General features: G+C 38.1%; 6 protein-coding genes across 7 annotated transcripts; 2 read left to right on the top strand and 4 right to left on the bottom strand.

Moving 5' to 3' along the window:
* Positions 1-9,921: 9,921 nt before the first annotated feature.
* leo1 (LEO1 homolog, Paf1/RNA polymerase II complex component) lies at positions 9,922-15,561 on the bottom strand. Its single transcript, XM_087793820.1, has 14 exons — positions 15,479-15,561; positions 14,858-15,021; positions 14,314-14,639; positions 13,996-14,204; positions 13,766-13,870; positions 13,597-13,694; positions 13,367-13,515; positions 12,409-12,493; positions 12,251-12,345; positions 12,049-12,183; positions 11,291-11,426; positions 10,697-10,889; positions 10,525-10,622; positions 9,922-10,273 (listed from the first exon to the last, which is right to left on the bottom strand). Exons 1-14 carry the CDS (start codon positions 15,534-15,536, stop codon positions 10,085-10,087), a joined length of 2,040 nt encoding a protein of 679 aa, XP_087649946.1. The 5' UTR covers positions 15,537-15,561; the 3' UTR covers positions 9,922-10,084.
* An 886-nt stretch (positions 15,562-16,447) lies between these two features.
* On the top strand, positions 16,448-28,674 carry tmod2 (tropomodulin 2). Of its 2 annotated transcripts, XM_087793819.1 has the most exons (11): positions 16,490-16,549; positions 17,223-17,309; positions 21,557-21,779; positions 22,524-22,680; positions 24,395-24,517; positions 24,601-24,675; positions 24,743-24,873; positions 24,950-25,057; positions 25,137-25,280; positions 25,786-25,930; positions 27,253-28,674. In XM_087793819.1, the coding sequence occupies exons 3-11, from the start codon at positions 21,654-21,656 to the stop codon at positions 27,285-27,287; spliced, it is 1,044 nt and encodes a 347-aa protein (XP_087649945.1). In that variant the 5' UTR covers positions 16,490-16,549; positions 17,223-17,309; positions 21,557-21,653; the 3' UTR covers positions 27,288-28,674. The 2 variants fall into 2 exon arrangements, with proteins under 2 accessions (XP_087649944.1, XP_087649945.1); XM_087793818.1 differs by lacking the exon at positions 17,223-17,309 and having other exon boundaries at positions 16,448-16,549.
* Positions 28,675-36,154: 7,480 nt separating this feature from the next.
* lysmd2 (LysM, putative peptidoglycan-binding, domain containing 2) lies at positions 36,155-42,707 on the top strand. Its single transcript, XM_087793817.1, has 3 exons — positions 36,155-36,763; positions 38,622-38,962; positions 42,198-42,707. The coding sequence occupies exons 1-3, from the start codon at positions 36,512-36,514 to the stop codon at positions 42,244-42,246; spliced, it is 642 nt and encodes a 213-aa protein (XP_087649943.1). The 5' UTR covers positions 36,155-36,511; the 3' UTR covers positions 42,247-42,707.
* A 39-nt stretch (positions 42,708-42,746) lies between these two features.
* scg3 (secretogranin III) lies at positions 42,747-61,563 on the bottom strand. The gene is made up of 12 exons (XM_087793816.1): positions 61,223-61,563; positions 59,264-59,316; positions 59,144-59,186; positions 58,739-58,963; positions 54,761-54,903; positions 54,374-54,520; positions 54,065-54,299; positions 51,218-51,334; positions 49,326-49,409; positions 47,940-48,050; positions 47,177-47,266; positions 42,747-43,460 (listed from the first exon to the last, which is right to left on the bottom strand). Exons 1-12 carry the CDS (start codon positions 61,314-61,316, stop codon positions 43,342-43,344), a joined length of 1,461 nt encoding a protein of 486 aa, XP_087649942.1. The 5' UTR covers positions 61,317-61,563; the 3' UTR covers positions 42,747-43,341.
* A 7,233-nt stretch (positions 61,564-68,796) lies between these two features.
* On the bottom strand, positions 68,797-89,514 carry tnfaip8l3 (tumor necrosis factor, alpha-induced protein 8-like 3). The gene is made up of 2 exons (XM_087793815.1): positions 89,197-89,514; positions 68,797-69,727 (listed from the first exon to the last, which is right to left on the bottom strand). The coding sequence occupies exons 1-2, from the start codon at positions 89,240-89,242 to the stop codon at positions 69,165-69,167; spliced, it is 609 nt and encodes a 202-aa protein (XP_087649941.1). The 5' UTR covers positions 89,243-89,514; the 3' UTR covers positions 68,797-69,164.
* A 6,724-nt stretch (positions 89,515-96,238) lies between these two features.
* cyp19a1a (cytochrome P450, family 19, subfamily A, polypeptide 1a) lies at positions 96,239-100,401 on the bottom strand. Its single transcript, XM_087793814.1, has 9 exons — positions 100,218-100,401; positions 99,999-100,149; positions 99,785-99,939; positions 99,534-99,725; positions 98,324-98,438; positions 98,145-98,253; positions 96,866-97,028; positions 96,554-96,795; positions 96,239-96,490 (listed from the first exon to the last, which is right to left on the bottom strand). The coding sequence occupies exons 1-9, from the start codon at positions 100,399-100,401 to the stop codon at positions 96,239-96,241; spliced, it is 1,563 nt and encodes a 520-aa protein (XP_087649940.1).
* Between the last annotated feature and the right edge of the window lie 2,821 nt (positions 100,402-103,222).

The following is a 103,222-nucleotide window of genomic DNA, read 5'->3' as shown; positions in this document are numbered from 1 at the left end:
TTTTTTTCTTATTTTTAATATAATTGTATATATAAGAAGAGCTATAAACACAGAGATAAGCTAGCTGGGTGGACGGCGAGTAATATTCAACAGGACTTCCTATGATATTACAAGTCTGTAAACAACACGTCAGCGTATTCTACTTTACCTGCTGATGAAAAAAACCTCTCTGAGGTCACAGCGATGCCAGGAAACCTGAGTATGGTTCCCAGGCAATAGCTGCGACTGGAGAAAAGTACCCCCCAGAGCCACATCCAGCCTTTTTTCTGTAATTATTCAGCCACCATGAGGTCAATGTCAACTTGACCAGGTCAAAATGTCCCACTGTTTCTGACTCTCTCTAATGTGACATCTCAGTTAATGTTTTTTTTAGTGAGAAATGACTTCATTGCTCTCTTATTTTTTAGCTGTTGATTTGTCCTCCTTATTCATTTTTATGCATTTTTAACAATATATTTCTCTTCATCGATTAACCTATAATATATTTGAATTTCTTCTAAATGATTATTATTTCTTTATTTTCGTTTACCTAACATGTACATATATAACATTATATATTTGTAATAATAACTACATACCTTGTTTTAGAATGATATTTTATATTTTATTACTTATTTATCTTATTGTTGAAATTAATAATAATAATTTTGAAATTATATTTATTTATCCACAGCTGGTTTTGACAGCCTTTCAACAGAACCAGAATATAATTAAAAAAAAATATTATTTGTCCATTTCTTTGTGAAAGTGGCTCTATAATACAGGTACTTATGATCGGTATAATGATGTTGGAGGAAATGTCATAACCCCGGGTTACCTCACAGATCGATCCTTTACTTCAATGTTAGTCAACTACAGGTCAGATGTTTCGGTCGAATAAAGGTTCAAGAGACTTCCTGAGGTTGTGACACTGTTGCTTGACCCAGAAAGAAAATCAATGTAGGTATTTGTTCACACCTGCAGGGCTTTGCTGAGTAATAATAAGGTGGAAAAGTGGGTCAGACTGAGCATGAGAGGCCCAAACAGGGCGACCCAGCATGCTACTATTGTCCCTTCATTTCTGGTATGTAATCATTGTGTGTGTCGGTGTGTGTGTGTGTGTGTGTTCTCTGTCTGGGGGCTTGGGCCTTGATTTTTTTCCCCCCCTGATGCTCTATTTATGGAAGTATCCATGGTAATGATGATTTGCAGTCATGGAAAAGAAGTGGGAGGATAAGATGCTGCATGTCTCTGGCACACATGGGTGACAATGTTGCGTGTCCTGCCAACATCGCTGGTACAACATGACCCAACAAAGAAGGAGTCGGGGGCTGTGATTCAGCGTTGATACATCAAAGACTTGTTTAAAATGGCGGCTGGAGTGGTGCCGTTGTTTTGCATTCTCACTCTGTTTATGCATCTTTACAAGTGTTACAAAGGTCACACTTTTCATGTCGGAAATGTAAATAATTTAATAGAATGCATTTTATTGTGAAGGGACGTGAAGTTTAAACTAAACTTACACGTACACGCCAGCAAGTAATAATAAGTTATAGAGGGGATAGTTTGACAAGCTTGATGTGTGTGAGCTGATTTATAGTAAATCCATCTCCATTATATACTCTATTATATATAGTCTGTCAAATCAGAGGTCCACACCCTTTTTGACCGGTTTATGGTCGCCATTATATTTATGGAGGAGCCTACAGATGAAACAGCAAAAATAAAATAGATTGTCCAGCAAAATAACAAACCTTAAATTAATGGAAAATATACTTATCAGTGGGAGTCCCGGGCTGGTTTCTCTGAAACAGCATCTCATATAGTATTGGTTTGACTAGTTTTTTTTTCTAGTTTATAGGCTTTTTGTTTTAACCCTTGTGTTATCTCAGGGTCATGGTGACCCGGTGGTCTGAGAACAAATGTATGATCCAGATACGACAAAAAAGGGATACCACAAACACATTTGTTTTCAGGCCTGCGGGTCACCATGACCCTGAGATAACACGAGGGTTAATTAAAACATGATTGAATCGAATGTTTTGATGTATTAAAACCTATTAGACTGCAACAGTCGATACGATAATCATCTGACAATAAATTGGATGATTGTTATAATGATTTGACTTGCATTTTATTTAAGAAATGTATTATCCAGAGAACATTGCAATGGATCAGGATATAGGACCAAAGATCTTTTTACCATGACAGGTACAATTTAGTTCAAAGTGGCTTGACAAAATGTTAGATCACACATTTTTCATAAGTCGTTGTTTTATTCCCAAACAGATCTTTGTCTGATTGTCTCGCAATACTTTTTTCCCTGAGCCAACTTATGGTCATGTGACTGTAAACAACTTGTTAAACCAAATAAAAGACAAACATCACTAGGAGATTTTAAATGATTTCAGGCAATTAAGGAACCAATTTACATACAGTATTATCAATGCCCTGGTTTCTTAGCTCTAGGGTTATCTTACAGGGTCACTGAATCCCTAGAATTCGAATGGAAATGATAGAAAGCCAGGAGGAAGAGAGGGGGTATGTTTTGAGGGGGGGGGGCTTGGCTCTGGAGCTGGCACAGTTAGATAACTGAAGGTCAGCTGCAGTGTTCAGCGCTCTGAGTCGCAAGGGACTCCGAAATACTGCAGACCCTGGAGAGTGGATAAGTTCTCAGCCCAAAACTGACCCCGGGACCTTTCCCTGTGGCTCGCTAACACAACATGTACACTAAAGTTTAGTGAGTAGCTCTGCATGCATTGTGAACCAAAGCCTCACCGCGATAGAGAAAAGTTCAATATCTCTTATCTTCACGGTCTCTGATATATTCGGGGACTTGTGATAGACTGGATTTGGGGCGGAAACTCTAAGAGACACATGTTTGACCCACATAGTCAGGTGGACGTTACAACACGGATGAGGTTAGAATACTTTTTAAGAGCCGCTTGTAAAGCCTTCATTCGTCCATCACTTTGTGCTCATGCAGCCTCGTAAAAAAACCTGAGTGGATCTGAACTACTCAGAGGTTGGAGGTCACAACCAGATCCTTGTCAGGCATCAGAGAGATGGCTCATGTTGTCCCCACCACCATGTCCATTAGAAACCAATAATTTCCCACCCATGTCACCTGCCATTATCTTCACTTTCATTCCATGTTGAACTGACTGTTCAACACTGTTCTTGCACTAAAGTGTGTATTTTTTTTGTACTTTATTCATTTTAACTTCCATTCTATCTTCAGTGTGCACAAAATGCAAATTCCCTAACAGCCGAAGAAAAATCTGTATATATTATCAATATATTTTAAGGAAAAGCAACTTATCAAGCGTCTACCATTGATGGTTGGAGAGGCTTCACTGTCCTGCTGCTCTGGAAGAGTTAGGTTAAACTGGATGAATTGCTTTCCCCACCGAACTCTTGCTAAACAGACTTAAGTCACGTTAGATCTATGGTATGGTTAGGGCGTGGACTAGGGCTAGGTTTGAGGTTAAATCTTGGGCTAGAGTTGGGGTTAATATTAGGACTAGGATTCGGGTAAAGTTTAGGTTTTGACATACGGTTGGGCTAGGGGCTAAGGTTATGGCAAGGGTTATATTTGGGTTAAGTTTAGGGTTAGAAAATAAGTAAAACATTGAAAAAATTAAGGAGTGGGGGTGAGAGTCGCGTTAGGATAAGAGTTAGAGTTAGAGTTAGAGTTAAAGTTAGAGTTAGGGTAAGGGTTAGAATTAAGGTTAGGGTTTGGGTTTGGGCTTGGGTTTGGGTTTGGGTTTGGGTTTGGGTTAGAATTAGGGTTAGGGTTAGTTTTAGGCTTAGAGTTATGGTTAGGGTTAGGGTAAGAGTTAGAGTTAGAGTTAGAGTTAGAGTTAGAGTTAGAGTTAGAGTTAGAGTTAGATTTAGATCTAGATTTAGATTTAGATTTAAAGTTAGAGTTAGGGTAAGGGTTAGAATTGGGGTTAGGGATTGTGTTACAGTAAGGGTTAGAATTAGTGTCAGAGTTAGAGTAAGGGTTAGGTTTAGGTTTAGGTTTAGGTTTAGGTTTAGTTTTAGAGTTAGGGTTAGGGTTAGGGTTAGGGTTAAGGTTAGGGTAAGAGTTAGAGTTAGGGTAAGAGTTAGAGTTAGGGTTAGGGTTAGGGTTAGGGTTAGGGTTAGGGTTAGGGTAAGAGTTAGAGTTAGGGTAAGAGTTAGAGTTAGGGTCAGGGTTAGGGTTAGAATTAGGGTAAGGGTTAGGGTTACGGTTAGTTAAGGGTCAGTTAATGCCACAGACTGAAGACTACAAAAAAATCTTTTTCGTGGCCACGAAGAGCCTCAAGGCCGAACTTAGGACATTCTTTCTTAAGAATGTGCAATGTTGCACTTTTCTGGACTCACAACTTTTGACCTTTCAGGGAGGAGGTAAACCATTTATCTCAACATTCCACATGTCTGCATCTTTATTGCGGTGAAAGCCTCTTCATACCTTTTATAGAAAATAATCAATCCTTTCTACTCAAATAACAACATATTCTAAACTTTGTAAACATTATGCCCATTTGTATGTATTTGCTATCTTAGGTTTGTTCCTGTTTCAAGTCTGGCAGCTAAACATTACCTGGTAATTGGCTGAGAATTGCACCTCTGGTTGTCAGCCTGGGACAGGTTTGTTCAGCCAAATCCGACCGGATGGATGAATGACCTGAACATGCTGTTTCTCTAAAAGGTCACTTCACTTTCCTTCAGGCCACCTATTGTCTACAAATAATCCCTTCACAAGAACATTCTGACCCAAATCCGTGGGTCAAAAAATAAAGTTACACATACACAAACATTGTTCGGTTTTAAATTCGGGCACATTTGCGTAGGAGAAAATGATCCGGCAGCAATCTTTGTTCGGGCGTCACAGTTGAGCGTCGGAGGATCCCGTGGCGAGAGCAGAGTATTGTGTTTCTAATTTATTTATTAGCCTGTTACATAAGCATCAGCAGAGGAGGGGACGCACTGAGAGGAGGCTAAAGGCCGAAAAGCAGAAACAAGCTGTAAATCATACAATGCATAGATTAACAATAAGATTTCGCCAGCACTTAAGTCGTGAAAAATACTTTCAGGTTCACCAAGGTCAGATCAGTGTCAAATTGTATTGATTTTTAACATTGAAGGTAAAAAATACTTTACTTTCTAACTGCTTGTTAATAATAATTTACTTTGATTTAATTCAATTATGTTCGTGAAAGATATGACCATATTGAGGTTAATATGACCTTAATGAAGTGTCCATCTAAAGAATTGAATTAGTTTTCTAATTCTATGTTCAACACTAACCAAATAAACCATTCAAGAAATATTTAAATTCCAGTAAAACATTTTTTTAATCAGCCTATGCACAAAAGCAGAGTTTTGCATCTCCCGTGAAGGATTCTAATATATACAATATCAGGATAAAGTTTAGTGTTTTGTTTTTTATGAAGAGGTCTTATCATTATTACCGTTGCTTCTTCAACTGAAATCATAACTACAAATAGAACTTGAGCTTTTTAGGATTTTAGTATGATGTGTTTTTACTAAAATGACCAAAATTGGTTATTTTTATTACTTTTCGATATTGTCAAGTATTAAAAGCCTGCTAAATTTTAAACAAGTTTGTTATTACTACAGTCAAGGACAGGGAGACACCAAATAGATGCTTTTACTTTAACATATATATTTTTTTTTTGGTTGGTATTTTAGCGAACAGACGCATAAAAAAAGGAGTACTCTTAACAAAAAAGAAATTTACTTGAAGAATATTCCTCAAATATGCTGAACATATGTACTATAATATTCCATACTTTTCCAGACTAAATAAGTCTTCAACTACAACTCACTTACTTACTATTAACAGTTGAAGCATACTCTCTCTACATACTTGAATTATACACTCTTTCCATTTGAGTATGTTTTTGTAAGGTAGATAAAGTAAACGCAATCACCACTAAATCTTGAACTAGATGTGGATTTATAACAGGAATAATATAATACCTCAAAGCAAATGTGTGTTGTTAAAAGAAAACATTTGATGCTCAATTAGTCAATATGTACTATACTTACAATTAATACTTTGTAGAGGTTTACTTAAGTTCAAGTATAAATTTTAGTATTTGATGTGTTTAGTCTTTTACTTCAAAATTATGTTTTTGGTATAAGCAAGCAAACATTACTGTTATTTGACCATAAAAAGTAAACTTTCTGTGGTAATGAGAGCTTCAGCTGTTGCAGTACATTCAATTTATTTTACCATTGAGACAAAGTATAATTAAACTTCTTAAAGTGTGAGAAATTAGTTAACCCTAACCCTAACCCTAACCCTAACCCTAACCCTAACCCTAACCCTAACCCCAACCCTAACCCTAACCCTAACCCTATTGCGCAAGCAGACCTACTTGTTTGAATTCACTATACAATAGATTTTCATTTGGTTAAACAATTTTCTGCTACACTGTTAACATCGTTGGTCCTTTATGCTGATCCATTGCAGAGTCCTCTTGTTTATAACTTTCCTAAATATAATGCAAGACAAATCATGAGTTAAGTTAAGGAAAATCTAGTCATCCTTGAAGTCTCTCAAATGTTATTCACTAACTTGAGAACTGTATGTTGTCGACTCATGGAGGCGTCACCAACACTTTGAAAAGGTCAGTTAAAGAATTAAAGTTGATTTTTATAAATTATACATGTAAGATTATTGATGATAGCCATCAACAGGTCTGAAGTGAACATGTGTCCTGTGACTGAAACTAAAGTCACTTTAACGAGAACTAAAATAGGACTAACAAGGAACGTTGTTAACTTGATGTTCACCTGATGCACCGCAGACTCATCTGCTGCCTCCAATCTAAGTAAATGAGCACAGCAGCGAGAGAATTAGCCCTGAAAGTCAGCAGACGTGATCCCGAGTGGCTCGGATGTGTCTGGTTTTAGCAGAGAAAACAAGAGAACACACTCTGATCTGATCCCAGCTGTCTCAGTTTGTGAGTCCAGGTGCATGATTGACAGAAGAAAATGCCAATAAAACACATCTTAAATTAAAAAAAAAAAGAAGTGAAACACTGCAGATCTGCAGAGTGTCTGCACTTGGATGTAGCAGCGTCTCCTCTCCTCCCTCCCAGCCCTCTCTTACATAACCCACTGCAGTCTGAGATAGTGCAGCAGCACAGACGACACCTTTCTTTCAAGGAGACACCATGCTTACATAAAAGCCTTCCAAGATTAAAGGTACATCAGTACTGTACCCGGAGCGGGAGACAAATACGGGAACAATTTTGCTCCATCTGACTTGCTTCAACACGCATGAGTTGTCGGAGAAGCCCACGGGCTCAGAGCGACCAACTTGTTTACAAGTCTGTGAGAAGGAAAGATGTCCTTTTAATACTTTCAGCTCCGTCAGGAGGCCCTTCAGCACACACCGTGGCAGTGTGTGTGTGTGTGTGTGCAGTTGTGCAGCACAGAGAGGCTGTTGTCAACAGTCCGCACATTTTATGTAACTTACTTAACTGCTACCTACTTTTGACCGGTTTAGATTCCGGGTGGCTGCAACCAGTTGAGTCCTGAGGACTCTGGGAAAGTGCGGGGCATAGTTGAGAGTTTAGTTTTTAAACCGAGTTGCTGCCAGATAGCAAAGTACATTGATCGAGTGTTAGTCTGATTGGTAAGTTTGACATTGAGCAACCGATGATTCATTCAATGTTGAATTACTGTTACCATTTCAACGTTGATTCAACATAAGACAGATAGATGACGGGGGAGGGAACTTTTGACTCAACATAATCAATGATTATTAATTTCTCGAACTCCTGTGTTGTTCTCGGTGTTGTCTTGATCTTTGAAGTATGTACTGTTTTGAGTATTGTTTTGATTGTTAAAGCGCTTTGTGACCCTGGTCTCGAAAAGCGCTATATAAATATATATTACTTACTTACTTACTTAATGTGTAATGTATATGGTTGAATCAATGTTGATTCACTGTTAGAATTAGTTGAAAGTCAAGGGTTGTTTCATTGTGGTTCATAGCGATGCTACCAAATAGTTTCCATTTTAACATCAATCAGAAAAGGATCCATCCATTTTATCTTTTACCATATTTCCCAACTTTAACAAGTTGTTTATATAGTTAAAATAGTTATAGTAACGCAAAAGAAAACTGAACTGTTTTTTATCAAATACAGTACAGTTGAACCGTCTGTCGACACGATCATATATTAATGTTCTTTGACTCGCTAAGTTGTTGACAGTCATATACATCAGCTTTAATCCTCTTAAAAGGTTCATTCCTACGTTAAACATGTTATTATAGCAACATGATACCTGTGCTTCTCTCTGGGACGTGGACTTGAACTAGTATTGGTTAATTAGAACTTGTGTTCTGGTTACAAATATTTGTTTTTTTATGACGTTTTTATGATGTTTTTTGTTCTTTTATTAGAAGGAGAACAATTCTCATTATATGGGCCTAATGTAAGGCAGTCAGGATCATGATCAGCTTCTCTAAGTTGAAGACGATGGTTTGGTCAAGAGCTCAGAAGACTGGTTGATAGAAGAGATTGAAGAAACCACAGAGAATGTACCTGTTGATCTACCTCCACCTGAGGTCATGAAAGATGACGATCAAAGTTCAACGTTGTAGACTCCCACAATGAAGGGAGAAAAACGTGAGGCTTAAAAAGCACAAGACTTTTCTTTGCTGGCGCACAAACTGCTGAAACCAGACTGACAGTGATCTGGTTATATAAAAGCATAATTGTCGGAGGAGGAGGAAGTTCTGAGAACTCCCGTTGTTTGACGAGCGAGAGGTGAAATCCCGGAATCATAAGAGGCTCAAGACTGTCTCAATGGTTCATGAGACTTCAGCCTGATCCACGGCAACAATCGCCGCACGTGTGTGTTCCTGGAGATCAAGAACCTTGACAGCAGCATCTCATCTATTATATGTTATACTTCATTAAGCAGAAAAGACATAATCCTGGTTAACTATGGAGAAAAATAGATTTCATCATGTGTTGTCCAAATGTTACAGGCACGAGTTTAACATGATTATAACGCATTAACAATAATACAGCAGGAACTAAACTGTATAATTCATCATGCTATAGACATTTAACATGTCACAGTTTACTCTAAGTAAGAGGGGGCTGTCCCAGCTACTTCAGGGGGAAGGCAAGGGACATCCTGAACAGGTCTCCAGCCAGTCACACTAAAATATTCAACCATTTATTCACACAGACAAATCTATGGACAATTTAAGGATTTCAAATTTACTGAATATGTTTCTAGACTGTGGCAGGAAACCAGAGTTGATTATATATATATATAATACAGAAAAAAAAACTGTAGATTTAAAATGGTTAGATAGCACATTTTTAAATCAACAAAACATTACACATCCAAATTTAAGTCAAATTTTGATGAACAATGTGAGAAAAAACACATTATTTGAAGTATCTCCTCGACAAGTAATAAGTAATTCAGGCTGGACGCCCAGACTTCACAAGAACTTTGATGACTTCACTAGTCTGTGTGTGCGTGTCTATGCATGTGTACATGTAGAGCACGTTTTTGTGTATATGCAAATGTGTGTAAGTGCTGGTTTTCAGGTGCATGAGTGCAATAAGATATTTTATGAATGTGCTTTTCAAATGTATGCGTGTGCGTCATACAAATTACATAGTGGTTCTTCCGCTTCTTTTCGGTAAGTATCCTGAAATATCCCCAGCATGATTGTGTTTACCTGCAGAACCACTCCTACCTGTTCTAGTTAATGGGCCTTTCCACTGACGTCTGCACATCATTGTCCTGCATGTCATTGAACACAAGGACGAAGGTTCTTGCCGTGACATATTTTCCAAGGATATTCCTCAGCATAAATGAGTCAAAAATAGCTGGTTTCATAAGAAGGAAAATGTATGAATCACGATCTAAATGATCAGGGCACGAGAATCATTGTTACATAAGACAAACGCTTTATTTCACGCCTGCACTTTAAACAACATAAACAGGCTCGCCCGCACACTTCTTGAAAAAAATGTACAAAATAGGACTTTTATATACCATGATCACTGATAATACAGTGGATTGTTAAAAAAAAGAGAGAAGGAATAGACTATTCATCATCATCGTCATCATCATCATCATCCTCCTCCTTATCAGCTTTGTCTTCTTCCACCTCTGGCTGCTCCTCGTCGTCTTCTTCGTCACTTATGACATATTTCTTTGCTTTCTTTGGGGCCAGTTCTTCATCGTCGTCATCGTCGTCGTCGTCTGCCTTTCGTTTGCTCGAACCCTCACCCTCCTGCAAGAACAGATGACGCAGGGATACATCGTGTCAGTCGCTGAGGGCAGCAGACATTCTGTGCAGCTCGTGAGGACAGAGTGTCATGTTCCTCTGATATCGCTGCTTTGTCGGAACAGTCAGGGCACAATTAATTGCTTGATTATTATGTCAGGCCCTATTTCCTGGTTTATCGAGTACACAAAGAACAGGATGAATGACGTGTCTGTGTCGCACTGCCCCCTGTCTGTCGTGCAGAGTAATACGCCTACCTCGTCGCTGTCGAGTTTCTTGGCTTTCATCAGCCGCTGGGCCTTGTCGTCATCCGACCCTTCGTCGCTGTCTGACGAGTAGATCTTGGATCGCTCCTCTGAACGGACGAGAATTTATTAGAAGGGATTAACACGTTAAACGGAGACAAGAGCTTGTGAGTCGCTCCTTCACCTCTCAGTCCGCCTCCCCCTTTGTATCCTCTCTTGATGGCTGCGAGACTGATGGCGTCGTCTCCCTCTTCATCGTCGTCGTAGCGGTCTGGCTCCAGATAACTGCTGCTCAGGCCTCGCTGGTGCTGCTTCTCCCTCATCCTCCTCTGCTGGGACTCTCTGCGGATGGATGCACGCAGGCGCTCTTCCTCTTTCTGGAGGAATAAAACGGATATTTTAATGTCTTATATAGAAAAGTTTAGGATAAAACTAAAACTAAACGAATGAAATAAAACTTAATTACTTCAGTCAGCAAAGGATGGTGAACGGTCAAGCTAACGCATTAATAAAAAAACATAACCTAATATACATTTACAACAGAATTCAACGTTAAATTCACAAATGTATCCTCTGTTGAGTCAACAAGTTTTCTGAGCAGTCATTGGGTAAACGATGCTATCAGCCACAACCCGAGTTGACAATACAAAACCAGCCACTGAAACGTTCCGACATTTTTATTTCCAGTGATCACAGAGTTACATAATTGTGTCTGGACAACCGTGGACAGGTCTGACGGGTGACAAGAGGGCTTAAAATCAAGTGAAACAAACACTACCTTGATCATTTCGGTGCGCTGCGACTCTGGATCTCGACCAGCCATCGGGAGGATTCTGATCTTCTGGGTCTTTGAACAACGGTCGGCTAAAGACAATGTCATTTTCCTGTGGGTGGCGCTGTCTGTAGAGTGTGGCCTGTAGAGAAATCATGAGTAACGATCAGGATTAACCTAAATATCAAACATTTTATGGTAAATTGATTCATAAACCATAGATCAATTGATTCATGTTGCATTTTTTTGTATGCATTTGGTAAATTATATGAGAGAAAAACATATTTGGAGGCATCTCAAGATTGTTTGAGTCCTTTAACAGTAAAAAAAGAGGCTGTCAATTCACCGTGTTTTAGTTTGTTGTTGAATGACATTAGCAGTATTAGCTCAGTGAGCTGCTTTTGCACTGATCCGTATCAAAACTCAGGTCTAATCTGATGTTAATACCTACCCAGAACAAATGCTATTGTCCTCTCCAGGAAACATGATGTACTGTACAGCATACTTTGGCTGGAGTTTAACTTGTTGTCTCGGTCTACAGAACATCCAGGTGGACTTTGGGGTGCTAAGAGGCTTACGCAGTTTCTATTGTGAGCTGAGCAGCCAGAAGCAGGTGGATGAAGGACTTCGGACCATATTTCAGTGCAGCTTAATCAAACTAAATAGCGTTCAAATCCTTAAGAAAGACAATTATTCTGCCCTCTGACTCTCATCCCTTGTCCAGGCTAGTATAATTCACCTGATGCACGGGTGTTAAACATTACCTGAATGTGAGCTTGGTTTTGAAGACGGCCTGTCCCTGCAATCCAGTACCCTGACGGATGAACAAGTGGTTGTGGTCGCCCTGGAGTGGAGCTTTGTAGACGTCAAAAACTTCATTGCCCAAGTGGAGAGACATGCTGTGGGGAGTGTTTTGAAACGTTAATTCCTTTTCAAAGCAGTCCGGACAAACCTTCTCACACACACCTTCCATCGGACCACTTGACGATGCGAGCGTTGCTCTCTCTCGTTTCGATTCCCTCCTCATCTCTCTTGGCCCTCCATCGAATTGTATTTTCCACCTATCAGAGAAAAACTTGTTAAAAGGTTACGATTTAACAGCAACTAAGAGAGAGGTTGCAAACCTTCAGCTTCAGCCTGGTGCGCCCCTCTTCGTCCAACATCTCCTCATCTTCAAATTCATCCTCATAATACTGAGGATCGAAGGGTCTAAAGTTGGAAGTTAAAAAGGAGATTTAAAAGGTTGAAAATTATTCCAATGAACAGAAAGAATCAAAAGCAAAGTTCAGTCATTTCATAAAATGCAGAGCTGAAACGTTTTTAAACCTTAAAATTAAATGACACCTTTTCAGACTAAATTATCTTCATTCAATCACAGCACTAAAATGAGCCTTTCCTGGTGTAAGAATCTTTCCACCAGTCGTTGGTCTTTATGGAGCCTCAAACATGACATAGTAAAAAAAAAAAAAATTAATTGTGGCCATAAAATACCAAATAACTAATCTTTAATGAGACTTCCATGTGTCTTTTTGGAGGAAGATAATGAGCTTCAGCCGCTACATCAAAATGAACAAACATTTTTGGTCTATAACTCTTAAAAAATAACAGATTACTTTGAAAATAATCCCAACCCTTAGTCCACATGACGGCGAGTAGAAAATGAGTGAAGTTTGAATTTTAATTAAAGGTATTTTTTGTCTGATCTAATTCCTTTTTATGTTCCTTATTATGCTTTCTCAGACTGTTTTAATAGACACTGCAAGGCCATGATGTCTATTGAAAGGACAGACAGGCTATGCTAGAACTCTTCTAAGTAAAAAAACGTACCTCTGTTTTTCTTTTTAATCTGTGTTGAGCTTCTTTTTTTTTAACTAGCCATAATAAAAGACATTGTTTTGAGGAACAACTAACCATTGAAAAAAGGGTTTCATCTCTTGCTTTTCTTTTGTTAAGGGATTATTTATACCTCAGTTTATCTCATTTTCAACTTTTTAACCATGTCATGATAGGGCTCTGTAGTTCTTTGCATTTACTACAGACAATCTATGCATTACTCAGGTGAACATCAACCTATTGGCTCACCTTGGCTCCACAGACAGGAAGTTAGGGAGCTTTACAAAGTAGAGGTCAGATCCCAGGTCAGTACTGACTTTAGGGATCTCTACTTCTATACGAGTCTCGGGTGCAGGCTCTTCCTCAGGGTGATCCCCATCCATCCCATCATCCCTATCCTATATAGGGATCAAAACAAAGGCTTTAGAGACACAAAACCAATCCAGACAGAGGTGATGTAGACAATAAACACTGCAGACCATGGGCTGTCCTGGAGTCGGCGGCTTCTCTGCATCGCTGTCGGAGGAAATGTCGTCTGCCTCTCCAAACAGATCATCAGCAGCAGCTTTTTTTTTGGCTGCAGGAAATAAATCAGGAAGAAAAATTTGTTTTCTGTTTGAACGTTTCGGATCAACTACTCGTTCTCACGTTTCTTTCTTCCGATGTCACTGTCTGAATCAGAGTCGGAGTCTGGTTTAGCTTTGCTTTTCTGTCGGAGAAAATCATCCTCACTGTCGCTTCCTTTAGCAGATCCTGTAAAAATGAGAGATTGGACCACGAGTCAGGCTCCGAACAGGATTTAAAAGCACGACATTTTGACAAGAAAAAAAGTCTTGTCTAGATTGAAAATGAACTAAAATACATGAACAAGTTTGTACCAGATTTCTGATTCCTCGGCTCATCATCATCAGAGGTCTCCCTTTCTTCATCCGTGTAACGTCTTTTCTCTTCCTCGTCTTCCGACTGGTCGCTCTTTACTCCTCCTACCCACTTCTCATCATCTGATTGGTTCTCTCTACCAGAACCCTCAGCTTCAGAATGAGGGGTTCCAGGTCCTGACTGAGGGGTCCCAGGGTCACTGTGTGCACTAGTTAACAAAAATGAATTTAAGAAAAATGAATTCAAAGTCATAACTAAATATTTTTGGGGAAACACAAGAAATTCAATCCGACATTAAAGTTCATCTGCTTCCTTACCTTCTTTCTGACCGGGCGCTGCCTCTGTCCGAGCGAGGGCTTCCTGCCCCGGACATGACACTTCCTGCAGGGCTGCCTCCATCAGAATGACGCGCTCTATCTTCCTCATCTTCGTCTTCATCATGGCTGTGTTTTGGGCTGCTCTGGTGTTCTGCATCCGAATGGTCGTTTTCCCCTTGGTCTGAGTGAACGCTGGCTTCCGAGTGATTTCCTCCCGAACGATCTGACTGGTTGTCGCTGCCGCTGCGCTGACTGTGTTGACTGCGTTGACTGCGCTGACTGCGTTGACTGCGTTGCTCATCGTCGCTGTCGTCTCCGAACAACTCCTGCACAGTCGACACAAAGAAGATTTTTAACAAACTGTTTCATCAAAAAGGGAAACTTTATTTAAAAGATATGTATTCAAATTCTTACCCCTGCTGCAATGTATACAAACTGTTACTATAAGTACTAGTATCATATCAGTAAATATATTAAACATTTCAAAACGTTCTCATTTAAAGTATGTTTCACTTGTCTTAACCAAACATGTGAAATAATTCACCTTATTCATGCTTGGTTTTTCCTCCCCGTGTCCTCCCTCTTCATCCTCGTCTCGCTCTCTTTCGCTGTCACTGCCGCTTCCAGACGCATTGCTGGCAGACCGAGGTCTCTCCTGCTCCGACTCAGATCCTGAGCCGGATCCTGATCCAGAGCCGGAGCCAGATGCTAAAAAAAGGAAGATGTATTATTTACCATTCTGATTTGTTTTTAATCAATGTTTGAGACATGCACTAAGAGACACTGCGTATTACAAATTAAATATTAATAGGAACAATGGATTTAATCCTAATTGATTATTTATTTTACTTACTTTACCCATTTAAACAAGTATTGCCATTTATATCAGTATCTTACACCGGATAATACTTTTGTATACTTAAATATTTTTGCTTTGCTCATTCATTTTCTTCCCCTATTATTATTTAGTATATCTATCGAGGGAACGCCCTCGATAGATATACTAAATAATAATAATAACATGCTCCGTTTCAGTTAAAGTTCTATGCTATATCGGTTACTGTAAAACTCTGCTCTTTCAACAGCCAGAAAAGATGGATATATTTTGGGACATATTAAGCTCGACTAAATGCATGATCTGTGAAGCACAAAGAAAAGTCAGTACCTCGTTGTTCATTGTCGCTTTCCCCATCACTGCCGAACAATTCATCCATGTCCGCCATTTCTTGTAAAGAGCAAACCAATGACCTACCGGAAACAGATACTAAGCGAAGACAGTTTGTTTCCGGGGTCGACCAGAGGACTTTAACTTGATGTAGTAACACGCAACTTCCACTAGGGTGTACTAAACGCTAACCAACATTTTTCAACTACAACTACTAAAGGCTTCAACTACAAAACTATTTAACATATCATTGAAATACACTTAAGGTTGAAGACAACAAAGGCTCATTAGTTTATGTAGAAGTGTATAATATTTTGAAGGTTGTTTAAATAATCATTTGTTGGAGAAGAACAGATGCAAAATAATCCTTATCATGTTGCTTCAGATAACAAAGGGAAGGAAAAACACATGACTAATAAGTGCCAAAATGAACAAGACCGTATGATAGAAGATAGATCTGTTTAAAATGGCAAATATTAGTGAAAAAGTTATTTTATGGGGTTTGTGTGCCACCATATGGACGCACAGGCCTCCCTTGAATCTGTTTAAACATAAAAATAATAAAAGAAAATGAATGACATTAGAAACTTCGAAATATTGACATTTATTTTTTAGGTTTGACGTAAAAGACAATATAATTCAAACCAATACAGAAATACAAAATGGAAAACATTATTAATCATTCCAAAAAAGTTGAGTAGATAGTTTAAAAACCAAAACAATCATTCAAAACCATAATGCAATGTATTTTGTGCAGAAGAGAGACGATCAAAGCATCACTTGTGGATCGCAGGAAATACTTTTTAAACAACTTCTGCTTCTGTTAATGTAATTTACCTTCTTTTTCCCCGATCCTCTGGGATACTGCTAAAGGGGCGGAGTCCTGTCCGCTATTGGCTAACACCGAGCAGGCTCCTTCCTGATTGGTCCAACGGAGCATCCGTCAGAAGGACTGCGCTCCGCTCTTTCCGTGTTGCCACCCTTTGGGTTGTATCTCAAGTGCTGGAAGCAGCCTTCACACAGTGACGACCGAGGAAGTGTTTGGGCTTTTATTCAACTCATTTTCACTTGGTAAGGGCCTTTCTTACGTTCATACCATTCTACACGAATGACTTACTTTCTTATTTTCATCTACTTTCACTTAACGTGTGTGCTCGTGAGTTTAGCTTGAATGCTAATAGCTTGTGTCAACTGAATCATGTTAGCGTGTTAGCATATGATCGGATGTCCACTTTAACAACGCCAATTTTTAATAGATATGTATTAATGTATGTTATTGATTTTAACTTGTTTCTTTACGTAATTCTGCTGTGTGAATGTTCTTAGTTTAGTGTAGTCGAAGCGTCAACTGTCAGCTGCAGCATCTTCATCATAAACATGTCAACATTTTTCCGGCTCTAGATCCTTATAAACATCAATTATCTTCTTAAACTTAAATGGTTTTGGTTTCACACTCGTGTCCCCGCGTTGTAACACACTTTATGAATGTCCTGGCTGCGATCTAGACTACTGGTTCTACTATATAATCTCAGCAGCCCATCCCTAACATTTAGAGCAACAACATTAAACACCAGTAATATAGTTATATAGTAATATCGTTTTGCTTTCCGGGGGAAAAAAAAACTGCTGCTGGCATGACTCATGTTTGTGGAAACAAGTGACTTTGCGTGTGTCTGGTTGACGTACCTGGTGTGGTGTTGTACACGTCACTAATGGCACATTGTGTATTTGTGGGGTCACTAAGGTGGTGTGAGCTGCAGGCCTCGATGGTGAATCAAGGGTGTGGTCTGACAAGAACTTGAGTGAAACTTGTGTGAAACCAGTGACTCAGGTATTGTGACCAAGAGGAATGTTTGTCTGTATTTGTTTGTTTCGGTGTGTTAAGTGCTGAAATAGCATGTTTTCTCTTTATCTTGTATCTTTAACTGATGATTGTGACGACAGTATCAACTTCCCTCGGCGTGTTGTCCAGATAACAGGCTCATTGTATAAACTACGATCCTTTCATGTTGGGAAACGCAGTTAGAAGCCTATAGTTTTAACTAACGTATCCATGTCGAGCTGAAAAACAATAACTACTTTAAGTGTGCTCGAGGTTACGCAATACGTCTTTGTGTGATGCAAGTGTGTTTCTTGTACAGTAGTGTTTGTTTGGAAAACACTCCACTTCCTGCCTACCCTGTGCCAAGCTCTGACATTTTGAAGAATAGAGCAGCTTTTGAACATGATGTAGACGGTCTAAAATAATTGACAACGGCATGTTTTTTACACAACAGTCAATGTTCATGACTTCAAAATCTTTCTTTATTAGTTAGAGTGGTCTGCCTAGTCCTGGTCTGTTTGTATACTCGTGGATGGGCTGTACTGAAATAATAAATCACAAATGTGGGATAAATAGAATATTATTTTCATCATCATCATCATGCTAAATTTATAGTGGAATGACGTAAAACTGTGGAGACTAAAATTGGGTGGTAGTATGTAGGATGTGTTTTCCCGACTGTAGAAGAGCTGGCTTGATCTAACTATAGTCTCCCTCTGTGTGTCAAAGAGGCGGCGGTGTACTAAAATTAATTTAATAACTAACAATCTACTGCTTCCTGTTCTTCCCTGTACAGCCCGTTTGTCTTTTTCAGTGGCAGCTTCTTAGTTTTAAAGAAACGGAACATGTATATTCTGGAATTATTAAGTTAAAATGACCGTTCTTGTTTCAAAGTTCTTGAAAGCTGATTTGTCCTCCTTATATTACCCACAGTATACATGATTGATCATTTGTTTCATTCATTTTTACTGCGGCATGATAAAGCTAATTCCCTCATTGAGGGATGACTCTAACCCCCGTGTGGAGGTCACTGTAGTAAAGGCCAAGGTGAGTGAAGTGTACAGACTAGTTTGGCTTATCATTGGCTGTGAGCCATCTGTTGTTGTGTTGGGGGATTAGCAGTGAAGAGAAGGAGAAAGCAATCAATTAGACTGGACTAATGGAACCTTCTCGTGTCTTCACCCTGACCTGCGCTCTGCTCTGGCATCTGTCTGCACAAGACCATCACTTTCTGTCCGGACTCACAAAAGTACACACACTTAACCACTGTGTTTTAAATGAGTTCGATTGTTTCAAAGTGCAGCAGGCTTGGAGAGGAAATGGGCTAATATGGTAACAGCTTTATTTTGGGCTTGTCTTGTCATAAGAGCATTATTTGTGTGTGTTGACGTTTGCTCTTTTCTAGCCCAGCTCAGCACAACACAACTCACCATTATGTTTATTCAATTTGGAGTAAAATCAGTTGAACTTAATTAATTATTAATACTATAATATTAAGTTGTTTTTTTAAGAACCCCTGAATTGTTGGTGTTGTTTGAACCTAACGCTCAACACACATTTCTGTTTTTGGGAGGGCTTTAAAAGATTATGTCGGCGCTTCCATGTGTTTTCCATTTTGTGTGACACTCGCACTGATCATGAAACATGAACCGCTCCAGTGCGACAGCAACACAAGCACAATATAGATGATACCAGAAGTCCTTATAACCACCTACATTTTGCAGAATTTCAGTTATTTTCTTTAAGAATGGTTTTTCACAGAGCTACCATTTTGATGTAAATATATTATTAAGATCTCCACCCTACATATATATCATTCATGAAAGAGAAGATGACTGAAATAAACTACTACCATAAAGTAATATGAATGTGTTTTATCTATCCATCTATCTATTCCTCTCAAACTATTTTTGTTATATTTATCATTGTATTGAGTATTTGTTTCATCATTGTTCTTTTAATGAAATGGGTCTAAATACATTTTCTGCATTTAACATTGAAGAAACTGTTTTCATAAAAATGTTGGAATTGGATTTTAATTGGAAAAAATGTTCAACACCAACTAAAGATACAAAAAGCCTGACACTCTTGTGGCTGCTAGCCAAAAGCTAGTAAAGCAGGCTGGTTCTGCTATAGGATGGAAACAAAACTATTTTGGCAGCTAAACCTGCAGGTTTTCTTTAAAACAAGTGTTCCTTCTCCACGGTGAACTTTTGACGTTTCCAGTACTTGTAGCCAGAGGCAAATGTATCAGAACATTACAATCCCTGTAATCATTAAAGTTGGTCCGTAACTGCAAATGAATGTTTCACTGTCTGAGCTAATCAAAACTTTTACTTCTGTAGTTTTATTTCAATGAGTAATCCAATAAAATCCTGTATCTTATTTGGTTAATTCAGAATTCAATCTCATCACTTTTTATTTCATATCTGTATGAGGGACACATGTAATAAACATTTATTTTTTTCTACTTAAGACCAGCCTTTGATCATTAAAATTCTAAGCAACGATGCCCTGAATTTAACGCCTACATCATGGAAGCATCATCTGAATTGCACATTAAACATTATTGTTGGCGGTAAATGTTGACATTTAGCCTGACGTAATCACCAGGAGACGCAGTCAAGTTTGTAAGTGTCCCCAGTATGACTCATTCAACCATGAAGATTAAATGAAGATTATGCAGCAAGAGCCTACTTGTGTCTTATGGAAACCCATTGGAATACATTGCTTGGGCAACGACGGAACAGAACCAAGCGTTCTGGTGGGAGAATCCCATCTGGCTGCTCCTGGAAAATGACTGGAAAATTGCAAATAATCTGCTGAAAAACCTGATTTTTTTCCAAGCTCTGGGTCTGCATAGTCAGCAATTTTAGAAATGGTTCTGATAGCACCTTTAAATGTTATTTTCCAGTAGTGCTTTTAGAAAGAAAAGACGATGATTTGTTTACGTAAGCGTGATTCCTTTATTTGTTGTGCGGCTTATGTCCTGATGCTGTGAGTGTAAATGCCAGCAGCTACTGTGTTGTGTAAATATATGTGACAAATGGGACTGGAAACATCTGCAGAGGTCAGCAGGGAGTCTGGTGATGGTGAGGTCATGCAGTGTACAGGCTGTGGCGTGGGAGAACAAGCTGAAGGCCTACTTAATTTATCTTGACACAACAGAGCTGAGTTTTATCATGCTAAAGTTTTATGATCTAATTCACCCACCTTGAACTTTGTATTGCTGGTGTCTTGAGTGGGCCTCAGTTACAGGAAGTTCCTAGTGATCCTCCGGGGAGCGGTCAGATGATATGATGGGGAGAGTTCTTCCTTTGTCCCATATTAGAGTTTGGCATCATCGCAGCTGAGTTCGGGTTTTGTTTTACACGGTGAACACAATGTTTGGGTCAGTTCCGACAGAATGATCACATTCTCGGGGCGTGTGACGCAAATGTTTGGTCACATTGGCCTTTGCTATTGTCCTTTTAAGTGGCACGAATTAAAATGTGGACGCTGACGCCTAGTCACCTCATATTATATATTATATAACATTGTTTTGTTTTTACAATGAAATGCACTTTCGCAGTTTCCTGATGCCCAGTGTTGCATTTTTCATAGAGATAAATATGATTTAATAATTATAATTAATTAATGATTGTGACTTGCATTTAGGTCTGGGTATCGATCGAAAATCATACCAGTACTGATATTGATACCTCCACTTGGGTTCTGATTCCTGACAGTGCTTTTTTCGATAACGGTTTCATGAGTTCAATTCCAACAAAAATAACATTTCATTAAGCATCTTGGGTTTAACTTTCCAGCTTTGGTGAATTTCCAACACTTGCAAACAAGTGACAAATCAATCAATTTCTTTGACACTTGTTAGTTTTCTTGTGGAAAAATCCACACGTCATCCGGCTTCACGCCTTTTACTGAAACTTGGCACCGAAAGACGAAGTTTGTTCCTCTGTACTACCAAAGCATTACCTGCATTTGCTGCTTTGTAAGCGAACTGACATTGTTATTTCATAAATTGGTAAGGTTGAAACATTTTTGGTGTAAAAAGTGTGTACTTTGCTTTTTAGGGTATGTTCATTAGTCGGTCACTTTATTTATCTATCTTACAAAGATGTATTTAAATCACTGTGACATTGGAAAAGATTGTATACTCAGAAGAAGATTTTCTGTTCACATAAAGCATGAAAAAATAATGAAAATATTAAATTGTTAATTTATTGTCTGTGTTTTGTTTTCTCTACTTTTTCTAGGAAGCACTCTCCCTGGTCTGGCCCAGTGAGCTGACAAAGAAAAAATTGTCACCTGGCTCTGCCGTTGACTGTTGTCTAGAAAGATATCGCGGGCATCATGGCGTTGGCATTTAAGAAGGACTTGGAAAAGTACAAGGACCTGGACGAAGATGAGATCCTCAACAAACTGTCGGCAGAGGAACTGAAACAGCTGGAGACGGCGCTGGAAGAGATTGACCCTGAGGTCAGAAGTAGGAAGAGATTCTTAAGAGCTTTGAGGCTCTTAGGGAAATCCCGAGAGTGCGAGATGAATGTTTCCAAGTGACCATCTTTTCTTTGTTTTTTCTTAATGATAAGTATAATAATGAAAATTACATTCAGCAAAATGACATGTTTTTTGTGTCAATTTGGCAAAATAAAATTCTAAAAAGGAATTTCCATTTCACAAGCAAACCCCAGATTCTTGGCCTTTCTAATGCAGACAAAAAGTACTGAAGTCAACCTTCTCATCACCAAACACTTGACAATTTGTAAAAGTGTTTTTATTCTTTATTAGTTATTTTCTTTTTACACATTCGTTTTATTTGTTAGACCTTGTGGTTGCTGTTTTCATGTGATGATTGTTTTTTGTATTTATCACATAAGGCAACACGCAATTAACGTCAAAAATGGTTAAACTCCCCTGAATTTACTCTTGAAAAAACACAATTCTTTAAGATTAATATTTATATTTAAACCAGAATATTAAAGTCCTATAAAGTCCTGCTGCTTGTATCTCAAACCAACAAAGCCCAATATCTGAAAATCTAAATAAAAACTATAAAAGACTATTAGGCGCTTTATTATATTTTTTAGGTATCCATATTTTTCCATTTCATAGTTAAAGTTTTTAGAAAATTTGAAACGCTACAAGCTGCCACGAAACAGAGGGCTATGTTTTATTTACGGCCTCCGAGGTCCACTAAATCATCTTGTTCCTCTCCCACAGAATGCTCTTCTTCCTGCTGGAATGCGTCAGAAGGACCAGACGGGCAAAAAAGCCACCGGATCGTTTAACAGAGACAATCTCTTGAAGTACTTGGAGAAGGAAGCGATGGAGCACAAGGACGTAGAGGACGTAGTGCCTTTCACCGGAGAAAAGAAAGGTGCCAATATAAAATGAGTTTTTAAAAATTAAGCTATTCCATTTCTAACAAGAGTCCGGATGCAAATGTTGTGTCACACGCACACACACACACACACTGTAATTACCTCTGTCCCGCCATCACGGTTGTTAATAATGCACGTAATGCAATCACGTGTCCTTCATATTTCGTGTAAGGCTGCGAGGCACTTTAACGTGTTCTAGTTCATTCATGAAGTAAAATACACTACTAGTCCTTTTTCGCCTCTATAGAAAGTGCTTTTGATGCCTCTCTTTTTTTATTTGTTTTCTAAGTCTTCGTAATGATTGATCCCTCTTTGTTGTGATGGGACATGTCATTGCAAGATAATGTCAGTTCTGGATTCAATGAGAGACAGAGATGACCTTCAGGAACTCTCCTGCTGAGGTCATTACTTCTATGGGCTCTTCAAATGGCAAATATTTGAAGTAAACATGAAAAAGTGTTTGTCAATCCAAATGACTTTTCCCCTGCGGGAATGTAAAAAAGGAGTATTTCCACTTCATGCAGGAAAAGGTTGAGCTGACGTATTTAGCTGGTCTTTACGAGCCTGTAAGAAACGTGTTGCCTGAGCGCGCTTGTGTTCCCTTCCTTTGACAACATGGAAAACTTGAATCATTGTGGTTCTGAGGAATGTATCCCCTCTCCTTGTTATTCTCACCCCCTGCTGATAAAAGGCGTGTGTGTGTGATTTACACGCAATAAATGGTGCAGAACACCCATGGAAAAACAAAGATGAATTGTCAGTTTTTCAAGGTAAACATTTACTTGTCCAAGAGTGATAAGCTCTGTTTATAAACTCATTTACATTATTTACAACACAACTTTTTTTCAGCCTGTTGTTGTTGCTCTTAGTAACCAGTACATGTAATAACTGATTGCAGTGTTTGCTTCACACATGGTTGATGCACAATTTGACTCGAGCTAATATTAACCCCTGAAACATCAGAATAGTTTTCTCACCAAACATGGATAAACAGATCAAGACTCTGTTAATGGCTTCGTCAGATACAAAGCTGGAGCTAAATTGTTGCATGATGCATTTACTGATTCACGGCTGGTCTGCTAACAGGAAGTGCCAGAACCCCTTCAGGGACCAGTGGGAGCAATAATGCTTGGTTGATCTAGAATGAGGAGCGAGTTCAGGGGGTTTGTTGTGTAAGAAGTCAAGAAAGTCTGTGAGAGGTTCGTGCTCTCCACAAATGACAATTCACTTATTGTTCTGTAACTTCCCTGGTCTCGTCTTTGTTATGTTGTCACTGCAAAAACATGATGTGTTTCAATTAATAACATGTTAATATCATGTGATTATATTTACATTTTTAATTAACTTTTCCTCACACAATTTCTTCTTATAAGGCGTATTGTTATTACTTCTAATCTGTGGTCATGTTTTTTCATCAATCAATTATTACAATAAATGTTTTTTAATTATATTATTATAATGTTATTGTGGTATATTCAACGTGTAGTTATGTTTTCTTTTTCTAATTAAGTTTTATTTGTAACGACCCACATTTCCCAGATTAAGTTTAAATATCTTAATTTATTTGTGTCAATGCTACAATTTCTAGACTTTTTTTTGGACATCAGATCCAAAAATAATAGTTATTGAGTGTCATAGACTAAGTATTAACTGGTTTCATAGAAGAGCTAAACTTTTATCTCTTTTCTTCCTTTCCATTCCTCCGGATAGGTAAAGTATTCATACCGAAGCAGAGAGCACTGGAGTCGCGACAGGAAGAGGTTACGACTCTTGATCCAGAGTTGGAAGAGGCTCTATCCAGCGCCACCGACACAGAACTGTGTGATCTCGCAGGTAAACGCTCGTTGACTTGTGTCGACGTCTTCGTAGACTTCTCTCCCACCTTCCATTCAAATAACTGTACTCTGCCGACACAGCGATCTTGGGCGTCCACACACTGGTCACCAGCACTCAGACGTACGACGGGACCCGGAGTAAAGACGGCTACAACAGTAAGGGTCGGCGCACGGTTGGACGCGTGTTCCGTCGACTAAGACGCCTTGTCGCATTTATTTCCAGATGTTATCAAAGGAGAGAAGATGAACCCCGTTTTTGACGAGCCTCCAAATCCCACCAACGTAGAAGAGACGCTGCAGAGGATAAAGAGTAACGACAGTTCTTTAACGGAGGTCAACCTGAACAACATCAAGGTGCCGATAAACGCATGAGGGCGGAGCATTTGTAGGTATTTTTCCAGGGTTAAAACATTTGTTCTTTCGTCTTCAGAACATCCCGATTCCCACACTAAAGGAATATGCCAAAGCTATGGAGAGGAACACGCATGTCAAGAAGTTCAGTCTGGCAGCGACACGGAGTAACGACCCCATCGCTGTGGTGAGAGAAGATTTAACAACCAAGACATTGGAAAGCATGTGATGTGCAAACACATTTCAACCTGATGTTGTCCCTCCAGGCCTTCAGTGACATGCTGAGGGAGAACAAGTCGCTGCAAAGTTTGAACCTAGAGACCAACTTCATCACTGGAGTGGGAGTGCAGGCTCTGGTGGAAGCGTTGAGAGACAACGAGACGCTCACAGAGATCAAGATCGACAACCAGGTAAACAGACTTGAGTTAAGGCGTTAAATATCTCACTTTGTTACTGACGGGAAGTATTACTTTCTCTTTTTTTACACAAGTTATTCATGTAAAACAAAAGAAAAAAACAAGTGAGCATGAATTACATTAAAAAAAAAAAGACACAATTTTTCCATTTTCTTTAACGATTCTTTTAATTAGTCCCTGTTATTTTAATAATGCTCCACTAGACTGTTTCAGGCGACCAGTCTGGAGAGTTTGCCAGCGTCACATGACTGCCTACTCTTTACAGACATTTTAAAGTTACCAAGAAACGAAAAAACGAGTCAACAAGAGCCTTTATTTTATCCAACACCAGGGGGTGCCAGAAGCACTATTGTCAAACCTACGTATTGGGCCTTTAATAACAGTTAAGGAATAGTGATGACGATGGGCACATAAGTAGAGTAATACTAACTACAATACTCGGATGTCAATAAAGATGTTTACAACAAACTTCATTCTTTTGTGTTCCCTCGTGTTTCAGAGGCAGCAGCTGGGCACCACAGTAGAGATGGAGATCGCCAAAATGTTGGAAGAAAACACCGGCATAGTGAAGTTTGGCTATCACTTCACTCAGCAGGGGCCTCGCTCCAGAGCCGCCGCCGCCATCACCAAGAACAACGACCTGGGTACGACACTCGTCAATCATAACTGTTTGTTCAAACTGGCATTATGTCGCAGCTCTTCCCATCCATCATTCTCACACCAGGTGTTACATGATGAGAAGGCAGATGGCGGATTAAACCAGGCTCCCTCTCTCATGTTTGGTTCCTTCAGTCCCTCCCGTGACGATCATTTCTGTTTTCTTTTAGCTCCTCGTCCAGTCAGAACGTCGGTAGCTCAGGTCTGGTGCATGAGTGTGGCTCAAACTCTCTCGTGTTACTCATTAACATGGTTTACTCCCACAGATTTGAGTGAGTTCTTCACAGAACTAACACGTCTTGAGTGAGAGTGACAGCATCCTCTTGTGTTTTAAATGTCTCTCAGTCTGTGGAGGCGACGATCACTCGCGGGTTCAGTCCTGACTAACTGTCGATGGTTGACCTGTTTGGAAGTTTATCAGTGACGTCAGACGATTGATTGTTGAATTTGACATTTCAAATGTTGACACGTTTTTTGATGAAATGTTGCATTAGATGTTTTTTTGGGAATAGTTGAATTCAATCATTTGTATATATATATATATATATATATATATATTTTATATTTAATATAAAAATGTTAGTATATTAGTCGCACCAGACAATACCAAAAGAATACAGAGCTACTTGATCTTTCAACCAATCATGTGACGTGCTGATGATCATGTGACGACATGGAAGCATACGAGTGGTTTGTAACACTTTTGGTATTGTGTGGTTGGACTTAACGTTTTTATATTGAATTTAAATAGGCTACGAATAAAAAAAAAAAGAATTTAAAAGACTATGAATAAAAAGATATTGAATTTAAAAGACTATGAATTAACAGATATTAAATTTTAAAGACTGCATTTAAAAAATATAGAATTTAAGACTATGAATACAAAAATATTGAATTTAAAAGACAATGAATAGAAACATTTTGAAAAGACTACGAATAAAAAAATAAATAATTTAAAAGGCTACTAATAAAGAGATATTGAATTTTAAAGACTATGGAAAAAATCTTATTGAATCTAAAAGGCTATAAGTTAAAAATATATTGTATGTTTGAATATTTGGTTTTACAATATAAAAGTAATCAATTTTGAAAATATTTGAATTTTATAAATTAGATTATTCAATAAACACAAATTATTGAATTTGAACAGTTAAAGAAAAAAATAGATACCAAACAAAAACTACATTTCAAATGTTAAATGTTAAATTCAACAGTCAATATCCTGATGTCACTGAAACGCCTCCATAGACCTGCATGTTAATGGATTAAAAAAAACAGATCATGTGTTCATGTCCTTCCTTCTCTCCAGTTCGCAGGAGGCGAGTGGAAGGAGACGGTTACTAGACTCCAGCTTCTCCTCCGACGTTTGCTTCATCTCACCACGTGGAATAACTTCTGCCAGTGCCCGAGTCTCATCTCACTGCGTGGAACTCCAAGTCTTGTGCCAAACTGTGCGGGTCAAGGCGCATCTAACAAGAACATGTCAACTGAGACGAAGGAAAAAATAACTGGAATCTGCCCCTCAACCATTCTTAAATGTCTTCATCCTCATGTTGTTATCGAAAGTGCACATCTTAATTAGATTTTAGCCATTTCATGTCAACAGCTCCCTTTTTTCTTTGATGAGCCCTTAACATCTGTCCGTCGTTTTTAACCTTTTTTTTTCTTCTTCTTTTCTAAACTCCACTCATGTCCTCCGAGTTAGAAACTAACATTCCGTGAGCTTCGTCCTCTGTCTGTGCTCGGTGTAGGTCACTCGGTGTGTTGTTGAATGATGGGATGTCGACGCCCACCTGGCTCACACAGAACAGACGGGAGTGCCGCGTCGGCTGCAAGATTATTTTTGACCAAAACTTTTTCTTGTTCTACATTTAAAAAATGACTCCATCCTTCGTTATGAAAGAGTGCAAAGGGTGAGGGTTGTTTTCAGCTTAATCATGGACCCGAATAATCTCAGATATTGGTGTAGACATGCCAAAGATCCGGCTTAGTTTAGGCTCTCACGTTACATTAACTGGATGTTCTTCTCCGTCTAACACATGTTTTCACGGTAGCCAAACTTAAGCATCTCTACATTTGGTTTCTTCATTTTTATCAGTAATTAACTGCTTCTTACATTCCACACAACGATCTGATCTCATCTCCTCCTTGTTCTGTGTGAGGATCAGTCGAAACGTTCGACCTTTTTCCCCCCTTGATTCAAGAACGCATCTGTGTTTGCATGTTTTTCTCGTACTTCAAACTACTGCGATCAAGACTCGTCACGCGGGTGTTTCTGTCCTCACGATATGCTGTGGATGAATGAGTTAAAAAAACCACGTCCCTCCTCTGGTCGTAGCCGACACAAACCTCTCTGGAACAAACGTCCACGCGCTGCAGCAGCTCAACAGTAGCATGTCAGAAATAATCCTCTTGACGCCATAACATCGTGTGTGCCTCCAACCCTCGGTACACGGACCCGGTTGATGTGACCCCTTTTCAGGACTTACTTGAAACCGCGCTCACGACCCTTCGACTCGACCAAAACTTACCCTTCGTTGATGCTTTTTATTTTAACACCCATTTTGTGTTCTCTGTAAATAAGTTAAACATCTCAAAATGGCGACACGACCCGTGTGTTACAGCGAGCTTACTCACCTACTGCTTTAACTCTGTGTATGACATGTAAGAACCCTGGTGAATGACCGAGACTGGCTGGATATGAACCACATCAATAAATGTTTTTACAAGACGCTCCTCCTGCTGGTTACTGGAGAGACGATCACATATTTAAGCTCCGTCTGCTTATCTTTAAGAACAAGCCTTGGGCTCGGGGAGTCGCCCACAAACACTCTTCCTCTCGGCGGCTCCAGCGTCTGATTGTTTGCACATGCCTCGGCGCTGATGTAATGCTATGACTCCATCGCTCTCTGAGCCCTGCACTGCTGCTGCTGTGCGAGAGTGTAGTTGTGTCACTTTGGTGAGGAACACTTGACGCACAAATGATCGCTCGCACAACGATGCGATCATCTGAAGAGAATGTGAGAAGACACTCCTCAGGGTAACTTTTGAAGTCTGCTCTCCGTTGTTGTTGTTGTGCAACATGTTGCTGTCTTGACTTCCATGTAACCATAGAAACCACCGCCAGCCTACTTCCAGGAACCACATGTGGCTTTGATGAACAAATCACAGGTGAGGCCCAGGGGCCAGATCTGGCCCGCCGATGTAATAAATGCGGCCCACAAAAGATTTAAAACATACAGTCACAATAATAGTACTTTTTTTTTTCTTGAGTTTATATCATCCATGCAACAATATCCATGAAAAGGTTTATTTTCATACATAAGGCACATTTTATTCTACTGCTTGACTGATGATTGTGTTGCTGCCCTGTAGTGTCACTGTGGGAGGTTCCTGACTACAAATTCTCGCTGTGCGGAAGAACAATACTATGGAGCCTCAAGGAGTAATACTCTGAAGCCTCTGGAAAAACACGACAAAGCCTCACTGCAGTGGAGTAATAAAATGCCGCCACTCTGAGTAATACTACAGTGCCTCGCGGAGTAATACTATTGAGCCACTCTGAGTATTAAGGATCCTCGAAAAGCAGTACCACGAAGCCTCGTTAAGTAATACTACGGATCTTCAAGGAGTAATACTATGGTGCCTCAAGAAGTAATACTATGAGCCTAGCGGAGTAATACTATGGTGCCTCAAGAAGTAATACTATGCAGCCTTACAGAGTAATATTATGAGCCTAGCGGAGTAATGCTATGGTGCCTCAAGAAGTAATACTATGCAGCCTAGTGGAGTAATACTATGCAGCCTTACGGAGTAATACTATGAGCCTAGCAGAGTGATACCATGGTGCCTCAAGAGGTAATACTATGGAGCCATGAGGAGTAATGCTATGGTGCCACAAGAAGTAATACTATGGAGCCATGAGGAGTAATGCTATGGTGCCTCAAGAAGTAATAATATGCAGCCTTACAGAGTAATACTATGGTGCCTCAAGAGGTAATACTATGGAGCCATGAGGAGTAATGCTATGGTGCCTCAAGAAGTAATAATATGCAGCCTTACAGAGTAATACTATGGTGCCTCAAGAGGTAATACTATGGAGCCATGAGGAGTAATGCTATGGTGCCTCAAGAAGTAATACTATGCAGCCTTAAGGAGTAATACTATGGAGCCATGAGGAGTAATGCTATGCAGCCTAGTGGAGTAATACTATGCAGCCTTACGGAGTAATACTATGAGCCTAGCGGAGTAATACTATGGTGTCTCAAGAAGTAATACTATGCAGCCTTACGAAGTAATACTATGGTGCCTCAAGAGGTAATACTATGGAGCCATGAGGAGTAATGCTATGGTGACTCAAGAGGTAATACTATGGAGCCATGAGGAGTAATGCTATGGTGCCTCAAGAAGTAATACTATGCAGCCTTACAGAGTAATACTATGGAGCCATGAGGAGTAATGCTATGGTGCCTCAAGAGGTAATACTATGCAGCCTTACAGAGTAATACTATGGTGCCTCAAGAGGTAATACTATGGAGCCATGAGGAGTAATACTATGGTGCCTCAATAAGTAATACTATGCAGCCTTACGAAGTAATACTATGGTGCCTCAAGAGGTAATACTATGGAGCCATGAGGAGTAATGCTATGGTGCCTCAAGAAGTAATACAATGCAGCCTTACAGAGTAATACTATGGTGCCTCAAGAGGTAATACTATGGAGCCATGAGGAGTAATGCTATGGTGCCTCAAGAAGTAATACTATGCAGCCTTACGAAGTAATACTATGCAGCCTTAAGGAGTAATACTATGAGCCTCGAGCAGTAATACTATGGAGCCTCACAGAGTAATACTGTGGAGTCTTGTTGAAGACTTAAACCTCCATGACTTGTCTTCACACACGCCTTGTTTGCCTGAACAAGCTCAAGCTATGACTCTTCACCCAATTTTATAATTCCTTGGACCTCCGCCTGATTCAGTAGAACACACTTTCTGTCACACACTGTCATTATTGTGTGAGATTCACTCACTGGTGAGTTGATTTTGTCGTCAAAAACAGCTCATGAGGTTGACGGAGAGGAGCAGTCGCTGGAGAAGGAGTTCATGTCTGGTAATCCTTCTCATTGACACAGTGTGATATCATGTGATGCTCAATCAGCTTCTAGTCTGGAGACAGGATTATATTTCTCGCAGCCTCTGGTGCTGATGGGGATTAATCTAGCCTGGATAACAGATTACAAGATAATTTAATGCAATAATGAAGCGTGTTGGACATGAAAACATCATTTTCTGTCGGATTTGTTATTTCTTATAAAGAGTTTCACTAATTCATTTTTAACATCATGAATGTTTTACTGTATTAATCACCACGTTTGCCAAATCACAAGATTTAATGTATAATTATATCTATGTATCTGCCTTTCTTCTCCTGTTTAGAGATTAAAGTCCACATGTGAGCAGAACCAGCGATGATCAAACTCTCGTACCAGGAGGATTATGTAATCTTCCTAATTGGAAGCAGATGAAGAGAATACTCACTTTGGGACTGAATCGTAGAACAGATGTTGCTGTTTTGTTAAAGGGCAACTGATTGTGAAAACACAACTCTCCTGACTTACATGTCCTGATGATGGATGATGATGATGATGATGATGATGATGAGGACGAGGAAGATCAGGATAGGGATGAAGATGAGGATGAGGAGGATGATGATGATGATGACGAGGAGGAGGATGAGGATGAGGATGATGAGGAGGAGGATGAAGATGAGGATGATGATGATGATGACGAGGAGGAGGATGAAGCTGATGATGATGATGATGATGATTATTATGATGATGACGAGGAGGAGGATGAAGATGACGAGGAGGATGATGACGAGGAGGAGGATGAAGATGAGGATGATGATGATGATGACGAGGAGGAGGATGAAGCTGATGATGATGATGATTATGATGATTATGATGATTATGATGATGACGAGGAGGAGGGTGAAGATGAGGATGATGATGATGATTATGATGATGATGAGGAGGAGGATGAAGATGAGGATGAGGATGAGGATGAGAATGATGAAGATAAAGATAATGATGAAGTTGAAGATGATGATGATGATGATGACGAGGAGGAGGATAAGGATGAGGATGAGGATGATGATGATGATGATGAAGATGATGATGATGATGATGATGATGAGGATGAGGATGATGATGATGATGAGAATGAGAATGCTGAAGATAAAGATGAAGTTGATGATGATGATGACGAGGAGGAGGATGAGGATGATGAAGATGATGATGAAGATGAAGATGACTATGATGAGGATGATGATGAGGAGGAGGATGATGATGAAGATAATGGCGATGATGAAGAAGATGATGATGATGGTAATGATGATGATGATGATGATAAAGAAGATTATGATGACGATGATGATTATGATAATGGCGATGATGAAGAAGATGATGACGATGATGATGATGATAATGGCGATGATGAAGAAGATGATGATTATGATGATGTAATGATGATGATGATGATAAAGAAGATGATGATGACGATGATGATAATGGCGATGATGAAGAAGATGATGATTATGATGATGAAGAAGATGATGATGAGGGTAATGATGGTAATGATTATGATGATGATGAAGAAGATGATGATGACGATGATGAAGATGATCACATGACAAGAAAATCGAGTCAACAGCAAGAAGTGAAGTCATTTGAAGTTCAACCACACAGAAGTTCCTCTTAAACTCCACTAACACCATAAATTTGTATTTTTCAAGCCGTAGTGAAAGTCCTGCTTGGCAGCGAGAAATGTGTTTCTTCAAATTGATGGTTGGCTCTTGGAATATTGTCTAAACCACAAACACATCTTTAAACCCGGAGTTCGTGTTTGAAAGGTTTTCTTTTGCCCCAGTTGGAAAAGATCACTCAGTAATTACTGTTTGAAAGTCAGTCTTTAACCAGTAAACGATACAAATGAACGTCACTTGCACCATCTAGTGGTGGACAGTGATGGTTTTAACTGAACTGCAGTAACGCGTGTAGACAGGCGGTGGCAGTAAAACACCAACCACTTCTGGCTGACTTTGTTGACTGATCTTAAGGTAAGGTAAAACTTTATTGATCCCTCAGGAGGTCTCCTTCGGGAAATTGTTCTTAAACACACTACATTCAATTACACACGTTCACATAATTCTAGGAACAAAAAGAACCTCGAATATGACTTTTCTAGATAAATAAAAAAAAAACGTCTGGGAAATCAAAACTCGCTTAAAATTATTTATAAGATATATTTATATTTATTTTTATTTTTGGAAATGTCCTGTATTAAAAATGAGTGGGTACATTTGATCACAAAGAAACGATTGACGATGTTGAAAATGTAAAAAGAAACAATTAATTTTATCCTGAAATAAAAACAACAAACATGTCAGGTGGTTGTTGACTTACGTGAAAGATCAGGTAGTTGTAATAATTGTACGTATAATATTTATTAAATCCCATAATGTGAATATATTTTTAAATGTATTTACATGTAGTTATAATGCTCATTTTAGAAACGTGTTGATGTTTTTTTCTCTGTTGATTCGTTGTTACTTCTGCAGGTCAACAAAATAATTAAAAGGTCAGAAGAAGTTTAACTAAACTTTCAACACGGTACATACATTTGTAATTCGTTACAAAGCAGATCAATTATATATATGTTTATTTGTTATGTTACTGTCTAATTTGCATAATAACTGATCAAAACCTTCAACATCTTTCTCATCAGGATTGTTTCCTTCATGTCACTCCAGGTCTCTCTGTGCTCTTAGTTGGATTTCCATTTTAAAATGGAGGTAAGAAGCTCCTCTGTGAAGGGGTCGACTACACAAAGGCTAGATCCACTGTCTCACCATGCGTCTGCATCCGTCGATACTGAATCATCACCTGCCGCTTTTGTGTTTGTTTGCCGTGCGACAAACCAGAATATCGTCTCCACAACAACACATGAACCACCTTTGAAATGCTGCAGGAAAGATGGGGCCGGTTATGAATAACCGAGGGTCATTGAATGGCCCACAAGAATGAATCCTAAATATTCATGAGCTTGACTGAGAGGACGTGGAAGGGAACAGCGGGCCCTCAAATTTTCCATGACATCAATAATGACCTCCTGATGGGAGGGAAATGAATGTGGACCTTTATCACTTATTCACAGGAAATCAGGATCCTGTCCACCGTGGTCTGGGTTTATCTCGTACATGCAACACATGAACCTTCCTCCGTCATGTCAGGGTAAAGTTCGGGCAGATACACAGACGGTACAGATAAGCTCCACAGATCTCTGGTTATTTAAGCGTGTAATGAAGGTAATGCCTAAAGATTGGTTTTTCTGTATTAAACATTGAAAGTTTCATTTCCACATTCGTTTTGAGTAGTAACATCAAGTTCTCTAAAAGGATATTTTTATTTCCCCAAAGTGGTTGACGACGCTTCCGCATTTAATCATGTTAAAGAAGATGAATTTTTTTAATTTTTTTGTGTTGTTGTAATAAAACAAACATCTTTTTTTTCATTATTTAAAACATTTTTTTTTTTTTTTTATATAAAATTTTACTTTTCATTCAGGAATAAACAATATCGACAACAAATTAGTAATACTAATAAATGACTGGACAAAAAGAAAATAAATAAATGGAAAGCTTGTTACCATATTAGACTAGTTCCCAAATTACAAACTCATTTCTACCACCCAAGTGGTCCAGAGGTTCGACAAAGAGCTGCTAAATTTTGGAACCCAATGTGAAATCCTCACTGTACTTCTAAACCTATAACTTTTTTGAAGCCAAAGACATTTTAAAATGTTGTCAATAATCCCCCCCGATAAAGTCGCATTGCTGTTGTCATTTGATTATACATAACTTAGTTTGGCCTGCATTTAAACATTACAATCAATTTTCATCTGCAGATGATCATTTCATGTGAACCAAATCTTGTTTTAGTTCAGACGCTCTGCTATCTGAGTGGATCTCAAAAAGAACTGCCTGTCTTTTACATAGTGAGAAGATAAGTGCATTAGCACTGGCATCTGGTGACACATGACCTGAGGGGCGGGGGGGCAGAGCCAGACTCACACTGGTGAGACTGTGTCACTCACTTCAAAAAAAGAAAAGGGGATGTTTTTGCGTCTATCAAGCTCAGGTCATGATGATACGTTGATTCGGAAAAACTGACTCTGACTAGAAGTTATTATTGTTTATAAAGTTTAACTTTGGCTTCAAACCACAGGTTTTTATTAGAGTCATGATTCGAGACGAGGATTCTGTGTCTCACCCACTTCATGACCAACAATGTGTCAAAAAGTTTTAACAGGATCTAAAATGTTAATAGAAGCGTTTACTTTGAACCTCTTTGGATATATTTTGAAGGTTAGAAATTAAATTCTCTAAAACTCCTCGCTTTGGAATTAACATGTCTCAAATAGTGGTCAGTATTTTTTAAAGAAATGACATGATGCACAAAATGAACTAACAAAAGTAATACATTAGTTGTGTATTTGGAAAAAGTTAATCATGAAAAAACACACTTACTCCATAAGGCTGCATAGTATTACCTCTTGAGGCTCCATAGTATTACTCCGCGAGGCTCCATAGTATTACTCCGCTAGGCTTATAGTTTTACTCCGTAAGGGTGCATAGAAAAACATGTCACACTTGGAGATTCTTTACAATTTGAAAAACTAAAAAAATAACTCTCATGAAAAAACAAAACAATAAATAATCCATAATAATCATTTTATGAACACAAAGAAAACAAATATACATCTGTCAGAGGGGGAGTTCAAAATGAAGTTTAAACTAAGGAAAAAATAAAATAACAAATACAGTAAAAGTAAAATAATATTGTGGAGAAAAAAAACATGACAAATTAAACACAATAATCTAATAAAAAAAAAAAACCTAGGATAGAGAGCGATTAGAAACAATTAAATTATACTGAAATTGACAAAAAATAAATGCCACGACAACAGTAGTAGTCTGATGAGAATAAGAAAATACATTGTGACATTGTGTATTCGAGTCACTGTGCAGTTAAACCACATCCATAATAAAATACAATACTAAGTAAGTAAATAAGTAAGTCATTTTTATTTGTATAGAGATTATTGCTGGAGTTAGAAAATATTTTTGTGAAGTTCGTATGTGTCTAAAATATTAAATTTAATTAAATTTAATAAAAATTAAACGTATCAAATTTGATTATATTAATAATTTAAATCGTAAATCCAAATTGTATTTGTTTTTTTTTGTTTTTTGTTTTTGCTGCTTTATTTCAAAACCAAAGACGGAAATGACGTTTTCTTACCGGAAGTCTCTGGCTATGTGACGTCATCACGTCAACGTTCTACATCTATGACCAAAGCGGACTGAGGTGGATCCAAACATGTCTCCTCGTCCACAGGGAGGACTCGCGGTCGTGACCGGGGATGGGAGTCTCCCCGCCGCCTGAAGCGAGACCCTCAGCCGGACACGTCGAGTGAGAAGACTTGTTGGCGCGAGAGTCACGAGAGAAAATGGCGGAGTTCTCTCCGGTGCTGCCGATGCGCGATGGTGGCGGCGGCGGACGTCTCTGTCAGCCCATCTTCCCTCGGTCCAGGTCCGGTTCCGAGTCGGACAGCGAACTGTCCCAGAGTCTGGCCCGAACCAAGATCCGCTCGTACGGGAGCACGGCCAGCGTCACCGCGTCCCTGGGCGAGAAATTCATCGAGCATCGGGTGACTGACGGTGATACCCTGCAAGGTGTCGCCCTCAAGTACGGGGTGTCGGTGAGTCCTGACACTTTTGGTGAACCTTTATTATCATCCTGGTGCTTTCAACAACAACCTTGCAATACAACACACTGTTATTTGGGATGTCAACTATTAACATAATAATAACAACCTCCAGAATAAGATTAATATTCTTTATACATTAGAAATGTCACTTCAGTCCATCAACTCAAACTATTGTTATTATTGTTTATGTTAAGATACTTCTTAGCTCGACACTGTCAAAAGTATTCACTGGCTTGTTTGTCTACTAAATAACACACTAGATAAATATTATCATCTTAAACCTACACGTGACAGACTTGTCAGAATACATTTTTAAATAAAAACCTCTACAATAAGACTCCTGTTGTGTTATTAGTTTTATCTTGCCCTTTAAAGTATATACTTTATTGAATATTGTTTTGATTGTTTAAGCGCTTTGTGACCCTGGTCTGGAAAAGCGCTATACAAATACAATTACTTACTTACTTACTTACTTACTTACTTACATTGATTAATAGCCAAACTTTGGGATTTTGGTGAAATAGTTTTGACCCTAACTTAAAGTTTTTTAAGCGTATCTTTGACGTCAACAACATCAATGTTTGGATCCAGTGAACTTTCGAGTTCAATTCAAGGATTCAGGTTCTGTATTTGATGTTTTTTCAGTTGTTGAATCTATGTATTATACTGCTGTTCTTATCAACAAGTATTACATCATGGCAGTCAAAGGTAGTACCAGCTGTTACGTTCTCTTTACACTTCCAAATGGAAAAAAACACGATAATATCCTGGAGAGCTGTATAATAAGTCAATTTCCTATTTTAAAAACGAGACACTTGACTGTTCCTCCCCTGTTGAAACACCTATGATTGGGTATTGATCGGAAATTATGGATACCAGTACTGATACTGATCCCTTCACTTTAATACCTGTTCCTGAATGATACTTTTTTCAATACCATTTTTATAAGATCATTTTTAACGAAAAGAAAATGACTAAACGCATAGTAAATCTATCTTGAGTTGAAATATTGATTATAATAATAATCATTTCCAGTTGTAAATAACACTTGCTAACAGGCGACCGTCTTTGTCACTTAACAGTTTTTCCTCATAAATATTCAGACGCTATCAAGTTTTAATATAAACCTTGCACCGAAAGAGGAAGCATGTTTCGATACTTGGTGCTACCGAAACGTTTCGATTGTTGCTGCAAATGAACCGCAGTTCGAGCCCTAATCTGTTTAACATGGTACTTATTGAGTTGTCTCTATTTATTATTGATGTACTGGTAGTTAAAATGTCATGCAGTATGTATTACTACTGCCACTGTTTTCCTAGTCTTTTACATTTGATTTACAATATGCCACTTCAAACTGATCTCTTTCATCGCTTAATTCTGTCTTATGACCATCATTAATCAATACGTCCGTTGATTTACTGTAATTGATCCTGTAACTGCCAACGTAGTCTAGTCAACACAAGGCTACAAACCGCGTTGTTTGAGTAATTGAAAAATATTTGCACAAGCACAGGCTGATCATGAAAAATGTCTAATTCAATCATCGCCAACTGCTTAGTCCCCCGAGTTGTCAACACAAACATCTGACGGGACCGTTGACAGTTATGGAGGTTAAGTTTATTCCATCACTTCCTGGAAAAGATGCAGCAAATGGGAGCATAAAGAGTAAAACAATCGTTTTTATTCTCAAGCTTTTGAACCACCGATGAATGAAGGCTGATAGTTTCTTCTGGTGTATTCGATAAATAAGAGATACTTCCTGCCTAAAGAGATACTGATGTCTTCAGTTTCCTGAACTTAAGATCGTTGTCAAAACCTTAACTGTGTCCTCTTCACCCTCTTGTGCCAGATGGAGCAGATAAAAAGAGCCAACAAGTTGTTCAGCACCGACTGCATCTTCCTCAAAAGTAGCCTCAACATCCCGGTCTTGTCAGAGAGGCGCTTCGTATTCAACGGACTGTCGCTCGAGTCACCGGACGGAGACGGTGAACCCCCTTGTCAAGATGCGACCTCCTCTATGTTACAAAATATCGAGGGGCCGTCGACGCCTCCTTCATCTCCGCGGGAGAACTCCAGAACCCCCCAGACTCAACCGGAGGAGCTCTCAGCCAAAGACTTTTTACACAGACTGGACTTGCAAATCAAACAGTCGAAGCAGGCGGCGCGACGACTGAAGGAGGAGGAGGACAGGTGAGTTACCTCCGACTGCACTCCCATGTATTGGTGTCATCAACATCATTGTTTTCTCAACGTAGGGTTTCACAATAATCACGTTTAATTCAAAAATAGATTCGGTCCCAGATTTCACTGGAAGTGGGTGTTATATTTTCCAAGAGTCAATAATACGAGATAAGAAAAAACAGTCGACAGAACAGATTGTGTTGCTTCCATTTTTTCAGCCACAAGCTCGAGCCTCCAGGACCTCAGACATTAACCATGACACACCATTTTCTACTGGATAGAGTGAGAACAGGGACACATTGTTGGCCGAGATGAAATTCAGTGTGAAAGCAGCTGTAGACCTCATTCTTCAAGAACTTTCTTCGGGGCCATCTTAACAATATAACTGGCTCCTTACTCATCTTTACATTTAAAATAAAAAGCCCTCATTGTAAGACTTGGGTTATGGATGTGATTGAAGGTTTGTATGTCATTAAAAAAAAGCAGAAAAAGAAATACATTTAACAGGAATTATATGATTACATTTATCTCAATAAAACCTGTGACTTTAACAAGTTATTGCATTAAAATGTAGTTTAAAAAACGATGAATATATTTTAATGTAACTTATTTATTTATTATTTAAACATATTATTTACAGTTGCATTAAGGGTGTGTGAGTATTTCTCCTTCACTGGTTGACAATGCTAGTAAACCACTAAAAACAAATTAAGCAAGATTAAATTCAATTGAGTTTAAAAAATGGCCCCAAGCCTTTATTTTGCTACTGATATTAGTATATTTCTTACTTCTCTCAAACCCTCCTTGTTGTCTGTCCATCTTGATCCTCAACTGTGATTTAAACTTCAAGTCAACGAGTGAATCACCACATTACTCTCAGTTTATAGTTTAGCTTATTGATTATTAACATTTGTTAATATGTCTTTCTGATTTATTGTGAATATAACATGTGAACAAACCAACCAACCAAGAGTATGACTTGCACAAATCTCCTTCCCAGTTTTACAACCACGACTTCTGTGATGTCTTTGGTTGTCGTGTCACTCCTTTACGTGATTATAAATACCTGTAGATATCAGATTGTTTGTATCGTATCACTGAAGATCTGTCTTTGAAATCTGCCTCTTTCAAATATGAAGTTGTATTTCCGTTTATTCATACACGTTTACTCGACGGTTGCTTTTAAGAAGCCTGACCAGCTGATTTAAAACTTTGATTATATATTTTATTATTATTATTATTTATTTGTCAACATACATATTCGATGTTTTAATCTTGTTCTGCTGTAAACAGAATACCTGTGTGACTAGGATCATTTTACTTCTACAAATAAAGGTTTGTTTGAGGTAATCCATTCAATATTAAATTAACTTACAATAATTAGCAAACATTTACATGACCAACTAACTAAATAACTACCATTAAAGTGTGTAGAGTTTTCAGTTTGCCTTTTTTGATAAAGTAAAATGCACCAGCTTTGTTGATATTTACATGTTAAACTTAAAATATAGATCTAAATGTTACATCTTACAAGGCTCTTAGAGTAATAGTTCATCCAAAATACAAACTTCACTCATTTTCTACTCATTTTCAGAGTAATCTGTTCTTTTACAGTTAAGACAAAAATGTTTGTTCATTTTAATGTAAAGACTGGAGCTCAGTTGTCTTCGTCGTCATCTTCGTCCAATAAAACAAACTTAAAAACATCAAAATACCTCCGAACTGCTCGTCTGTAACGTCCATCTTAACTCAAGTCAACTCAACTCAACTCAACTTAACTTAACTCCATTCGTTGCAACCTTTAATCGACCCATGATAGGAAACGCAGAAATAAGAAGAAGCTTTATCATCTTAGGCTTGACAATATTCTTGCCACATATGTGTGTCTTCGACCTGCTCCGGCTCCACAGTGAGAAAAGAGAGTTTAAACATGTTTTCTAAACTACTGGTTGAGGATTATCCACACGTGATCATGTTAGTACTAAGCTCCATCAGAATGTCAACAAGTGCAAATATACAGCTTTATTCATGTTTATTAACAAGAGGCTTACTCTCGTGTTATATCGTCTTCTTTCTACTCTCCTTCATCTTACTTGCATGTTATATTATCTTCTTTCTACTGTCCTTCATCTTACTTGCATGTTATATTATCTTCTTTCTACTGTCCTTCATCTTACTCGCATGTTATATTATCTTCTTTCTTCTGTCCTTCATCTTACTCTCATGTTATATTATCTTCTTTCTACTGTCCTTCATCTTACTCTCATGTTATATTATCTTCTTTCTACTGTCCTTCATCTTACTCTCATGTTATATTATCTTCTTTCTACTGTCCTTCATCTTACTCTCATGTTATATTATCTTCTTTCTACTGTCCTTCATCTTACTCTCATGTTATATTGTCTTCTTTCTACTGTCCTTCATCTTACTCTCATGTTATATTATCTTCTTTCTACTGTCCGTCATCTTACTCTCATGTTATATTATCTTCTTTCCACTGTCCTTCATCTTACTCTCATGTTATATTGTCTTCTTTCTACTGTCCTTCATCTTACTCTCATGTGATATTATCTTCTTTCTACTGTCCTTCATCTTACTCTCATGTTATATTATCTTCTTTCTACTGTCCTTCATCTTACTCTCATGTTATATTATCTTCTTTCTACTGTCCTTCATCTTACTCACATGTTATATTATCTTCTTTCTACTGTCCTTCATCTTACTCTCATGTTATATTATCTTCTTTCTACTGTCCTTCATCTTACTCTCATGTTATATTATCTTCTTTCTACTGTCCTTCATCTTACTCTCATGTGATATTATCTTCTTTCTACTGTCCTTCATCTTACTCTCATGTTATATTATCTTCTTTCTACTGTCCTTCATCTTACTCTCATGTTATATTATCTTCTTTCTACTGTCCTTCATCTTACTCACATGTTATATTATCTTCTTTCTACTGTCCTTCATCTTACTCACATGTTATATTATCTTCTTTCTACTGTCCTTCATCTTACTCTCATGTTATATTATCTTCTTTCTACTGTCCTTCATCTTACTCTCATGTTATATTATCTTCTTTCTACTGTCCTTCGTACACATGTGTTGCTCAAAAACATTTCCTTACAAAAGCCCTTTAACTTCATCTTGTGTAGTCGGTTCCAGGCGGACGATCCTGCTTCATTCATTATTCACTGCGAGTCGGCGTTCCAAGTCACATTTCTTGTCTCTTGTGTATCTGCAGGAGCGTCGAGGAGTACACGGCTCCAACCTCGTCCTACCAAGAGATCTGAGCTGCACACACGGCTGCATCCTGCTTTTATCATATTTATTTTTGTTTTTAATGCCTTCTTCTTATTTATTATTTTTATGTTTTTTGCTGTTGTTTTGTAACGTTTATCGCACCTTGATATCAGGACCCATCGAACTACACTCACATAATCTGCTGCTGAGGACCTGTGTCTCTAGAGTCACAATCCTCTCAAGCTTTACGGGATGTTAAATAACCACCGGTTTTCAATCTGTCGCTCCGTTAAATCAAGCTCTGCTCGATATGTTTTAGAACCAGGACACAGGATAGACTCGAGCCTTTGAACATTTGCCTTTTTGGTGCAAGCAAAAGGGACTGCAGCTCTGTTTTTTTTGAAGTGTGAATGTACGATTCAAGTGTGTGGACCAGCTGTTTCTAGTGTGCTTCTACATTCTGTTGCTTTTTTTTCTTTTTTTGGACAGAATAAAACCCTATTTAAACTGACGTTTCATTCTGTTGTGTCGCTTCATTCAAGTTCACAAGTAAAGAAAGGGAAATGCTTTATTTGCTTTAACAATTTTAGGAAAGAAAGCCGCTATTTACATTGAAAAAATACTCCCTTGTGTCGAAAGAGAAGGATGGAATAAACTCACTGACACGTGTTGAGAAAGATGACGCAGACATCGCCCCCTTGTGGATGTTAGAATGGTTACATCAAAAGAAACGATGGAGCTCTAATGCGTTTAAAGAAATTCCAGGAGCACATTTTTCCACTTACACGAAAACAAAGAAAATGACATACGTCAGGCTAAAGGCAGGGTTACACATGAGAAACACACTGATCAGCCGTAACATTATGACCACCACTAGGATGGTTATTACTCATTATAGTCTCAGCCACGTCAGGGTGGTCATAATGTTTTGGCTGCTTGATTGACAATCGATAGATAAAGTGAAAGCCTTGTAATCTCATAACATTCATCTCGTACTCGGGTCAGTCTGAGTTTTACATTAATGCTTCTTTATGTCTCTCAGCAAATTTGGCATTCCAGGTTTGTTGACTCTCATGGTTGATTGGGAGAGATCAAAGATTCTAGATACATTTTTTGTGGTGAATTTGTGGTAGAGGATGTGTCAGTTACAGGCTGCTGTAGATCCTCTTGATGGTGTCGCCCTCGTCCTTGGCGATGATGCCCTTCTCGATGTACGAGTCCACTTGTTGGTCCATGAAGTCCTTGAGTTTGGAGAGGTCGTAATCTGCAGAGGAGGAGGAAACGGAGAGTGTCATGTGTGTCGTCCTCCGTGAAGCTTCAACACAAGCTGTTCTTTCAACCTCGTACAAAACTTCAAGGTTGGTTTTAAAAAACGCTCAAGAGTTCAGATTTTCATCTGTTGAGATCACATAAGAGATGTTTCTTTTCACCGCAGACATAAAAGGTTTCATTTAATCCTGGACCGTATAGAGATCAGTCTTTTGAAAACCTGTAAACTCAAGAAGTTTTGTGTTTTTTTCTTCTTTTCCTGGACATAAATAAAGGTATGTTCCAGACGAGGAGGACGACTTCTTATAGTTGGCGAAGCTGAATTATACCAACAGCAGCAAAGATCTTGTTATTGTTGTCACCTTCGTGAATCAAAAGGAAAACACAATATGTGCCATTTCATGATTTTTTTAAAAAATTTAATTGTGCTAAAATTAGTTAAAAAGAATACAAACTGTTAGTGTAAGTGTCGTACTTCACATAATAATATGTATAATATATATTTTTTAAATCCATTGTGACTATAAATCTAAACGTTTTACTCATTCTAATCAAAAAACATAACTTTGTGCATAAACTTGATTAGAATAGGTGAAAAGTAGATTTATAATCATCCATATAAATTAAAGTATATTCTCTGGATTTGAGCCCGTACTGCAGTTTTAGAAACAACTCTGTAACTCGTAAATGTGAATGAATGAAAGGTATATTCACTAGCTTGTCGAGTCATTAATGAGCCTAACTAGCTAAAAATGTGAAATTTATAAATAAAATAATAAACAATATTTGTATCGGATTTTAAAGCAGCAACATGTAACATTTTAAAATGATTGATTTTTACAATTCATTCATAATTTCCACAATGATTGGTTACATTGTGAAAAGTCATGACTCAGAGGATAGCACATTATTATATTAACTATTTTCTTTACTAATGTTGTCGGGGTGACCCGCCCGACGAGTCTGTGAGGGTCATGTGACCACCAGACTACTTTACAGCAGTGGGTCAGAGACAGTGTTTTCATATGAAGTACGAGATAAACAAGAAACTGACACCCTTATCTTAAAATGTATTCTGGTTCTGTAGAATAACAAAAAAACAAATATACTAAATATAAACTATTTTTCTATGAACTCTTCGTATTACTTATTCCTGGGTACTCCAAAATGGAGGAGACTTTATAAAGAGTCAGTTTCTTGGACTTAAATGTTTAATCAGAATGGAAAAGTGTAGCTATTGACACGGCTCTGGATCATGTGAATTAATAATGTAAGTCAGTCAAATCTCCTTTGTGTCCCATAATGCACTGCAACAGTTACAAGGGTCAACCTCAATTTTAAATTAGACAGGAAGTTCTTTCGACCTGTAGGTCATTTTAAACAGGGAAATGAGGATTGATTCGATGACTCTTGATCGTTGTTGTTGTGGTTTAAATCGTGGAAGCGACGGATCATGACGTGTACAGATCAGACGTCTCAATCTTCTCAACACAGTTCTGCTCAGGCCACACACCCAAACAAGCCGTAATCTGGTTGCACACTTCATTTTCTGGCTGGATTAAGGTCAAAGTGATCAGAGGGGAAACCGTGGAAGCAAGACTCAAACATCAACAAGAATCTCCGTCGTGTGGAAACATTCTCGACCCACACATTAAAACTGCTACGTTTAGAGACGACGCTCCTTCCACATCGACTCATCAGCCTCACGACAACGGCAGGAAACTCATCACGCTGTTCCATGACATAAAAGATATGGCCGTTTATTACGTGTATTCAAGATACAGTTGCCGTGACACGGTTTGCAGACACACACGACTTGCCGGAGAGATTAAATCAATGTGATTACAACAACAGTCTTGAGTCCTCGGTGCCGTGAAGCAGAATCAGGATGTCGTTGTAACATCCATCTGCTGCCCTGGCTAATCTGTGTGATAGACAAGTGTAGGCGTACACACACACACACACTCACAGACACACACATGCTGAGATGGTCCTAATGGTAGAGTAAACACACCAGACAGCTCGCTGTTTCTATGACAGTCATTTTGCTTGAAAAGCCTTTTGTTTGCACCAGCTGCACATTGTTGCTGGTACAAAAGTGTTTAAGGAGTTTTAAATGTTCAGTATTTCCACTCAGGGGTTGCCACGGCAACGCAGCCTCCTCTCGCCTCACATCAATCTCCTTTATTTCCTTCAATGTTTTACTGTCAATCATGGGTCTACTTACTACCACCTCCATGTCCAACATGTCTCCTGACTCTTCACATTATCACATCACTCTTATTATATCATGTTTAAGTGAATGAAAACTATTTTTTTTCAAATAAATAAATAAAGAAAAACCCACACACCCATATATATATATATATATATATATATATATATATATATATATATATATATATATATATATATATATATATATATATATATAAAATGTAAACCTGACTTTTAAGGCTTTTGAAAATATACTTTTCTAAATGATTTTGATACATTTGTTATTAAAATTATTTCAGTGAAAATTAACTTATTAACTTTTCATACGATGAAACGACGACGTACGCGGTGACATTTGAAGCGTTGAAAACGGCCGCACCACGTGACCGGTTCAGGAAGTGGATCGTGTTGTTTAATTATAGGTTTAAGTGCCAACCACTATAAGCTCTTTAAATATTTTATATTTAAATATATTTGATTTAAATATATATATATCTAATATATATAAGCATTCATGCAAAAACAACATAATTTTCACCTCTGTCTATTGCATTGTTTTATATATATATATATATATATACGTATATATATTGAAACAGAAGTAATAATAAATAAAATTAGTAGAAGAGATTATAGTAATAAAACAATTGTAGTAACTTTTGTTGTCTTTTTTTTTTTTTACGAAGACATAGTTGAGTTAAAACATCTTTGAGGTCCCTTTTATCCCGAATTATTTATAAAAAATTCATCCAACCAAAGCCTGTGTCTTAAGAGTTTTACATTTTTCTTTTACTGCAGAATTTCTGTGTGAAGATATTGAAAAGAAAGACTTGATGTTTCCGAGGGTCTGTCGAGGACCAGCTGGTTCTGGACAAGTGCCGCCTCATGACAGCTCATTTTGGCACAGTCACCGTCCAGAGCAGGGAAAGTTGGGTGTTTTTCGAGGACATTCATTGTAAAAAGATACTATTATCTGTCTCCTCACTTGGAGCCTCCGGTCCCCCTGACAACCACGAGACCCGGGCCTGAATCCTAATGAAGCTTCTTCTGCTCTGCCGGGTCAGTGGTTCTATTTACTGGGTCACACGATCGGCTCTCTGTAGCCCGGCCGTGTCACTTATTGATCGGACCCAATTTGACGGGGACAGTGAGCGCACGCCCTCGTTACCCACGTCATCCCTGCTCTGTATTCACGCACAGAACTGTGTCAAAGTGCTTGGAGAGGTCGGCAGTTTGTGGGTCACTTGCACTGTGAGGATCATTATTCTCCAGGGCTGAGAATATGCTGCAGGATGTGAGTAAATCCACGTCTGAGTAGGGCTGTAATTGGGACAGACTCCTAAATGAGGCTGAAGACCATCTCCTAGTTTCTCATTTGAAGGACCTGATGTTCTTTGTGGAATTCCCAAACACGGCTAAACCTTCCCATTGAAGCAGTTGTTTTAAAAGCTGCAAGTGTACAAAATGAAGATACAAAAAAAACAAGCATTTTACCTTCTTTCCCCTCGTCTTTGTTGTGTTTCTTCAGCCACTCGATGTTCTTCCTGATGGCCTCCAGGTACGTCTCTGACTTGCCGGGATGATCTGAAGCAGAGAACCAGTTTTTAAATGAGCCGACATGGGAGCATCGATCTGTTTTTCCTGCTTTGCTTCAAAGCTTCCTGTTCTATTTAACTCTCATATGAAGTGAAAAAAAAAGAAGCGTCTTCATCCTATTAATTATTCATACAAAAGTTTTCCTTCAGCAAGATTGATCGTTTGTTTGCAAAGATTCATGGGAGAAACTCGAGGCTACTCTTTTATACATGGTTTATTAGAAAAGCTTTTCTTAAGGAAACACTATTATTTTTGTACAAATCCTTTTTTTTTTTTGTGTGTATACGTGGGATTAGTGTGCGTCCTACTGTGACAGACCATCATGGCGACTGTGATAATCATCGCTGAGAGTGTTACCACACTGGCCTACTTTAGCCACAAAGCTGTGAGTGGACTGGACTGTGGGTCGCCGTCTACTTCCTGCTGGCTGGACTACAGCAGAAAGGTCTGGGACTTCAAATCCATATGATGAAGGTTTTTATGTAGCTTTAATTTCTTCTAATGAATGATGTAAAATGTTTCTGACGTCACTTTCACTATATTAAACTCATTTATTCACACAACATCACAAGGAAAAACAGCAGTAAGTTGAATCGACATCAACTACAAGGCACGATTACAAACTACGGGACTGGAAGAAGCTGTAAGACGGGGGACTGACTGGTCTCGCTCGAGCGCTGCTCCTCCTTGGTGGAGTCCTTCAGGTTCTCGTATTCCTTCTGCATCTTGGCCGCCTCTGCCTTGGTGTTGTCGTCCTCGTCCAAAGTCTTACCTGCGGCACAGAAACAACGTGGGCGGAGTTAAAAATGTGAGAGGTTCAAGAGGAACATCGTGGGAACAGAAGTGTCAGGAGCTTATGAAACTGGAAAAGTATCAATAATTCCTGTAATACAACATCCCTGTTACTGTTGTAATAGTACCAGCAGTACTGTAGAAAAAGCAGGAGTTTTAAGAGCAGTATTTAATAGTTACAGAAACAGTAGTATGAGTGAAAACAGTAATCATAGCAGTAGTTTTACTAGTATTGGTAGCAAAAACAATAGTATAAGTAGTAGTGTTGGATATACCGGCTATTGTAGTAGCATTACTGGAAGTCCTAGTAGAATTAGTAGTAGTGTTGGTTATTAAAGTAGAGGTAAAGGTAGAAGTAATAACAGTTCAATAAGTTATTTAAAAAAAAAAAGTAGTAGTAATATTAGCACTAGCAGTAGAAAAAGACACAGCTGTAATAGTAGTTCTACTAGTAGTGCAAGAGGTAGAATTAGCATTAGTAATAGTACAAGTAGTAGAAGTATTAATAGGAGTAGTCATAGTAGCAATAGTATAAGAAGTAGTAAAAGTAGTTTTAGTAGTAGCTGCAGCAGTAGTTGTAGGAATGATAGTACAAGTAGGAGTAGTGTCATTAGTACAAGAATAAATAGTAGTAGCAGTAGCAGCATTACTAGTTTTAGTAATAATAGTACAGGTAGTAGTAGGAGTAGTATAATTTGTAAAAGAATAAATAGTAGTAGCAGTAGCAGCAGCAGTAGTAGAAGTAGTAGCCGTAATAGTACAAGAAGTAGTGGTAGACATAGCAGAAGTATTAATATTAGTAGTATCAGCAGACGTAGAAGTATCAGCAGTATTATTATTATTAGTAGTATTGGTCCTAGCAGCAATGATAGTAGCAGTAGTAGTAGGTGTAGTAGTAACATGGTTCAGAAGTCAATGTAGTAGGTTCAAGACTTGTCTTGAAGTGGATGTAGAAGCAGTAGAACAGAAAGTTGTACTATACATTGGATGTTTTCGCATGCAGTTGTTGTTAAAATAAAACAGTTAAAAGTTACAACAGCGACAGTAATACTGACGTTGGTGCCAGTGGTTTTAGAGACACAATTAAACGTAATTGTTTTTCTGGTCTAATCTCTGGCTTAAACATTGGGGCAGTAGATTTTCTTGAATCTGAGAACATTTATGGAACATTAAAGCTCAATGTAACGGATACAGTGAACACATAAAGTTAAAAACAGTTCCAGCTAGTCATGCAACAGGTCAGAACTGCTCTCACCGTTAGCTCCAGGAAACTCGGGGGCGCCGAGAGACTTGCCCAGCTTCTTCCTGGTCTGCATGGCGATCATGGCGTCCAGGTTCTCTGCACAGTCAGAAGACACAATATTATTGTCACTTTTGAAAATCAAACAAAGCACATGCAGAGAAATAAACCCCAATATTTGATCGTTGATTCTTGGTATGAGTCGATGGACTTCCATCCATCTTTGAAACCCTATCATTGGACCGGATCACTCTTGTGGTTCTGAGTAGTCATCGCTCCTCCATTCTCTCCTGCCACCCACACACTCTCTCCACTGCCTCCCCCTCTCTCCTCCTCCTCTGCATCTCTCTTTCTTCGGGCCGATATCACTCCGGTCCAGATCATCTGGTAACGGCTCATTTGTGTACCGGGGATGACTCACTGAAGGCCAAGAGGTGAGGCGCAGGCATTGACATGTTGCTAGGTGACGCTGGATTTCCGTCCCATTATCTGGTACGAGCTTCGCTCTCAAGGCGGAGGGAGCTGAGACAACAACGTAATAGTATCCGTGTGGCGTCACTGGTCGTTCTGTTGTTGACGTGGAGGTTGTCTGACGGGTTATTGATGGACCTGTCTGTGGCGCACAAGTCTTCTTTCAACTCTTTATTTCCTTTCAGTTGATAATTACATTTTTTTTAAAGTCTATCCATCTCGCTGTCTGTCTGTATTTTCTACAGTATTTCTCTCTGTCAGCCTTTTTAAAATAGTTAGGACAAGTCCATCCATCTCTCCGTTGGTTTTTCTCTCTGACTTTTTCTCTCTTCATCTGTCCATCGTCAGTCTATTTGCCTGTCCGTCCCTCCGTTCATCAATGCCTTTCTGTCAGTCTGTGCTTACAATAGTTAGTATAAGTCAGTCTCTCCGTCCATTAGTCCATCCATCTCTCTGTCTTTCTCTCCGTCTTTTCTGCCTCTCCATCCGTCTGTCCTTCCGTCCATCTGCCCGTCTGTCTCTTCTCTCTCCATTTGTCCATCTCTCCGTCGGTCTCTCTGCTCGTCAATCTATTTGCCTGTCTGTCCATCCATTTCCCCGTCTCTCTGTCCATCTGTATATCTGTCTGTCTTCTATCTTTCTGCTAGTATCTTTCTCTTTGTCATTTTTTAGTATTTCAAATATCTCTGATATTCCACAACTCTCTCTCTCTCCCTCTGGTAGATTCTTATGAATTCATCTGTGACTTGCAGCCAATTTCCATTCGCACCTCCTCCAATTTCTTCCCAACCCGCTGGTAAGAAATCAGTCGAGCTCAAGAGCAACATTACATTCTTTCTGCATTTCACCATTTGTACTTACCGTCGTTTTATTGTCTTGTTCAGTGACTCATTTTACACGGTCTTCATTCTATTTTACCTACTTGTCTAAAGGTGTCAATAAATATCATTTTCAAATTATGTTTCATCCGTCATTAATTTAATTACTTTAAAAAACAAAAAATCAAAAACATAAAACTTATACTCGAATCTCGAGAACAAAGTACCTAAATCTGTAGATATATTCTGATTAATATTATTAAATTGTGTCTGTTTTTCAGCTCTTTACCCGTCGCTCTTAAACAACAAAGGAACACAAGCCGCCGGCACAGAGAGGACAGGTGGCTGACCTTTCCTCCGTCCAATGATGCGCCGGCCACTCATGAAAAAAACAGTTCTGAAGCTAATCTCTCTGTGGGATTCACACCCCACCGTACTCACGGATGGAAGGAAAGTGAAGACAACTGTGCTGGTAATGTGTATTATGTCAGTTTGATCTTTTGTTAATGATAATTATAAATAAAGAGCGTTGTTTTTCTTGACCTTTTATGATCTGTAGGCTAATGGAGATTATTAAAGACCTGATAGGTCGTATATGCATTTTTAACAGGGTCTTACCCAGATATGAAACTCCTTCCTCGGGTGTGATGGTGCCGTACTTCACCATCATCTTCACAAAGTCGATCAGCGTCTTCATGATGGTGATGAGCGTCTCCCGCTCCTGAGTGTCTTTCTCTGGAACCACCAACAAGGATTTATGAGTATTATATATTTTTTAAACACCAGACATCAACACTTAGAAGGTAATTGGTTCCAATAGCATGAATGGCACCACATGCTGTTGGACGGCAGGTGGTCACGCTGATTAGATTATAAATAATTAGTACTTGAACCGCCCGACTGAGGCAAACATGTGGGGAAAGTTAATGAGATCGGACGACTCAACGACCTCATAAATCTGTATCTCCCTGACAACTAGCCTGACCTTCCACTACCTTTTAGATGTTTTTGCCAAACAGTCTTTTTCCATTAACGGCGTCACAGATTCATATAAAAGTCTGTGATGAACAGATCCATAGTTTCAACCTTTGAGAAAGATAGATAGATAGATGGATATATAGATAGATAGATGGATGGATGAATGGTTGGATGGATGGATGGATGGATGGATGGATAGATAGATAGATAGATAGATAGATAGATAGATAGATAGATAGATAGATAGATAGATAGATAGATAGATAGATAGATAGATAGATAGATAGATAGATAGATAGATAGATAGATAGATGGATGGATGGATGGATGGATGGATGGATGGATGGATGGATGGATGGATGGATGGATGGATGGATGGATGGATGGATGGATGGATGGATGGATGGATGGATGGATGGATGGATGGATGGATGGATGGATGGATGGATGGATGGATGATGGATGGATGGATGGATGGATGGATGATTGGATGGATGATTGGATGGATGGATGGATGGATGGATGGATGGATGGATGGATGGATGGATGGATGGATGGATGGATGGATGGGTTGATGGATAGAAAGATAGCTAGATAGATAGATAGATAGATAGATAGATAGATAGATAGATAGATAGATAGATAGATAGATAGATAGATAGATAGATAGATAGATAGATAGATAGATAGATAGATAGATAGATAGATAGATAGATAGATAGATAGATAGATAGATAGATAGATAGATAGATAGATGGATGGATGGATGGATGGATGGATGGATGGATGGATGGATGGATGGATGGATGGATGGATGGATGGATGGATGGATGGATGGATGGATGGATGGATGGATGGATGGATGGATGGATGGATGGATGGATGGATGGATGGATGGATGGATGATGGATGGATGGATGGATGGATGGATGATTGGATGGATGATTGGATGGATGGATGGATGGATGGATGGATGGATGGATGGATGGATGGATGGATGGATGGATGGATGGGTTGATGGATAGAAAGATAGCTAGATAGATAGATAGATAGATAGATAGATAGATAGATAGATAGATAGATAGATAGATAGATAGATAGATAGATAGATAGATAGATAGATAGATAGATAGATAGATAGATAGATAGATAGATAGATAGATAGATAGATAGATAGATAGATAGATAGATAGATAGATAGATAGATAGATAGATAGATAGATAGATAGATAGATAGATAGATAGATAGATAGATAGATAGATAGATAGATAGATAGATAGATAGATAGATAGATAGATAGATAGATAGATAGATAGATAGATAGATAGATAGATAGATAGATAGATAGATAGATAGACTCTGGAGATCTCAGGGAAATTGGGTTTCCAGTTCACAACAAGTTTCATAAAAACAAGAACAAGAAAAGTGAAGATAGATAGATAGATAGATAGATAGATAGATAGATAGATAGATAGATAGATAGATAGATAGATAGATAGATAGATAGATAGATGGATGGATGGATGGATGGATGGATGGATGGATGGATGGATGGATGGATGGATGGATGGATGGATGGATGGATGGATGGATGGATGATGGATGGATGGATGGATGGATGGATGGATGGATGATTGGATGGATGGATGGATGGATGGATGGATGGATGGGTTGATGGATAGAAAGATAGCTAGATAGATAGATAGATAGATAGATAGATAGATAGATAGATAGATAGATAGATAGATAGATAGATAGATAGATAGATAGATAGATAGATAGATAGATAGATAGATAGATAGATAGATAGATAGATAGATAGATAGATAGATAGATAGATAGATAGATAGATAGATAGATAGATAGATAGATAGATAGATAGATAGATAGATAGATAGATAGATAGATAGATAGATAGATAGATGGACTCTGGAGATCTCAGGGAAATTGGGTTTCCAGTTCACAACAAGTTTCATAAAAACAAGAACAAGAAAAGTGAAGTGCAAACAAAAGAACAATACAAGGGATTACAAAGTGAAAGTGCAGTCCCTGAGTCTATTAGTGTTGAATTCTCTCCATGTGCTTCTCTGTTCACTGATGACAGTGTTCAGAGGACGACAGTCATCATCCATTTTACTTTCCTCTCTCCCACCTATTGCCAATAAAGATCCCGGAAATTGTACATTTAACTCAAATTTTTTTTTTTCTTCTCGTGTGTTTTATTTTATTTTATTTTTTGTTTTTGTTTTTATTTTATTTTATTTGATTCTATTTTATTTTGTTAATAGTGTTAAATTTCTAATTTTGTAAATAATTTGTATATTTTCAAGATCGTTTTTATTTTATTTTGTATTATCTCTTTTATTATTTCTTTTTCCTTGCACTTTATTTTTTTCAACTGTGCTGTTGTAAAAGTGTGTTTCCCCTCTGGGGATGAATAAAGATTTTCTATTCTATTCTATTCTAAAAGTCACTTTCGAAAGTACCTGAGTTTAGGCTTCTGAGAAGGCGGTAGAAGTTTGGGAAGTACTGCAGATCTCGGAGACCATCCTCTCCATTCACTTCGTTGCCGCCCTCTTCGTCTTTCTCCCATGTATCGTCTGTCTTCGCGTCTCCTTCCTCTTCGACGTCCCTGTCCACCTCGTCCTCCATCCGGTTACCATCGCCCTCTTCCTCCTCTGCGTCCTCGTTGAATCTGCGACTGGGCTGCTCCCATTCTTCCTGAAGACCGTTTTTCTCCTTGTTATTATCTTCTCCCAGGCGTCATCAGTCATATGGATTACTGAGGATCTTACCGTTTCTGCCGCCTGGTCGTCCTGCACGCCGTCTTTGTCATCGCTTTCCGTGTCTACGATTTCGTTTTTCAAAGCATTTTTCGTGATGAGATCCTGGAGCGCTTCGGCTACTTGATACTCGAGTGTGTCGGCTTGACTGTCGGTTATCTGGAAGAAAAAAAAAAGGTACAAAAAAAAGGTGCGTCAGACACAAACTCAATTACTCTCCATTGATCACTTGACGCTGGAGAAGCAGCAGTTTTTTCTACACCTCCAAATGACTTATTGACTTTTTTGAGAACAAGCATGACTGACACTGATTTCTCCAGATGCAGTAAAATCAACCTGAAAATCACCCCCTGCTGGGAGAAGGTCACGCCACACGCCGGCTTCGCCGCAGGAACTCACCAGTCCCAGCTTGAGCAGCTTGGAGACGATCCTGTCGAACACGCCTCTGTCGTCCTCCTCATAGATTTTGTTGGCGATCTTCTGAACAATGTCTTCTGCGGTCAGCGGGGTGCCGTCCACCTGCCGGAAACTCTCCGGTTCGTCTAAAAATACATCAGAGAAAGAGCGATATAACAATGTAGCCTTATCCAGTTTCACTGCTGGCAGCTCAAGACTGACCTTTGAGGCCATTATTTGGCTCAAAAGGCCTCAAAGTTTGTTTTCCTCACAAAGTCTGACGTTAGATTTGTGTTATAAAAAGACCAGTACACAGTTTGACACGTTTGAAGATGCAACATTTTGTTTGTAGTAAATTAAGCATCTGGCGATACGATACGTTTCACGATACAGGGGCAACAAATATTGCGATACAGTAGAAACAAAGATATAGTGGTAGTATTGTCGAGTACTTGACTCTGGTGTTACAGACTTTACAGAGCACATGACTCTTGACAAAGTCGTAACTGCTTTAATTTATTTTGAAGCTAAAATATGTCCAAACATCAGCTTTAAAAGCTGCAACTGTATCCTCTTGTCCTCAGTCATTACCAGGATCTTGCAGGATTTAATTGCTGTCTTAGCTGCGAAGGATGTAATGATTGCGAAAAATGCTTTGAATTTCAATGACAAATTCTTAAAAAAAAGTATTTTACACGCATAAAGTCAATACAATGCAGTTGAATATTGTTTCGGGATAAAAAAATAAAGTGATATATTTGTGTAACGATATTTGCTCGCGCTTGAAGATGCAACAGTTTGTTTGTAGTAAATTAAGGATCTGGCGATACGATACATATCACGATATAGGGGCAACAAATATCGCGATACAGTAGAAACAAAGATATAGTGGTAGTATTGTCGAGTACTTGACTCTGGTGTTGCAGAATTTACAGACCACATGACTCTTGACGAAGTCGTAACTGATTTAATTTGTTTTGAAACCAATATATGTCCAAACATCAGCTTTAAAAGCTGCGACTGCATCCTCTCGTCCTCAGTCATTACCAGGATCTTGCAGGATTTAATTGCTCTCTTAGCTGCGAAGGATGTAATGATTGCGAAAAATGCTTTGAATCTCAATGACAAATGCTTAAAAAAAAGTATTTTACACGCATAAAGTCAATACAATGCAGTTGAATATTGTTTCGGGATAAAAAAATAAAGTGATATATTTGTGTAACGATATTTGCTCGCGCTTGAAGATGCAACAGTTTGTTTGTAGTAAATTAAGGATCTGGTGATACGATACGTATCATGATACAGGGGCAACAAATATCGCGATACAGTAGAAACAAAGATATAGTGGTAGTATTGTTGAGTACTTGACTCTGTTGTTACAGACTTTACAGACCACATGACTCTTGACAAAGTCGTAACTGCTTTAATTTATTTTGAAGCTAAAATATGTCCAAACATCAGCTTTAAAAGCTGCAACTGTATCCTCTTGTCCTCAGTCATTACCAGGATCTTGCAGGATTTAATTGCTCTCTTAGTTGCGAAGGATGTAATGATTGCGAAAAATGCTTTGAATCTCAATGACAAATTCTTAAAAAAAAGTATTTTACACGCATAAAGTCAATACAATGCAGTTGAATATTGTTTCGGGATAAAAAAATGAAGTGATATATTTGTGTAACGATATTTGCTCGCGCTTGAAGATGCAACAGTTTGTTTGTAGTAAATTAAGGATCTGGCGATATGATACGTATCACGATACAGGGGCAACAAATATCGCGATACAGTAGAAACAAAGATATAGTGGTAGTATTGTTGAGTACTTGACTCTGGTGTTGCAGAATTTACAGACCACATGACTCTTGACGAAGTCGTAACTGCTTTCATTTGTTTTGAAACTAAAATATGTCCAAACATCAGCTTTAAAAGTTGCAACTGTATCCTCTCGTCCTCAGTCATTACCAGGATCTTGCAGGATTTAATTGCTCTCTTAGCTGCGAAGGATGTAATGATTGCGAAAAATGCTTTGAATTTCAATGACAAATTCTTAAAAAAAAGTATTTTACACGCATAAAGTCAATACAATGCAGTTGAATATTGTTTCGGGATAAAAAAATAAAGTGATATATTTGTGTAACGATATTTGCTCGCGCTTGAAGATGCAACAGTTTGTTTGTAGTAAATTAAGGATCTGGCGATACGATACGTATCACGATACAGGGGCAACAAATATCGCGATACAGTAGAAACAAAGATATAGTGGTAGTATTGTTGAGTACTTGACTCTGGTGTTGCAGAATTTACAGACCACATGACTCTTGACGAAGTCGTAACTGCTTTCATTTGTTTTGAAACTAAAATATGTCCAAACATCAGCTTTAAAAGCTGCAACTGTATCCTCTTGTCCTCAGTCATTACCAGGATCTTGCAGGATTTAATTGCTCTCTTAGCTGCGAAGGATGTAATGATTGCGAAAGATTCTTTCAATTTTTAATTACAAAATCTTAAAAAAAAAGTATTTTACACGCACTTTATAGTAACATAAGTCAATACAGTGCAATTGAATATTGTTACAGTATAAAAAATATAGCGATATATTTGTGTAACTATATTTGCTCGCACTCCTATAATATATCATAAAAGCGTTAACTTAAAAGTTATCAGAGTGATGCAGTCATGATAAAAAAAAAATGATATTAACTTGAGAAAAAAAGTTTTTTTAATAATCATTTCCCGCAATTGACACACTGTTAATGAAGCTCGTGTCACTGAGGAAATTAAGTGTGAAAGATAATGATTCTCACAGCTCAAATAAAACATTCATGTTGTTATTAATATTAATGATTCAGACTCTCATTGAGGCCAACAGAGCACAGGCAGTTACACAAACTGCTTTCTGGAGTTGGTCTTATGCAGATGAGAAACACTGGACGTGAATGGAAGATTGCTTTATGCCAACAATGTTTTATTAAATTCCCTAATTTTCCAACATAATGAGTTCAGTCATTAACCCCAGAGACGATGTTTGAGACGTGCGAGATCTTGATGGAAAATAGATGCAACACTGGTTGGAAATAGATATTTTGGATTGAAGATGTTTATTGAAAGAATGCTTTAGTCAAAGTAACCTATGGTCCAAACCAAAGGGTTTTTTGGTGATTTAAAAAAAACTTTTGTTTGTGTTTTGACCTACATTTGTGTGAAAACACTTTCATTGTTCTATGAATAAAATGATTGTTTTTTTAAATTATTTATTTTTTGTTATATGTTCTGGTTATTGTAAATTTATAAAAATGTCCTTCAATCAACAGATTAACTTAATGGACGAATACAAAACTAACATATGTGTGAAGTATAATAATAAAATAGCTTTTGGTTTCTCTGTTATATTTGATCTCTTCAACTCTTTTAAAGTGTTGTTTTTCTTTGAACAAATACACTGAAGCAGCTCATGCTTCGAGGCGGTGAAATATTGACGTCCATTTTGAAATCTATTTCTGTTTCAAAGGCACCCGCTTCAAAGTGTTTCCTTAAATGTAGACAGAACCAGGTGTGATCTCGCCCCGTGTCACCTACTATTTGTGGTCAATACTGGAAGACGTAGTGACTCGAGCAAAAAAACACCTTAAATATCAAAAAGGTGACTTTAAATCTGATCATTTTATCCATCATTTGATCTTTCCTGTTTGTGGATATCATGCTGCTGATGTTAAGAACTTGCGTTTCTTCAACTGACTTGCATGCAGTGTTTGGCAACAGAGCAGAAGAGGATAATCTTTCTCTCTACATCCACGTGTTCTTTCCGTCTTTCTCTCCGTCAAGGCTTATCTCTTCTTCCCAGACACGTGTCTCCTCTGCTGACTCGCTCTCAAAATGTCCGCCCGGTGACCGGGGATTGACAGAGGCAGCCTTCAAGGACTCAGCTTTTTTGACAAACCGGGGTCAGGGTCAGACACCGAGAGGCGCAGCGGCGGCGGTACCTACCCTGGTACTTGTCTATCCCGCTCTTCGTGGAGTCGTAATCCTCCACCAGCCGCCGGCTTTTGGTGGAATCCGACTCGTCGGGGACGAACTGATCGACTTGACCGGACTTGAGTGACAGGTCGTCGCCGTCGTCTTTCGACTTCTGGCTGTCGGCCATCTTCCTCAGCAAGGCCGACTCATCCTGCTCGGCCTCGGCGTCCTTGGACGCGGGGGGACGAGCGCTCTCTGAAGAGGAGACCAAAAGTGTCAGACCGGACGTATAGAAGGAGACGGATCACAATGACACGCTTCTATTACTTTCTCAGTGCTGATGGAACATGTTTTACTGGAACAACTGCAACATGAACCCACTCACTCGGCAGAAATAGAGGCATTAATTGATTGGAGACGAAGGTTTCCACTTACCAGCCGACAGAACCGCCGCCTTCACGCTGTCCGCCTCCGCGATCTGCAGACGGTTATCAAATAAAGATGCAATTAATGGTGTTTCGTGCAACTGACGGTTCATTTTGGAAAGAGACAAACCTGCTCTTGAAGCGGTTTCTCCTCAGTTAACTCTCTGTTGTGCACTGATTTATCTGCAAACACAGAGGTCAGCATTAGCTCCTGGATTTTAGGGCCAAAGAACATTCCTCAGTCAGAGTGAAATTATTAATTCACATACACGAAAACCTAGAGACTAGATAGTGTTGAGGAAATAAATGTTTTAAACAAATGAAACAGTATTTATAAAAGAACTAAAATATGTTTTTTATATGATTCAATTATAATATAACTATAAAAATACATTTAATAGAGCTATTGCTTTTATCTTAACGCTCTATCTCTTAATTATTATTAGTAGTCATTTATTTTGTATCGTTCAATTTCCTAATGTTGTTGTCTGCATTAATGATTTCTATTTTTTATAGCCTATTGTCCTAACTTTTAGAATGTATTTTTCTTATACTGTACATAAATTGTGTTGAAGCAAATGCAAATAACCTTGTTTAAAGTCATAGATTGTTTGATTTGTATATTATTTGTGCTGGTATATGGAAATATACTAAAATAAATAATCATGACATAGAATAATAATAGTCCTTTAGTGGGGTAATGGACAATATCTGAGACATGTTTATTTAATAGTCTTGTACACACATGTGTGTATTATAAAATATGCATATATTAAAATAGCATATCAAAAAATGTAACTTATCATTCATTATTTGTTTTATCAATATTTTTCAGCGTTAGTTGTTTAGGTTCGCTACTTTAAATATCTTAAATATAATACATTTGTGCCTATAAATCATGGGAAACAAACAAGGTTTTTGGAGTTCAAAGCGGAGAGTTTAAGATAACATGAATGAATTTCAACTTTGCTGTATTTTACAGCAAACACTTAGGAAACATTGTTATCTTAATTATAGTTATTATAATAATGGTATTATTTTAAAAACTAGTTACATGTTTGGCATTAATCAATGAGGACAGTTAGTCCCCCATATTTGCTTCATTCTTTATTTTAAGGCAAGTGCATAATAAACTGTGATACACAAGGACAACATTTTAAACACAATATCGGGCCAAAAAAAAAAGTACATCATTGAACATTCTGTAATGACACTGTTTGAACAGAAAATAATCCAAAATCGAATGTTTTCTTCGATCCTCATTTATTCTGTAATTTTACAGAAACATTGAATAGTGACCTCTGAAGCCTTTTTTGTTTTTAAGTCATTTGGGAGTTAGCAATAAAAACATTTTAACGTGGACCAAAATAGTTTTGCCAGTTCGATACATGGTTCTTATGTAAAAGAGAAACAGTATAAAGGTTGATATTAATGTCACAAAATAATAAATATTTATTTTATTTTTTAATCACAATAAATAATACATAAAAAAAAATCGTATTATATTCACTCTTTTATGATTCTTTGAGACACACATTTTATTCGATAATACAAAGGTACCAAGATTTTAACAGGGGTCTCCCAAAGAAAGTGTGGATACCCCTGAACAATAACCTACATTATTAAGCAAAAAAACACAGTACTTTATTAACAACATAATTTTCTACATTAAAATGTATTTTGACCCCTTCAGTTGAAGGTTATAAAACAATAAATACACAGTTTTACCACAAAAAACCTCGAGAGAATCAAACAATGCTAAACACTTTACACGTTTTGTTTAGTTCGTCTTCATTTCGTCGCACTTCTGGTGTGTTATTGTCACGGGGGAGAAGGAAGTTGAACTAAATCGGATTATCAAACAAAAGATTAAATCCGGGGCGAAAATAGACCGCGAGCAGCTCTAGGAGGCGTCATGAAGCCCAGCAGGAGACTCACAAACTCAAGTCCAACAACCTCCTTTCAAAATTATTGCATTTATACACCTGACACTATGGTCTAAACTTTTAAACTTGCAGTTTTTCATTGAAATATCGAGTTATTAATTCCAAAGATGCTATTTTTAGACGGAGTCTGAGGAGCCACTCACCGGCCGCGGGGACAGTCGTCGCGGGGAAGCCAGAGACCTGGACCACCACCAGCATCCCGACCACCAGCAGGAGGCCGACGTGTGTGGACGCCATTCTGTCCAAAGCTTCTAACGTCTTCTAACGTGTGGCCCCTCGTGTTCTAGTGCTGAAAGCCTGGACAGCGCCGGAGCCCCTGCTGCTGGTGCTGCTGGTGCTGAAAAGTGCCTCGGGGGCCACAGAGGTGCGGGACCGCCGGAGGAGGAGGAGGAGGAGGTTTGGACGATTCCTCGGCGAGCACCGGAGCGGCTGCTGGTGCTGGAGGATTGAAAAGATGCGAGGAGGCTGGAGCCTGGTGTGAGCTGCAGCATCAGCCGCCACTGCTGTAATACACTCTCTATCTGGACCTGCCCACTCAGGATGGAGGGAGGAGGAGACGCTGCAAGAAGTGACGCACGAGTCTTAACCCATCAAATGTTATTCTCAGTAGGAATCAAGAGATTTCAACAAACAATTCTAATGAATGTATAAAACAGCTCAGACATTTATTTGTTTATTTATTTATTATTTATTTGTCAGGGACGATGCAGTCAAAAATAGTTACAATACAAAGTTTGCAGTTGATGCGATGCAATTTATAGCTTGTGCTCATTTTCGACTCCTGTAACATTGTTGGGCCCTTTTTACAATATTTACAAATACACAATAAAAGTCCATTGTTCAAAACTATAGTAAAACATTTACAGCACAATCAAGAGTCATTGACGTACACGGTGCTACTTAAAAATGGGTACATATTTGATTTGTTTTCAACCAGGCTTTTAACCTTGAGGTGAAGATTTTAAAACTCAGATTTGGTCTTACGTTCAGTGGGAAGTGAGTTCCAAAGCTTTGCAAATGAAGTCCTGCAGAGTGGGATCTGGCACTTATGGTTTATGGATTCTCTGGTGACTCTGTTGCTGTTTTGTCTCCAAATAAAATAACTTAGCGGCTCAGGAGCTAAATTGTTGATACATTTGAATATTCGTTTAAAAAAGCTTGGCTTTTCAAAGCTGAGCAATTTATGCTCTTCATGAATATTGCAATGATGGTAGCAGATTGGCTTTTTGTCCAATATTTTCACAGCTTGATTGTACACAGAGCCGATGTGCTTAGTGGCTGAGGGAGCGACCTGGGCTCATGCTGTCATGCAGTATGATATATATGTGAAAATATCATGGCGTGCATGTACAGGTGGCCTGGCTTGGGATGTAGTGCCTGATTAGTTAGAAACAATTTAGATTGCTTTTGATTGTTTTTAATATGTTTATCAAACTTGAGTTGGGGATCAAGGATGAGCCCTAGATATTTAAATTCATTTACAGACACGATACTTTGATTATGTTGTTTTCTAATTGAGAAACACATTGATAAAGTTTTGGTTTAATTTAGCACCAACTGATTTTGAACAAGCCACTGACTAACCTCAGCCGTACATGCGGACAAAACATCCGCTGCCTGCTCCGGTGACCTGGCAGGTGCATAAGAAACTGCATCATCCACATAAAGTTGGCAACTGGCACCCGAGCAGGTTGAAGGTAAATCATTTATACAGAGACTGAAGGGCAAGGGTCCCAGTATAGAGCCCTGGGGAATGCCCATTTGAATATTTAGAAAAGGGGATTTGGCTTGTGAAAATTCTAACACACTGTTCTCTATGCTGGAGATATGAGGCGAACCAGCCCACGGCCTCAGTGGAGATGTTGAAAGCCGGTCATTTTGGTAAAAGCAGGCTGCGACTGACGAATGCATCGAACGGCTTTTTTAGATCTAAAAATACCGCTCCAACCACCTGACCTATATCCCGGGCCCTTTTCATGTTCTCAAGCCAGCAGCAGTTTGCTATTTCGGTCGAGTACCCGGGTCTCTGTAACATGTGAACTACAATGAAGTTTGATGTTGATGATTTAAACTGACATGCCCGAAATAAACAATATTCATTCATTCATTCATTCATTTGAGCCGGTAGTTGCACATGGAATCCTTTGGTCCTGCTTTAAATATTGGCACTACTACTGTTTTTTTTTCAACCAGACGGACATTTATTCAATATCTACTATTTCTGGTGGTGGTTGTGACAGGTCAGAAAAACCGGAGCAAATCCACTCAACATGAAGAGAACATTTCAATTCTAAATAAATCCAGATTCACATAGAACTCAGGGGTTTCCCCCCAGATGAACTTTATCTTGCGAGCTGTACAACCTTTTTTTTTTAATTTAAATTTTATTATTGGAAATATATATTCAACTAAAGAGTGATAAGAAGTCACTTAATTTACAACCAATGATAAAATGATTATCATTCCTTTATCAGTCAATATACAAGTGTAATAAAGATGAATGAACAGATTGATCTTTTGAGTTCATGAGTTGTTTATGGATTTAAAAAAAACACTTTAGTATATTAAGTTCCCCGACAAAAAACATAGGTAAGTTCTATTTTTACATTCATTTTATTCTCCTTGATTTTAATTTAATTTTAACTTTAATTTATTTTTATTTTTATTTACTCGGCATGTCTAGTGGAGGTCGAATATTTGGATTAACTGATCTTTCTTGTGTTCTTTTATTTGTTTTATTGTAACTTTTCATTTTCTAGAAGCATTCTCGATCATATTTATATTTATATTTATATTGCGATTTATTTTCACTTTCTTATTTTTTTTTCTTGGTCCCACTCTTTAAAATTTTTGTCAAAGTTTGTCTGGTTTTCCAAATAATTTTCGGTGAATGCTCTTCGTTTTAACTAATGTACTTACCTTATTATCTTAATGATCAAATATCAATATAAGGATGTGTTTTACAAATTGATTATTGTATCAAATCTATTCAATTAATCTAGTTTAAATAGATTGAATTTGCTTTATTTATCAAATATTCTCAACAAGAATCGGAAGCGTATTTGTCATATATTTTATTTAGCTTTCAAAATATTTGAGATAACTCTGATTAAATATATATAACCAGAAATACCAGTGGAGATACATTTTAAAATGTCTATGTTTAAAATGCAACAGTGGAGTGATTATTTAAAGCGGATTATATAAAAATGCAAGTATAAAAAAAGACACAAAAGACATGACGCTACACTTTCTCGTTTGACCCGCTCTAACACTTCTTACAGTGTGGGAGGTTGAAGCTGGAACCTGACATGCGTCACCCAGGATGTAATCTCCATCACAGCTATAGATCTTCCACCGGTCAGTCAACAGCAGCTGCTATTCAAACAACAAACAATTACGGCCCCGGACAATAAGAGTGATGCATGAGGCACTTTTATGGCCTGTTTGTTCTCTGGCGTATTGTTAATTACTTGTGGGGTGTGTTCATCTCATACGTGACTCACACACACACACAGTGTCACAATTATATTTTGCTTTAATTTAATGTCTCAATTTAGGAACTATAATAAAACACATCACAAAGAACACATTTGTCAAAATGTTGAATTTGGAAAATCTGACCTGCTCAGCGGGTGGTTTTGTCACTAAAGTGTTATTACTAGAGATGATTTGGAAATGTCACGGTTAATCCCGTGTTTACGGAGGCCTTATGTGTGAGATTAAAATAATGGCAGGCCACCCGCTGCTGTCTTTACGACTCAATGCACAAATTGAAAGGAGTTCATTGTCTGTTTATTGGTCGTTTAATTCAATGGTTTGAGACAAAACAACACTTTTCATCCACGTACGTCAAATCAGTCTGGAGCAGAGATTCACTTAAACTGCTGTGATTGTCTTTAGTTATGGATTCAGATATTGGTTGAATTTAATATAATATAATTTGTGTTTGTTTTAGCATTGAAGATTAGTTTAAGAAACCAGATCTATTGTTTTGATATCAGAAAGTAATCCTATGTATCACTATCATAACTGAGGCCCCCGACAACCTCACGGTTGGAATGTTTCTCAAACCTCAAGTTTGTTAGAGTTGTTTCCTAAAGTAGGTTCTGAAGAAAATAAAAAAAATGTAATTTTTTAATGTTAATTAAAATGACACACAGTCATTTCTAACAATAATTATAGGCTGTTTGAAATGTTTGTGTCACAATAATATTGATTATGTGAGTTGTCTTTTTATCTTATCTTATCTTACCTTTTGGTTACCTAACCTATTGGTAATCTGCCAATCATTCGACCCTTCTTGTACGCCAGACGTTCCATAGACCGGCATCAGCTCGTTTTATAGTTATTTTTTGGTTCGTACGTCTGGCCTTCACCCTGTTTCTGGACGTTTTTGGACTTTGACTATGATATAGAGCCAGAGCTTGTGAACTCTTTGTAAATTGCACGTTTTATCTGAACTGGACAGTTTGAACTGTGAATTAAATTGTACATTTTGATCATTAAAACATTGTTGGGTCTTCTGCTTCTGGGTCACCTTTCTTAACATGCCATGACATTCTTTTTTAAAGTTGAGCTACAAAAAGGATGACCAACTGCATGACCTCTAATTAGAGGACGTAAATGGCCCTGATTGTGGAGAGTGAATCCTTTAACCTCTTTGAAATCAATGTGACCCTTTGTGGAGACTTCATGGGTCACATAATAAGTCAACTGTATTTATTGAAACAGTTGATTAGAAATGATTCAATCTTATATTAAGACCTTGATGTAGAGAAACCATGAGAGTTTCTACACCTGGTTTACAGAGCTAGTGTGTGTCAGATTTAGTGGCTGCATCAGTGCTTAATGGAGCTCAGCTTCCGTTAAGCTTTTATTGGATTGCTACTGGCAAGCACTATTGTGACATCATACTTGAAATGCAGTACCAGGATTTTATTCTTTATATATATTCTATATTTAACGAAAACCGCCCCTCTTAGCCGTAGGAGGAAGCTAAACTATTTTAAGGCACTGGTTGGATATTTGCCATACATGAGTGGGTTGATTTCTTTTTTTATTATTATTCCTCTTCGCTTGTCTCAGTTACAGTCTTATCCAGAAAGCCGACCAGAAAAATCCACATTTAAATAAATGTAACAATGAAAATAAACTATAAAAATCCCGACTAATCAGGACAAGATAAATCATCGCAAAAAGCTTATTTTTTTTAAACCTTACTTAAAAATAAATTACTTACTCTATAAATTTAAATTACTTACTTACTTACTTACTCAACTAGCCACCAGTCAGTTAACATTTCGAAAATACTTACAACACTGACACCAAGTGGTTAAAAGAAGTTGGTGCAGCCTGTTCAGCACTAAATTCACTACAAACCTAATTGTGATTTAATATTTAAAATGTAATTAATTCAATATATAACAATAACAGTAAATTCTTATTTTTCTTTTTACAAATATACAATTTTAAGTCATTCAATTCCCCTGCTATTTAAATCGTGGAAAATAGCGCACCCTTGTGGTGGTAACGGCACAAGCGTCTTCACACTGTATATAGTTTGGCAGACAAGGGGTTGACGTTCTGACAACTTTCCCTTCAAATATTTTAGACTTTAGACTACATGCATTAAATTATGTTTGCCAGAAGAAGGATTTTTTTTCGTGTGTGACGACTTTGGTTAATTTTGTTGGTGTTCGAAGTGAGCAACAGAAGTTAGCATGATGCTAACAGCTGCTCCCTGTAAGTATCTCTGTTGTTTTGTTTGTTTAACATCAATACTACATGAGAAATATTAATTCACGGACCTGGGTTATACAGTGACACACACTTTCCAACCATGTCTCCCGAGTGGCAGTTTTAAAAACACTGTCTCATGCAGAATCCATCTTATCATCTTGGAACTTCAGGCCAAATATAGGAATAAAAAAAAAGGACAAGAAATCCATCTTATCATCTTGGAACTTCAGGCCAAATATAGGAATAAAAAAAAAGGACAAGAAAAAGATAAATGATGTTTAAGAATCCCACTTTCCTCTTTATAAACACAAGATGTATAAACATTTATTCAGCTCGGTCTCTGTTTACATTCTGTCCAAACTATGAGAGCATCAGAGATTTGGTTAAATGTCTGATAAATAATGTGTTTTAAACTATTGATTCCTTGTATTTGGCCTCTTGTGAAGTGTGTCACAAAACTATCCATTTCACTCAGAGAGGTCGCTCTTTTCTAACCTTGTGTTTATTTCTGTTTTTCTTAAAGCATCAACAGTGGTTGTTTTCATGAAACTCTGTCAGATTTTATCTCCCTAATTTCAAGAATTTCTGTGATGTTTGTAGGAATGGTTTGTTCCGATCTGAGATCAGAAGGACCACATGTCGAACCTCGAGGCGACTATCTTAGCCTTTGAGGAACATAATTGGGCTGGATTTGCTTTTTGGTGATAAACTAGTCTTTAAATATATGTCTTTTCTCACTAATCTATCTATTGCTAAAGCATTAAAATGTTTATACACTAGTGATGAAATGATCATTGCAACACTTTAGGTTGTTAACTAATCGTTTTTTTTTTTACAATGCATTGATTTATGCTTCTGTTTTCAGTGTTGCCTTAAAATGTTCTCTTTTTTATCTGCTGTGGCACAAGGTTGAACCCCACTCAAAGTGTATTGCAAAATTAAAGTTAAAACCAAGTTATCCATCTATTTTATCACACCATCTTACAATAGGATTCTTGTCACGTTTGTATTGATCCGTGTCTGGTTAGCTGCTGTTTATTGATCTGTATAGATCTTTTTGTAATATGTTTTTTCCTCTCGCTTCTTTTTGGTCATTTATAATGTTTTTATGTGACTACATTTGTCATGAAAATTGTTGACAGAATGCGAAAATTGACATTAATTAGATAATAATGATAATAATTGTGCCTTTGATAGATTTTTTCTCCAGTGAACTTTACAATATTATTTTTGAGTCAAAGTCATCCCATTAGCTTATGTACAATCATCATTAGTTGCAACATATTTATCCCTGTTTTTTTGCACAGATTTGTGTTTCACTCCTTTCATTAACCTGATCTCAGAATGGAAAGCCCACCACATCAGACTTCCACCACAAGTAAGCCCCTCTTTGATTTCTAGTTCTATACTGGACTGTAGAAGCGTGTGCTGGCAAGAATCTGATACAATATGTATCGTGATGGAGGGGGAACTATACGATATATTGTGATACTATAGGACCAAAGATATATTTGTCGAGTACTTGACTCTGGTGTTGCAGAATTTACAGACCACATGACTCTTGAGGAAGTCCTAACTGCTATAATGTACTTTGAAACTAAAATACGGTTATAAAAGCTGCCAGAGTCAACTGTATCCCCTTGTTCTCAGTCAATGCCAGGATCTGGCGGGATTTTATTCTATCTTAAGTTGCGGAGTACGTAATGACTGCTGCCATCTAGTGGCCAGAAGTTAATTTCAACGCGGTGAATATCTGCATCTAATTGTAAAAAAGAAAAAAAGAAAATAGAAATATTATATTTTACACACACTTTATTGAAATATAAACCATAAAACAACTATGATGAAAGGTTTGAAAAGCCCCCAAAAAAGTTGCAGTAGCGACAATAATATTGATTATTGTATTTGTAAAAAAAAAAAAATCGATACTTTCTCACGACCCTTCTGTTCTTTACTAGCTAAAAAAAGGCAACTCTTATTGACAATAATTCTTTAATAAAGACAAACGTTGCACTCCTGAAGAGCATGTTGGCACAGATACACATTGTAGTCGGTCTTATGTACAATCAGAGTTTTTAAGCACATCTCACACACAAAGGAACTGACAGTGACTGATTCATACGACTGATTCTACACATAATGTTTGTTTTTGGCCGATGGTACAGTACAGAACTTCGTACAAGAAGAATGGGTGTAATGCATACATCGTAACTGTCCCTGTCAATGATGCTTGTGAAGAAAGTCGGAAACTTTCAATGAACCACGGCAAAACTACGACTAGATTCACTGAAGTAAAGAGGGTTGTGAGGGTGAGAGAGAGGAGCCGGTGAGACGTTGGAAGGGTTAAAGAGTTCCCTCGTCCAACAGTTTATTGATGCCGTTGCAGATCTTTCTCAGGGACACTCTGTATTCCTCGCCGTCGCCGTACAACTCGGCCAGGAACTCGCAGTGAGCGAAGTGGTTGAAGACGTGATCGATGCGAGCGTGCGAGCGAGCTGTCAGGTGCTGCTCGACCAGGGTGTGGAGAAGGTCCCTGCACTCCAGCAGGAGCTCCGACAGAATATTCCTATCGAAGGTGTACTCCACCTCGTAGAAGGACACGGCCGTCATGGCGGCCTGGTTCATCTTCTTCTTGAAGCGCTCCACTGTGTCCAGCTCGTCTGGACTGAACTGGTGGTTTCGGTAGAGGATGCCGATCTTCAGGGCGATCTTGATGACGTCCTTGATGATCTTGTGGGCCTCCTTCTTGCTCTTGGTGAACTCTCGGCTGGCCTTGTAGAGCTCGTCCAGGATCTCGCTGCTGGTGTCGTCCGTCAACATGTTGGCCACCACCATGGTCGCCATCTTGCTCAGGATCTTCTTTTGAGCCTGCATGGCCAGGGATCGTGAGTTGAAGCTCTCCGGTCCTGAAAGAAAGGAAAAGATCATTTGACTTTACTTCCTCCACAAATTTGGCAACCAAACAAGCAGATTAAGTACCAGCAGGTGGCAGTGATGCATAGCTTCTTCCAAATGTAAATCAATGCAGAAATATGTAGGTCATAACACACTGACCAAAAGTCAAAACCCATTTACTAGTCCTGGACCATGCTGATGCTGAGTCAGCTCTAGCTGGAGCCACATTTGGTGTATTTGGTTCGAAGCAGACCATGTAGCATTCTTAATATAGCTCCTTGATCCCAGGGGATCATGGTTTGGTCACACCTCAAGAAAATAAAATGTTTATTTGCGAAAATTATTTATTTACGGAAATGAAATGACCAATAAATGCTGGTTATAATTTAAAAAATAGCCACACTTTCTGATAGTTTTTAATATATTCATGTTGTGATTAGTAATAAATGTGTCATAAACATTATATATAAATGCTGAAAAGAAAAGGCCACTATTATCTTCTTAAAAATCATCATAATAAAGAAGTTTCTTTTACACATAAGTAGTTAATATCTGCAACAGAAATTGTAAATCAACACATAAAAAACATACTATCAATATTGTATATTGTCTTATTTACAATGGGAAATGTAATCCCTTCAATAAAGATAAGTTAAAAAATAACAATTATGGATGTGAAATAAAATAAACACACGATGCCTTCAGTAATAGTAATCAACCATTTTAATTAAGATATATTCTGTCAAAAAGTCCATAGAACCAAATATTATATTAAAAACAGGATAATCTTATTTCATTATTTCATTTTGTACTGACATCGCAAACAATTCTTATTTTGTGTTTAGAAGTTTACTCTGATATTTTTGTCTCAAGATACAATAAAGTGTGCAAAGATTGTTTATAAAAGGAAAAAAGTCTGGATATAAGTCATATGGACAAGACAAACTATAGCATCAGGTACTGGAACGACACTTGTCTCAATAACGTCCAAGTGTGTTAGAATCTGTCTTCATCTGTCACCGTTGTTCTATAGATGCTCATCAATCTGTTATGGATCAAAGTCAGTTTGTGAACTCTTGTTTGTTGCCAAACACCAAAACATTACACAGCAAACAACAACCTGCACTGATTAAAGTGAAGACGAGAGGTTTTACTTTCTCATGCTGTTTTTGGGGGTTTAATTGTGTCCTTCCTTTTGTGCATTGGTGGGTCATTAAAATTCCTCAAAGGCCACATTACTATGTGTGAGGGCCCATCAAACTAATTAAATAAAGGTGGAAAAAAGGCTTAATATGATGGGAAATATAAATATATTTTTTATAAAATATCTTAAAAAACATGTGAAAAATATGTTTTTTCTTATATTATAAAATGTTCTTAATATTTTTTTATATTCGCTTTAGTATTTTTGAGAGGAAACAAATACTTACAAAAATGACAAAATCAAAGGAAAAGGTTCTGAAACAAAAACATTTTAATCATATTTATGGCTTGTAATTAATAATAATTATAATAAACTACTAAATAAAATGGTTAGTTTCTACGTGATCTCGACTTCATGAGGGTCACATGAAGACAGTCAAAGGACTTTGCCCAGGTCATTATATCATAGCGTAGAACAAATGAGAAAATAGTGTTAAGTTCAAAGGTCAATTCAGGGTAGAGAAGATGTGCATTGAAAGAGAGATATAAAGGCAAATGTTTCTTCCAATGTTTCCTCGAGTGTCCGATTGTTTTAGTGTGCGATCTACCCGGAGTGAACTCGGTACATCACTCCTGATAAAACTGCCATCTGTGGCATTTGGTTTAAAAGTTGAGAGGTGACATTTCCACTCTTGGTCTGAAGCTAAATGGCATTTTCTTCCGTTTTATGTAACAATGCCACGATGACATTTGGCAACTCATAACGCACGATCCTGTGATCCCTACTCATAACATTTCAACAATACTGCGGCGTGATGTGTTGCCAAAACGGCTCAGACGTGTTGAGGCCTCTGTGATACCTCAAAGGTCAGTGGAGACAAAGACATTTTGTGATTCGTGACGGTTGAATTTACCACAGTTTGACTGTTGGAAAGCTTGTAAGCTACTTTTTTCGAATCATTCTTTTTATTTATTTTTTAAGCAAAATTGTTTACATGATGGTGAGGCACTCGAATATTTTCCCTGTTTTTATATGGTTTAATAGATGATGGCAGAATTGTATTGTAATGTAAATATTTAAGTTGGCAATATTTACTCTCCGTAGAAAATATACCAGTCAACAACTTGTGGGATTAAAAAAAAATACAAACTAAACTAAATATATACCTGTTAAATAAGAAACTGTGGTTGCATGGAAACACAAGCTAATGTCAACAGAAGGATCTTTGGCTGCTGTTCGGTAAACAATGACTCTGTTTGTCTCAACAACAGCCCTTTAGCGCCACAACAAGTCAGAGATTTTGTTTAACTGACACCAACAAGTACGGCATAGTTATGGAGTGTGTTCATCTCAGCCTCGTCCGGATGTGTTTTCTTGAAGCAGCAGTGAATCCCTTTTGATTCTGACATTTCCTCTTTCCATCAAGCATCTCTTTGTGTCTCTAATGTATTCTAAAAGAAAACAAAAACCCAATTGGGTATTTGTCTGAACCGCTGGCACGCTGAAGAAGCCGATGTGCCCAATAATGCTGGCATTGTAAATGCGATGCTCAGTACTTTTATTATTTTTCAGTAAAATATGTAATTATATTAAGGTAAAGAAGAGATTTTGATGTTGGCCACTCTATTTTAATTATAAATGCAGACATTACCAAGCTAGGTAAGACGATCTGGGCGTCCGTCATCTGGTTTTCCTGTAGATCCAGGAGCAGCTGTATGTAGCAGTTGTGAGGGAGGAAGTATTTATTGAGCCTCTCCCCTCAACATTGCAACATAAATGAAATATTGAAAACTAAGTACGGTTAAAGTGTGTGCAATTCTATCCTGGAAATTAAGAAAAAATGAGTTTGGGTGAAGCTGCTATGTGGGTTTTTGTTACTCACAATAGCGTGTGAGAAAATTCTTTGTTGTGTGAAACAATTCATCGCAAAAAAAAAAAGGCGAGAGAACATCTGATGAAGAAAAGAAATACAGTTGGCTGCATATTTTTTTATTCAAATAGTTGTTGAGATTTTACTCTACTCTGTTACCACAGAACAGTTTTGCTCTCCCTCGCTGACCTCGCAGCTTCTGGCTGGAATCTGCAGTTGTGTCTTTGAAATGAGACATTAGTTTTCAGCTCAGAACAAGAGCATGTCATTGTATTAATGAACACACACATCCGTCTGAGCTCCGGTCGCACACATCTCTCTCTTCCACCAAAGCCTTTGAGATATGGCTTTTGCATGACATTTTCTGAAAAGGTTGGCAGTATTATTTCTGCTGTGTGGTTCACACGATTTGAACCTTTGCGGTAGTTTTTTTTTTTTTTTTTTGAAACGGTGGAAATATTGTTTCATATTATGTTAAAAATACAGCTCAGTCTGACGCTTTTTAATTGTCTTCAGTTTAGACTAGGAGAGTTTAGGTCGCAGGGGAGGGAGTGTAAGTGAACATCCGGAACATCCTCTAACTACTTTTTAAGTTTATTAATGGTTATTAAAAATATTCCTCTTGCATTTCCATTTCTTCCTCCTTTTTAAAAGATTATTTTCCTCCATCTCCAGTAGGGGTGTGTTTTGGAAAGAATCTGGCAATAAGATACATATCACAATACAGGGACAACGATACTATATATTGTGATACTGTAGTATTGTCGAGTACTTGACTCTGGTGTTGCAGCATTTACAGACCACATGACTCTAGACAAGTCATAACTACTTTCATTTGTTTAAACCTAAATATGTCCAAACATCAGCTTTAAAAGCTGCGACTGTATCCTCTCGTCCTCAGTCATCACTGTGATCTTCCGGGATTTCATTGTCGATTTAGTTGCAGAGGTCAAAATGACTGCTGCCATCTAGCGGCTGGAAGTTTTATTCCGTCACTAAAATGAGCAAACGCTGTGAGTATTTGCATGTTGATGGTATCTTGATAACTCGTATAATTTTATTTTATGCACTTTATTGAAATATAAACTATAAACGAACTGTGATAAAATTAAAAAATGTTTAAAAAAAACCCAAACAGAAATAGATACAATGCTGTTAAATATCAATACAGTATCGTAAAAATAAGTATTGCAATATATGATGTTTTGATATTTTGTCACATATTGGGTAATTGAACCAAATCATCCTGATGTCATGAAACCAAAAATTGGTCCATCCAAGCTGCATCTGCAAATTGTGTACTTAAAAACAACAAGCACAACTTGTGTGTTGTTGCACACAGTGCCACCAAAATGGGACCAAATACCAGTTTGTGATTCAGTGTCTGACAGAAGATTGTGGTCCAAATACTATTAGGGCTGTGCAGTTTGTAGGGGGAATGAAACTGTCTATCTGGAGATGATTGACAGGGATGTCAGAAAAAGTTAAAGAAAAAAACAAGTCATGAAACCAGCTACTGTTATTTTGACTCGGCTCGCTCGTTATCCGTCCCGCGACACGTCGGCCGAGCAAATGACTTCCAGAGAATAAAGTATTTTTGTGTGACTGTGAGAAAGTCTGGGTTACCTAACGGGGAGCACAGTTCCACACAGATAATGAAGAGCTTGTCAGATCCAGTCACCTCACTGCCCAGTTGTGTAAGAGTGTTTTGAGATTTCATGAAGTTTACTTTAACATGGGGATTATGGATGGTGGTGGGGCTCTGGGAAAGTTGACCAGACAGTCTCTCTCTGTATCTGAGGGTTGTTTTTAGAGTGCTGAGTCAACACTTTCTGCTACGTTGCATCTGGACATACATGTGGAATATGGGTAGCGGCCAAAACCTCCCAATGCAAAAGCCATAGCACCATATAATTATTTATTTATTATCTTTTCATCTTTTCAGGTTTGATGCTTTTTTTTTGCTATATTTGAATATAGCAACTACATTCAACTAAATATATAACTTCATTCAGACGTTTACATTTCAGTTTAGAAAACAGTTTAACACGGTAAAATAAATAAGGAAAAATGCTAAAAACAATAATCTGTAATTCAAGTGTTGTTTATAACGCTGGCAATAAAGGTTTTCTGATTTCTGATTGTTTTAAGTAAAGCTAATAAAGAATGCTAATGCTATCAATTGAATTCTTTCTGGTAGCAATTTTGAGTATAAAACTAAGAAAATAAGTTGAAAGTTATTTTTTATGGGGATTTTCAATTGGGTTGTTAGAAAATATCCTTACACCTGTATATTTTTCATGATACTGTTTCATTGTTTTATAGCACTGTATCCATTAAAAACATAAACTTTTCCCAATGTTTTTTCTTATTTCTTTTGTATTTTTAAATCATATTTGATTTTTATGAAATTTCTTTATGAATTAATTCATTAATTTTAATTAAGTTTGTATACAACTTACTTGAAATTGACATGAGAAATATGCACAGTGTTTATCCATTATTGTGTTGTAATTAAACTTCTAGTCGGTAGATGACAGTTTTTACATCCTGGGCTGCTATAAGAACAATGAAATCCTGGCGATGACTGAGAACGAGAGGATACAGTGGGCTTCAGCAGCTTTTAAAGCTGATGTTTGGACATATTTTGCTCTGAAAACAAATCAAAGCAGTTACTATTTGTAGTATTTGTAACTATTTGTCTAGAGTCATGTGGTCTGTAAACTCTGCAACACCAGAGTCAAGTTCTCGACAATACGACAAATACATCCTTGTTCCTACAGTATCACAATATATTGTATTGTTGTCCCTGTATCGGGATATGTCTCGTATAGGATTCCTGCCAATCCACACCCACGCCTCATGTTGTAGAGCTAATGGGTCTTGTCATAATGGAGAATTTGAGATTTTTTTTTAAAGCCATACATGGAGTCCGACCTGTTAGACAGAAATGTAATATGTGCTTCCTGTTCACTGACTCTCCTTTGACTGAAGTAATCAATCTATGTTTTCACATTTCCACCCATATCCCTCAGGAACAAACAGATCTTGTCACGAATCGCCAAGGTCATGAAAACCAAGTCGTACTTTGGAAAAGTTTAAAGTCGCTACTACTTAACCTGGAAATGTAATCGTTTTTTCAGTTAATTTTAATAGTTTTTCTCTGCATAATAGTGCTATTCATGGCTCCACAGAGCTCGAGGATTGTCCACGTGTACACACACACACAAAGTTGTCTAAGGTTTCTGTTGACATCACGTGTCACGGTGGATCAATCCTGGTGACTCTCCTTTCTGGTTGTTTTCAGCAAATCACTCACTAGTAGTTTACCAAACACTGCCACACACAGTGATGTCTGCCCCGGTGTGTTTGACACACACAAACAAAATGGTGGAATCAGCACAAAACTGAATCATGGTAAACGATATTCGTCATCTGTTTTAGCCGAGCATTATCACTACAAACAGCAGGTTAGTAAAGGTTACTGAGGGTTGGAGGCAAAGGTCAGGTGTGTTTATAGTCGGTGGCCAACAACACACTCTTCTTAATCCCTCTCACATTTACTTCCTATCTGCAGCCCATTTTCCATTCATCAGCGCTAACACTGTGGATTAGCTGCTGTCAAAAGCAGTGGTTTCCAGAGCAGTTGCTCAACTCTGAGTACATTTCCAGGGATTTTCCACTGGAAAACACTTGGAATGGAACAGGAAACAGATACAATCTGAGGTCTTAGATTCGCCTCAATATCATTAATAATCCTAATAATATCCTGGACACTAAGACTCTTTCCTTAACACGAGTGACTTCACGCTTTCTTCTTTTCGTCTGCCTCTTTTTTTTCCTTCAATAGAGTCATAGCCCTGACTCTGATGACATTGACAAGTCTTTAGTGAAGCAATGAAGTGGCTCATTCAGAAGCAGTAAAGAGGCTTTTAATAGCTTGAGGGAGGCTGCTGTTAAATAAGACTCCGGTTAGCTGCAGGGACTGGAAGCAAACGCCCGAAGAGATTTAAGAGACCTTCTATTCAGTTGTAATCGGCAACATTTCATGTCGTCCGTGTTTAACCGTTTGTTTAACTTGTGAAGTCGAAGCTAGCTTCAGTGTGTGAGCGATTCCAACACCTGCAGACATCAGACACTCTTCTGAAGAACTGTTAGTGTCTCCTCTCTCAGTGTAAATATCTCCGCGGAGAAGAAGAAGTTATAGTCTCCAAAGATAAACAAAGCAAGCGCTCATTGTTTTGGCTTTGAAGAGGTTGTGGTTAAGACAAATGAGAAGTCATCTGTAGACCAAACATCTGTGTTAATCATCAACAACTCGGCCGCTCGGACCTTTTTGATCTAAAGAAACATGACCAAAATGTTTTTTTCACTCAAAAATTGTCATTAAAAAAGTACAATTCAAATAATTAAATCAAAGCCTTAGGTCCGTTTATTTTATATTTACTATTTTTATTATTATTATTAAAGTTCTTGTTTGTATTGTATAATAGTGTCTGTGCATTTTAGTTTAAATGTCCTCTCCGTCTACACCGCCTAACAGTGAGAATCGTAAACTCCATACCTTTTTATGTCCTTGTACATGTGAAGAAAGTGACAATTATAACTGATATGATATGTAAAACAAACCCCCGAGGGGCACCACGTCAGCACATACCCCCACCAAGGAGCTAAGTTCACATTTATAGCAACACACCATACAATCAAATCGATAAAACTGTTGCATAACTTGTGGTTTGTGTCGGTGGAATAACACAAACTAAGGGAGAACAGAATATAGACTTTCATGGCTCTAACAAATTACAAATTAAAAACTCAATACCAACACTTTTCATTGCATGATAGTTGATATATTTCAGTGATTGAATTGTGTTCTGTGTGTTATGAATCCATTACTAAACCATCTTAAATCCAGATGGAACTATATAACTGCACCTATATGTCATCTGTATCATGTTTCTATCAATGTTTCCTAAACATATAATATATCAATATGCTTAAACCTATGCTTTTTACAAACAAACAAACCAGTTGTTGACAACGTCCTTCCGACAGAACCTTTTCCCTCATGATGAATTTACGAAACCATGTTCTAATCTTCTGCCTCTTTTACATAAACTTAACTTGTAAATCAGCAGAGAGGAAAATTAAAATTCACGTTAAATTTATTTTCTGCTAAATCAGGTTCACATTCGTCCTCTTTTAAAAGCCCCTGCAGCTTCTTATCTGGAGCTAATTTCAAGGGCTCTTGAGACGACTCGGAACGTGTTATTTAACAGATAGGAGGGCGGAACCTATTGAATGTGACTAGGTCAGCATACAAGAGCACTTTGGCTCTAAAAGAGGCTGTTCAACGTGTAATTACCAGTTTCTCAGGATGTTGGAGGCTTTTTAAGACCTATAAGGTTAATGAATAACTCTATTTTAATTCTTTAATAGCTGTCTCTTAAGCAAAGTAGGATAACAAGGTTCAATGTTCTTCCTCTCTGTGTTGTTTTTATTTTAAACTGGAATGTGCAACTTCGAGCTGCGTCACATTTTACTGCAAGATTTAATTGCAGGAAATGGAGCTTGTGTTACACACGCACATGCTGGACTTGGAAAAGAGCCCAGAAGAAGTAGAATCTTTTGGACAACACAATTATCACAAACTATCATATATTTTCAATAGTTTTCTTTAAAATTATGTCGGTAACTTCTGAAACACCTGAGCTCGCATTAAAGCTCACAGAAAGATACACTTGTTTCTTATTTTAAATTACCTTAAATATCTGCTGTTTACAGGGATTTTTACAAAATACTAAACTGTGGAAAATATTTTAAATAAAACATGAAAAAGGCAAATTAATGCAGTTTTAAATATTTTACTGTCCCTTTAATATATTTGAAACAATACTTTAAGAGCAACTCTTGTTGATTTAAGTCTCTCTTAAATAGATCTTGGACCTTTATTTTACTCATCAGCATGTGTCTGTTTGTACAAATAAATGCTAATAGTGATGAAATGATGGAAGGAGAAGGAAGCAAAAATTATGGAGGACTTTAGACTTTTAAAAGTCTTTAATATTATTCATGTTTTTTCAATATCTTTCACCTCTTCATTCATCATGCCATTAACTGAACAAGAATTGGGTTCCAGACCCACAGTTGAATGGTATTATTCTGATATTTAAAGTTGACACAATCATCTGTTTATTTTGTTCTACTATTGGCCACGCTGGATATGATAACCCTTTGTTGTCAAAACAGGAAGATAAGATGAAGTATCTCACTACGAACTTCAAGAGAAAACCTGCTTACGTTTACAAAAGTAAAATAAAGGAAGGAATCTGCTTCACTTCAAGGTGTTTTCAGTTGAATCTGGTGATAAAGCCCTTAGAACTTTGTGTGTAAAGTTAGATTTTTACATTAAAAAATGTTCTTGTGAAGGGCTGCAAATTATCTGTATCACAAAAAACAGATTTTTTTTAGAGAAAACTGTCAACATTATTGTCATATGTAATGGAAGTCGATAATAGTTTCATTATGAATGACATTAGAAAGGTAATGATGTTTAACAAGGAGACAGTGTGTGCGCCTCTCTGGGACTGACTGTGAAGAGAGACGCACTTAAAAGCCTCTTTAAGTCTGGAGGGACACAAGAACAGATTACTGATGGATGCCGCCTAGTTTAACACCCAATCCCTCATCTCTCTGCGTCTCCATCTCTGAATGCTCTCATCCCCGCGGAGAAGAAGACAAATGACTGTCATGCTGTTTTTCTGTCACGAGAAAATAAGCCAGAGACGGAGTGTGTGGGATATATGATGTTCACCTCGACATCAGCATCTCCTCCAGAGAAAAAGCCTTTTTCACTGAGAACGAGGTATTCACAACATCCTGCTCGGGCAGTTTGGATTGCAAGACCCTGTGAGATCTCTGCCCTTTGACCTCTCCTCTGCTGTAAAGCTCGTGCCTTCACCAGCTGTGGGCTATTGAGGTCGACGGTTGTTTAGTCGAAAACCTCACAGTTGACTTGTTAGCCAGGGATGGGAACTGGCCAGAGGCTCTCTCCTGTGACCTTCCGTCCTCTCGGGGAGCTTCTCTAGAAATGATGACCTCTTAGATAACTTGTCATGTTACTGGAAGGTTCGGTTTTATTGCTAATTAGAACCATCTGATAGTCCGAGTGTTGATACTGGAGGAGGAGTATAGGCTGTTTTTATGAGCCTGCTTTTTAAGGATAGTAAATATTTCATTCATTAAAGAAATTAAATAATTTTAAATAAAAATATCAATTAAGTCCTATGTGAAAGGTGGGGAAAAAATCGACATAATTCTTTGTAAAAATGTGAATGTTTTTGAAAATATTTGTGTCTGTACATAAGACGGTATCACTGTGAACATAAACAATTTATAGTTTTACTGATCAATTAAAATTCAGAAAGTTCGCAATAATTTAAAAGGTTTAAAAAAAGTCAAACAAACAACATGCATAGCAAGTTCCTGATGTCGCACACACACCTGTTCATTTTAAAACACAAAAAATAGTTATTCTTTCTCGGTGAATGCAGTACCCCTTTCGGAAGATGAAGAAAATATATCTTTCTTCTGTCTCTGGTTGAATAATAACCGCTGTTGCCACATGGAAATAGAGGTGAAAGTAAAATATCTTGCACCTTAAATCCAAGACGGTTTTATTATGTGATCACTGGGAATTCAGACGAGCTTAAAAAATGCATCTGTCCTCGATGAGGAATGGTTTGAATAATTGCTTTCACAGTGCCACACTATTTTTGGAATGCTTGGCTGGATATGTGGGTGTGTGTTTATGTACGAACCATAATGATAGAGTCTTAGCTGGACTGATAACCGAGGGAGGGTACAATATTTAATCTTTTCCATAGACTGTCTGACACATGGATATAACTCTTGTTCGCTGAACTAGACGTTGTGTACTTTCATGATCTAATAACTCACATTATTATCTTGCAAAACTTTTTTTTTTAGATCCATCTGAACACAAGTATTATCTGAGTCTTCCTGAGCAAACTGCACTTTTAAAGACTGATTGAATTAATATTGCTATTTGCGATGATTATTTATTAGAGGATATTATCTCAGCTCAGTGTTCTGCCAACACAAAGTTACTCAGCCAGGCCAGAGCTCGGCGTGTTGTGGCACAGCTCAGCGAGAGACACTCACGTGCATGCAAACACACACCCTCAAAGAGCCAGCATGCACGGTCATCTGGTCTCTGCCAGCCGGCCCCCATAACTTTGGCCTCCTGCTTTGTTTACTTGCTTAAAGTTTACGCAGAAAGAGGAGTTCTGGGAACCCTCTGAGGAGCAGCGGAGAAGATGAAGCTGGTGTGTTGGAATGACGCTGTCGGCTCGTTTATATCACTCACTCCGTTTGTTTTGAAGACTTTATCAGAGCAGGTGCTGTGTTTGATGTCGCAGCTGTCTGTCTGAAAACCTCTTCACAAAAAAAAGAAAATCGAATTCCACTAGTTATTTTGTGTAAACCGTGATATAATACTAGCTTTGATATTCTATTTTCGTGACTCACCCTGTCAAGGAGAATATGTGAGCTTGAGATCTAACAGTTCTGAACAGATTTCCCTGAAGTTGTCAGTAAATGATGGTAATGGAACAGAAACAGATTTAAGAGAAATGTTGGGGGTGTTCTGTATTACCATCTGGATCCAGGAGCCTTTTGAAGGATTCTCTCATTCTCTGTGAAACAGAGCTTGGGTGCACTCAAGGTCAAAAAGCAAATACTGTACAGTTTACTATATTAATAGCACACTACGCTACAGCATGTTACGCTGAACCACTCCTCACATACTGCTTCGCAATGCACTCTAGGTTATCGTATGGCATGGTATGGTACGGTTTTGTACGGTACGGTATGGTATGGTATGGTACGGTACGGTACAGTACAGTTTGGTATGGTACTCTATGGTATGGTACTGTATATATGGTTTGGTGTGGTACGGTATGGTACGGTATGGTACGGTATGGTACGGTATTGTATGGTACGGTATGGTATGGTACGGTACGGTACGGTACGGTATTGTATGCTATGGTATGGTACTGTATGGTATGGTACGGTATGGTACGGTATGATATGGTACGGTACGGTATGGTACGGTACGGTACGGTATTGTATGCTATGGTATGGTACTCTATGGTATGGTATGGTACTCTATGGTATGATACGGTATGGTATGGTACGGTATGGTATGGTACGGTACGGTACGGTATTGTATGCTATGGTATGGTACTCTATGGTATGATACGGTATGGTATGGTACGGTACGGTACGGTGTGGTACGGTACTGTACGGTATGGTACGGTATGGGATGGTTTGGTACGGTATTTAACAGTATGATATGTGACAGAATGGTGTGGTATGTTACGGTATGGTGTTGCATGGTGTGGTATGGTACTGTACCGCATTGCATCATATCTTATCATATCTTTTCATCTCAAAGGGTTCCGTACGGTACTGTACGACACTGCATTGTACTCACCCTAAGTGGATCTATTATACTACCAGTGTTTTTCAAACCCACCCAAATGTTATTCTATGGTGTGTATATTTAAATAATAAAAACTTAACTTTGCAATGCTGTACACACCATTACCACCTCAAATTAATGTTTAGTATTGTGTTGTAGTTTTAGTAATCCATGCTCCTTCCTTGTGGATGTCGAAGGACGAGAATAACCAACCGTGGTTTGGATCCTAAGATTTAAGTTTTGAAAAGTTGGACTCCTCAGGTTCAAGCTGTGCAAAAACAGTTTTCTGTGGGAAGCCAAAGTGTGGCTGTTGCTGTGCTGCCTGACATCCCACCACCAGCTAATGATCAGGAAATAACTGCGGTCTACACACACTCTCGCTTTTAACACATGATACAGCATTCATTCTGGCATTTGTTTCTGACTTTACAAGTAGACTCTTCACCCACTTCCCTACCAGCCCAAATCTTAACCTCAATTTATTTATGTCTTTGTCACTTTTTTTTTATCTACGGAAACGGTTTCACTTTCCGCGTCACTTTTTATTTCCCAGACTATTTTAATTGGCTCATTACTTCAGTCTGCTCCGGTGCTGGTGCAGCTACCGCCCTCTGTGGAAGTGTCTGTGTGTACGACTGGTTTACTGTGCATAACAATTTACACTTATCATTAGGGAGAGCGTTTCTATCGGGCAATTAGGAAACTCTCATGGACACACAAGTTCCTTTGTGTCAAGTAAGCTAATTTAAATCGAGAAGTTTGATCTAAACGAATTTTAAACATCGAGCTAGAGAAGCTCTTCACACAGATCCACGGGATGTTTATCAGATCTGCTGCATAAAGTGATTAAATTATTGCAACTCTCTGGAAACATATTTTATAATCAAATGTCTCTTTCATTTAGCTCTCAGGATAACCTAGGTCTATTCATCATTAATGAGATTTTAAACAAGGTTTAAAAAAACAAGTAAAAATAAACAAGTTTACTGTCCTTTAATTGGCTGTAATCGCGACTATTATTTCACAAACCTTAAGGAAATAAATAATAAGAAATCATGATAACGAATGTGTAGCAAATTTAGTTTTAAAGCAATTTGACCCAAGAAAAAACTTAATCTCACTGATCTTTTTATACTTAATGAAAATCGGACACACTTACAAATCTCTCAAATTTCTATGCCATTCGATTTCTTCGGTTTAGTTTCTTCACTTGTTGTGTAATTCTGAAAGTCCTCACAATGATTTGTACTGTGTGTACTTAAAAAGTTCAAGTCAGTTTAAAATGTTTTTTCTGTCATCATATTAGTGAAACATGTTTTTTTGCTTTTTTTCTTTAAATAACGTATCATTAATGTTTTGTTTCTAATCATATAACCTAATATATCTGTTTACCTGACATATGATAATTATATTAAAAACTGCATTTACAATATAATCCACCTAAAATTACTTTTTTTTGCAAAAATATTTAGTATTTAAAATGGTGTTCAGAGAAAAATCAAAAAATGATAAATTATGATTCATTAGATGTATTTTAAATAATCATCGAGAGAGAGAAAAGTAAAATAGCAGACCCTTGTGTTTGTTATATCCTTCACCCCAACCCAGAGACAACACAAGGAATATTACAAATACATTTGTTTTGGGGCCATTGGGTCACCTTGACCCTAAAATAACAGGGTTATACACATAAAACAAACGAATAACAAAATAAAAAAACCCAACAAGAACTAAATTACATTGAATTAAGTGAGGAAAACAAAACATGCAGTTATTCCTTGATATCCTAAAGATAAGATTATTTTTTCCTGATTACATGTTATTTAATTTTCATATTTTTATTACGATTTACAATATTTATCACAATCTTATTATATAAATGAATCCATTTTATTTTAAGATTAAAAAAAAAAGAAGAATATACATGCTCCCAAAAAGAATTAAGTCCTTATCAGAAAACTTTAACAAGTCCTATTTTTTATCCTCAATTCTCTGAGACTCCTGTGTTTGTCTCTGTGGTTTCTTGACCTTTTTAAGCATTTATTTTATTGAGCATTGTTTTGATTGTTTAAGCACTTTGTGACCCTGGTCTGGAAAAGCGCTCTTCAAATATTACTTACTTACCATTTTAATTTTCCCTATGAGGAATTGTTTCATTTCTGCTGCCCACAATTTTATTTTTAATTTTAAAATTTCTTTTCAATAAAGCCGTCTTCCCAAGCCAACCACAACTATGACATGACGAAGCAAAAACTGCCTCTGTAAGCATATTCCAGCTGTGGAACGTGTGCTCGGGCTGGTCAGAGACCTGGTGGAGCTGCTGCTTCTGCTGCAGCATCAGAAGGAGTTTTTCTTTTCCACATTGAGCTTTAAACCCATATTTTCAGCCCATGTTAACATTTTCCAGAGACCGGCTCCTGACCGATGTGGGTGTGTATGAGCACTCTCCATCTGCCGACCAGATTAGAGAGAGGGGGAGAAAAAAAACACATGGACTGCATGTGTCTGCAGAGCGGCAGAGAGTGAGAGCTGGCATTTTGCGTGTTTTAAGAGAGGTAAGAGAGGTAGAACATGTGGGCCGGTTCGCCAACATGGCAACTTCGCGTTTCGCTTTCTCTCTGGCGTATATTTTTGACCGTCTTTTTTTTTGTTGGCATCAACAGACTGTAATTAGTCAAGTTTGTTGTTGAAGGTATGGTCCTGGTTGAAGTGTGTTGTGTCACCAAACAACATCTGCACTTTCTTTGTTTATCATACGGGCTCGGCAACAAGGCCGGTGCCCTCAAGACGCTCCTCGCAGCTGCTCCGCCGCCGAACAGCTTTTCTTTTCACAAGTCTGCTCGGCACTCCAGACTAGAAGTCATTTCGCACTGCTGGAAATAACTCTGCAGATGGTGTTAAACGTCTCCATAATTAGACGCTCAATGACGCTAATGATTATTTACTTCCCACTCGAACTTCCAGAGAAGTCTTGATGCATATTTTCAGTCTGGATGTTGTGATGCTGCTTCTTTTGGGAAGTTCAACAGTCACCTTCCCGCAGCCCCATAAACAGTTTTCACTCGACCACGGGAATGAATGAATTACTGTTGCATGAATCAGACTGAAGGTGGAATGTCTGCCTCCTTCTCTTGTGTGAGTGACTTTCAGTGTCTTTTCCTCTCATGTGGGATGTTAGATCTTAATGTGGGACAACTTTTAGTAAAGTACAATCGGTTTAAGTGCCGGCAAAGTTCTCTTTCATGTTCTGAAAAATGAGGGCTTTGTATTGGAAAGAATCTGGCGATACGAGACATATCGCGATACAGGGGCAACAACACGATATATTGCGATACTGTAGGTACAACGATTCATATTGACTGATGATATACTTGACTTGGTGTTGCCGAATTTACCGACCACATGACTCTTGACGAAGTCGTAACTGCTTTCATTTTTTTTCTTATAACTTTTCACTATTTTGAAAACGAATAAGTAAGTAAGTAGGTAAGTAATAGTTCCATCTAAAGTCCATTTAAAAGCTGCTGGAGTCCTTGGTATCCTCTTGTCCTCAGTCATTGTCCGAATCTCACAGGATTTCATTGTTCCTTTAGCTGCGGAGAACATAAGGACTGCTGTCATCTAGTGGTTGGAGGTTCAATTGTGGTAAATATTTGCTTGTTAACTGTAAATAAAAAAAAAGTTTTACTTATTTTATTACTAAGTTTTATTTATTTTCACTTTATTGAACTATTAACGATAAAATAATAATGACAATTCCAAAATATGATTTGAAAGCCTAAAATTATTAAATAAAAAAGAAAGAAATTGATACAATTCTGTCGAATATCATTACAGTATCTTGGAAAAAATTATTCAACAAATCACCGTGTCATTTTTAACACCTCTCCTTGTTAAAGGGATTCCATCCTTTCATTTATACTATGGGTCTCAAAATGCACTGCAACAAGTAACAATTGAGACGTCTAATTATACACAGGGTGAACTTGTTGAGGTATTTCATGCATTTTGTGATTCAGATTTTTTACATAATACACAATTCTTGTGAATACTTAAATAAATAGACTGATATAGAGGTGTCAGTAGATTTTTTTTTAAAATGCCTTATATTTAAAATTGGGTCTTAAAATCCTCAAAATTCGGTTCAAATATGTTTTGTCATTTCTCTGGACATCTTTTAGAAACTGATGGATACATCCACATTAACTTGTACATCAACAGTGGATTGTCTTTGCTTTGGATTACTGAGAAGTAATTGGAAAGAAATATGTCCAAGAACTTTCCAAGAAGTTCCAAGTTGAATTGGAAAAAGTGACCCTCCAAGAGGAAAGTGAACCACTAGGTGGAAAATGTCCTCTAGCTATCGTCAGATTGACGGAGACAAGCCAGGAAAACCAGTCTGTCCGACAATAAATCATTTGTAGAAACATTTCCCTTTTAGATTTTTTTTCTCCTAGTCAATAGTGTACTGCTTGTTTTAGTAACTGTCACATGGAGGAGTTTTAACTTCAATTAGATGTAAAACAGATTCTTCCTTATGACTTATCCGTGTGACTTTTAAACTCAAGTGTAAGTAATAACACGACTATTGTGCTTGAAGTCGTAACATTCCAGTGTTTTTTTTTTTATATGAAGCCTTCCCTCTCTTTTCAAGCATTAAGAGATTCTTGTTCCTCATTTGACTTTAAATTGAAAGTATTTTTCTGAGATAGTTTTGCCTCTTGCGCACAGCAGCGAGGTCTCCAGTCATCAGCCCGTCTCCTAGCAACTATCGCCCCTATAGTTTAAACACCCGAGTACAAACCATATTATCTCCTCACATTCCAGGCTAGAAACAGAACCCTCACACTGGAAGGCAAAATAACCTGCGGCGGAAAAGACCGAGGTCAGCCGTCCTCTCGGAGGGGTCGAGAAACTTCAGAGATCGAAGCAGACGCTGACTAGTAAACAACTTGTATACTTCATCCAACAACACATTGGGAAAGTACTCACTATTTCAACACGAGAAGTTCTAGACAATGACGAGGAACTGAAACTATATTTATCTGCTTCATTTCTTCTTCAAAATGTGGTCTGTACTCGAGAAGCACGTCACTATTTTGTGTGGAAATTTCTATTCTTTGATAATTTATCATTTAAAGACTAAATTGACCAAAATAATTAATAAATAAACATTCTTCAACACTACAATAAAGAGAAGTATAGGCAGATTGGAAAAGCAAGAATGTTATTGTACTTTAAGTTGAAAGAATTGTTACAAAACCGAAAAAAAAGAAGATTTAAACACTCATTTTGTTTTATTTAAATGATTTATTTTGGTAAAACTGATGGTGTTCTGATTTTTCATGCTTCTTGTTCCCAATTATAGATGATAAATACAACTGATGCCAAGCTATGAAAAGTTTGTTTATGCTCCACACAACTATTTTGAAGTGATTAGTAAACTAAATAAATGATGCGCCGACTTGTAAAATGAATAATATCCCCTCTGATGGTTTGTTTAACGCCACACACCGGATGAATGTCTCGCTGCAGATCATATTTAAACATTTCTCCACCGGATGAATCACAGAGAAGTTGAACCACAGACACAAGCCTGTGAGTCACTTTGAAAACTTTTTCTAAATCCTCTTCTGCTTCTCCTTCTTACGGAAGTGAAGGAGAAATGTATTTTCTAATTATCACCCCATTATCACTCGTGATGTTTTGGATGGATGACCGGACAGAAAGACGGAGGAAGCGTCAGATGGACGGACAGATGGTGGAGGTCACCGTGGCAACCTCCCAAAAAAAAAAAAAAATCTACAGTTTCAAGTCAAATCATTGACTTTGAAACATAATCCTGAGGTGATTGATGTTCACACATTCTGCTTGTTAAAGGATATTTAAGTGAAGAAAATATCTTTATAATAAAATCTCACGTCAATGATCTGCTGCGATAAACAACAACTTTAGCTCAGTCGTTCCAGGAATCAGTGACGCTCATTACAGAAGTGAAAGAGGGAAGAAGAAAGAAGGAAGTTTGTTTAGCACAAAGAAGATAGATAGAAATAGAAAATGGCTTTTAAAAAGCCAATGTTGTATGAATTATATCATCTATTTGTTTAACTTAAAGCACTAGTTCCGAACCCCCCGGTCTGGGGACTGGTACCGGTTCTGGAGTCATTTGTTACGGGGCCACACGGAAAGAATTTTTTTTTTAAACAAGTTCTGTTGAATATTACTGTCTGAGAGATGTTTAGTTTAGGAAAAAAAAAAGGCATTTTCTCTGAAGTAACATTAGCCTGTGACACATCAAGACGCTTGTTCTAGTCAAGTTTACTCAAAACATTTACCTGTAAACTAGTGGAAAAGGTTTTATATAAAGGTCGGTCCGTGAGTATAACACCCACGTTAAACAGGTCCCTGGTGCAAAAAAAGACCCCTGACTTAAAGCATGAATATTTCTTCTTATAGTGTTGTAAAACCACTTTTACATGGACATATACTCTCATAACCATCATGTTTTTGGTTACACACTATTGGACGTTTAGGTCGACACACACCATGACATCTATAATGTATATCATAATAATTGAGGTTAAGTAATAGAAGTCTTGATAAAGATGATTATACTTCCGGTGCTGTGTGCTTGTTTAAAAAGCCTTGTCTTGCATTGAGCTATGGTTCCCTAAGAAGAAGCCTCTGGTAGGACCTGGACTGATCCTGCTGGATGGCTTCCAGTATCTAAGGATGCTGCGCTCACTCCTCCTCAGATGTGCTGAAGACCAGCACGTGTTGCGGCTCGTCTGATCTCTGCGGTGACTGAGCCGCTTTCATCCGACTCTTCTCTCTGAGATGAATGATCTTGTTGATATTTGGATCCTAAATGAAGGTTGTTGGTCAAATGTGGGCGATTTTTTCTTTTTTTGTGCTGCCGCCCGGTGAATCGTGACTGCTTCGGCTCAGAGAAGAAACTTACCTGGAGAAACGTCTCCATCGCTCTGCTCTCCCGAGTCTGAGTCCATCTTCCTAGTGCAGGACCCACGGACGCTGCAGAAGTTCTTCTCGTTCCCTTTCCTCTCCGGGGAGTCTTCAGAACACCCAGGAAATAAACCCCACTCTCTCCTTCTCGTCTCCTCCCAGCCTGGATCACTGCAGCTGCTGGAGGAATGCTCCGGGTTTTCTTTTTTTTTGTTGTTGCCTCTACTTCACTCTCTCCTCTCCTTTATTGACTGCCACGGTCCCCCTGTCTCCGTCGCTCTGTGGTCTACTTTCCAGGTTTGGGATGCTCCCGCCCCTTCCCTCCTCTGGGTCCGCCTTCTCTCATTTTCTTCCCCCTGTTTCTGACTCTCGGTTCCTCCTCCTCCGCCGCTGGTTTGCTGCTCTCGCTCTCACAGGCTCTCTCCACACCAACTCTTTCTGTATGCTGTGTGAGCAGTTTCTTCCTCTCTCTTCATTTAACTCGTCCTCTGCCCCCCCCACACCACCCCTCTCTTCTGTCTCAGGCTAAGAGTGCTGCCTGTGTTTTCGGGAGCGATGGGAAACTCCGTCTCTGGCAACTTTATCAGGAGTGATAAAAGTATCTCCAGATCGCTGCAGTGAAACGCCGTCATGTGACGGTCAGGTTGATTTTTTAAAATGTGTCGGGTGGAAACGAGGGGGCAGTTGATGGTCAAACCTCGCTCGGAGGCGAGACCCCCGAGGTGAGCGTCTGACCGGCTCAGTGTGAACACTTGTCATCACATGGCCTCATCTGCTCGGAGCCTGGAGACCCATTAACGTCAACGTTGAGTCAACTTGTGACGTGTGTTTGATCCATTGTGTGCAGAATAGTTTCCATGATTGACAGGAATTGAACAATATTAATTTATGTACTTTTACAACATCTCACCTTCTATTTTCTTCACCAATTTGGTTTTCTTCAAGATAAAAAGATCAAATTCAACCCCAACAATTTCTTAATGAATATTTTGTAATTAATATCTACGTTTGTACTCATATCTACCTAAATGAATGTACAAAAACACAAATAATGAGCAAAAAAAAAAATTGAATCCTAAATGAAGAACTTAAATTAAGTAAATGTAGGTATTTATTGCCCCTCAAAAGATTTCAGTAATTATATAAAATATTTGGAAATTAGTTGCTTTTATATCAGATTGGGAAAAAGTATACATCACTACTAAACACATTAAAATAATTATTTTGGCGTATGATATTATTAAAGGTAAAGGTAAAGGTAAAGGTAAAACTTTATTGATCCCTCAGGAGGTCTCCTTTGGGAAATTGTTTTTTACCAATAGCCAGCAATTTTTCATAAACAATAAAAAATAAGAAATAAAAAATTAAATAAGAAGAACATAAAGAGGAAGAACAAGATGACACAATCTAAGTCTAAAGACAAAGACAAAGGACTATTTTTGCTTCTTCATTTTTGCTTTATTTGACAATAACTACGGTATAAAATGTGTGCGTCTAAGTTAAGCATCTACACAACTGAAAGACAAAAAAATAAGTCTTTATTATAATGGAAACAACTTACAAAATCTCAATAAACTTCTAAATGGTGGCTTTTGTCTCCGCCATGAATTCTCTTGAACCCATAAATAAAGCCTCGAAGCATCTCAATGTAGCTCTTAAATTATGCCGAGAATCGCCTGATACACGATTTGAGTTTAGTGGAATAAAATAAAAAGTAATGACTTAACAAAACACCTTGTTGACTCCTTTAAGTGCCTTAATGAAGCCTTAATGCACTTTAAAGACAAAAAGAATGGGGGAAAAATTCAGAATTTAGTGTAATTAAAAAAAAAAATATATATATATTAAAGGACTCAACGAAACACCTTAATGATTCCTTTAAGTACCTAAATGAAGCATTGAATCACCTAAAAGACAAAAAGAAAGACTTTAGTTTGGTGAAAAATGACCTTTGAGGACCTTTTTTAAATCCTGCAAGCACAAGAAAACATAAAGAATGATAAGTTTTTGAAATCTGAAACACAAGAAATCAAGGTTCTAATTTTAAGCACAACAACTCTTGGAGGAATTTGGAGTAATTAAATCAAAACAATATAAAAAGTGAGCAAATGTTGTTAGCTTCCAGGAATAACCATCTGGAATTGAAGATTATTTTAAGATACATCACTGTCTGTCGAGCAGAATTGGTTGATTTTTGCAAATGACTTCTGGAACATTTCAGCTGCTGCTCACATTAAGCTCATTGTTATCGATGAAGTTTCAATTGAATAAGGTATGATGACAAAATAAATCTATCTATGACAGGATAAGATAAATAAGATTCTAAAAAACATATTTCATATATTTAACTGTTGAAAAAGTTGCAAAACAAGTGTTATTATGCTATAATTATATTCATTTAATGCATTTTTATTTGATTGACATTTTATTAAAAAATATTATGAAAAGTATAAAACAAAAACCTATTAAAATGACAAATAAAAGGCAAAAAATATATATTTAAACAAAGATCTTTAGAATGTACAAAAATGAGTGATAGAGAAATTACATTAAGATCGGCCATAAATAAAAAAAAATGTATATCATATTAAAAGAACTACAAGAAAAAAGATGTTCTAACAAAGATCTTTAGGAAAATATACATAGGGTTGAACTAATAACAGTATTGATGGAAACTGATTTTAAACATTTATAAATGGCTAGTTTTATAGTATTTTTTTATCTTTATGTCGGCCGCATAGATGGAGTCAGGGGCCCCTGTGTGTGGCCTCCAGTCCGTACTTTGTCCAGTTCTTATCGAGCTTAAACCTGTTTAAGCTGTTGAAAAGCTTTGAAAATAGACCTAGATCAGATCCGGGAACCAGGGGCCACACACAATGAACCAGTAGACGGTCCATGATGTCGACGGTTGTATCATAATCCTACTGTGCCCGCTCACTACACAAGTCATCTTCAGAGTAATAATCACGACGTGGGGTGACAGCTGTCGACACCTCCGTACATGTCACGTCGACGCCCCGGCACCTCTTCAGGTTCTCAGGATAGATCAGGTTTTGAAAGCGGCGTCTGATCCGACAGCCTCCCACGCCGCCGACCGCCGAGTTACACAATGAAAACATTGACGGTCCAGAGAGTCAGTGGGTCCGTGAGATGCAGCGAACTGGCCCTGCTGACGATGGAGATGAGCCCAGAAGGTCAAATGACTCTGACAACAAGGCCCGAGGCCGAGTGGAAAAACATTCCTGCCTGTTTGATGTTGAATATTTATTATTACGGGATCAGATAATGGTCGGTCGTCACGGAGCAAGACCCGGATTTGAATTAAATATTGAAAAATAAACTAGAGAGAAAGTTATTCTTCATCTGATTATAAAATCCTCTGCCTTTTCACCAGCTGTTGTTTAAACACTTCCATCTCCAACTGCTTTATAAACGCAGTAGCTTAGGGGTCATGAACCCAACTGAGAAATTGCTGCTTGTTGTGGAGATTAATCTCATTGTTGGCTTTGTTTTCTGTGATGTGATGAACAGTTTAAACACTAGGATTGAAGGGAGAATGTAGAACAATAATATCATTGTGTCAACACTGTTCGTACGGACTCTATCATTCAATAAAAACTTACATTTTGTTAACATAAATGTTACATAATTGATAATAATTATATACTAGATCATTGCACTGTTGAAACTTTAAAAAATGTTTTTACAGGAAAGTTGCTGGTTTGTTACCAGCTTAAAACAAAACATGTCCTTGTGTGTGAAGTATGTTTGTTCTCCATGTTCTCCTGTGGGTTTACTCTGGGTACTCCAGTTTCCTCCCGCAGTCCGAAGACAGACATGAGTATTCTACATTGTCTGAGTGGTGGCTTGTTTGTGTTTGCCCTGTGATGGGCTGGTGACCTATTCAGGGTGTCCCTTGCCTCCTACCCTAAGTAGCTGGGATAGGCTCCAGTCTGTGAAAAAGTATTTGAAAAGTTCTCAAATTTGTGTTAAACTTATTTAAAACTTATTTAAAATCTATATGAAGTTTTATTGAAGTTTTATTTAATGAGATTACTCTTCGAATGATGGTTGGTTTCCATTGTTTTTTTTTCTTTTAGGTAAATTCATGAAAATAGTTACACAAAAATGAGGCAGTAGAGTAGATATAGATTTTTTTTTTTCATTGGATTCTTCATCACCATCCCTCCATCTTATATTGTTTCCAAACCTTTTTCCATTTGTACATTTTCTCGGTACTATGTTGCTCTTTCAAAATCTTACTTCCAATAATTAGCAATTTTAGTAATTGATGCACTTTTACGATTTCTACTATGACCGGAGTGATAACTTGCACATCCCTTTAGAGGTGAAAATACCTGTAGATCGTTGTTGTGTGTGTGTGTGTGTGTGTGTGTGTGTGTGTGTGTGTGTGTGTGTGTGTTTAACAAGGATTGCGAGTGAAAGTCTCATGACACTAGCAGCCTCTTCATGTGTGTGATCACAAGACGAAGTGAAAGAAAAGCCCAGTTGAAGTCGGCGACCTAAGAGTTTGTCTTTGTTCTTTCTTTTGTAGCCCCCCCCCCCAGTCTGGGCTGCTGTAGCTGTAGCTGCAGGGAGGAGAGAACACTTACTGATGGTGAAATCATCCCGACACACATCGACGATAATCAACACCTAAGATGATAAGAAGACGCTGAAATTAAATCGTTTTGAAGCACGGATCTAATGAAACCAACAGAAGGTTTGATATTTTTTTGATATCACCACGTCAACATCGCCGGACTCGGTCTCCATAGCAACGAAGAATCTCTTTTAATGAGGCTTTAATCCAGCTGGGGTCTTCGCAGGCGCGGAGGCCAATGGCAACGCAGCATTTTTGCACGTTTAATTAGAGCCTGAACGTTGTCAATCATTGTTTGCAACATGACACAGATCAGTGACAGGACTCCCACAGCTCAGTTATTTTCGGAGCTCGTGCTCGTCTGTCGCTGCACATCCGATGGAAAAACTCAATATTTACACGTTGTTTATTAATGTGATAAAGTGAATTGTTATTGGTTTGAGCTAAAAGCTGTTGGAGTTGGGTTAGAGTAGTATCGGCAAGAATCTGGAAGTACGTATTATGATACGGAGGCAAAAATATGATGTATTGCAATATATTGTGATACATTAGGAACAAGTACATATTTGTAGTATATTCGAATACTTGACTCTAGTGTTGTAGAATTTACAGACCACGAGTCTTGACGAAGTCCTGACTGATTTCATTTGTTTTTAAAGCCAAAATATGTTCAAACATCAACATTAGAAGGTGCTGGAGTCGACATATCCTCTCGTCCTCAGTCATCACCAGGATCTTGCGGAATTTCATTGCTTTAGCTTTTAAGGATGTAATGACTGCTGCCATCTAGCTGTGGGAAGTTGATTGCAACACAAAAATGAACATAAATATATGCATGTTAATTGTTGATAAAAAGTATAATTATTTTACACACCATATTGAAGTACACAACAGTCAATCAAATATCAAATATCAATATTTTCACAAACCTCTACTTGTGAGTTGCTGGATTTTGATAAGACACCCATGTTTCCTTATTTGGTTCACACTTCTATCCAGTGGATTAGCTCCTTGCTCACAGGTAACTCTCCTGGGATTCGAACCCATGATTTCCGGCTCCATAGTTATTGCAGCTTTAAACCATCCTATAAATATCAGGTTTTAGATCCTAGTCAGCTAAATAAAATGCTTACACTTGCTGGCTTGGAAATATGTTCAGTCTCTGGTTAAAAATAGCCTAAAATCCAAGGACTTTATAAATGTAGTTTTTTGTAATTTTTTTGGTTTGTTCAATAATGTTGAAGAAATAATTACTACTCGGAAAAGACAAACTTTTAACCCAATAGGCATAATAATAGCTAAACATCTTTACTGTATAAAGTTGCCAAATGCATTTCATTGCTGCTGTAGAAGTCTTTTGCTGAGATTGTAGTCATCTTGTTTTCAAAGAAACGGGCAGTATTTCACCGACTGACTGTATCATTATTGTGGGAAGGAGGCCGGCGATGTAATCACCTCTTATGAGCCAGTCTCAGGAGGCTCGAGCTTCATGTTTATGTGTGATGTGGATGTTTGACACAAGATTACACAAGCATATGTGCGCACACACATGCACACTCATTGTGAAAGTCAGTATATTATTAAGTCTGAGCTCTCTCCATCTCCATCACCCAGACTGTAAACAAACCACTCACACTGATGATAAAGTATTGCCTCCTTTTTCATCATTTATTTCAATTTTCCGCAGCAGATTAAATGATACGATTTGATGCTCAATGACTGAAATCTTGAGAACATGTGCCTTTTCTAAATTTCCCCTAAAAGATTAAGATATTTGCTTGTTTTAATCACTAAAATCTTCTTTTATAATTATTTTAGGAGTTATTTGTTTCAAAGCCTTTGAACATGAAGGTACAGCCGGAGGCGAATTAACATCAAATTCCTGTTGAGGCACTAATATCTATTCAGGAATCTTACTAAAGGCCCTCACGAAACAATGTTAGTTTGGTTTATTCGTTCATGATGACATAAAAGCAACAATCTCTATGTTGACGCTGACTTAAATGTACACAATATTTTGCGAGTTGCAACTGGACTCTAGTGACAAATACTTACGAATCCTAAAATGAAAATGGTGTCTCTCTAAGTGAAAACCAAACCGATAATTCCAATTTTTAGCAACAAATGAAATCCTAACGTAAATCGCGATAAAGTGTCTCCCTCTGCTGACCAATGAGCGTCATTACAACAACTTAATGTGTTTTGCTGCAACATTCGAGCGTCGTCAGAAATAAATACACTTCAAACGTGTGTGTGGAATCTTATATTATTGTACACATGCATTCACTAATACGACGACAGAAATGAAAATGCAAACGTTTATAAATAAAAAAGACACTCGTAAACATCAGTGAGGAACGACTAGAAGAGTGCAGTTAGATGTTTAAATAAAGGTTAAATACGAAGCGATATGTATGTTGATATAAAGTGACAGAGTTCACAGAGTTTCCCAGGCTCCTCTCTTTCTGGGTAAGAACGTCATGGCCAGATGTTGGGCCTCCTGATGGTCCGGCTGCTGCGACAGGTTGTTGGTCTGTGGGAGGGTGTCCAGGGTCAGACCATGGTGCGGGGAAATGGAGTACTGGGAGAGGAGCGTCACCAGGATGGCTTTCATCATCACCATGGCGACGTGTTTGCCCACGCAGGAGCGAGGGCCCGAGCCGAAGGGCTGGAAGTATCGCCGGGGAGCCTGCGAGACGAACGTCGTGTTTTAATTTGGTCAAATAAGATGAAAGTTGGTGGTTTTTCTTACGTTTTTCTGAAAGTTTTTGAGATTAAACTCGTTTGGGTTGTCGTAGAATTCCGTGCGATGCATGCGAGCTGTGTTGAGGATGACGTTGGTGCCTTTGGGGAGTTTGTAGCCGTCGATGATGTCGTCGGAGAGCGCCCGCCGCATGGTGAAGTCCACCACGGGATGGAAGCGCAAACACTCGTTGATGAAACTCTCCAGCACCTGCAGCTTCGGCAGGTCCGCGTTCTGAAGCTTCCCGTCGGCTGCTGCGGGGGCGAGAGAGGAAGACTGTCAGCTGTGACCCCCGGCAGGTCAAAGGTCACACGTTCTTACCCACGACGGTGTCGACCTCCTGCAGCAGCTGCAGCTCCACGTCTGGATGCTGCTTGAGGAGCAGCAGCATGAAGAAGAGGGAGACGGAGAGAGTGTCTGGAGCCGCGATCACCATCTCCAGCACACACTGTCTCACGTCGTCCGCAGAGAGCTCCCCGTGGTTCTGAAACACACGGCCTCACATCAATACTGTAGTTTCCAAAGATATCTTGAGGAATATTCAGAATACTCCGGTTTCTTCATACAACATATACTGTAAAATCAAGAACCCTAAATTGTCTGAAGGTTGCGTCATTGCGACAGACTATTGACATGTTAAGGGTGTCCCCCGCCTCTCGCCCGGAGTAGCTGGGAAACACTCAAGCAGCCCCGATATGTGACATTGGTAGAAAATGAATGAATATATAAGTGAGTCAATAAAGGTACTTAAAAGTCATATATCAAAGTATATATCATGAAAAGCAAAATATAAATAAAAAGTGTTATAAATACTCCTGATAATCTGAGGGGATTTAAGCATTAAAAAACATAAGAATGTTGAGTATGTTCCCAAAATCTAAATTAAAAAGAGTAATGCATAAATAATCCTGATAATCGGAGCAGATTTAAGCATTAAAAAAGCATAAATATGTAGTGTATGTACCCAAAATATACATTAAAAAGTGTGATACATAAATAATCCTGATAATCTGAGGGGATTTAGCATGAACAAAAAGCATAAAAATGTAGTGTATGTACCCAAAATATACATTACAAAGTGTAAAACATAAATGATCCTGATAATCTGAGGAGATTTAGCATGAAAAAAATCATAGAAATGTAGTGTATGTACCCAAAATATACATTGAAAAGTGTAATAAATAGATAATCCATAAAATTTGAGGGGATTTTAGCATAAAAAAAACCACAAGATGTTGTATATGCAACCAAAATATATATTAAAAGGTGTAATGCATAAATAATTCTGATAATCTGAGGGCATTTTAGCATTCAAAAGAAACATAAAATGTTCATTATGTACCCAAAATATAAATAAAGTTTAATAACTAAATAATCCTGATTATCTAAGGGTATTTTATAATGAAAAAAAAACATTACAATGTTGTGAATGTACCTAAAATATCAATAATTATTGTAATAAATAAATGATGCTGATATTGCTGGTATAAAAAAACCCATAAATGTTGTGTTGTACCTAACCCCCCTCCCCTCAACCCCCCAAAACAGTTAAAATAGTTGATAGCAAGGAGAAATAAATAAAGATAACAACATGTCAAACCTGTGCAAAAATGAGCTCTGCAGTGAAGTTAATGTCCAGTTTGTCGGCCTGTTCCATCTCTCTCCTCTTCTGCTCCACGAGACTCTCGATGGCGTCCTGCAGCTCCTGACTGTGCAACAGTCGACTTTTAACAATCAATCGAATGAAGAGGAAGAAGAATCTCGTGAAAAGTGTCTCACGCTGCAGTTCTGTGCTTCTGGTGGATCCAGTCAAACTTGAAGTAAACGTCGGGTTTGATGAGAACCGTTTGCCACGTGTCGAAATATTTCTGGATCTTCAGCAGCAGCTCCTTCTCTGGACACAAAAATCACTTTAATATAGAAAAATGGAATCTTTTAAATGTCTTTTTTTTCTATGAATGACAATCATATTCATTCATATATTTGGTGGATTCATGCTCCGTCAACTCTTTATAACCGTATTCTAAAGTACAACGAGCCAATGACCTTAAATATTTAAAAACTAAATATTCGCTGAAAACCTCTTGTTAGTATTCAAGTGTTGACTATAAATAAAGTTGAAGTATACAAAAATTAAATTAAATTTGATTGTTGTGACTCAGCAGACATAAAAAACACATTTGCTCATAAATAAATAAACATTAAATACTATTAAAATAAGTCATTTAATATTTTTGGATTGAATGATATTAACACTAAAATAGTTTTTAGAAGATATTCAGAACAATATTAACACATCAGCTGTTATTTTAAAAACAACAATGTTGGTTATATTTATATGTTTTAGACGACGAGTGTCAATAATATAACATCATTTTTAAGAGGTTTGTTCCACAATTAAATATTACTTCGTTTATAGTCATGAATATTGTAATAATGTTTTATTATAATAATAAAATATAAACTTCTGGATCGATGTATGTATGGAATCGATGTCATTTTAACATGTTTTGCATGTACTTTTGGTTTCTCTATTGTATCTTTGTTAATTATTAAATTTTAGTTATTTATCATTCTGAGTCTCATGTGTTTGTATATAAATATTTTATATTATAAAAAATGAAAATAATTATTGGAAATGTCTTCTTTGAAGAAGAATGAAGTTAATGAGTTAACTTTGTTATGATTTGACACTAAATACAATTGAATTTCTATCAGTTCTTTCAGAAATGTACATTGAAAAGAACATTTTAAAATTATGAAAACATAAATAAACTGATATAAAAAAAAAGGTTAGATCAACCTATTTAACAACTTGCCCTTATTATTGACTTGTTTCTTATGGAAAATAATGACATTAAATGAGCACTTATGCATTTTAATAACCAACAAATAAAGTTTTGTTGGATTGTACTGCTGTTCAAAATGTTATAACTAATGTTCCGAGAACTGAAGCTCAATTCAAGTTGATATTCTGAACAGAACTCACCGTTGATGGGGACCGCCAGGAAGAGTCTGTTGGAGATGTCCACCACGGTGCAGCGCAGCAGCCCCAGAACGTCCACCTGACCAGGCCTGTCGCCCGCCGCCCCCTGACTGAAGTCCCTCAGCTGGTCCAGGTGAGTCTGCGTGGCCGAGACACAGACGTCCAGCACCTGCTGCAGCCCGGGTCCGGTCAGAGCTGAAGCGAACGGAAACGGGTTCAGTAAACGGGTCGACTTCTCCCGCGGAGCTGCTCACCTTTGCTGAAGTAGGTCCTGATCTTCTTCCACATGCACACGTTGTTGTTGAAGATGATGCCGCGCTCGTGCATGCCGAGGCAGCTCAGCCCGGCGGTGCTGCCGAAGCGGGAGGTGTAGTTGGGCTGCTTGAGCACGTGATGGATGGCCGACGCGCTGCAGAGAGGAACCAGTGGTTAGAGAAGAACCCAAATGAAATGAAAATGAAAACGGACCTGCTGAGAATCAGAGTCTCCTCTCCGTTGATCCAGACTCTCACCACGTCTCCGTACTTGCTGTTGTAGTAGTTGCTGGCCGTGCCGATCCCGGTCCAGATGAACCTGGCGTACGACAGAACCGGACCCAAACCCAGCAAGTGTGCAGGTCCTGACGGTGGGGAAAAAAAAAAAGACTTGTCGTATTAAAACTCCTCCCTCGTTTGTGAGACCACTTACCCGGGAGCGTCTGCCTCTCGGCGTGACTCCGGACCATCAGCACCAGGAACAGCAGCACCAGCAGAACCCAGGACGCCGTGGAGATGCAAGCCGGTCCTCCGGACGTGGCGTTCTGAGACACCGACACTAGATCCAACACCAGGGAGTCCAAACCCACGGGAGTCATGTCCCACTCGCAATCCATGATCCAGATCCTGACTCATGAACCAGGACTGCAGCTCCGGTCGTGCCCAGCCTCCTGGAGAACCCGGGTCTTTATGCAGTCCCGTCTGAAGGGTGAGCCGGGTCAGGGCGAGGCACAGAGCCACAACACCAGCGCAGGGAAGTGTAAATAACACACCAAGGACCTTGAGGGTTGTTCCCGCGCCAGAGTCCTTGAGTGTACAGTCGTGTGTTTGACAGATGGTGAGGACAAGAAGACGTTTGGCTCTGAACTTCAAAGTGTTGGACGATGAGCTAACGAGGGTCTTCTGTTGGTATTATGACAAGAATTATCTTGAATTTACATTCTTCCTCCTCTTCAATGGCTCGTCAGAGGAGACGGAAGACAGAGTTGCAACTTTTAATAAGATACATTCATTTGTTAATAACAATTAATGACTAATAAATGTCACGTCTGACTCAAATATTTATTTACTCTGAACATTCATCAAAAATAAATGTACTTCTTTGGCCCGTCAATGTGTTAAATCCACCTTCCTAGAAGTCAATATTGACTTCTCTGCTGTAATTTCTGTCGTGATATTAATCTTCAGACATTTGTATTTGGTCTATTTTCAATTTATCAGCACGTCTGAACCGAGGCACGCTCTGTGCTGCATCATTTATCATTTTGTGCTTTTATTATCAATATTGCTAATTGCCAGGTCTGACCATTTGTTCACATAAAGTTGAAGGTCTTTGGCTTCGTATGATATTGACAAGTTAATATATCACAGTTATAGAGCAGAGACACACTGTCGCCATCGATCGCATCATTGCATCATTTTTTATATTCGTGTTGATTTTCTTAAGGATCATTCGGCTGCAGCTCTCACTTTTTTATGTATTTTATCATTAAATATACAATTACCTTCAATGGGTTTGATAGAAATATTTAGATGTTTCACATACAAACCAGAGGCCGATAAACTCAGATCTAAGTGGGGAATATTCTAAGATTAAAAAAATAGTGTTGGGAGATGTTTTGAGCTTCTTAAAATTGAAAAAAAACAAACAAAAAACTTTAAACAAAAATAAAGTTGAATTAACAAACTTAAATTGTTTCTTTTTTTCAACTGAACTGCTGATGTTTTTGTAAATCTTTACGATATGCATTTTCTTGCTTGACAAACTGAATAACAATGTGTGTAAATTCTTTTTATCTATTTAAATACAAATGACATGTATTAAACCCAAGGATCATGGACGACGATGTTATTATGGCCTGCAATGTCTTCAAACACATGTCAAACAAATCCGGTTCATTGAATGTTCTTTTCTAACTAAAAGTCGATTTTTATTCGTTCACGTTGAACTTTAAAGATGCATGTGATATACGAGACATCTAATAAGAGTAAGATGGATGGATGGATGGATGGATGGATGGATGGATGGATGGATGGATGGATGGATGGATGGATGGATGGATGGATGGATCTCCTTCTGGAAATTGGGTTTCCAGTTTGGTACAGCAAGTTATATAACAACAAGAGCAAGTGCAAACAAAAGAACAAAGTGCAAAGTGCAAATATAAAGAACAAGGATCCGAGGAAACAACGCAAAGAAAAAGGATACAAAGATTAACATAGAATAACATCATCCTTTCACTCTGCCCTTGAGATATAGTCTGATAGATAGATGTACTGATGGATGGATGGACTTTATTAATCCTCTGGAGATCTCCTTTGGGAAATAGCACGAAGAATGAATGAGTCCCTGAGTCTATTAGTGTTGCATCATGGGAGGAGCATTCATGCTCCATCTGCTTCTCTGCTCACTGTTGACAGCGAGTGGTTAAAGGTGAGAAATTTGATGGGAATTTTATACTTCGTGTTACTTTGTTCTGGTCGCTGAAGATTTGAACCTTGTGTGATTGACATCTCTCGCTTAAAATGTGTATTATTGGCTGAAAGTTGTTAAGACTTTTTCAGTTGAACACAGTTCTTGAAAAAACATTTGAAAAAAGCTTTATAATGAAAAGATTAATGACTGTAATTAAATGACACAATTTAAAACTTCTTTAAAAAGTCTTACTTTACTTCAAAACTTGCTGCACAAAGTTAAGACTTTATCCATCACCACGATACTTTCCGTCCCTCCTTTCATCCCCCCTTTCATCTTGTCCTTTAAACTCTGGTGCTGAACACACGCATGAAGGTTACATAATGGTTTTCATGTGTGTTTCATGTTGACGTTGTTGTTGTGTTTCAGCAACAGATCAGTGTTTGAACTCTTTCTTTGACTAAATGTGACACAAATACATCTTTATTTGATCTTCTATCATGAACACTAATAATTCTTGACAGTATCTTAAGAAGTTTTTGAAAGTATATATTTTTTTAAACCTGCTGTTTAGTCCCAGTTCTTATCGGGATCGTTTCTCGCCTGCGGTTCATTGAGTTCATTGTTAAGAAAACAATCATTAATTCCTCTTTAATTTTGAGTGTATTTGCGAAAGGAAGCAGCTGTTTACTGCAAAGTTGTTCTTGTCACACAGAGAGAGAAAGAGCGAGAGAAAGAGAGAGAGAGAAAAAGAGAGAGAGAATGATCGCTCGCCTCCACAGCGAAGAATGCGAGCGCCTCAAATGCTGGTCTGTTGCAGAGGAGCCTCAGTCATGGACGACGTCTGAGACGCCAGATTGTTCGTCGTGATTAAGCAGCGACCCGAGCGCCCCGAACAATGATCCTTCTGAGCGCAGATGTTAATGTCACCTCGTCTCCGAGGCCCCTGTCGTTGTCATCTTCGGTAAACTTACTCAATGATGCCAAACAGACGCATGACATCAAACCTCTGGTGTTCGAGA

This window comes from Callionymus lyra, chromosome 6 (genome assembly GCF_982586985.1).
Source record: "Callionymus lyra chromosome 6, fCalLyr1.hap1.1, whole genome shotgun sequence".
In the NCBI taxonomy this organism is placed as follows: domain Eukaryota; kingdom Metazoa; phylum Chordata; class Actinopteri; order Syngnathiformes; family Callionymidae; genus Callionymus; species Callionymus lyra.
This window is presented reverse-complemented; position numbering and strand designations above follow the sequence as displayed.

Coding starts and splice junctions, on each gene's coding strand:
- leo1 (XM_087793820.1), bottom strand. CDS start 15,536: ATGGCGGACATGGATGAATTGTTCGGCAGTGATGGGGAAAGCGACAAT. Junction 13,871..13,995: donor GCCGAGGAATCAGAAATCTG/GTACAAACTTGT, acceptor TCATTTTTACAG/GATCTGCTAAAGGAAGCGAC. Junction 12,184..12,250: donor GTCAAGTGGTCCGATGGAAG/GTGTGTGTGAGA, acceptor CACTCCCCACAG/CATGTCTCTCCACTTGGGCA.
- cyp19a1a (XM_087793814.1), bottom strand. CDS start 100,401: ATGGATTGCGAGTGGGACATGACTCCCGTGGGTTTGGACTCCCTGGTG. Junction 98,254..98,323: donor CAGAAGCACAGAACTGCAGC/GTGAGACACTTT, acceptor ACTGTTGCACAG/TCAGGAGCTGCAGGACGCCA. Junction 97,029..98,144: donor CAGAGCTCATTTTTGCACAG/GTTTGACATGTT, acceptor CGTGTGTTTCAG/AACCACGGGGAGCTCTCTGC.
- tmod2 (XM_087793818.1), top strand. CDS start 21,654: ATGGCGTTGGCATTTAAGAAGGACTTGGAAAAGTACAAGGACCTGGAC. Junction 24,518..24,600: donor AGAACTGTGTGATCTCGCAG/GTAAACGCTCGT, acceptor CTGCCGACACAG/CGATCTTGGGCGTCCACACA. Junction 24,676..24,742: donor GAGTAAAGACGGCTACAACA/GTAAGGGTCGGC, acceptor ATTTATTTCCAG/ATGTTATCAAAGGAGAGAAG.
- scg3 (XM_087793816.1), bottom strand. CDS start 61,316: ATGGCGTCCACACACGTCGGCCTCCTGCTGGTGGTCGGGATGCTGGTG. Junction 51,335..54,064: donor TCTCAGAAGCCTAAACTCAG/GTACTTTCGAAA, acceptor TGGTGGTTCCAG/AGAAAGACACTCAGGAGCGG. Junction 43,461..47,176: donor CAAAGACGAGGGGAAAGAAG/GTAAAATGCTTG, acceptor CCTCCTCTGCAG/ATTACGACCTCTCCAAACTC.
- tnfaip8l3 (XM_087793815.1), bottom strand. CDS start 89,242: ATGGACTCAGACTCGGGAGAGCAGAGCGATGGAGACGTTTCTCCAG. Junction 69,728..89,196: donor CGATGGAGACGTTTCTCCAG/GTAAGTTTCTTC, acceptor CCTTTCTTTCAG/GACCGGAGAGCTTCAACTCA.
- lysmd2 (XM_087793817.1), top strand. CDS start 36,512: ATGGCGGAGTTCTCTCCGGTGCTGCCGATGCGCGATGGTGGCGGCGGC. Junction 36,764..38,621: donor CCCTCAAGTACGGGGTGTCG/GTGAGTCCTGAC, acceptor CTCTTGTGCCAG/ATGGAGCAGATAAAAAGAGC. Junction 38,963..42,197: donor CTGAAGGAGGAGGAGGACAG/GTGAGTTACCTC, acceptor GTGTATCTGCAG/GAGCGTCGAGGAGTACACGG.